The 122,534-nt window shown below is 38.4% G+C and overlaps 3 protein-coding genes across 4 annotated transcripts; 2 read left to right on the top strand and 1 right to left on the bottom strand.

The window, feature by feature from the left end:
• Window positions 1–2,136: 2,136 nt before the first annotated feature.
• enc1 (ectodermal-neural cortex 1) lies at window positions 2,137–18,268 on the bottom strand. Its single transcript, XM_083793432.1, has 4 exons — window positions 17,943–18,268; window positions 6,516–6,836; window positions 3,086–4,036; window positions 2,137–2,695 (listed from the first exon to the last, which is right to left on the bottom strand). The coding sequence occupies exons 2-4, from the start codon at window positions 6,828–6,830 to the stop codon at window positions 2,165–2,167; spliced, it is 1,797 nt and encodes a 598-aa protein (XP_083649558.1). The 5' UTR covers window positions 6,831–6,836; window positions 17,943–18,268; the 3' UTR covers window positions 2,137–2,164.
• A 5,724-nt stretch (window positions 18,269–23,992) lies between these two features.
• Window positions 23,993–33,820, top strand: LOC310879377 (uncharacterized protein). Of its 2 annotated transcripts, none has more exons than XM_083794002.1 (12): window positions 23,993–24,103; window positions 25,178–25,479; window positions 25,887–26,128; window positions 26,439–26,794; window positions 27,511–27,632; window positions 27,762–27,815; window positions 29,339–29,506; window positions 30,072–30,205; window positions 30,522–30,616; window positions 30,950–31,004; window positions 31,323–31,502; window positions 31,645–33,820. In XM_083794002.1, the coding sequence occupies exons 2-12, from the start codon at window positions 25,184–25,186 to the stop codon at window positions 31,959–31,961; spliced, it is 2,019 nt and encodes a 672-aa protein (XP_083650128.1). In that variant the 5' UTR covers window positions 23,993–24,103; window positions 25,178–25,183; the 3' UTR covers window positions 31,962–33,820. The 2 variants fall into 2 exon arrangements, with proteins under 2 accessions (XP_083650128.1, XP_083650129.1); XM_083794003.1 differs by having other exon boundaries at window positions 31,323–31,514; window positions 31,681–33,820.
• A 1,078-nt stretch (window positions 33,821–34,898) lies between these two features.
• LOC310878629 (uncharacterized protein) lies at window positions 34,899–64,872 on the top strand. Its single transcript, XM_083792981.1, has 28 exons — window positions 34,899–34,988; window positions 37,081–37,412; window positions 38,058–38,305; window positions 38,636–38,991; window positions 39,749–39,861; window positions 39,997–40,068; window positions 41,239–41,430; window positions 41,994–42,127; window positions 42,572–42,666; window positions 43,025–43,079; window positions 43,469–43,624; window positions 43,828–44,094; window positions 44,899–44,965; window positions 45,080–45,266; window positions 45,621–45,733; window positions 46,036–46,265; window positions 46,875–47,020; window positions 48,218–48,349; window positions 48,947–48,983; window positions 49,084–49,197; window positions 50,364–55,707; window positions 56,982–57,785; window positions 58,499–58,659; window positions 59,247–59,626; window positions 61,122–61,179; window positions 62,222–62,309; window positions 63,357–63,752; window positions 63,990–64,872. Exons 2-28 carry the CDS (start codon window positions 37,087–37,089, stop codon window positions 64,555–64,557), a joined length of 10,839 nt encoding a protein of 3,612 aa, XP_083649107.1. The 5' UTR covers window positions 34,899–34,988; window positions 37,081–37,086; the 3' UTR covers window positions 64,558–64,872.
• Window positions 64,873–122,534: the final 57,662 nt, after the last annotated feature.

Here is a 122,534-nt window from a genome sequence, read left to right as displayed (position 1 = left end):
GGATCAATGCAATGGGAAAGCATTGAACACAGTTGAATGAAGTGTACTCGGATACGGATCAATGCAATGGGAAAGCATTGAATACAGTTGAATGAAGTGTACTCGGATACGGATCAATGCAATGGGAAAGCATTGAATACAGTTGAATGAAGTGTACTCGGATATGGATCAATGCAATGGGAAAGCATTGAAAACAGTTGAATGAAGTGTACTCGGGTGCGGGAGAGAATCGAGGCCAATGTAAATATTGGCCATGCAGCAGGGGAGGGGGGGGGGGGACCACACAATCGTATTTGGGAACGGTTTAACCCATTCTGAACGGGCAGCCATTTTGTTAGCATCATGTTATGCTTTAGCTATTGAAAAATAGCAGACCTACAAGCTCATAGCGCGCCACCGAGTGGCGCGCTACGAGCTTGTAGGTCTGCTATTTTTGAAAAATCGAAAAAACGACTGACATTTTTAGAATCTGATCTCAGCTTCAGAATGGGTTAATCAGACCAGTGTGTGTGTCCAGTGGAAACCTCGTTATGAATCTGATCTCAGGTCAGAATGGGTTAAATCAAAAGGACTCGGCGGTGTGTGAATCTGCCTCTAAATGCACGGGTCTTTATTTATGGTCAGTCACCGTGACCACTCCAGGACAGCAGTGGCTAAGGGTCAGTCTACCTCCCTCTGGCAGCACCTCATCAACATGACAGAGTGGATTAGCCTTATATGCTGTTACCACCATGCTGGAAGTCAGCATGAGGCATGGGGCTTGTCTAATGGACACCCCCGACCAGGAACAATACAAGTATTCTATTCTAGGTCCTTCTATCCTCACTACCCCCCCCCCCCACACTTCATACATACTGTAAGACATTTAACCTCTCTTTGTGTTCCAATGACCCCCCCCTATACCTCACCTCCTATCCATCACATATACACACACACACACACACACACACACACACACACACACACACACACACACACACACTCTGATGGAGCCATATGCTGTATAATTCCGTTTGTTCGTTCTTTGCATATTCATAGTCTTAAACAATAAAATGGAGGTACTATAGAAGAGAGGTTTATCTTTTCTTATATAATGTATCCCCCCCTCCTCCTCCTCCTCACCACCCAGTTCTCCTGCCCTCCTCACAGGAGTCCCACAGGAAGAATAGTATCCTTGTTATGACAGTGAGACATAAAATATAATCCTCCAGCGAATACTTTATAGAGGGGGATTTCGGGGAATGTGGGGTGATACAGGAATTATGGCTGTGCTATTGTAGCATGGTACATTAGGTCGTCGCTGTTCGGGTGGAAACCGCAATCCTTTTAAGGATTCGAATTCCAAAATAGAACAAATTGCCTGATCTAAAGCTCAAAACGCGTTGCATATATAATTATACAATTATACTAGTTTGTTCACATAATACATTGCGTCTAACAACATGGAAAAAACATCATGAAAGACAGACAGACGGACATTACTGCCCAAATCCATCAGAATAGTGATGCGTGTCCTCCTATAAGAACTACTCCCTTTTCACTGAAGCACAATAACTACATTCACATGCAGTCCATCATGTGAATGTAGTTAAAACCATGCATGTTTTTTCTTTTCTTAAATGTTTGATCCCACGATTTTGTAACCCATTTTTTTCACCCAGTGTCAATTATCTAACGTAATCCTGGGCTCTATACACTCCCTCTGTCAACCTGGGGAGAGCAACGGACTGACCTCATGCTTCCTTCAATGCATGAGGAGTCCAAGCCGCTTCTTTTCACCTGACAGGGAGGGGGAGTTTCCCCGGTTGGACGTATAGCACGTGGAAGGAACACGTTACTCCAACCAGTTCCTTTCCCCTCCCATCAGGCGCCCCGGCTGGCCAGGGGGAGGTAGTTTAGAGACCAGAATGACTGCATGTTTTTTTTTTTGGGAGGGTACCTACCCTAGGAGACACGGGGAGAACATGCAAACTCCACACAGAAATTCCCTTTCGCCAACCCCACCTTTTCTCTTCTGTTCAAACACACGTTCAACAACACTCAGGACATTTCCGTGTAGCAAAGCTAATACATACCTCCTGGAAGAGGAGTCGGACGAGGAGGGGGGAACGAACGTCAAGACGAGAGAGAGAGAGAGGGGAGAGGGGGAAGGGGGGGACGGGACTCAGGACGGGAGGTGCTTCCAGGTGCTGACGAAGGCAGTGGGGATGAGGGAGTAGGGCACGGTCGTGATGCTGTTCCAGGCGTCCAGCGTGGGGTCGTAGCAGTCCAGGGTCTTGCAGCGCTGCGTGCCGAAGTATCCGCCCACCACGTACAGCTTGTTGCCGGACGCCACCGCCTGGCAGCTCATGCGCTTGGCGGTCACGTCGCCCACCTTAGTCCACTGGTAGCTGTCGACGCTGAACTTGTACGCCGAGCACGCCGAGAACTCCGTGTCGCCGCCCATCACGAAGATCTGGTTGCCCAGGACGGCGGCGGCCGTGTAGCGCCAGGGCTGCGGGCAGGAGGCGGGCACGGTCCAGCGGTTCTCCTGCGGGTCGTAGCACTGCACCTTGGGCAGCTTGTCGTGCGTGACGCTGGTGCCGCCGAAGGCGAAGAGCTTGAGCTTGACGCTGACCACGGCCGCGTTGCTCACGCCCTCCCTCAGCGGGGCCACCATGGTCCACTTGTTGGTCGCCGGGTCAAACTGCTCCACCTGCGGGTCACACAAAGTACATTTACTTGACTACTACTAAACGTTTGTACTTTAGTATTTGTACTTTACTTGAATTTGTATTCCTGGATACGTAATGGCTTTCACTCTTCTACATTTCAAAGACAAATATTGTACCTGTGATTCCAGTACATTTCAAGGGAAAACGAGTATGTTATGAATTAACCTCTTCAGCCCTATTTCAAATATAGTGAAACTAGCAGATCTACAAGCTTTTTTTTTTTAAACCAAATAGTCCAGTGCTTAAACTCAAATATACAAATTTGACAGATCAACTTTCCCTTGTAGTTTGAGTAACATTTGACCAGGCTATGCGTTTGACTCAAGTACTGGGGTTAAGTTGGGAGTACTTTGTCCACCAAACCAACTGACCTGTTTGAGAGACACCGAGGGAGAGGCCGGGAGGCAGCCGGTGGCCGCGGTGTGACCTCCCACCACGTAGAGGCAGTGTTTCAGCTCGGCCGAGCCGTGGCCGAAGCGGGCGATGAGCATGGGCGCCGCCTTGGACCACTCCTCCTGCACCGTGTCGTACACCCACACGTCCTTGGACACGCCGTTCTCCGAGCCCCGCCCGCCCGTGATGTAGACCTTGCAGCCGATGGCGCAGGCGCTGAACTCCTTCCTGGGGCTGGGGATGTCCGCCTTGGGGATGATCTCCTTGGCCTTCTGGTCCACCAGGTACAGCTTGTCGCACATGAAGGTCGACCCGCCCAGCAGGAACAGGGCGTGGCTGGTCTTGCGGGGCCGCGCGCACGGGCTGTTGACCACGCCGTCGTTCTGCAGGATCTTCAGCTTGCAGCGGATGGCCTCGTCCACCAGCTCCTTGCTCTTGGCCTGGCTGTTGATCAGCTCCTCCGTGGACACGTTCTCCATCAGGAAGATGGCCGGCAGCAGGGCCAGCCGCACCGTGCGCAGCAGCTCCGACAGGTGGCCGTGCCTCCCCTCCAGGTCGTAGTTCACCCAGCTCAGCGCCGCCTCGTACACCAGCCTCTCGTCCTCCGTCTCCAGCTCCTCGTGGGACAGCAGCTGCACCACCATGTCCCGCGGCAGCCGCAGGAAGTCCTCCGTCTTGCAGATGGCGGGGAAGTTGCCCAGGCACATGCCCCACGAGAGCTCCGACAGCTTGGTGCACTGGTGGGCGTCGGAGAGCAGCAGCATGCCCAGGCAGTTGGACGGGTGCAGGTTGCGCTCCAGGAACTCGGCGCACGCGTCCCGGATGTCCTGGAACTCCAGCATGTCGCCGGCCTCCAGCAGGGACTCGGCGTTCTCCTCGTTGATGACCACGCGCGATGAGTAGGCGTAGTCCAGCAGCAGCTCCAACACCTGGGGTGGGAAACAACCAACACGGACTTATAGAGACAGCTCCAACACCTGGGGTGGGGAACAACCAAAACGGACTTATAGAGACAGCTCCAACACCTGGGGTGGGAAACAACCAAAACGGACTTATAGAGACAGCTCCAACACCTGGGGTGGGAAACAACCAAAACGGACTTATAGAGACAGCTCCAACACCTGGGGTGGGAAACAACCAAAACGGACTTATAGAGACAGCTCCAACACCTGGGGTGGGAAACAACCAAAACGGACTTATAGAGACAGCTCCAACACCTGGGGTGGGAAACAACCAACACGGACTTATAGAGACAGCTCCAACACCTGGGGTGGGAAACAACCAACACGGACTTATAGAGACAGCTCCAACACCTGGGGTGGGAAACAACCAACACGGACTTATAGAGACAGCTCCAACACCTGGGGTGGGAAACAACCAAAACGGACTTATAGAGACAGCTCCAACACCTGGGGTGGGAAACAACCAACACGGACTTATAGAGACAGCTCCAACACCTGGGGTGGGAAACAACCAACACGGACTTATAGAGACAGCTCCAACACCTGGGGTGGGAAACAACCAAAACGGACTTATAGAGACAGCTCCAACACCTGGGTGGGAAACAACCAACACGGACTTATAGAGACAGCTCCAACACCTGGGGTGGGAAACAACCAAAACGGACTTATAGAGACAGCTCCAACACCTGGGGTGGGAAACAACCAAAACGGACTTATAGAGACAGCTCCAACACCTGGGGTGGGAAACAACCAAAACGGACTTATAGAGACAGCTCCAACACCTGGGGTGGGAAACAACCAACACGGACTTATAGAGACAGCTCCAACACCTGGGGTGGGAAACAACCAAAACGGACTTATAGAGACAGCTCCAACACCTGGGGTGGGAAACAACCAAAACGGACTTATAGAGACAGCTCCAACACCTGGGGTGGGAAACAACCAAAACGGACTTATAGAGACAGCTCCAACACCTGGGGTGGGAAACAACCAACACAGACTTATAGAGACAGCTCCAACACCTGGGGTGGGAAACAACCAACACGGACTTATAGAGACAGCTCCAACACCTGGGGTGGGAAACAACCAGAGCCATCTAATAGAGTTACGATAGTTACGCAGAAACCGAGCGCTCGAGCGCTGTTCATGCAGCCTGAACTGAGACAAGCTGGAGTTGGAAATACATTGTTTTCAACGAGGGTCCTACTTCCGGTCCAGGACTTGGCCCAGTTGGTTGTCCCCACGCTCAATGCGTAGTCTATGTAGGAGAGCCGCCATTGGACTGAAGCCCCATGAAGTGAACGCAGTTTGCGTAACTCTGTCTATATCTAAGGCTCTGGGAACAACCAAACAGACTTATAGACAGCCCTTCGTGCCGCTAGCTATGACTATGTGGAACGAGGCAGTGGAGGCACACGTCGGTCGTTCTCACTCGGCGGACAAATGTATTTAAACTGGTGAAAATAGCTGCTCTAGATCGGCTATTTTCACTACTTTTGTGCGACACTCTTGAAGTAGACTATAGTAGAGCATTCATTCATTTACAAAAAGAATAACCAGAAAAAAGTTGGAAAAATGGAGAATTGTGTGAGAACTGTGTTCCAATAAAGAACAAATGAGCCTGGCAGTTTGACACATGGAGAGGCTTCAACAGATGGTGAAAAAACACCGCCGCCAAATGAATAAAGATTTTGCCAGCAACAGACTGTATCAAATATGAGTGAATATCGCCGGGGCGGTTTGATTACTTTTGGACCGAAATTGCTATACGAGACGACAGGGGGGGAGTTTCCCCAGTTGGATGTAGCACGTGGAAGGAACACGTTATTCCAACCAGTTCCTTCCCCCTTCCATCAGGCGCCCCGGCTGGCCAGGGGGAGGCAGTTTAGAGACCAGGATTACTGCATGTTTTTTTTTTAGGGTACCTACCCTATAGGAGACCCGGGGAGAACATGCAAACTCCACACAGAAAGGCCCTTTTCGCCAAACCCCGCCTAGGGTAATGGGCACTTTACAGCAGTGGTTCCCAAAGCGGGGTCCTTGAGAGAGTTCCAGGGGGTCCCCGGCTAAATGATAATTAGGAACCAAATGGACCCTTATGGGTCTGTAATTCAGAGAATGTACAAATGTATACATCTGTACACTCTGAGAGGTAAATTAACTTTGATTTTACAATATACATTGGGGTCTCAAGAGATAGAAATGCCATTAACCCATTTTGGGGCGGGAACCCCTTTTGGTGTTAGCATTATGTTGTGCTTTAGCTATTGAAAAATAGCAGACCTACAAGCTCATAGCGCGCCACCGAGTGGCGCGCTACGAGCTTGTAGGTCTGCTATTTTTGAATAAATCGAAGAGCGGCTGACGTAGAAGACATTTTTTTAGAATCTGATCTCGGGTCAGAATGGAAAACCGTCAGGATGTAGAAGACGGGTTAATGAATTACCTCCGGGTGGATGGAGTCGCGGAAGTCCACCTCGCTGTCCTGGCTCTCGCGCAGCCCGCCGCTGAACATGGCCTCGAAGTAGCGGCTGCAGGCGGCCAGCACGGCGCGGTGGCACGGGAAGGAGCGGGCGCCGGCGTGCAGCAGCACGTCGGTGAACAGCCGCTGCTGCCGCAGCGCGTTGAGGTGCGACAGCACGCTGTCGGCGTACGACGACTTGTGGAACAGGTAGATGTTCATGTTGGAGCCGCCGCCGCTGCTGCTGGTGGCGCCGCCGCGCGACTTGCGGTTCTCGTGGACGCAGACGGACATTTTCATTGAATCCTGCAAAACAGAAAAGAAAGAGAGAGAGAGAAAGACAAGGATTAAAACACGTGTTTTTTTCTTTTATCCGTTTAGACCAGAGGACCTGATTCTAAAATGTCTTCTAAATCCTGACAGTTTTCTGATGAAACTGTTTCTATTAGCCAAGATGGTAGATAGACCCTGACGAAGACCTTTTGGTCGAAAGGCGTAGGTCCTGTTATTTATTTGCCTTGCTCATCAATAAACTATTTAATTTTTCACCAAAGACGGAGTGCCTTGGATTCCCTTTTTTTTCCTTTTTAAGTCTGCAACTTACACCTTTTGACAAGCAGTACAACTTGGAAGAAAGATACCTTTCGTCTACCTATGTTTCTATGTCAGTGAAGCTCAAAGTTTTTCATGTCAGGGAGCCCCAATATTTTTATGTAATTGGCCACAGACGCCCCGTCTGAAAATAACGTTGTTGAAAACCTTTGCTATATATATTCAAATTGCACACATTTTCACGACTTTAAAAAGAATAGCAGATCTACAAGCTCGTATCGCGGCATTCCCGTCCTAAACAGGTTAAATGTAGATGTTTAAATCATAACGCATGGTTGTGTTGACAGTTGAACACTTTAAAGCTTGAGAAGTTTTCATTTTTCTGTCAAAATGTTTGAACAGGATCATTTAAATCAACAGTGTTGGATATTTTGTCTACTCGTCATTTTACTAGTCCTAATGATTTGAAAAAAGGAAGGAGAGGTCGCACAGCTCGTAGTCACGATGCTAAACATTTTATTTCATTTTAAGACCAACATTTCAGCAACCAAATAATGCCTCCTTCAGGGTATTAAAAAGTACTAATGATGACTTAATAAAGGTGGTGTAGTGATATTGTACCGTAACAACAGGGCTCCCTGTCTCTCCAGCTCTTTTATTTATTTATTTTTTAATGATTTTTATCCCACGATTTTGTAACCCATTTTTCACCCCTGTGTCAATTATCTAATGTGATCCTGGGCTCTACACACCCTCCGCCAACCTAGTCCCCATATATGGGGGACATGGGGAGAGCAACGGACTTGAACTCATGCTTCCTTCATGCCTGAGTGTCCAAGTTGCTCCTTTACACCTGACAGGGGGGAGTTTCCCTGGTTGGACGTAGCGCGTGGAAGGAACACGTTATTCCAACCAGTTTGTCCTCCAGCTCTTTAGTAAACAGAAAATACCATTTCAGGTCAACAAGAGAGAGAAATCATACTGCTGATTTAACCAAACAATATCACTTACAGCACCTTTTAATTAAGTATTAGTGCATAGTATAATTTAACATGTGGTGGAATTCCAAGAAACGTATATTTGACCTATTTTATCTACGTGTTGCCGATACATAGGTGGAGAAATCTAACACAGTAAGTAAGTACTGTATTATGTTTCTCCACACTTGATATTGCTGACAAACCACAAAACCAATTTGTCCGGTTCAAGATAAGCCTAATTTACCCGAAAACCTTTTTCCTTGCCAGATCAGGTCCCTGCCAAAACGTCTCACTAAAACATGGTGAAGAACTGGTTTTAGAATGAGGTCCCTTAAATTTTTTGGTGTGAGGGGGCTACCGCACGTTTAATGTTTTGATGAATTGAAAATGGTGGGCCCTATTGTAAACAAGTGTAATGCTTTATGGTGTCGTCCACTCACTGTTAACAGTTTTTTGTATTGAATTGTACTTGAAATGTACTGTAATTCCGCAAACTGTTAATAAATCAATCAAAAAATCAATCAAAAAACGACTTAACCAGATGTCAAGCCAGGTGACTAAGTGACTAAGTGATTACTATGAAATATTAAATCAAGCAACCTAAAACTGTCTGGGCGCACACAAAAGCACAGAGATTGGAAATACTCCTTTATGCGATCGATGAATAGGTTTCAATATGTAATTCTACCCACCACCACCACCACCACAATGAATTGAATTTCAAAAGAGGCTAATTGACATCTATAATAGAGATTCCATTATTAAACAAGTCCAAACAACAGGTAGCCTACGAGAAAAGAGAACAATATAGTCATGAACTCATGATTTGGGTCACACACACACACACACACGCACACACACACACACACACACACACACACACACACACACACACACACACACTCACAGCCCTGATGAGTCATGGCATTACCAATAAGTAACACATTGTCAACAGTCAAGTAATGATGGGAAAATACCATGAATGTTCTTGTTTGGTATGCAGAACAGCACAATAAGAGGACACGGTGACATGCGACTCCTTCAGTGTTGTCAGTTAAGTCATTAATCACTATATGAACCTGGGCGGACCTGTTCAGGAGCATGCCATCATATAGGTGAAAGTATTATTTTCTATTCGTGGGAAAAATATGCATTTCTGTTATTTTTGTAATGACTATTCTAGTTATTCCAGTGGTTCCCAAAGTGGGGTCCTTGAGAGAGTCCCAGGGGGTCCCCAGCTAAAATGATAGTTGGAACCAAATGGACCCCTTATGTGTCTTTAACTCTGAGAGTGTACAAATGGAACCACATGGACCCGAACGGGTCCATTTGGTTCCATTTGTGTACAATATAAATTGGGGGTCCCAGAGATAGAAATGCCATTAAACGGGGGTCTCTGTAGTAGACTAATATGCATGTCAAACTGGGGGGTCCTTGAAATTTAACGGGTTGAGAATCACTGCTAGAGCCGTAAAACAATCTTCTCTTATGTGTGTGTGTGGGGGGGGGGGGGTCCCTGGTATGTCTCTTCAAATGGGTGGTCCGGCGTGGGCTAATTAGTGTCAATTTGGGGGTCCTTGAGATGAAAAGGTTTGGGAACCACTGCTCTACACTACACATCTTCGCTGAAAATAGCTGAGCTACAATATCACGACACGACGCATTTGTGACGCGTTGCGAGCGTTTAGATCGGATCAGAATATGATGCTGGGGGGGGGGGGGGGGGGGGGTTTCTGTCTGGATCCTCCCTCTGTGATCTTCCTCCTATAACCTTTGAATGAAGAAGGTGCTATTATAACCCATTCTGACCTGAGATCAGATTCACACGAGGTTTCCGCTGGACACACACTGGTCTGATGAAACCATTCTGACCTGAGATCAGATTCTAAAAATGTCAGTCGTTTTTTTTGATTTTTCTAAAATAGCAGACCTACAAGCTCGTATCGCGCCACTCGGTGGCGCGATATGAGCTTGTAGATCTGCTATTTTTAAATAGCTAAAGCATAACATGATGCCGACACCAAAACGGGTGCCCGGTCAGAATGGAATAATCTCACAGAGAGCCATTGAGGAATCGATAGCTTAAACGTAAAGCTAACAAGCCAACATTTGGAGCTGTTGAAGGTCAAGAAGATTAATTGTCAGGGCTCTCTGCTAGGATACCTGATGTGTGCGTCAAGCACTTAATCGCTGGGTTCTGTCTGCATGGAGACATGTTATACAGTGTCTCTCTCTCTGTCTCTGTCTGTCTCCCTCTCTGTCTCTCTCTCTGTCCGTCTGTCTCTCTCTCTCTCTCTGTCTCTCTCTCTCTGTCTCCCTCTCTGTCTCTCTCTGTCCGTCTGTCCTCTCTCTCTCTCTCTGTTCACAGCTTAGGCCTGATGTTGAAATAAAGAAAAACGTTTGCTCTGAAAGAATATATATTCAAAGATTCATGACGCATTTTTAAGATTTTTCAAAATAGCAGACCTACTGAGCTTGTAGATTTGCTATTTTTCAATAGCTAAATTGAAAACATAATGCTTAGTTAAAACACCAAAGGGGTTCCCGCCCAGAATGGGTTAAGTCTCTCTATATCACCCTATTTAATTAGGGCAGCATTTGTGGTGCATTTCATGAATGTATATTATGGAGATATCAGAATCTGCTCTGCTATTTACTTCTACTGGATTTTTTTCCTCAATCTACCTCGAAGCTCAAAACGCCTCGCATGGCGATGGAGCAGTACAGCATTTTATTTACAACGAAAAATGTGGAGATATTATAGGTTTTTCTTCCTGACAGCAACGATTTATAGCATCGACTGTATTAAGATGAATTAAACGAAATGTGGAGTTATTATAGGTTTTTCTTCCTGACAGCAACGATATATAGAATGGACTGTATTAACCCATTCTGACCGGGCACCCATTTTGGTGTCAGCATCATGTTATGCTTTAGCTATTTAAAAATAGCAGATCTACAAGCTCATATCGCGCCACCGAGTGGCGCGATACGAGCTTGTAGGTCTGCTATTTTTTGAAAAATCTAAGAACGACTGACATTTTTAGAATCTGATCTCAGGTCAGAATGGGTTCATCAGACCAGTGTGTGTCCGGCGGAAACCTCGTATGAATCTGATCTCAGGTCAGAATGGGTTAAGATGAATTAAACGAATAGGCAGTAACACATACAGCTAGTACGCGTCGGCTCCACTACCCCGCTGAGAACTAATGCTTCCTTCTTCTCTAAAGATGCCAAGACTGCCTCTAAAGTGACTGAAAACACTCACATATCAAAGTCCTTTTCACTTGCACACACCATGCACATGCACGCACCTACACACACGTGCACAGGCAGGCACACGTGCGCACACACACACACACACGCTAACATGAACACACTAGTATGCAGACATTTATGCACATGCAAGAAATTGTCAGGGTTCCTTCCTATGCTCATTCTGAGTGGAGATGTCTCTTCCCATTCTGACTCACACGTGTCACATTCATCCACCCTAATCAAAAAGCATGTTTTCCCCCTGTATATATCAGTCTAATAAGGAATTATACAAAAGTAGTAGTAACAGATCTATATCTATCTATCTCTATGCTATTGTCACCACACAAGTACAGTACACCCCCTGGAAATATGACAAGGACTTACCCCCAAATGCAACCCAAACCTTAAAGTCTTTGGTATGACCCAGCCCGGTGGATTGAACCCAGGCCGACCTCCTAATCTCAGGGTTGGGACACTCTAACCAACAAGGCCACTGAGGTGGCTATCTGTAGCTTTCTATCTCTTTGCCCTTGTTCTCATTCTATCTCTCTATCCTCTCCTTTCTCGTGGGAAAATCACAAAGCGACGCAGAATGCACTACTTCTTTTTATAGAGGTGTGTGTGTGTGTGTGTGTGTGTGTGTGTGTGTGTGTGTGTGTGTGTGTGTGTGTGTGTGTGTGTGTGTGTGTGTGTGTGTACAACGTGGGGTCACTCATGCATCTTTAACATCCTTAATCATTAGTTTTTCTTTTTTTTTTACTGTAACCCTTTGTGCCAAGTATGCTCGGATTAATGTACTGTAATCTTTTTTTTCCTCTCTCTCTCTCACCGCTCACACTGTCACAGTGATTTCATTTCTTTAACTGAACAACCTGTTGTTGACACAGACGTGGCTGAATGCCAGTGGAGTCAAGTGATCCAGAGACTATACAGTCATGATGCCGGCGTGGTATGCAGACCGACTGCTCCAACCAGTACGCCTTCCTTCCCCAATCTCATAATGACTTCTGGCTTTGCTTAGAACCACACTATCTATCCCAAGAGCATCCATTTCCCAGCCAACTAGACCCGTTGTCCGGCTGTGGAGCACCAAGTCTGTAATGTTGGAATTTGCAACTATACCCGTTGTACCCGCGTCAGAGTACCCGTTCCACCCATCTGTCTGTGTCCCTTTTATGCCCATATATGGAGGTTTCTGTATCCGTCTCCCTTTATTCCTATATATGGAGTTTTGTGTCAGGCATGCCCAAATATGAAGTGATGTGATGTCACTGAACAGGCCAGCTGCATATATGGAGATATATAGGGGTGATCAGGTCCAGGGCCCGGGCATATTTGTGATGTCAGAACAGGCCAGATCCAGATGTAGTGTAGATCGGCTATTTTCAGAGAATAGATTTTGGGAGGAGGGCTGCCCTAGACAGCATACAGATGGAATACAGGACGAGTGGGCGCTAAGTGGGCTCCATGCATGTCAAATTGGCTATTTTGTTTTTGTCCAAAATGTTAACATTTATTTGAAAAATGGTAATGTGATGTTAAAGCATACATGATTTGAGCTTCTTGTTTATGCCCCAAATTATTGGATACAGGTTTTGAAGCAATTTGCAGCTATTGTAGAAACGTTAGACGAATGTTATTTGGTTCAATCACGTTCTAATCCCGTTTACTTTACATATACCATTTTGATTATTATTTTAACGTTTTGGACAAAATAGCAATTTTACATTGAGGCGCCTTCTCTTCCTGTTACCATAGGCATAGAGAATGCCTGGGCGACCCCAGTCATCAAAGTATACTCAGGTTTTCATTCGTTTCATTCGTTCTCAAACATTTTCATGTCCAAAAATATATGTAATTGGCCGCCGACCCCCCATCTGAAAATATGTTGTTCCAGGGACCCCACCCCCAGAAGCAAAGATTTGAGTTATAAACCTTCGCTCTGAAGGAATATATTCAAACATTTGGGCCATGCACATTTTCACGATTCTTAAAAAATGGCAGACCTACACAAGCTCGTAGCGCGGTACTCGGTGCCGCTCTACGAGCTTGTCGATCTGCTATTTTTCAATAGCTAAAGTATAACATAATGCTCGAAACACCAAAAGGGGTTCCCGCCCAAAACGTTAACGGTAGAAGATATTGACATTATGTCTTGTTGACTGAACCACTGGGGGGAACCCGCTCAATGGACTTGCATTACAGTTAGAAAGACACATACAGTACATAGACCTCCGGTGACCCCCCGGGGGGGAAAGTCAGGCCGCAGGAGCAGCATATCAGTTAAGAGGTACAGATACAGAGTAAGAGAAGATATACACTATTACAGTCATCAGGTCTCTTATCATTATAACGTCGCAGAAAGCAATGATGAACAGCTGTTTACGATGGTGCACACCCTACAATATACTGTATACTAGTAGTGTAGTGACTATAGTCTGCACTATGCAGAACAGAATACACAGAAAAGTCTGTTTCCAGCTCTAACCAAGTGGTCAGACTTCAGCGCAGGGGAGGAGCAGAGGGGTTACTCATTTACACTTTAATCATTTATTCCACTCATTTGCAGCATCTGCAATTTGGGAGTTTGTTTGTGTGAACTGAGTGGTTCAGTCCCCCTCCTCTCCCCTCTCTCTCTCTCTCTCTCTCTCTCTCTCTCATTAGCAGGCAACAGTGCAGCACTAATACTATCTATCTCTCTCTGTTTCTGGCACAACAGCGCCCCTACTGATACGGTAGTCATAGTCATACTGGTGCTCATGAACCAACACATACATAGGCACACACATAGGTGAACACGGACATTGTTGTTCCTTGGAGTGGTTGCACCACTCAAAAAGGAGTGTTGAACTGGTGGTGAACATGTTGAAATCCTAAAGTGACACAACATGGTGGAAAACGAGAAAAAAAAAAATGTTTTTAATTAGCCGAACGTGCAACTTACTATGTTTAAACAAATATATTTTTTTCATGTCAATCTCATTGGGACGTTATGTATGCAGAAGGGTACTCAGATGGTGCCCTGAGGTCAGTCAACACCAGTCAGTCAACAGAGATATATCTGTCAATATCCTGTACTGTTAAACATTATTGACTTTGACCCCTCTGCCACGCCGCCCCTGTTTCCGCTCTCCAGGGCGCCTTTGGGCAGACAGGTTGCCGTTTACCATGGTGTGTCAACCAGCGTGTGAGTGCTATAGTCTTGTAATGCTACTGTTCTCAAAGGGTTAGTTCAGATTTTTGGTGTAGGAAATACTTGCCATTAATATAGTGGTTGCAAAGGTTTATTAAGTAGTTCCGGTCATTTGGTGGGGGACACTGGGGGCCACACATAAAAAATAAATGAATCCATATAGCGTAATTTGTATTGTTGACCCATTTCTACCGCTTTCATTCAACTTTGACTCCTCATACTAAACTATATGTTTTTGTGCTGCTGCTGCCGGCATTATGAATGATGAATGATGAAAAAATAGTTCCATGTAGGCTACAGAACCTTTAAAGTGCTGAGTGGTCCACTTCAACAAAGCAGGGACCACCAGTCCTTGAGGATGACGAGAGGTTGGAATTCACTGGGTGAGACCTTGGTGGTGTATAGATTAGAAGGGTTGGATTTGCTGTGGGGGATGGGGGGGGGTAAATCCATTGCCTCTGCTTTTGTTATCCCTTCACTGTTATTCATTTTGAGGGCCGGTGAGGAATGTTTTGGTCCCCTGCTTCTGGTCAGTGAATAAATGGCGTGAACGCTATTCAGCAAACAGGGTAAAAAATGGTCCTGTTGTAAGCCTTTGCCGAGCCATGTGGCCCACAGGGCAGGAGCCTATCTCCTGTTTCTGTAGCGTGAGGCGCCTTGATGTATAAAGTGCATCCTCCTCCCAGCCATGATGTACACCCGCTGGACATGATGTAGAGAAGTGCACCCCCTGGGTGTACTTCATAATTTTTCGACCACCGGTCGAGATCAGAGATTTCACAATGAAATCAGACTTCCCGTCCTTCATTGCCATCCCCAGTTCCTGCCTACTGATGCATGTATAAGTGCCATCCAGCCGTTTCTCTAATTTCTTTGAAAGCGCCCATGTCTCTCGGAGCCATAGAGTACAAAGTACACCCCTTGGGCATCGTGTACAAGTACACCCCCTGGACATGACGCTATAGTACAGTATGTCGCAGGGACTTCCCTCCAATCCAACCCTTGATGCTGAGTGCCAAGCAGGGAAGCATGGGGAGATCTGGGACCCATTCATTCACACAGTCTTTGGTGTATGACCCTGACCCGGCCGGGGAATCAAACTCTGATCTCAGGCCAGGGCAGACACTCTAACCTGACCAGACTCAGCTGGTAAAAGACTACTGTGTATTGTAGATAGTGAATTCACCGCTACAAAGTAACTAGCATAGCAGGTAACTAGAGAGATAAGTCTAAGTTTGATGCTTAAAGTTGACTGCATGGATTCCAAAGGGCTCTACTAGCCCCCCCCCCCCCCCCTCTTGTTTTTGCCCCAAACTAAACCTTTTTCTATGGGTGGTGGGGTTCAAATGATGGCATTCTTCGTATCTCTGGACAACGAGTTAGTAAACAGTACATGTTTCACATGTTCTATTATGTAAATAAGATATTGTCACTGTCAAGTGACAATCATACAGTAGGATCTCCCAAAAGGTTTCAGGAAATGTTACAAAAAAAAAAAAAGTCAGGTCAGCAAATCTTGTTTTCATTGGTTCAATATTGATAAAAAATAGCCGATCTACAGTACAAGCTCACAACGAACGTGCCACGGTGAGACGATGTGTGTGTGTGTGTGTGTGTGTGTGTGTGTGTGTGTGTGTGTGTGTGTGTGTGTGTGTGTGTGTGTGTGTGTGTGTGTGTGTGCGCGTGTGCGCGCGCGCAAGACACTAATACGACGACGTAACATAACTCTACAAAGTGTTACAATTGACCTTGAAAAGCCAGGTTCCAGATTTCACTATTGAGCATTATGTATATATATTGCGAGGCTAATAATTACATGCATTATGTATGCTTATAAATAATATCTGCCCGTTTGATATCCTCAATGCACTCATGATAGAAAATCCAAGAGCAAAAGGTGTCAATCCATACAGAACCATATATGGATCTACAAGCTCACAACTTGATTCTTTTGATTTCTGATTTGATTTTTGACACCCCAAACCATCACAAACCATTTTCAAATGGGGGTCCACAGCGAAATACCGTACTTAATTTGAGGAAAAGTTGTGGAACCACTGGTCTACTGTTACTGAATGATGCGATCATCAATTAAAAAAAAACAAAAAAACAATTATAACCATGAATGAATGCAGCAAAAACAAATTTAATATTTGCCAGTTGCCAGACATCTGCTAGCAGTGTGAAGAATAACAAAAACAATGAATACAGTAGTAGTCTATACTAGCTCTTATACATCTGCATATAAATGAAACATTCAAATCAAACATTTTGACAGTTGGTTGCTTGCCTCCTCCTTCTTTGTCACGACCCACTGTGGTGTGTGTGTGTGTGTGTGTGTGTGTGTGTGTGTGTGTGTGTGTGTGTGTGTGTGTGTGTGTGTGTGTGTGTGTGTGTGTGTGTGTGTGTGTGTGTGTGTGTGTGTGTGTGTGTGTGTGTGTGTGTGTGTGTGTGTGTGTGTGTGTGTGTGTGTGTGTGTGTGTGTGTGTGTGTGTGTGTGTGTGTGTGTGTGCGCTTTTCATGCACCAGAGATGAGTGCATGAGTGAAGCACCACCTCGACTGGATGCATTTCAGTACATTTTCATTTGCCATCTGCCTTGTCTGGGGGGGGAAAGGGGGGCGGTATGTATGTATCCAAATTGAATGAATCATTCTCGTTTGCCACATGATACACGCGTTGTGTCTCAAAACAGCTGTCACCAGCATCTCTTGTTTAGTTTTCAGTTTAATTGCATTTTAACAACCGGCGAAGCCCAGTATGTCACTGACTGAGCAATGCCTTGATCAAATCAGGAGCATTAATAATGACACATCGGACAAGCGGCGAGGTGTGAGTTGACTGGAGAGGGCACACCTGATGCCCCGAGCTGCTGCTGCTGCTGGCCATTTAAACTGTGCTGCCATCAACCTCCCACAAGACATTCACACTCTCTAAACAAACAGTGCAGCAAAGGCGGAGAGTCTGCCCTTGCATTAATATATCAAAAACAAAGAACACACAGGCATTGGTTGACTGTGGGAGGCTATAATACGAACATAAAGTGGGACTACATGGGAGCCTGGCTATATCCGTCATAATATATGCTATTCATCGCAATTAGGTGTGTCTGAGTCTGACATCCATGGCCATTTCCCACCAATTATGTCTAAATTGATCTAATCAATGTTTATGGTAGTAATAAGTTATAGGCTATACTGTAGCCTAGTATACACCAGGCTCGTTTTATACATAAACACACCCAGGCTATTATTGATCATGTTCTAACACTAAACACTCCCCTCCTCTCTGGTCCAGCATCGATTCGTGATCAGAAATAAATTAGCCCAGCTTCAGCAGCTATTATAGGCAGGCTGTAGCAGGGCTATATCATTATCAGTATTAACATAGCATTACAGTTGCAGCGGTGTAGTGTGATGATAACTCATACCTCTTTGGGTGAAAGTAGGAATTCAATTCTGCCCGCTTTATCCCTCGAACATGACACAGTTTGTGAGAGAGACGCCACGATGTTGGTTCCGTGGAAACCTCCCGACTCCCGTGCGCGTTTTGGGAATACAAAAAGGACCAAGTCCTCCTCCTCGGTTTAAATTCCGATCGATACGGGAGAGAAATATTCAGTGGGGGGAAAGAAAAAGATGAATCTACTTTTTCCTCATACAACGAACGGCTTTAGGCTGGATATTGACTGAGTATCTTCATTAGATAGATAGGCTAATAATCCACCGCGCGGCTGCTGCTGTGTGCGATCTCTCCTCCACCAACGTGAACGTTCACAGACATCTGCTGCTGTTGCTGCTGTGTGTGTGAGTGTGTGAGTGAGACGGTCGCTGAGTCGCTGCCTAGTGCCTGCCTACTTACTACTAACCACTCTTCCCTTGAATTTAATGGGTGCGTTTTATTTTTACAGTGAAGAGAGAGAGAGGAGGGGGAGGACCATCACCTCTCTGGGATGAAGGGTGGTGGTTCTCAACCTGTGGTCCGGGGCCCACTGGTGGGATGGCGTGGGTGGGTCCACTTCTCCATTATAATAGGCAAAACACTATAGATTCGAATGATAATATAACATGCATATTTAAGAGTAAATATTGGATATATGGTGTTTATTTTTAATTGATGGTTGCCTATTTTGTCTTTAATCGAAAATGATTGATTCATGAAGAAACGGTTGCTGATCGAGGCTATGTGGTTCTCAGATGTCATGTCTGTCTAAGTGTGTGATGATGTCCCCCCCCAAATTAACGCCTATAGATCTATGTAGACTGTTATTTGGGAGTGGACCCCAATCTGAAAATATTTTGTGCCAGTGATTTGTTAAATATATATATATATATATCAAGATTGTTTTGAAAATAGCAGATCTACAAGCTCACAAAGCATCGCAATGTGACAGAAATATTCAAATATATATTTTTGGAAAATATTTCAAATTTGTAAAAAAAACAAAACAAAAAAAAAACATTGTTATTTTCAAATAGCCAATGTATAGCCTATATGTTTAAAGGGGTTAAACTGATGCAATATCAACTCATTTTCCTGCGCCCCACGCCCCACTGGCCTGTTATGATTCAGGTGAATCATCAGGAAGACATCAAGGGCATTCCAGGGCATCCAAGCGACTCAACTGCAGGCGCGTCTGCAGCGTACACACACACAGCACACACAGCAGCACGTGTGCCTTTTTATAGGTTTATTGGAGGATCCCTGGGGGTCCACATAAAAAGAAAAGCACGTGCATGTTTTTAATATAGGCTTAAAGTACAAAGAGTGCTCATGCATACACACCTATACAGTAGTTGTGTGTGAGTATAGGCTTCGGCTATACCTCTGTTCTTCCCACACATGTGCAAATGAGAAATGATTTCACGACTAAAATAGTCTGAAATAAAATTACATTTTATCCAAACGACTATGACTAAAAGTAAAAATCAATCAACACTGTCCTCTCTCTGTAAATTGTCCTGTTGACGCTATACTGAGCATTCTACCAATATGTACAGTATTGCATTGTATTGTATTGTGAATTCAGTATGGACCACAATGCAAACAAGACCCCTGTTGTTGTTGCTTGTTGTTTAATCCTTTTTATAGTATAACCCTTGTGACAGTATAGGCTACCTGTACTATCAATCAATCAATCAATCAATCCCACATGATTCAAGGACCCCCAGTTTGACAGCCCCCTAGCCCTGCTCCAGTGCTTACAGCGAGACTCGCTGTAAGCACTGGAGCAGGGCTAACGGACCCCCAATACCATCTCTTATCTCTGGGACCCCATAGTGAAATCCTCTGTGTAAGTTTAACTCAGACTACACTGTTTGAGCTACAGACCCTTATATGGGACCATTTAGTTAGGAACCCCCTCAAGATCTTTCGGGGTCCCGGACCTCACTTTGAGAACCATGGCATTCACTAGCCCTATGACTAAAATAAGAGAGCATATTGTATATCATCTGATTTGCTGTATATAGCATCAAATTTCATTTGGATATTAAGCCTGCAATCGTTGTGATTTGCGATAATGATGAGCTTTAGCCTCATTAGGAGTAGGCCTAGTAATTAGGCTACTGCTTTGATTAGGCTATACTGTTCCAAAGGCTGCTGCTATTTCTGTTCCATTGAGCCTGCCTTGGCTGGAACTATAGCTGTGGATGTCAAGTCCATCTATTCTAGCCTATATTCATTCCCGTTCATAATGAGGTTTTTTGCATCTTAATGGTTTTGGCACTTTTGTGAGAAGAGATTCAGCTTTCTGTTAATCCAAGAAGTTCCTTGTGGGTTTAGCTGAGACTCGTCATTAATATCTGTCAACATGCTCAGATCATCAAAGAGTAAGAAAAAGATGTAGGCAGGATACATGGCAGTGCTTACGCCTTAAATCATCAATTTCATGACAACAGGGCCCCCTAGTGTACAAAAGGCAATCCTACAGAATGCAAAGGGAATGGCACTGTGCTTTGCAGTAGCCAGTAAGTTACAATAAGTTTGTTGTTAGTGTAAGTACTCACTCACTCACACACACACACACACACACACACACACACACACACACACACACACACACACACACACACACACATTTCGATTTCTTTATTTGAATCCACAAATTACAATTAATGTAAAGGAAACAAATATAACGGGGTTGACAGTTCATGTTCACTTAAGAATACACATGGCACCTCCTTCTCCACACAGACAAACTGCCTATAACATCCGAAACAGAACAGTATTTGGCAAGTTGTTTGGCTTTGCTTTTTGTCATGCCAGCTATTCTTAGGCCACTCATGGTCAGTGTATGCACATGGCCCAGGCTTCCGAATATCAGTATGGCAAATCTACAGCGATACCCCAAGTTTGTTATACTTCCAAGTAATGGTTGGTACTTAGAATATTTATCTTGGAATGCCTGGTCCATGTACAAATCAAAGACACAGCCCACCTCCAGAATCAGGACCTCCTTGTGACTGGTGTCAACAAAGACAACATCAGGTGTATTCTGGATGTTGGCAAAGACATCGCATGCACAGTTAAACCAATCTGGTAACACTCTTGAATGTTTAAACATTGCTGCACTAGATGGCACATACTTTCGAACTGCATCAGACACTAGGTCAACAATCCGGTCGTGGCGAGCAATATACAAGTTTTTGTATACACTACATCCATTTGTTATGTGTGCGATGGATTCTAGGTGTTGTTCAGAATCATGATGGTTTATACAGAGTGGAGTGTGGGTGTCGGGATACCAAATTGAACCATTTTGAGAACAAATTAACTAGCAAGTCTAGCATGGTAGGCCTATAACATGGTCCAGTTCTAGGTAAAGTATTTTATTGTCAGTTCACCTTGCACATGAGGTGTAGTGAACTGAAAAGAATACAAAACAAAACATGCTATTAATCTAGATTCTAGATTAATAGCATGTTTTGTTTTGTATTCTTTTCAGTCAACAAAATCATTAACATTTTTACTTTGTTCTAGATTCTAGAACAAAGTAAAAATGTAAATGATTTTGTTTCTAACTTGTAAAACCAGTGTTATTGAGTGTCAAGATATACAATACAAGAGATATAGGTGGACTGGTGCTCAAATAATCACCCCACACAGTCATCATCACCACCAGACAGACTGGCCCACACTACAAGTTGACGAATGACGCCACTCACAAGTGTGAAAATCAACCAGCTGTTTTAAACACCGGAAGAGACACCTGGGCTGGGTGTTTTCTTGACGCCTCTTGACACAACTGTGTGGTTATATACCCAGTCATTCATCCCGAACACCCTCAAGAGAAAGTATCTCATGGCAGCATGTCCATCTGCTCTAGCTGGCTTGTAACATCTTGCCACTCTCTTGAGAGACAGTGACATAGACCTGCGACACTGAACAGGGACCAGATGACCAGACCAGGGGAAGCGACACAGAAGGGCCTCCTAGGAGTGGGAGTAGCAGTGTCCTTTTGAGGACCACACAATTCAATTCAATTCAAAGGGCTTTATTGGCATGAGAAAACATACGTTTACATTGCCAAAGCAGAAAGAACAATACAACAATACAGCAATACAATCAAAAGTCAGAATCTTCAATAGATCAACTTCTATGTACCAAGATCACTCGATGCAGGTATAGTGCAGGAATATACACAATGATTAGTCTTTACGGTGGTTGTGTTCCATTTGATATCCTTCTCCTATCACAGCAACTCACAAATATTGCTGCTGTGTTTGCACATTGTTGTACTTCGCCCAGCAGATATGGGAGTTTTTTGTCATTGGTCATGTTCAAAATCTCCGTGTGTGGTTGTAATCTGTGGGAAGTACAGTATGTGTCTCTGAAGTCTTGGTACAATGAACAGATGGTTAGGAAGTGTAGCTCGGTTTCCACTTCATTTAGTGTGCAGTGGGTGCATAGTCTGTCTTCTCTCGGGATACAGGTCTGCCACACACACAACACTATAGCCCCAAATGCCAAGACCTTCCCCCGGCAATGGTTGAAGTGAAGTCAATGGAGGGCCTACAGGGGTTGGCTGTCAATCTGGAGACTCGCATCGGACCAGGGACGTTCTAAGCTATATAGCTGTGCGGTGACAGCACTACCCGCATTTTTTAATCAAAAAGTGATTCTGATTATAACATGACAAAACAATATCATATTGTTTTGTCGTGTACAATATCACTTTTATTGTCACATCACATGTTTAAATGGAAGTGGGTGAAATCCTTTTTTTGTGCAAGTTGCATCAAACCCTCCCACGCACTCAGATCAGCCAACGCAGGGAAGCTGGAAGTACCCTCACTAAAAACGCCGGGACAACGCTCCACACGTCCCAAACTCTTCTCCCTTCTGGCTCCAAAACTGTGGAATGCACTTCCCATTGCAGTCAGAACTGCAGCATCACTCCCAATCTTCCGCCGTAGCCTGAAAACCCACCTTTTCAGACTCCATCATGGCCCATAGCACTTACCCTACCCCCTTAGATAGCATTTCTGTTGACTTAGATAGCATTTGACACAGACTTATAGCATGTTATGTAGACAGCACTATAATTGCATTGTATATAGTCATAGCACGCCATAGTACATATGTATAGCATAGTAGTAAATATGTATAGTTTATATGTATAGTGTATGTATAGTTTCATTATATAGATATTCCACTGTTACTTTCTTAGCTTACGCATGTTTCATGATAAATGCTTTTATGTGATGTATTCCCATGCTTTTTGTTCTTGCTTAATGTAAGTCGCTCTGGATTAAGAGCGTCTGCTAAATTCCTAAATTGTAAATTGTCAGTAGTTTTCAGGGAGGAGCAAGGAGAAAACAACAACAAATATATGTACATTTATACATAGGATCATTAAAAGCAGCAGTAAATGAGATTACATGACTCCAAACTTGTTCCTGAAAGAACCTTGAGGTTCTCTCTAGCGGCTCTGCATTATATCCAAGGAATCACAGTTGCTGGAGGGAATGTGAGGAGAATAATTTCCGACCACAGGCAACATATTTTGTCGGTCAGATATTTTGCATATAATTGAACAACTGTTTTGGAAAGTGTGGTGTTGGGAACACATAAAAGGAAAAAGACAATATATTTTCTGGATCTTGACTCACAGCACTAAGGTGGTGGAAGTTGGAACCACCCAGGGTGCACTGACAGATATAGGGCTAAAAGTGAAGGATATGTGACAATAGCAGGACCATGTCTTCAGAAAATGATCTACTATTTAGAATAAGGGGAAACAAATACAATAATTAAAGAAGCTGATGATCTTTCCCCTTTTTTTCTAATTTCTTTAATTATTATAAGATTATGTTATGTGGGATGAATTGTGTGTGTGTGTGTGTGTGTGTGTGTGTGTGTGTGCGCGCGTGTGCGCGTGTGAGATGTAGTCTTTCCAGGTCAACTCTGGAAAGACTACATCTTCCACAATCCATTTTTGCAGCGTCAGCTGCGTACTGCGTTAAAACCTTAAAACATGGCGGATCACGGTATGAATGTACAACTAAGGAATGGACGCGACAGCTTTGCTTTGAACAAATAATGTTTTTTTAGATTCCCTGCTTCACCAAACGAGCGAGTCTTCTGCAGGTATGTTATTAAAAGAACGGTTTATATATAAAAGACAGAGTTACAACTTACACAGGCACGTACGTGTATTAGTTTATATATCACTGCGTCAAAGAAAACAAAAACATTAGCCTGTGGCTAAGCGAACCTAACCTGACTCTGCCAGATGGGGGCGGTATTGATTCAGAAGTTGTAAAACAAATGTGAGTCAGGTGTTTAATGATTGATTGATTGATTGAAATATTTATTAACAGTTTGCAGTACATTTCCAGCACAACTCAATACAAAGACTGTTAACTGTGAGTGGACGACCCAATATAGCATTACAATTGTTTACAAGAGGGTCCACCTTAATTGTTCAATTCATCAAAACATTTAGAGACGTACAAATATACACTTTATAGCAAAGCGACCCTTGCTCAGGAAGAGAAGCGTATTAAAGTACAGTACTTGAATCTTGTATGTTTAGTTGCTCCTTTGGTTACTGAACTTTGTTTATTACCTATTAGACAGATGCACATGTCCCTGACGGCCTGACCCTTCTCCCTGGAACAAACGTCCCTGGCCCATTGCAGGCAGAACTGCAGACTGTCCCAATTTCCCGCTGTGTTGTGAAGTCTCATCTCTTCGGAGTTCAGAGTTCACCACCTCATCCCTCTATAGCACAGTGGTTCTCAACCTTTTCAGGCTGGCCCAGGCCAGAACCACCCAACATATAAAGCATATTTATTTAAACTGGGGACCCCCCACCCTGATTATCACGTAGAATTGTAAGCGTTATGAGGCATTACATTTCCACAGATAAATATTGTGAAAATAGCAGATCTACAAGCTCACACCGCCTCACAAAACATGAGGTGTTGTGAGCTTTTACGTCTGCTCTTTTCAAAATGTTTGCATCCTTATATTATATTACTATTACATAATGTAATGTAAAATGCACCAGATTTAGCAAAATATGCACATTTTCATCTGTGGTCTCCACAATAACAGTCAACAAACCATGATACATTACAAGAAGAAACACTAATATACCATTATGCAATATATGGTCCAGACGAGTAACAATTACATTACATTTCCATGTCCTCTCAGGTGACAATGCTTCGCAGATCTAGGATCAGTGTCCGGCCAAATGTCCGTCCAAATCCCAGCGCAGCAGGCAGAACTGTACCGGCGCAGCCTGTGTCCCAAGATACACCTGTACCGCAGCCTGTGTCCCAAGATGCACCTGTATCGCAGCCTGTGTCCCAAGACGCACCTGGAGCCCTCCCTATTTCCCAGGAAATGCCACAGCTAAAACAGGAGGCTCGGTGTGAAATAAACGAGGACCATTCTGTGGCTGTTGTGACAGACGGATCACCTGGGTCTCCGTTAAGGAAAAGCACTGTCCCAAGGTGAGTTATGCCGGAATGCTACTTGGTTGTGCGTGGGTGACGCACAACCGAAAATGGGCGATCTACAATCTTGCCACGCGTCAGGCTGCGATGCGCTGTGTAGCTTATACATTTTGCTCAGGCTTTGCAAGCTAAATATAAGTGTGTTATGTCACTAGTGTCCTCACATACCGATTGACTTCTAGCTTTTAATGTCTTGAATGGATTCAAGTTCTCAGTCACCACAACTGATTACAGTATTTTTTTTTTAACTTTGAAGAGTTTTAGGTCAAACTAGTACGGTACATAATACATGGAAGCAACTGCCATTAAAACTCTTCATGCTTTTTCACAAATCACAGATTGGAAATAGAATTGTCATGAGATTTGCTTTAGCTTTAATCCCTGTTGTGTCTTGTCTCATTTAGGGATGCCAGTGATGCAGGTGGCGAAGGCACCTCCCCCTCAGCTGGAAGGAGGAAGCGTTTTTCCATCAAGCCCAAAGTGGCTCCGGCGCTGAACCGCGCTCGAGCCCCAAAGTCTCCGGTCAGGACGGCGGTCCCGGAAGGACCTTGTTCAGACAGCCAGGATGTGACTGCCTCCAGCCAGACTGATGCTACGCTCTCACAGGGAACCACGTCCCCAAGCCAGCAGCGGATGCTCTCTGGAGGTCAGTCTGCTGCAAATTAACACATAATTACTCGTAAATCATGTTGCATGACTGTTAGACTTGTTTGCAATAAACAATAAATTCAGAAAATAGATTTGATATGCCTGTTTGAGGAAATGGAAAGTTTTGGAAGTATACAATTAGTATATGACCTGTTTTGGCCAGAGCACATAATTCATTATTTGGAATAATTATTACATTTGGAATTGGCCATTATCAGTCATTCTTTTGTCTTTTTAAGTGAATATCTGCCATATCTGCTGAAAGGCAAACATAAATGTAAATATACCAAATTCATTAATCGTGACAGGCCTCTCTGGAGGTGACACACGGCCCACAACACCCTTAGTTCCTGCAGAAGACGCCAATTCAACAAACAGTTGGCTTGAAAAAAGCCAACTGTTGGAACTTTCGCCAATAAGTCAAGCCAAAGACGTTCCTCGCAAACCACCGAACAAATCATGTCCCTCAGACAAGGAGGCCATAGAGATGTCAGAGAAGGCCAGGATTCTGGTGTCAAGATCTGCTAAAGGTGAACTGCCTCCGCCGCAAGCACAGTTCAGCTTAAGCAGTCTCCTGAATGATTCGTCAGACCTGCAGAAGTTGGAAAAGGCCCGCAAACTAAAAAAACTGCTCAAAAAGGAGATGAACAAGGATAAGGTTAAGGTAATGAACATTGAACATTTTGTTGGCGAAACGGTTACTTTTATAAATGGTATATTTCATCCACCCGAAATACATTTTTGGTTTTTAATTATTACCAGCTGCTGCGTAAGCACAGCTTGTCCATGTTCTATCTGCTTCGCTTTCACGCCCACTCGACCAATCTTTCTCATTGGCTGCCGTATTGACTGCCTATTGTCCTGATTGGCTGCCTCGTCTCTAGGCAACCAGACACTTTTCCTCTAGCCAACCTCTCAGCCAATGGCATAGCATTGCAGCCAGCAACAGCGTGCGTGCAGCTGGTAAAATATGACTACACTACGTCATATTTATTTTTGTATTTTAATTGGTCAAACTAGCAAAAGAATATTCAATACATGTTCAGAAGCATATTCCATAAAACGGATCATTCATAAATGCAAAGATTGCAAAGAATGCAAAGATGTAGAACAACAAGAACATACTGTAGGTTTAGATTAGAACAATATTATTAAGACATAATTATGTGTTATATATACAACTATAAAATTAATAGTTGCTGCTGCGTAAACAACTGAAGTGATTTCAGGATGTCTGTTTGGGTTTACATTACCTCTAATTTAGCGTAATCATCTTGTAGTTTATTACATTATTTCAATCTACTGTACTTTATTGTACTTTATTACTGTCTACTGTATCATTCTAAACAAATTGTCATCTTGTATGTATCATCTTTGTAGAGAAATATGAAAAATATAACGTCAAAGGCAAAATATCACGTAAAGGCAAAATATATCCGGGATCCTGCCAAAATGACCATGAGAGACCTCATCTACTATTTACCAGCCTCTAACCCCATGAGGTAAGTGTCCAGACTGTCCACTATGGAATATGTTTTATCATGTTTCACTGCTTGCTTCTAGAAAATGTATTTCTTGAACACAGTCTTCCTGACTTGTAATTATGTGCTCTTTCTTATTTCTATCTCCAGCTCTTATTTAGCAGAGTCACGGTCAAAGAATGAGGATGAGATCGTGGTCCAACCGTAAGACCTTCTGATTTTCTGAGATTTTCTGTCGAAGCTCAATGATTGAAACATAGGGACGATTCATACTCTTTTAGAGCAGAATTTTAGTCTGTTCGGGTCTTTAGACTAGAGACTACAATGTGACGTCATTCAGAGGTTCAGGGGGGGGGAGGGAACCGTCCTAAAGTGGGTGCTTCGGTGCCACTGAAATGTTGTGACGACCCAAACTCATTTCGACACTCCAGCGGTATGTCTATGTCCTCGTTAATTCAGCCCAAGTTCAAGTGTGATTAGCCAGCGTTAAAGCCAAGAACACACCAGTTTTGAAGAGACATAAGCCAACTTCCATTTCCCACACGCACGCACGCACGCAAACACACAAGCACACACACACACACACACACACACTCACTATAATAAAGTCTTTATTTCGGCACTACATAGGAGTATGAATCGGCCCATACTTGTGAAGTAAGTGCAGCTAGACACCCGTAAGACAGTACGTAGTCAGTGCTATATCTTGCACCTAAACCTATTTGCCATTTTTTTACTATTTTGAAAAACATTTTAAAATAGTTAAATAGCTAAGATACAAGCTCACAACGTGTCGATGTAGATCAGCTAGTTGAACTATTTTTAAAATGTTTTCCAAGATTGTAAAATATGGCAAAGAAGACTTACAGTAAGCAAGATAAACACATGGTAATAACTACCACTTCCAACACGCACGCACGCATATGGTAATCTAGGATCATAGGTAAACCAAAAACCTATCATCAGTCTAAATAATACAAATAAATTATAATCTGCAATACTCTAAATTACATTTGAACCTTAAAGGTATATTCAGTGATTTCACTCAAAAAACCTTAGGTTTCGTTTTTGGCTGTGGGACCCAGCCTTTCGTCCAATCAGGATAGAGAGTCAAAAACGAAACCTAAGGTTTTTTGACCCCCAGGGGTTAACTGGGGACAGGGAGGAACTCCTTATATGGCCAGCACACTCTATAGTAGGGAGGATTATCACAACAAAACAAAAAAATAAGTGATATTTGAATTAAGTGAAATCACTGAATATACCTTTAAAGAGAAGGCGGTGATCCGAGCACTCAAAAAAATTTACAAAATTAGGAGAGGGTGGATATAAAAAAAATCAAGGTACTTTATTTAGAAATGTTTAAAAAAGCCAACATGTTTCGACTCCAAAATAGTCTTCATCAGGGCAGGTATGACATTTAAACCTTTACATAAGCCTGCAAGGTTGTCAAGACGGATGCCAGGTTCAATATTTGACTGGTGTACTAGTTTGTTTTTGAGGCACTGCATTGTTCTCTCTGTGCTCTACATAATGTCATGTGACTAGAGCTCATGCTTACTCTGCTTATTCTGATTTGGCACTCTTAAGAGCCCCTTCTAAATGCCTAAATTGTAACCACTTAATTAAACTTAGTTGACCGGGGTGCCCCAGGGCTCCATACTAGTATTTCCCTTTACACCAATCTCTTTGCTAACATTGAAACAAAATCCTCCTGGATTCCGCAGGTCACCCAAGAGGGCCCCGAGCCCAGCGCCGTCGTCTCGCCAGGTGGGCGAGGACGACGACGGAGAAGACGAACAGGAAGGAGAGGACGATGAAGAGGACGACGAGCAGATGATGGTTCCCAGGGTGAAAGTGGCCGAGGACGGCTCGCTGATTATCGACGAGGAGAGGTCAGTGATGTTCAAGCATTGATTGTATGAGTAGAACACACTGGACCAGGCTGTCTATGATGTGAGAGGAAGGGGGCACAGTGGCACAGTCTAGCCTCACAGCTAGAAGGTCCTCGGTTCGATTCCCGCTGGGGGCGTGTTCCCTCCTCCATCAGTGCCCATACCCGAGGTGGGGTTGGTGAAAGGGCCTTTCTGTGTGGAGTTTGCATGTTCCCCCCCTGTGTCCCCTAGGGTAGATAGTAGGTAGTACGGTACCCTCACAAAAACATGCAGTAATCTTGGTCTCTAAACTACCTCCCCCTGGCCAAACTCTCCCCTGTCAGGAGACGAGAAGCAGCTTGGACTCCTCATGTATAGAAGGAAGCATGAGGTCAGTCCGCTGCCCTCCCCAGGTTGGCAGAGGAAGTGTAGTGCCCAGGATTAGATAATTGACACTGGGTGAAAAAATGGGTTATAAAATCGTGGGATGAAATGTATAAATTAAAAAATATATATAATGTGAGAGGATGAGGGGAAACACAAAGGCTTGTTTGGTTTAGTGACGCTCTGCAAACTTGTGTCTCAGTTTGACAGTTCAGGTCAAGAAGGCGAAAGGACCGAACCCAGCGGATGGCAAAGACCCCGTCTTTGAACGTGGCTCCACCACCACTTACTCCAGCTTCAGGAAAGGCCACCACACTAAACCCTGGTCCACTGAAGGTACTGTACGTGTTCATTGTACTAGAATATGTTTAGGTGCACATCCTGCTGCTGTTATGGGTGCAACTGTCCATTGTTTTCCTGCTGATTATAAAAATTCTAGTTGTTATGGTTGCTGTGGGTTGGTCAAATTAATTCAGAAGAACAAGTCGATGGTGTCATGGTCAAATAGCTGAACTCCAGGCAAGCTCACAGTGGATTCCGTCAAGTTGTGAGCAAATAGGGATAGTGTTGCAGCCGGATTGGATTTAAAAAAGGAATGGAAATGAATCCACACCCATCTTTGACTTTAACGTTGTTATTTTCTTTCCATCAGAGACAGAAATGTTCTTCCTGGCGATCAGCATGGTGGGGACAGACTTTTCCATGATCTGCCAGTTGTTTCCTCACAGAGATCGAAAACAGATAAAGGTCAGTGGAGATCTGAACAATAAACGTACTTAACACTTAACTTTCTGTGCCTGGATTTCTTGTGTTTTTTTCACCTACCTTTTGAAAAATCACAGAATATTTTGCCTCTCTCCATTCCGTGCACGGGTGCTCTCAACTGATGCTCACGGATGTCATAGAATCGGAAAATAATCATGGTCTATACTCCGTTTGAACAATACAATGAAGCTGTGATTGAGATTTGAGAACCTGCTCTGCGCACATTGCATGAATTGGATTGCAGTTGTTTTCGACTGGATGATTGCCACCAATTCTTAGGTAGCATTGTATTAATATGAGTTTTTAACCTTTCAGCACAAGTTCAAGAAAGAGAAACGGGTAAATTCCTGGAGGCTTGACAAGGTTTTCAGTAAGTATTTGAATGTCAGACATGCTTTTGCAACTGTTATCTCGTTTTCATGTCATGTTCTGTTGTGGCAGGGATTTTTGTCTACGTACAGGTATGCAACTTAAAAAAAGAAATTCTACTTGAGTTCCGCTTTAGAGAGATAACATGGGCAAATATTGAACCATAATTTATGTCAATGGTTTCCCAACCTCGCATCCCTATTTTGGCACAAAATGTGTTGAGCTTGTAGATCAGCTACTTTCGCTATTTGTTTTACTACTAGAACCATATTGTGTGTCTGTTAACCCCTTTAACATTATGCTGTAACGTTTCCTGTAGAAGAGACGCGTAAACTGGATATAGAGGTCTTCTCTAAGCTCCTAGACAGGGTCCTTCGAGTGCAGAAATGCAAGAAACTCAACGAGAATAAGAATAAGACCTTTCCCCGCCAATGCAAGAAACCCAAGTCCTCGGCCAGCGAGGTGAAGACCACGAGGAAACGCAGCAGGAAGACAAAAGGTAACGGAAACAGTTCAAAATAAAATGGTTTGGATTTAATTCAGTTAGGTTGTTGTTGAGATTTACAATATATGTTTTTGAGTTGGAGCGAAATACTGCATGTCGTTTGGTTGAATAAGTCCAAATTTTAAATAATTTTCAGGAAAGACGCCGGAGAAGAAAATGAGCGACGTAGAAGAGGAGGAAGAAGAGGAGAATGGAGGGGCTGACATGGAGGAGGTGGAGGGAGAGAAGGAAGACGTCTCTGACGAGAGAGCAGCTCCTGCTTCCCCGCCAAGGACAAGGAAATGCAAGAAGGAAGACGATGACGAGTCAACCGAGAAACCCAACGAGAATAAGACCTTTCCCCGCCAATGGTTGGGGTCGTCTGTCAACCTGGGCGAGAATAAGACCTTTCCCCGCCAATGGCTGGGGTTGTATGTCAACCTGGGGACTCGCATCCAACCCGGGACGTTCTAGCTGTGAGGTGACAGCGCTACCGACTGCGCCACCTTGCCCCCCGCATTTCTTAAATCATATTGTTTTGTCATGTTACAATCATTTTTATTGATTTGATTTTTATCACATGTTTACATGGAAGTTCTTTTTTTGTGCAAGTTGTTTTCAGGTGGGAGCAATTAAGGAGAAAACATAGGCAAGAAACGGGTCAAAAGAAAAATCTATGTACATTTATATATGTCATTAAAAGTAGCAGTATGCTAAAGTGGCGGCGTGTTTCCTCCTCCGCGTCATCAGTGCCCATACCCGAAGGCAGGGTTGGCGAAAGGGCCTTTCTGTGTGGAGTTTGCATGTTCTCCCCGTGTCCCCTAGGGTAAGGTACCCTCACAAAAAACATGCAGTAATCCTGGTCACTAAACTGCCTCCCCCTGGCCAGCCGGGGCGCCTGATGGAGGGGAAAGGAACTGGTTGGAATAACGTGTTCCTTCCACGCGCTACGTCCAACCAGGGAAACTCCCCCCTGTCAGGTGTAAAGGAGCAACTTGGACACTCAGGCATGAAGGAAGCATGAGTTCAAGTCCGTTGCTCTCCCCTTGTCACCCATATATGGGGACTAGGTTGGTGGAGGGAGTGTAGAGCCTAGGATCATATTAGATGATTGACACACGGGTGAAAAATGGGTTACAAAATCGTGGGATAAAAAAAAATATATAAAAAAAAAAAGTAGCAGTATTAGATTATATGATTTTTTTTTTAGCTTGTCGTTCCTGTCTTACAGCTGACTTTAGTGGTTCTACATTATATCCAAAGGATCACAGTTGCCAGGCACTTCACCTTGATCCCGAGGATCTGGACCTCGCTCTGAATCTGGGCCGCCTGTGCGGTCCAGTCCTCCTGGGTCGTGGCCTGAGTCTCCGTCAGCTTGCGACGCTCCGCATTCGACGCGGTGAGCTTGCAGCTCACGTCTCTCATCTGGAGAGAGAGAGGTCACCATTCTCGCTGCCCGGCTGCAACTCGTCAATTCTGCTCCCTATTCAGCTTGTCCAGCAGCTGATGCTTCAGTTTCTTGATTTCATGCTCTTTTTGAGCCAGCTCTCTCCTCAAGGCCTCCACCGTCCATAGAATCCTGCTCTTGGACAGCACCTTTCTGCATGAGAGCTACACTATTATATACCATAATGACACAACAAAGCCTTATCTTTCCCCTTTTTCTAATTTCTTTCCTTCATAAGTCATAAGATTGTGTGTGTGCTCGCGCACAGCGTTTGTGGACGCCAGTGTTTGTTTTAACATCTAACAACCGTTCAACCCCGTTCTAACTACGACTGTTAATGTAGTAATTGTGAGATCTAGAACGCATTTTGCAATTCTGTGGATACGTGTTTGATGATCACATCAACAGGAAGGATTAGGCACTACTCGCCTCGCGCCAGTGCTACAGACGCTACCCGACGGTCCCTCCCGTGAGCAGTCAGTGGGTGGACGTCCAGGCCCATGAGAGCGGCACGGGGCGATTTGTCGCCAGGCAACAACGTGGACCCGGCGACCTCCCTGCGGGGTATCTGTCCGCTGTTGGAGCAGCGGTGAGTGGACTTCCAGGGGGAGGGTGCTTTAGCTTTGTCACCCAGACAACGGTATGAGAGACTGGGAACTAAGCTTGATTTGGTGGTCCTCCCGCCTGGGACACCCACTGACTGGTTGTTGGGAGGGTTTCGGATGTTTGGGATGTCCAGAGGCGAGGCAGAAAGACTGGCAAAATGTTGTACGGTCTGCTATGTTTGATGGCCGCCAATATGGTGGAGACGCTGAGTGACATTTACAATCGTGAAGACAAGACCATGTTCCATGACTGTGTGATGCAATCTAAACTGCACCTATAATGTTTTATGTTCTTATGCATTTTATGTTCTTATAGTGTTGTGGACATGAATAAATTATGTCTCACATGCAAATTGTTATATTTATTACCCGTTATCACCTGTGTGAACTGATTAGGCTGTTCAACAACACTTTTGCAGCTGTTCGTACTCCAGACAGACAGACATAGAGACGGCCAGTATGGCACTGCTCAAAAATCCTCTTGAACACCCTTTGTATTCCTTCAAGCGATCTTCATAATTGGTCCTCTAATATTCCTGTAATATTCATGATAAAATACTACAATTTTGTTTTACTAGTTCTGTGTCTCGTGACGACATCGATGGGGAATCCAAGCTAATAAAAACAGCAGGGTTTTTATTCCTGAAAGGTTGCAATACGATAATGGAAGCCATCATTCTCACGATAATACAAATCTAAATATATAGGCTTATATATTTTAAATCTGCCTAACGATGTCACTGGAAGACAGGTTTCTGAACTGCCCACAGCCGCCCTCCTATGATACGCAGACTGAGTGAGGATCAATTATAATATAATTGCTCCATATTATGAAGATAGGTTGAAAAGTGGTGAAGTGGTCCTTTAATAGCTTTTAGTTTAACACAGTTTGACTTCTTGAGTTTGACTTTGTTTTCATGAGTTTAGTTTTAGTGTTTGTATCCATTCAACTCTAGTTGTTTTTAAATGTGCTCTTTAAATAAAGTTGGATTGGATTGAGGCGACAGGATTAAATAATATGCTGCCCGCAGAGTAATATTTAAAACGGAACGTTCCATAGGTACTGTGGAAACTCGAACGCGGTCAGAATGTATATTTCTCGCGTTGCCAGACTGTTCCAAATGGGCTTCTGTCTGGCCAGAGTAATCTAGTAAGAGAGTGGCGACACTAGCGTTGACTCTCATTGTAACAATGGAATGCGGAAGTGCTCACTCTATCTCAATGGGATAGTTCCAGTGTCGCTACTCCTACTCTACACCATGTGTCTGGCCAGCAACAGGAAGTCCTCCTCGCGCCTGAAAGACTACATGTCCCACAATCCCTTTTCTTGCGTCAGTTTGTTAAAACATGGCGGATCAGTGTATGTTCGCCGTGGACCTTACAGTTTTGCTTTGAACAAATTGTATTTTTCAGATTCCCTGCTTCACCAAACGAGCCGGTCTTCTGCGGGTAAGTTACTAACGGAGCGGTTTATATATAGAAGAGAGAGTTACACAGGCACGTGCGTTTAGTAGCTTATTATCACTGCGTCGAAAAACAAAAACATGTCGCGACTCTTTTGCCAGTGGCTAAGAAGCGACCCTTGCTCAAGAAGAGAAACGTATCCAAATTCCAAAGTACTGCTATTTTCTCCCCCCCACCACCCCAATTTCAGTTTTGCGTATTTTGTCAAATGTATTCTACATTTTATAGTATTATATTTCTATTCTGGGTTGTCCAGGTTCACATATCATTAATGTCAGTTCGGTGTTGACCCCTGTCATTTGTATAGAGAAGCAAATGGTTGAGGGACCCCCCTCCTCCCTAAAGCAGCCGCTATTAAAAAAGTTTTAATAGCGGCTGCTAATAACTCTGAGAGTGAACAAATGGTTCCATTTGTATCTCTATCTCAGTTACATTCCTGGGTTCTCCTAGAGATGGGATCCCGTCCACTTGGAACTCCCCCAGCCCACAGGGACCCCACTTTTAGAACCACTGTTCATTTTTCAAAGGAAAGTTGTTTCGTTATGATGATGACAGAATGTACTGAGTTTGAGTGTGAATGGCTTCACCAGGCAGGCTGGCAGTCTGTCCCATATGGATATCTCTGTCTGCCTGAGTCTAAAGAGTGCAAACTGACTGTGAAAAGTGGACTGGTTAAGTTACAAGTAATCAAATGGCAGGTGTGGGATTGCCATGACAATCATTTGGCTGAGGCAGAGGCTGGGAATTGTACAGGTGACTTTAGGCTTATTAAGTCCAGTACAGACTGGCAAAGCCTGACCACCAGAGCCTTTTGTGGTGTTTCTGGACAACGGTGAAAGGAAAGGAAAGGTACTATGTTTAGTTTACCCAGGGTAACTGGACTAAGCTCAAGAACTTGTTTACAGCCAGGCCCTGCTCATAGAACATTTCATGGTAGGGGTTCAACTTCAATGCCTTGTCCAAGGGCACTTCAGCGGTGGTAATTTTAACGTGCCGGTCCGGGGATACGAACTAGCGACCTTCCGATATCAAGACCGCTCCGCAAACTGTTCGGCCACCGCTGCCACACTGGTGTATTCCACAGACTCTAGGCCGGGCACTTTACTCCCTGTGGTGGTGTGGACTGTGGAACGCGTGTCAAATTTGAAGTTTGGTGGGGCAAACGGTTCTCGAGTTACGTGGATTACAGACGTACACGTACAGAGACGTGCATTTATAGTAGGATGTTATGCTAGGTTCATTGTTTATCTCTCTGTAAAGTGTAATGCTTAATTGGTTGGTCCACTCACAGTTAACAGTCTTTGTATTGAGTTTGTGCTTGAAATGTACTGTAATTCTGCAAACTAATAAATATTTCAATCAATCAATCTCTATCTAGTTTATATATATATATACTATAGTATATAGTTCTTTTTAGACTGATACTATGTTCTTGGTTTACCTGTGATCCTAGTCTCCTGAGGCACTACACTGTCACTTTGCCTTCTATGTGACTTATCTTGCGTATTGTAAGTTGCTCCGGTTAAGCGCGCCTGCCAAATGCCCTACATTGTAAATTATAGTTGTAATATTGGCTTTCACCTCATAATGGTGGTTTGTTTGTTGGTAGTTTTTTGGGTTGCTATGGTTGCCAATATCGCTGCTGTCCTGACAGCATGAGCAAGTCCATACTTCCATCTGGAGCTCAAATATGGGCTGACATCATCATCATGATGATGCGAGCGTGAAACTCCATATATGGATATAGCTGACTCGACGTGACATCAGTGAGACCATTCTTTACATAATGCCTGGCTGGATGCTAAAGGGTTGCATTCACCCCATTAGCACAGAATGATACAGTCAGTGTTTTCACTGAATCCCCAACTGTCTACAATATGACTCGACTCGTATTTTATAATAGTACATAATGTAATGTAAATACACCGGATTTAGCTAAATATGGACATTGTTTTATCCATAGTCCCCCCAATAGCAGACTAACACAGGCAGAAGAAACAGAAGAAACACTAATATACCATTATACAATATATGGTCCAGACGAGTAACATTGCATTACACTTCCATGTCCTCTCAGGTGACAATGCTTCGCAGATCTAGGATCAGTGTCCGGCCAAATGTCCGGCCAGCAGGCAGAACTGTACCGGCGCAGCCTGTGTCCCAAGATGCACCTGTATCGCAGCCTGTGTCCCAAGATGCACCTGTATCGCAGCCTGTGTCCCAAGATGCACCTGGACCGCAGCCTGTGTCCCAAGACGCACCTGGACCGCAGTCCGTGTCCCAAGACGCACCTGGACCCCTCCCTATTTCCCAGGAAATGCCACAGCGTGAAATAAACGAGGACCATTCTGTGGCTGTTGTGACAGACGGATCGCCTGTGTCTCCGATAAGGAAAAGCACTGTCCCAAGGTGAGTTCTGCCTGAATGCTACTTGGTTGCGCGTGGGTGCCATTTTGGGTTGTGTGTCGCGCACAACCGAAAATGGCCAATCTACTAGCTCACTGCGTGTCAGGCTGCGATGTGCGGTGAGCTTGTGTAGCTTTAAGCTTATACATTTTGCTCAGGCTTTGCAAGCTAAATAAATAAATGTGTTGTGCCACAAGTGTCCTCTCATACCGATTGACTTTTTGCTTTTAATGGCTTGAATCCATTCTCAGTCACCACAACTGATTACAGTAATTTTTGATAAGTCTGAGAAGTCTTGAAGAGCATTGAGTCAAACTAGTAATGGAATACATGAAAGCAGCTTCCATTAAAACTCATTTTGGGCGGGAACCTCTTTTGGTGTTAGCATTATGTTATGCTTTAGCTATTGAAAAATAGCAGATCTACAAGCTTGTAGGTCTGCTATTTTCGAAAAATCGAAGAACGATTGACATAGAAACATAGCTTTTTCAGAAAACTGTCAGGATGTAGAAGACATTTTTAGAATCTGATCTCGGGTCAAAATGGGTTAAAAACTCTTTTATGCTGTTCACATATTAGGAATTGGCATGACAAAAATCTTCAGTCATGAGACTTGCTTTTGCCTGCATTGTGTCTTCTGTCATTTAGGGATGCCTGTGATGCAGGTGGCGAAGGCACCTCCCCCTCAGCTGCACTCCAGAGGAGGAAGCGTTTTTCCATCAAGCCCAAAGTGGCTCCGGCGCTGAACCGCGCTCGAGCCCCAAAGTCTCCGGTCAGGACGGCGGTCCCGGAAGGACCTTGTTCAGACAGCCAGGATGTGACTGCCTCCAGCCAGACTGATGCTACGCTCTCACAGGGAACCACGTCCCCAAGCCAGCAGCGGATGCTCTCTGGAGGTCAGTTTGCTGCAAATTAACACATAATTGTTACTTAGACTTGTTTCCATTAAAATAAATTCAGAAAATAGACTGATAAGCCTGTCGAGTGTGTGTGAGCTACGAGATTTTTGCAGTATTTTAGAAAGTTTGTGTATATGACCTGTATAAGTATATGACCTGTTTTGGCTTGAGCACATATTTATTTTGATTATTAGAATTGGCCATTATCAGGCATTAATTTGTCTATTGAATCGTCATATCTGCTGAAAGGCAAATGTAAATATACAAAATCAATTAATCACAATTTTGTGTATGACAACTAATCAACTTAAAATGTCATCCTGACAGGCCTCTCTGGAGGTGACACACGGCCCACAACACCCTTAGTTCCGGCTGAAGACGACAATTCAACAGAAGTGGCCCTTGAAAAAAGCCAACCGTTGGAACTGTCGCCAATAAGTCAAGCCAAAGACGTTCCTCCCAAACCACCAGACAAACCATGTCTGTCAGACAAGGAGGCCATACAGATGTCAGAGAAGGCCAAGGCTCTGGTGTCGAGATCTGCTAAAGGTGGACAGGCTCGGCCGCAAGACCAGTTCAGCTTAAGCAGACTCCTGAATGATTCGTCAGACCTGCAGAGGTTGGCAAAGGCCCGCAAACTCAGAGAAATGCTCAAAAAGGAGATGAACAAGGATAAGGCTAAGGTAATAATATATCATCTCTTTGAACATTTTGTTGGTGAAACGGTTCATTTTATGAATGAAACATGGTGCATTTATAGCGCCTTCATCCAAAGTGCTTTTACGGTTTACTGTTCAGAAGCGTCTTCCATAAAACTCAATTCAAAAATGCAAAGGTTAAAGCCAATTTCCTCAACAGGTTGGCTGCATGTAGAACAACAAGAACATGGGTTTAGATTATTACAATATTATTAAGACATCATGTTACAAGAATTTGCTGTTTCATCACAGATTAGGAACAAACATTTTAAGATTGTATTTGGCTTTAATCCATGACACCATTCAAAGTGCCAACCTGCTCATCGGGAGTAGTTAGGGGTTCAGTTTATGTTCGACACTAACTCTGGGGGAGCCCGGGATCAAAACAGAACCTTCCGATCCCCAACCAGCTCCTCTAATACCTGACTGAGCCACTGCCGCCCCCCAGATGATGCATAGTGCATAGTGATGCATCATGTAAAAATATGTGTTATTATTATCATTATTAACTATAAATAAATAAAATAATGAATAGTTGCTGGGTAAACAACTGAAGTGATTTCAGGATGTCTGTTTGGGTTCACATGACCTCTGATTAGCATTTACTAATCATGTTAAGTGCTTTATTACATTATTCATTTCTATTGTACTTTATTGCTGTCTACTGTACCTTCTAAACACATTCTCATCTTGTATGTACTATGTATCATCTTCAATTGTGTTTCATTCTTTGATTTTGTAGAAATTCATTAAAAATACCACGTCAAAAGCTCGTGTGAAGGAATATACCCCGGATCCTGCCAAAATGACCATGAGAGACCTCATCTACTATTTACCAGTCTCTAACCCCATGAGGTAAGTGTCCACTATGGAATTATTTATATCATGTGACACTGCTTGCCTCTAGAAAATGTATTTATTTAAAATTGATTGTTATTACTGTCTTCCTGACTTGTAATTATTTGCTCTTTCTTATTTCTTTATCTCCAGCTCTTATTTAGCAGAGTCACAGGGAAAGAACGACGAGGAGATTGTGGTCCCACCTTCTCCAGTTAGACAACCGTAAGACTGTCTTATTATATTCCTCTGTTGAAGCTCAATGATTGAAATGATTTTCTTTTGTAACTATATTACATTATTAGTTTTAATGTTAATGTTAATGCTTTTTATGTTAGCGTCGTGCACCAGGGCTCCAATCGCTCCATAATAGTATTTCCCTTTTTACACCAAATCTCTTTGCCGAAAATAGCCTACCTCACTGGTTCCCGAACACTGGATCGGGACCCACTTGTGGGTCGCGGACACATTTTTTTTTTTACGATATTCTTTTGTCTTTTTCTGCCTTTATTGATGAAAGTAGACTGACAGGAAATGGGGCGGAAGACACGCGGCCGTCGGGCTGGCTCAGCAGCCTAGGTGCCCAGACGGTTCAGCTAACCGTCAGCCTGGCTCAGCAGCCTAGGTGCCCAGACGGTTCAGCTAACCGTCAGCCTGGCTCAGCAGCCTAGGTGCCCAGACGGTTCCGCTAACCGTCAGCATGGCTCAGCAGCCTAGGTGCCCAGACGGTTCCGCTAACCGTCAGCCTGGCTCAGCAGCCTAGGTGCCCAGACGGTTCAGCTAACCGTCAGCCTGGCTCAGCAGCCTAGGTGCCCAGACGGTTCAGCTAACCGTCAGCATGGCTCAGCAGCCTAGGTGCCCAGACGGTTCAGCTAACCGTCAGCCTGGTTCAGCAGCCTAGGTGCCCAGACGGTTCAGCTAACCGTCAGCCTGGCTCAGCAGCCTAGGTGCCCAGACGGTTCAGCTAACCGTCAGCATGGCTCAGCAGCCTAGGTGCCCAGACGGTTCAGCTAACCGTCAGCCTGGCTCAGCAGCCTAGGTGCCCAGACGGTTCAGCTAACCGTCTGGGCGCGGACACATTTTCATGGGTCCCACTATTTTTTGTTTCCTACATGTTTTTAATTATTCTTTCAAGACATTACAAAAAAAAAACATCCTCAAAAAAGCTAAACGTTTCTTGTATTAATACCATAAGAAATTCCATAAATTAGAAACAAATGTTTAAGAAGTAGTGAAAAGAGTCGATCTTCAAGCTCACAACGTGTCGCTAACGTTGTGAGCTTGTACATAGGCTCTTTAAACTAGTTTGGGTCAGGGGGCTAAAACGTTTGCGTACCACTGCCCTCTTAACACTCAAGCCAGTGAGCCTCAACAAAACTCTCCTGAATTCCGCAGGTCACCCGAGAGGGTCCCGACTCCTCCCCCTCCCCCGAGCCCAGCGCCGTCGTCTCACCAGGCGGGCGAGGACGACGGAGATGACGAAAAGGAAGAGGCGGACGACGAAGACTGTGAAGCGGACGACGAGCAGCTGATGGTTCCCAGGGTGAAAGTGGCCGAGGACGGCACGCTGATTATCGACGAGTCGAGGTCAGTGATGTTCAATCATTAATTATTCTTTCGTCTACACATGCGTCACGTTTCATTCAGGACGTGGTATGCGACTTTTTGAAATCAACGCTAAACAGTCAGTTGAGACCGTGAGAAGCAGTGCAGAAGTCGTCAAATGTCTGTTTTTTTTTGGTGAATTCCTAGTTTTCGTGGTTCGTGTTTTTTTTCTCTTCGGTTTACTTTGAAGGGCTCGCGCCAAGCGCGTTAGCTCGGCATAAACAAAGGTTGGTGTTACAGGGTGATCTATGTTGGTCTACAGATCCACCCTGTGGACAGCAGACGTTACTGAACCTTCTCTCCCATTCCTTGTCGTGGCTTTGGAACAAGGAAAAAGTCAATTTGAGCCTTCCGTTTTTATCTCTTATGTTGCTGCTGTAGTCGAGAAGAGCCACGAGTGGTGTAGTAATGCACAACCAAATGACTGTTTCAGACTGCTGACAGCAGTCTGAAAGAGTTAATGCCAGGTATCTATATCTATAATGTGTGAGACAAAACACAAAGGCTTGTTTGTTTTAGTGACGCTCGGCAAACTTGTGTCTCAGTTTGACAGTGGAGGTCAAGAGGGCGAAAGGACCGAACCCAGCGGATGGCAAAGACCCCATCTTTGAACGTGGCTCCACCACCACTTACTCCAGCTTCAGGAAAGGGAACTATACTAAACCCTGGTCCACTGAAGGTACGTGCTGATTGTACTATATGTTTAGGTGGACATCTTGCTGCTGTTATGGTTGCAACCGTCCATTGTTTTCCTGCTGATTATTCTAATTCTAGTTGTTGTGGTTGCTGTGGGTTTCTCAAAATAATTCAGAAGAACAAGTTGTACGACGGTGTGTCATGCTAAAATAGCTGATCTCCAAGCTCACAGTTGTGTTCCGATCCGTCGAAGTTGTGAGCTTGTAGATTTGGTATTTTTGAATGTATTTTAAAACCGTTGTCTTTAATGAAATGTCCAAATAGGGATAGTGTTTCAGCCCCATTGGATTAAAAAAAAGAAATGAAAATGAATCCACACCAGACTTTGACTTTGACGTTGTTATTTTCTTTCCATCAGAGACAGAAATGTTCTTCCTGGCGATCAGCATGGTGGGGACAGACTTTAACGTTATTTTCTTTCCATCAGAGACAGAAATGTTCTTCCTGGCGATCAGCATGGTGGGGACAGACTTCTCCATGATCTGCCAGTTGTTTCCTCACAGAGGTCGGTCACAGATAAAGGTCAGTGGAGATCTGAACCAATGCTATGAACGTATTTAACCCATTCTGACCTGAGATCAGATTCATACGAGGTTTCCGCCGGACACACACTGGTCTGATGAACCTATTCTGACCTGAGATCAGATTCTAAAAATGTCAGTCGCTCTTCGATAAAAAAAAAAATAGCAGACCTACAAGCTCGTATCGCGCCACTCGGTGGCGCGATATGAGCTTGTAGATCTGCTATTTTTAAATAGCTAAAGCATAACATGATGCTGACACCAAAATGGGTGCCCGGTCAGAATGGGTTAAAGTGTCTACAAGACGCACATTCGTACGTACAGTAGCATTGAATTCATTGACTTTTTTACCTTTTCAGCACAAGTTCAAGAGGGAGGAACGGGGCAATTCCTGGAGGGTCGACAAGGCTTTCAGTAAGTATTTGAATGTCAGACGTTGCTTTTGCAACTCTTATCTCGTTCTGTTGTGTCGTGTTCTGTTGTGGCAGGGATTTGTTTATGTCTACGTATGCAACTTTTCTGCTTTAGAGAGATTGGTTTAGGGCAGGCGCGTTGGTTACAAGAAATGTTATCTATCGCTTTATCGAGAGATAACATGGGCAAATATTGAACCATATGCCACTGTTTCCCAACCTGGCATCCCTATTTTGGCATCAAGATCACAATGCGTTGAGCTTGTAGATCAGTTATTTTCGCTATTTGTTTTACTACAGGAACCATGTCGTGTGTGCACTCCACTGCCTTATTCAATAGAGCTGATCTATCGAGTGGCCTTTAACACTATCCTGTAACGTTTCCTGTAGAAGAGAAGCGTAAGCTGGATATCGAGTTCTTCTCTAAGCTCCTGGAGAAGATCCTTGAAGTGCAGAAATGCAAGAAGCCCAGGGCCCCCAGGCAGAGGAAGCCCAAGTCGCCCGACGAGAAAAAGACCACGAGGAAACCCAGCAGGAAGACAAAAGGTAACGGAAACGGTTCAACATCACGGCACTCCACTAAGACAAGGTGTAAAATGTTTTGGATTGAATTCAGTTAGGCTGGTGTTAGAGATTTATGTTTTCCTTGAGTTGGAGCGAAATACTGCATATCGTCGCAGTTGGGTTGAAGAAGTCTTGTATGTCCAAACTGTTAACTTTCAGGAAATGTATGTACCTTGTGCTTTCAGGAATTAAGACGGCGGAGACGATACTGAGCGATGTAGAAGAGGAGGAGGAAGGGGAGGATGGAGTGGCTGACATGGAGGAGGTGGAGGGAGAGAAGGAGAACGAGGACGTCTCTAACGAGAGAGGAGATCCTGCTTCCCCGCAAAGGAAAGGGAAACGCAAGAAGAAAGACAATGACGAGTCAACTTTCTCAGTTGACTCGTCACCCGGTGAGAAGAAGAAGAAGAAAAAGAAGAAAACGGATGAAGAACAATCCAGTGAGCAACAAGGTACAGGAGTTCCTTTCCTTTCCCCAGTGTCATCATTGACTCCATGCACTGTTTTCCAAAGTGTGGGGCGGCCGGGCCCCCTCTAGAGCCCTGCCCCCCTGGCTCCAAAACCCCGGTCCTAGCCGTGAGAACGACAAAACATTTAGTTTTGTAACGGGTGATGTTCGAGTGACTGGCACACCTACGTCCTCCCATGAACACGGCCCTGGCCCCGCCCGGCTCTGCACCAGCCCAACGAGGGTCTGCAATTTATTAGCCCGAGCCCGACCCTAAGGCTTACAAGTGATGCTCAAGTGTGTTTAAAAAAAGCATTGAAGGAAAAATAAATGCAATTCATGCACTATATACTAACTGTAACTGTAGGAAATTAATTGATCTTGTGTCTTGTAGCGTCTCAATCTTTATCTTTTTATTTTTTTTATCCCACGATTTTGTAACCCATTTTTCACCCCTGTGTCAATTATCTAATGTGATCCTGGGCTCTACACACCCTCCACCAACCTAGTCCCCATATATGGGGGACAAGGGGAGAGCAACGGTCTTGAACTCATGCTTCCGTCATGCCTGAGTGTCCAAGTTGCTCCTTTACACCTGACAGGGGGGAGTTTCCCTGGTTGGACGTAGCGCGTGGAAGGAACACGTTATTCCAACCAGTTCCTTTCCTTTCCCCTCCATCAGGTGCCCCAGTTGGCCAGGGGGAGGCAGCTTATCATATTTCTTTCCCTAGTCAAAGGGCGACTACAGCTTAAAATGAGTTCCGCATTGGACTTCAGTCATTGAGTTTCTTTGTTTTTGTACATCCAGTCGAGGCATGTCTGCCTGAAGCTGGGGATGCAGCAGCTCTGCCCGAGGACCAGTCTCCTATGGACAGGTAACGATGCACCACCTGCACTTAGAAACACCACGAACTCTTGCTTTCACCTCGTTTTCTTGCAGCAGCATTTTTGCTAAAATACATTATCCCATCATCCATGTACATGTACAGTTCTAGTAAGACTGAAGAATCTGTGACGGCGACCGTCAAGAGCGCTGTGATCAAACCAGCGCTGCTGTCGCGAGGCCGAGCAGCGAAGCCACTCATACCGCTGGGCCGTAAGTGGGGCAAGAAAGGACCGGCGCCGTCCACCAAGGACGCCCCGGCCGCAGGAGGAAAGAGCTCTGCCGACGACAAGGTGATCATTTACACACACACACGGCCATTTGGCTCGTACATAACGTCATATATATCGTTGCTGTCGGGCAACGGGCAGTGTCACGCAAAAGTGTCAAAAGTAGCAGATCTACAAGCTCGAAATGTGGCGCAAAGCAACACGTTCTGAGCTTGTAGATCTGCTACCTTTGCTATTTTTTTCCTTCATTTTAATCCTGAAAAGTAAAAGTTTTGGTTGGACATATGAGGTTTCCTTCCCCCCGACAGAGACGAACGCTATGATGTAAGACCAAAAATGGCCTCCAAGTCATGAATATGGTGAAGCGATTGCTGATGCAAAAAGCAGCATAGTCTTACTGAAGTTCACCCGTTTTAGGTTGATGAAGAATCGTCACCTTTGAGGCCAACGGAAGAAAACAAGCGGGATGGGGACGATTCCTGTGAAGGTGAAGAAGACGAGTCCACCGTTTCACCTCCCAAGCGTACCAGGTACAAAGATTTGAGTTAAAAACGTTCACTGTGAAAGAATATATATTCCAAAATCTGCTCACATTTTAACGATTAAAACAGAATAGCAGATCTACAAGCTCGTAGCTTGTAGATCTGCTATTTTTCAATGGCTAAAGTATAGCATAATGCTTAAAACACCAAAGGGGGTTCCCGTCCAGAATGGGTTAAGCGTATGCCAGTTTCCAAATTGCATCGTTGAGTCGAACGCCACAAATCATACCTGTAAAAATAACTCGTAAACGGCCCACAGTATAATCGTCAATGTGTGTGTGTTTCTGTAGATATGGGAGACTGCCCAAACCTGTCCAGCACTTGAACTATTCAGCCAAAGAGGACGCTGCACTTTCCTCCGAGTCTGACGGGCCGACCCCCGAGTCTGCCTCCAAGCCCAAGCGCCTCGTCAAGAAGGCCAAGGTCAAGGCCAAGTCACGACCCAAGAAGCCACAGCTGGTGACCCTTAGGGCTTCTCAATCAGAGGGCAGTGATGATGACGACGACGACGACGACAATGGTAGGGATGCACAATATTGAAATGTTGGCCAGAATCCGTTCACCGGTTAATTTCATGGTCGATTAATTTCACATTATAACCTGTGCAGAATGGTGCACACCCCAAAAAAACGGTATGCTTTATTAACTGATTTATTAGTTCATGGTTAGTTCAAACAACTTAAATATATTATTTTTACTTTTACTAAAACTTTTCCCTTTTGAAAGCTTCCCCAGAAAACAAAAATCTTCAGCCCCCCTCATCACAATACTTTTCTAGCTTCACATTCAAACCAACTAGTAAACTAGTAAGAGAGTGGCGACACGCTTTGATCTCGCCGCAAAGCGGGGTGCTATGGGCTATAGTTCCAAACATTGGAACTATCCCATTGAGATAGAATGAGCACTTCCGCATTCTATTGTTACATTGGGAGTCAACGCTAGTGTCGCCACTCTCTTACTAGATTACTCTGATTCAAACATACATATTATGAAATAATAAATATTGGCATATCGGCTAAAACAGATAAAATATTTTGATATTGGTTGATTCGGTTCGATACCGAAAGCATTTTTGTAAGGCCGATATTGCCGACACCGACGTGATGACCTATTAACCGTGCGTCCGTAGGCCTTTGCCTGAGTGAAGTGGACGAAACGGACCAGCAGCATCGTTCCTCCAGCCCGCGTAAGGACAGCAGTGCTCCTGTGTTTGTGCCCGTCGGCCTGCGCTCACCACAGCCTGTGGTCTCTGTGCTGGAAGAGACCATGGAAGAGGTACGACATGACATGACACTCATCCCATTTTATGTTTATGTTTTGTGCATTTCTTTTATGTGCTCCCCCGTCCTGACACCGTTACCCGTCCACAATGTTTATAATATTAGGGCTGGTTGGTGGGGCGAAATGGGACAAAATCAAATATCACTATATTTTGGACAAAAATAGACTCTGTGAATAACTGTAGTCCCGGGTTTCCAGGTGGTGGGCTGGTGGCATGCTTATTTCCAGTTCCAGACAGTTCACTTTAGCTTAGTTTGATTGGCTCAGCAGCAGATTTGAACAGGAGGCACAATTCACCATCACGTGTGTTCAGTTCAAATCTGCTGTTGAGCCAATCAAATGAAGCTATAGAGCACCGAAGTCCTGACGTAACTCGCTCATCCCGACCATTCCCCTGGTTCGCGGAAGTAATTTCTCTATGGAGAATAACATGGGGTGATCTTAATATCGTCTACTATAAGCGTTGTGGTCCAAAAATAAACAAGCTGTCTCTGCGTTATTGTTAGGGAGGTGTCTCTGTATCGTTTGCAACAGTCAGTCACTCATATATGATACAGTCTGCTTCTAGCGAAAATCTAACTAATTCAGCAGCAGTAACATTAGCGTTTTCTCTCAGTCAGTTGATTCTTCAGTGAAGAGGCCGGGTGACATGTTTATTTTTCAAACACAGTTGTCATATGAGGCGATCTCAAATCGCCTCAATGGGGATTTCAATGCAACTAAACAAATACATGAACCTGGGGACTGACGCCCTCTACTGAAAGTGACGTCAGACTTCGGTGCTCTATAGGAAAATGAACCGGTGCAGTGAATAATGTATGCCACTGTTGCCACCTTCTGGAAGCCTGGGACTACAGTAACGCATGGAGCCTATATACCTAAATATTATTGTGTCAATAATATTGTATTGCACCGATGATATATATTTTTAAAAAAAGATTACCGGTACATCCAGAAAAATACAACATTTGTGTGTACATGGAGTATATCACAATATTACGATATCCAAAATCACAAACTATCGTCTGTTCTAGTCCCATATCACAATATTGATATATTGTCCAGCCCTATTATTTATGATCCCCCACCATATTTCATCCAGTATTTGTGTTTATTTGTGTTTTGGTTGGTTTAAACGCTCCATTTCCTCCACCTCCTCCCTGCTCTCTGTTCCCTTCCTTCCACACACAGCTTGATTTCTCGGTCAATGTGCCAGACGTGCTGGGCTTCTCCCAGGGTGCACTCTGTTCTGATGCCTCGTGTGAGCGGGCACAAGACAGCACGGGCTCAGTCCCATGTGACCACCAGTTGGACCTCCTAGTTGTAAGTGACATATTAGTGACCTAATTAACTGAAGCCACTTACAGTGAGAGTGAGGGATATTTTTGTTTTGAATACGGTAGTTGGATATCTCCAACTTGAAAATGGAGAGATCTGGTGAGACGAGGGTAACTCTGTTACCGAACAAACACTTCTCGTCGCTTAGTCTTAGATCAGGGGTTCTCAACGTCTCGCGACCCCCGCCCCCCCTCCCCACCCCCAAAAATAACCTTAATATTAGAGAAAATATATCCTAAATGAATACTGAAACCAGATATAATCATTAAGGAAACTTTATGCATGTACTATTTGTACTATGTAAACTCTTCATTTCCATTCTTTTTTTGGAAAATAATTTGGGGACACCCGGCAGGGAAAATCTGGGTGGGAAAGTGATTTGTCAGCACTCGCCCCACCCCGCAACCCCGCTGAAGTGCCCCTGAGCAAGGCAGTGAACCCCCGGCAGTGGCCAAACAGTATAATCCTGAGGTTGCAATGGTCTGCTCCCCCAGGTCTTTGTGTGTATCTGTGTGCATCTGATGCAGTATTGCAGCGCAACTCGTCAAGTGGCTAATGATGCGTAATGTGTTTGTCTTTCAGGATGTGATTGACTTAATGACGTGCGACCAGGTGGAAGGTAATGTAGGACAATAATCCTGAATCTACCTGACATTTCACAACCATTGTGTAAGAATATCAAAGGTCTTTATTTTTGGTTTTTGGCTCTCCTGTTTTAGTTTCCTCCGATGAGAGCTACAATGAGGCGGCTCAGACACTGCTGACCATTGGCGCTGTAGCTCACCACTCTCAGTTGGCCCAGCCTCCTACTTCACCGCAAAGTCATACAGCAGGTTAGAAACGGTGCTAAGAACATTCTTGTATTCTTGTATAGTCATACAGCAGGTTAGAGACAGTGCTAAGACCATTCTTGTATTCATGTACAGCAGGTTAGAGAGAGCAGCTAAGGCTATTCTTGTATAGTCATACAGCAGCTTAGACCATTCTTGTATAGTCATACAGCAGGTTAGAGAGAGCAGCTAAGACCATTCTTGTATTTATGTATAGTCATACAGCAGGTTAGAGAGAGCAGCTAAGACCATTCTTGTATTCATGTACAGCAGGTTAGAGAGAGCAGCTAAGACCATTCTTGTATTCATGTACAGCAGGTTAGAGAGAGCAGCTAAGACCATTCTTGTATTCATGTACAGCAGGTTAGAGACAGCGCTAAGACCATTCTTGTATTCATGTACAGCAGGTTAGAGACAGCGCTAAGACCAATCTTGTATTCATGTATAGTCATACAGCAGGTTAGAGACAGCGCTAAGACCATTCTTGTATTCATGTACAGCAGGTTAGAGACAGCGCTAAGACCATTCTTGTATTCATGTACAGCAGGTTAGAGACAGCGCTAAGACCATTCTTGTATTCATGTACAGCAGGTTAGAGACAGCGCTAAGACCATTCTTGTATTCATGTACAGCAGGTTAGAGACAGCGCTAAGACCATTCTTGTATTCATGTACAGCAGGTTAGAGACAGCGCTAAGACCAATCTTGTATTCATGTATAGTCATACAGCAGGTTAGAGACAGCAGCTAAGACCATTCTTGTATTAGACTTTGTGTGTTAATTCAAATATCGTTGCTTTCGGGTGGACACCTTGTAATATATTGAATACATTTTCAGGAAACTGAATCGATCCAATGTAGTTATTATTTAGTATTAACAAGCTCTTGTTAATACTTTTCATTGGTTAGTATTTATTTATACAACCAACAGACATACTGGACCACTTTCACAAATCTTCGGACGTAGGCGATCTACAAGCTTACAATGTGCATGATCGCAACATGTTTGAGCTTGTAGATCGGATACTTTTTGCACGTCGTCATGCAAAGTAGGGCGTAAAAAAATAATTGAAATATGGACATAGAAGGTTTCTGCCCACGAGCAACTGTATGCGTAAAGGGACATGATATGATGATAAATTAATTGTTCCACTATGTTGTTTTTTTGCAGGAGGACCTTTCAGCCATGGCAATGAGACTAGCAGCCGCGACTTGGAAGAAATGCCCACTGAGATTGTCCCACACACACAAAGCAGTGGTTCTCCTGAGACTGACTGTATACAAAGCGGTGCTTCTCCTGAGACTGTCCCACACACACAAAGCAGTGGCTCTCCTGAGACTGTCCCACACACACAAAGCAGTGGCTCTCCTGAGACTGTCCCACACACACAAAGCAGTGGCTCTCCTGAGACTGTCCCACACACACAAAGCAGTGGCTCTCCTGAGACTGTCCCACACACACAAAGCAGTGGCTCTCCTGAGACTGTCCCACACACACAAAGCGGTGGCTCTCCTGAGACTGTCCCACACAGACAAAGCGGTGGCTCTCCTGAGACTGTCCCACACAGACAAAGCAGTGGCTCTCCTGAGACTGTCCCACACAGACAAAGCAGTGGCTCTCCTGAGACTGTCCCACACACACAAAGCAGTGGCTCTCCTGAGACTGTCCCACACACACAAAGCGGTGGCTCTCCTGAGACTGTCCCACACACACAAAGCGGTGCTTCTCCTGAGACTGTCCCACACACACAAAGCGGTGCTTCTCCTGAGACTGTCCCACACACACAAAGCAGTGGCTCTCCTGAGACTGTCCCACACACACAAAGCAGTGGCTCTCCTGAGACTGTCCCACACACACAAAGCAGTGGCTCTCCTGAGACTGTCCCACACACACAAAGCAGTGGCTCTCCTGAGACTGTCCCACACTCACAAAGCGGTGGCTCTCCTGAGACTGTCTCACTCACACAAAGCGGTGGCTCTCCTGTTGCGGGTGTACCCTCTGGACCTGCGTCCACAGAACCGTCACAGACGACTGATGAGGACGTACCAGACATCAGTATCCTAGACGTCTGCGCCGAGATTGGGGACTGGATCAATGAGGAGGCTGCTGAAGGAACACACAGCGGTCGGAAAACGAATGCTGACGTAGAAGCTGCTCCTGCAGTGGAAACGTGCCAGGAGATGTCCGAGCAGAAATCTCCGCCGGCCAAGAGGCGACGTTTACCCAAGGCCAAACTTAAACCCAACCTTGGCCGAGCCGCTCGGTTTGCTCTGTCACAATCTAATGAAATCGAAGAAACGGCCACCGTGCCTGTCACGCAAATACAACGCGGTGCCGCTCCTGTTGCAGCTGTACCTTCCTGCCCCGTGTCCACAGAATCATCACTACCGGCGACTGATATGAATGAACCAGACAAGCCAATGGAATCATCAAGTGTGACCGTTTCTTCTGAACTATCGACAGTATCGGAGTCAACACTGTCGGACGTTGTAGCACCACCCTTAGCTGAGCCTTCTACTGAAACGGTGCTCAGTGTAGACAACATAGGACCTGGTCTTCAGATGGAATTGGGCACAGACATATCTGAGCAGCATTCCCCACAGAACAAGGGAAGCAGCTTCTCTAATGTTGAACACGAAATCATTTTGGGAGAGGCTATCACAAAGTCTATGATCACAAAGTCAGACTCTCATTCCAGTGAAGAAGCACTGCCATCTACTGAGAATAGTTGTACTGCTCATGCTCAAGATGAAACGATAACGTCTGGCATAGCTGCCACGGATGCTCAAGACGAAGCGAGGACTATAGCTGCCACAGAATTGCAAGAAATTAAAGAATCAGTTTTGGACACTATTCTGGGGCAAGACGTAAGTGACCGTCCCGCTACTGTTTCATCAATAGGAACGTTGTCAGACAGTCATGGAAGTCGTAATGAAGCTGGATTTGCATCTCAGAATAAAAATAGTTGCTTCTCGGAGCATAAATCTGGAATGTTACCGCCCCAGACCACAGACAAACATCTAGAGTCCACAGAGGACAATAACGGAGATCTAGAGTCCGGTGGAAGCACCTTGTGCACAACTTCAACCCCACACAGGGACACAGCAACAGAACCACAACCAGTCGACAATACTCATCAGAAATCACCACAGTCTACCAACATCATTGAACCAATTGCATTTGAGTCGCTATTTAGCCGCTCACTCGCAGAGATCTGTACCCCCGAGGAGAAAAAGACAGATGTCAAACCTACATGTCAAGGAGACTCGAGCTCAGACTCTGGCTCAAAGGGAACCGTATCCCAGCAAAGGAGACCACGCTTCCCCAAACTCAAACCCAACATAGGAGTACCCACCAGAAAAACACAGTCAAGGTTAGAGCTCCCAGGGGAAACTAATAAACAATCAGAAAAACAATGCATGGTCAGCTCCTCGAATGTCTGCTCAGAAAAACAACCCGCTGAGCATTTGGAACCACCACAGTCTTCCTCGAACACAGTCCATCACAGGCCAGAAAGTCCTCGAGCCACAGGGTCCGAAATGTTATCGGAAAAGAGTGACACTGATCCGGAGATGGTCAACGAGTCTTTTGGGGTCATTGATGAGCCGTTCACGAACTTCACTGTGACAGAAAACGCTCCTGAATCTCAGAAAGGTCACAAAGTCACAAGTGAAGAGCCACAGAGAAAGGACAGTACTCCGGATGAGAGGAATGCCACCGACATGGTTTCTGCTTCACACTTGCTATCGGTGGCAGAAAAGGATATCCCACAGAGGAGAGGCCGTGTGGCCCGTGTGGCCCGTGTCACTAAACCAGTCGACAATACTCATCAGAAATCACCACAGTCTACCAACATCATTGAACCAATTGCATTTGAGTCGCTATTTAGCCGCTCACTCGCAGAGATCTGTACCTCTGAGGAGAAAAAGACAGATGTCAAACCTACATGTCAAGGAGACTCGAGCTCAGACTCTGGCTCAAAGGGAACCGTACCCCAGCAAAGGAGACCACGCTTCCCCAAACTCAAACCCAACATAGGAGTACCCACCAGAAAAACACAGTCAAGGTTAGAGCTCCCAGGGGAAACTAATAAACAATCAGAAAAAGAATGCATGGTCAGCTCCTCGAATGTCTGCTCAGAAAAACAACCCGTTGAGCATTTGAAACCACCACAGTCTTCCTCGAACACAGTCCATCACAGGCCAATAAGTCCTCGAGCCACAGGGTCCGAAATGTTATCGGAAAAGAGTGACACTGATCCGGAGATGGTCAACGAGTCTTTTGGGGTCATTGATGAGCCGTTCACGAACTTCACTGTGACAGAAAACGCTCCTGAATCTCAGAAAGGTCACAAAGTCACAAGTGAAGAGCCACAGAGAAAGGACAGTACTCCGGATGAGAGGAATGCCACCGACATGGTTTCTGCTTCACACTTGCTATCGGTGGCAGAAAAGGATATCCCACAGAGGAGAGGCCGTGTGGCCCGTGTGGCCCGTGTCACTAAACCAGTCGACAATACTCATCAGAAATCACCGCAGTTTGGCAAAAACATTGAACCAAATGCAGTCGAGGTTGACTCTGCTGTTAGCCGCTCACTCGCAGAGATCTGTACCTCTGAGGAGAAAAAGACAGATGTCAAACCTACTTGTCAGGGAGACTCGAGCTCAGACTCTGCCTCAAAGGGAACCGTACCCCAGCAAAGGAGACCACGCTTCCCCAAACTCAAACCCAACATAGGAGTACCCACCAGAAAAACACAGTCAAGGTTAGAGCTCCCAGGGGAAACTAATAAACAATGCATGGTCAGCTCCTCGAATGTCGGCTCAGAAAAACAACCCGTTGAGCATTTGAAACCACCACAGTCTTCCTCGAACACAGTCCATCACAGGCCAGAAAGTCCTCGAGCCACAGGGTCCGAAAGGTTATCGGAAAACACTGATGTGGAGATGTTCAACGAGTCTTTTTGGGTCATTGACGAGCCGTTCACGGTGACAGAAATCGCTCCTGAAACTCAGAACAGTGACAAAGTCACAAGTGAGGAGCCACAGAGAAAGGACAGTATTCCGGATGCCACCGACATGGTTTCTGCTTCACGATTGCTATCAGTGGCAGAAAAGGATATCCCACAGAGGAGAGGCCGTGTCACTAAAGTCAAACCCAACCTGCGGCAGGCCACTAGAGCCACACCGTCCAAGCCACAGCTCCCGGTGCAAACCCTCGCCTGCTCTGAATCAGACGGACTGGTCACCGGCACCGGAATACAACCAACCCGGGATTTAGATATTCGTTCGGATGTGCAAATACTGGAAGATTGGAGCAAGGATACATCATCACAACATTCGGGGTCTTTGAAAGAACCAGGCGCTCTTCCAGCGATGCCGAGCTCGCCTTTGGTAACTTTGGGAAGCAGCAGTTTAGCAGCCGACGTCCTAAATGAAGACGATGTTATTGTGGATGAGACGTCATGGTTTATGGAGAATCCGTTTGAAGGGACAGACTGTGTCCCTGAAACTCAGATCGCCGACATGCCCACTGGTAATAATCATCTACCCGCAGAGGAGCCTTCTACCAGTCAACACAAGATCGTTCCCACCAGTGAACCTCGATCCACAGAGGAGCCGTGTACCAGCCAGCTGAAGATAAAAAGAAAATCTCTTCCAAAGAGGGGCGGCAGAGTCACACAGGCCAGAAAAGGCAAAGTAAGTGAACCGCAGCCCACAGAAGATGCAACTACCACTGGAGTTGCTCCCCCAGAGGAGGAAGATGCCGGGGAGGAGAACAAGGTCGTAGAAGAATCAAGAGAAACCGTCTCAAAACGGACCAGGACGGGCCCTTCTACTGCGGATAAGACCTCTGTGAACCCCAGACGAGGCTCCAGAGCCACAAGATCTAAACCACAACCCACAGAAACAATCTGTGCAGGCTCGGAGCCAGAGACTGTCAGCGAAGCATCGCTCCCTACTGTGGGCACCGACTCCACCCCAACAAAACCAGCTCACAGTTCCATTATGCAGTCGTCACCGTCGCAGTCTGCCCAGCACTCGGAACGTAAAAATCCAGTAACTGGAGAAATCGGCGGTGAGATTATGACCTCCCCTGAATATACCATAGATAGTGAAGTAGCCTGGCTTATCGAAGATCCTTTTTCGATTAGTAACACGGAGGCCATCGAGTCGTCTCCTGAACCCGCTGCACCATCTACTAGTCTGGCGATGGAAGCTGGATCTGTACCGCAAAGTGGCTTCAACCTGAGGCCTTCCACAGAAGCCAAAGAGCTGAAACCTCAGGCCAGGACAGATGCAGCTTCTACTTCGGAACGCCAGTCTGCAGAAAATGCCTCCTCCGCTCAGTATAAACGTGGACAGACCACTAGAGCAAGCAGAAAACGAGAGCCAACGCAGATCAACCCTGATCCTCACCCATGGACTGGTGTGAGCCACGTGTCTGACTCGGACCAGGACGTTGGAGATCATACCGTTGTACAGGAAGGCCTTTCTGAGTCCTGCACACAACGGTAAGATATAGTCGTCACTCATGGCTGCAACTATTGATTATATTCCTTAAATTATATTCTCAGTTACGGTTTTGATTAATCTAACAATTGAAAAGCAATTAATTTTTTTAATTTCAATTTCTGTGACTGAACCGATTAGTCTGACCACTTGAACCCTATTTTATAATTTGCTGTATAACGGTGTCGCACAGAAATATCCAATATATATATAATATATTGTTGCTGTCAGGAGGAAACCTCATAACTACATTTTGAGGTTTATGATTTTTCAGCATAAATCAGTGCTATTGAACACCCTTTACGTCTGTGTGTTGTTTTGAAAATATTGAACCAATGGAAAGTAGTAAAAAGTGCTTTGGACAAAACCTCCTAACTCCATTGGACCCTCAAAATGTCTGCTAAAACAGCTAACTCCAGCTCCTCTCCCCCTCTCATGGAAGTTATTGACAATATATAAAGTTACAACACCAACTTTGATGAGGCTGTATTGCTTTGTTTTAAAAATATAACGTTTTCTTAATTTCCTGAAAAATGTATATTTTTCATTTCCTGAAAAATGAACATTTTTGAGTTAGTTGTGATGGGAGATTAATCTGCAAACACATCGGTATCGGCAGATTCTAGTTGTTTTGAGATTAATCGGCATCGGTTCGATTAATCAATAAGACCAATTAATGAATCGGTCCGATTAATCGGTCTGTCTTTACAGATAAACAAGCCCAAAGTAACAGCTTGAACAGATCTACAAGCTCACAATATTAAATATAAAGGTATTGAAGTTAAATCTGACTCGCCTAAGCCTAAAACACCCTGTTTCATGTCTTTTTCAGAATGGACAAAATTATTATAATTTTTCAATACAGAATGAGATCATATCGACATCGGTAATATCGGTTATCGGCCATAACAATTAATTATATCGGATATGGATATCGCCCAAAATGTCTCATCGGCACATCCCTATGAGGCTTCCTACCGACAGCAGAGATATATAACGTGAGCGTGTAAAAAAAACTTACATTTGTATTGATTACCCCAAATCAATCATTTTAATCAAATCGTATATACACACAAAATTGTTGATTAAAGCGATTAGTTTGATTCATTGTTTCACCTCTAGTGAATATTGTCATTAGCAAGTAGTTGTGGAAATGTTACGATGAACTTTGTAGCTATGAATTATTTCTGCAAACGCGTGCAGGCCATTTGAAGACGAGATGTGCATGGTAACATTACGAGCGACAAACCCGACATTTCTTTGTCTCCTCCCACAGTGTCGACGACGCCTCGCCGGGGACGTTTGAGCGTGAGAAGACTTTGACGAAGGCAGAAACCGTCTCAAAGCGGACCATGACGGGCCCTTCTACTACGGATAAGACCTCTGTGAACCCCAGACGAGGCTCCAGAGCCACAAGATCTAAACCACAACCCACAGAAACAATCTGTGCAGGCTCGGAGCCAGAGACTGTCAGCGAAGCATCGCTCCCTACTGTGGGCACCGACTTGCCCCCGACAAAACCAGCTCACAGTTCCATTATGCAGTCGTCACCGTCGCGGTCTGCCCAGCACTCGGAACGTCAAAATCCAGTAACTGGAGAAATTGGCGGTGAGATTATGACCTCCCCTGAATATACCATAGATAGTGAAGTAGCCTGGCTTATCGAAGATCCTTTTTCGATTAGTAACACGGAGGCCATCGAGTCGTCTCCTGAACCCGCTGCACCATCTACTAGTCTGGCGATGGAAGCTGGATCTGTACCGCAAAGTGGCTTCACCCTGAGGCCTTCCACAGAAGCCAAAGAGCTGAAACCTCAGGCCAGGACAGATGCAGCTTCTACTTCGGAACGCCAGTCTGCAGAAGATGCCTCCTCCGCTCAGTATAAACGTGGACAGACCACTAGAGCAAGCAGAAAACGAGAGCCAACGCAGATCAACCCTGATCCTCACCCATGGACTGGTGTGAGCCACGTGTCTGACTCGGACCAGGACGTTGGAGATCATACCGTTGTACAGGAAGGCCTTTCTGAGTCCTGCACCTCTGAGCCGACAGCCAAGGATGGTCTGCAAGATTTACAACAGTAAGATATAGTCATCATTCATCAGTTTCGGTTTCGATTAATCTAACATTATTGAGAAGAAATTATTTGTTTTAATAAGTCAACAAATCAAAAGGAAAACATTATTTCTAACTGATGTTTTTTTTAATAAGCGACTGAACCGATTTGTCTGACCATTTGAATCCTATTTTATAATTTGCTGTACAACGGTGTCGCACAGAAAAGAAAAGAAAAAAAATCTATTGATTATCCTGCAAACACGTTTAATTTTGAAGGAGTATTCATTTTTATTGTCTTTATTGTTAGTTACAACATGCCTACAATAACTTGAAGCATTTTTTTAAAGGTAATTGCAAAAAAGGTGCCATAATCCGATTAATCGTTTAAATAATCGCCCGATGAATCGATTATGAAAATCCATAATCATGTCTTTTGCCATAATCAGGTAGCTTTACAACAAAGCTGTATTCGGCTAATCGGTATTCGGTATTCGGTTTTCGGCCAACTGTTTCCTATATTCGGTATTCGGTTTCGGCCAAGAATTTCCCTTTCGGTGCATCCCTAGTCTGACCATTTGAATCCTATTTTATAATTTGCTGTACAACAGTGTCGCACAGAAAATTAAATAAAATAAATCTATTGATTATCCTGCAAACACGTGCAGGCCATTTGAAGAGGAGAGGTAACATTACAAGCCGGACAAACCGGACATTTATTTTTGTCTCCCCCCTCAGTGCCGATGGCGCCTCGTCTGGGACGTGCGAGCATGAGGAGACGTCAACGAAGGCTCCGCCCACTCGCAGGGCTAGGCTCCCTAAACCCAAACCTTGCCTGGGCAACGGCAGTCGCCGCACACGCACGCCGTCAGTCCAGCAACCAACACAACCAACACCAGGTTTGAGAAACTTCAACTTCATTGTCTCATGACGGGTGTACAAAGAAAAGAAAAAAACACAATTTCACCCACTTCTTTACAGGTTTTTATCATTTGTAGTACCCTAGTTTGCTTGATAATGAGCAGTGTTGTTTTTGGCAGCAAATTTTGATTTTATTTTTAGTCACAGTCTCTTCAATAGTTTTGATTTAGTTTCAGTCACATGGAATGTTTTACTGTGTTTGTCTAGTTTTAGTCGACTAAGTGTATTTGTGTATTGTATTTTGGCGGGCCTTGATGCCGTCGTAATGACAGACTTTACACTTGCTGAAAATAGCTGATCTACAAGCTCACTGCGCGTCGCGATGCGATCAGCTATTTTCAGCACGCAACCAAGTGTAAAATGACTTATACTGGATCTCTTGTCCACTAGTCTCTTCCTAGCGTTTTAGTAATTTTCAATACATTTACTTTTAGTCATCATGGTTAGTTTTTATTTAGTTTCCATTTAGTTTTCATCAGTGGAAAAAGGTAGTCGATGAACATTTTTCGTCTTAATTTTAGTCGACGAAATCAACACTGATGCAGATGCACTTTCTTCTTTCCAGCAGCTTCCAGTTCTGGTCAGAAGGCAGCAGTGTCTGCTAATCCCTGCCCCGACACCCAGCGACCAGTAGAGGGTGCTACCGTAGAGGAATACCAACACGGCAGTCCTTCCAGCCAGGCTGTCTGTAGTACTGTGGCCAGCCCCAATCGACCTAGGATTTCGGCTGTCTGTACTCTGGCCAGCCCGACTCGACCTAGGATTTCGGCTGTCTGTACTTTGGCCAGCCCGAATAGACCTGTGATTTCTGCTCTCTGTACTCTGGCCAGCCCGACTCGACCCGTGATTTCGGCTGTGTGTAGTCTGGCCAGCCCGACTCGACCTAGGATTTCGGCTGTCTGTAGCCTGGCCAGCCCGACTCGAAGACCTGCGATTTCTGTCCTGGTAAGCATCAGTGGTGGCCAAAGCACTCCCAACAAGTGCAAGTGTAAATATTCTTTCTAGTATCGATGCATTGCTGTATTGAAATATATAATAATGAGTGACGATTTACCTATTAACTTAAATATACAAAGAATGACTGTACTGTACTGTACTGTACTGTACTGTACTGTACTGTACTGTACTGTACTATCATGGCCACAAGCCATATGTTGTCTATGTTGTTTGTTGGATGGCACTTACACCTTCTAATGAGAGCGCAAAATCTGTCTTGGAAGAGCCACCCATCGACTAATCTATCTATATACGGCCACCTTCCCCCCGTGTTTCTTCACTAGTCCGATCCAGAAGAACACAGTTTGCTGGCCACAATGATGTTATATCTTCCCTTCTTCTCTGGAGTCCTGCCTCAAAGTAGACCAGAGGTAGAAAACTGTCGTCGTAAGCAGGAACTGGGGATGGCAATGAAGGACCGGGAAGTCTGGCGTGATATTGTGAAATCCACGATCTCGACCGCGTTCGAGAAATTATGATGATGTCCAAAGCTGATAGTTTTCAGGATTCAAATTCAAAAGTAGCAGATCTCCAAGCTCAAAATGCATTACTTTGCTTCACATTTCGAGCTTGCAGATCTGTAGGGCGTTACTTTTTTTAATTAAAACGTTTTCTGCAGGCCCAGGCCGTAGCGTAACGGTCTGGGCACCGGACTGGTGATCCAGTCGCGGTGTGCCGCGGGTTCGACTCCCGGACCCGACACGGCCTTTACCGCATGTCATCCCCCCATCTCTCTCCCGTTTCCTGTCAGCCTACTTTCTATCCCTTAAAAAATCAATAAAGGCGTAAGCCGCAAAAACATATCTTCAAAAAAAAAGAAAAACGTTTTCTGCCCTACACCAACGATATATTTAACCTTATACATTCAAAATGTTTCTAAAAGTTTGAATTTGGAAGTAACCACCAATGGTCTGGGATATTTCATAGAAGCAAAGGCTCAATCTGCCATTTCTTCAACTGTAATGTAGAACATGTAGGTTTAGAAGAATATGAACAAAACGTCACACCCTCCGCCAACCTAGTCCCCATATATGGGGGACATGGGAAGAGCAACGGTCTTGAACTCATGCTTCCTTCATGCCTGAGTGTCCAAGTTGCTCCTTTTACACCTGACAGGGGGGAGTTTCCCTGGTTGGACGTAGCGCGTGGAAGGAACACGTTATTCCAACCAGTTCCTTTCCCCTCCATCAGGCGCCCCGGCTGGCCAGGGGGAGGCAGTTTAGAGTCCAGGATTACTGCATGTTTTTTGTGAGGTGGGGGAAAACGTCACACTTCTACATATTATCCTAACTGCTAGTGTGGCAGGGCTCCTTTCACAAATCACATGCAGATTGGGACTTGGCCTAGCAAACTTTTTCAGTCGAGAGCTCTTATTTAGCTTCAAACCATGTGTAATAACTGTGACGGGCCCGTGTGTACTGATGTGTTCATGTGATCTTCTCAGGACACTGGTGGTGCGGCGAGTGGCCAAAGTCACCCGGCGGTCTCGGCACACCCAGAAGGTACGTAGGGCTGATAACACTGTGGCCTCGGAAACCCAGACGTTTTTATTTCCAGGGAGAAAAAGAAAGTCTGGGTCCGAGTCCTCTTCAATTCGGCATAGAGCAGCGCAAACATCGCTCACTCTCTGCTGATTTCTGATCGTCTGCACCTTTGTTATATTGACGCACACACGCACACATGTACACACACACACACAGTCACACACTCCTCTCTCTCTCTGTCGGTCTAAGTAATTGGTCTCATTTTGCGCAGCTGCGCATAGTTTCTCCCGGCGGATCCTGCCGGGAGCTGCCTATGCCATAGAAAGCATAGGTGAGTTCCAGGCTAATAACACTGTGGTTCTCAATCGTTTTCATGTTCAACGACTGCCCAAAACGTTTTATTTGACAGGGAACCCCCGTCTGTAAATACGTTGTGCCATGGACCCGATTTATCCTAAAACGTTTTCAAAATTCAAAAATGTTCCAACATTTTCAAGGTTATTTATTTTTATCCCGCGATTTTGTAACCCATTTTTCACAAGCTAATGTGATCCTGGGCTCTACACACCCTCCACCAACCTAGTCCCCATATATGGGGGACAAGGGGAGAGCAACCTAGTCCCCATATATGGGGGACAAGGGGAGAGCAACGGACTTGAACTCATGCTTCCTTCATGCCTGAGTGTTAAGATATAAATGGTCCAAGGGTGCGATCGTAGTGAAGATGAATATTCAAGCAAATTTGATACAGGCAATTCAATTCAGTTCAATTCAGCAATTCAGAAATGAATAGTACATTTTCACAGTGGCTGACAGAATAATTAATTTGCTTGCTTATTATGTATTTATTCCCGTTTTATATAAAGTAGACGGCGACGCTCAGTACCTGGCTCGTCATGCATGTTTCCAGCACAGCGTAAAATACCCTTCACTCCCACAATTCAAAACATACGCTGGCTCAAGGAGAGAGGGGGAAAAAAGCTGTCTGTGGTTGATAAACAAAATAAATACATGAAATGATGTAAATCATGCAGTATAACGCTTCTCTTTGGTTTGTCAGGTCTGTTGGAGCAGGTCCCTTCAGACAATGAAGAGCCCTTCTTCATCCTCTCTCTCACGGAGGTCCCGTATCTCCATGACTCACAGAGGTCAGTTTGATTGAAATATTTATTAACAGAATACAAAGACTGTTAACTGTGAGTGGACGACCCAATTAAGCATTACACTTGTTTACAACAGGGTCCACCTTGTTCATTTCATCAAAACATTTAGAGACATACAAGTAGAGATATATAGAACAGAACACATATACAAGATACATATACAGTGAGGGGAAAAGGGGGGGGGGGGTTCAGATTTTACAGGGGCCAGTTTCAAATTGCAGCCGTCCGTAGGTGCCCTTTGAGAGCGGTTTTGAAGGAGTCAAGGGATTCACATGTCTCAATGACTGTTGGTAGGGCGTTCCACATTTTGGTGGCATAGGAGCGAAAATTATTTAGTCCCTTGTTTGTGCCGAATCTGGGTTGTACATGGTTTGTTGCACTCCCTCTGGTGTTGTGGGTATGGACTTTGTGGTGTATCGAATCTTGTGGACCAGTGTCAGTGTCTGAAGACGGCCATGATCCTAGTCAAAGAGACTATAACAAGAGACGGACAGTCCTTGTCTTTTTTTTAATCACCACTAGATGGTGCATCACGCCAAGATGGCAGCCCGTAATACTGATATTCTGAATGAATGTTAATGTGACATCTCTCAAACACGAAAACACCCTGAAATTCTGAATGAATATGTTACTAATTTCGGCTTTGATCCATTCATAATAAATGATAAATATATGAGTAAATAAAATAAGTATAGTAGCATGCATATTTAGAATACTTTTTCACTGTTAAAACAGGCCAGTTCTGTAGAAGCGTTAACTATATGATGGTAGAATAGAATAAAAACTTGTTTTTGTTTGTACAACACACTTTTTAATGTTTTTTTGTTTTGTTTTAAGCAACCGAACGTTCAGTTAATGGCAGTGTCGTCTCTTGTTACAGAATGTCTTTGTCCTAGTCTTTGGGATGCATTTTTATCAATTTTCTTAGATCGTCTTTTTTTTTGTTTTTGTTTTCGCCATGTGACACCGTCTTAGAACAAAGAATATAAAATGAGCTTTTGAGTCTCAATTTGACATTTTCACCTTCCCCAGCAGCAGTGGTGGTTTCCCTTCCTCGGGGGACAGTTTACACAGTTTGACGCTCTGCGATGTGCCTCCTGTACCCGTGAGCGGAGGAGAGGCAGGACCTGACGGAACCTCCCAGACGTATTATGATCCCACCCCAGGACCAGAGCCCGCCTGCCCCCCAGAACCAGAGCCCGCCTGCCCCCCAGAACCGGAGCCCGTCTGCCCTCCAGCTCAACCACAAACCATGCAGCCAGCAGCAGCAGCAGCACGAGACACCCTTAGAGAATCGTCCCACATAGAGGTGGAACAGAAAGACCCGGGCCATGTGGACCACAGCAGCTCGGCAGTAGAACCGGGCCATGTGGGCCACAGCGGCTCGGCGGTAGAACTTCCTCCTAAGACCAGTACCCCTCTGAAGAGGTGAGTTGACTGTAAACATTCAACATATTTGTAACGATGAACTTTTATCTTCATCACCATGTTTTGATGTCAATTACATCACTGAGTTCTCTGCCTCTTTTTAGTTTCGAGGACCTCCAGTTTGATAAAGATGTGCCGTGATTGAGTTCTTATTATGTGTCTATCTATGGAGTTAACATGACTTTAACATAGCATACACATGCTATTCATGCTATTTATTATCTCCCATTCTCCAAGGCCTGGCAGAAAACCCAAGGGATTCCTCTCTTTCCTGTCCGACAAGTCCAGCGCCTCCTCTCCGTCCCGCCCGGCCAGAGCGCCGTCCCAGGCGCCTCAGCTCAGCGCCTCGCGCACAGGAAGGAGACGAGCTGCCCCCCCGACGGCCTCCGCAACAACAATACCGCCGCGCGTCGTAGACGAGAAGCCCTCGACGTCCACCGCTCCCCCAAACCCCACGACAACACGACGAGCCGGGAAGGATTTTAAACGGAGCTGCCGTGACACTAGCCAGATGGACCCAGAACCCAATACCTCCCACTACCACCCGGAGCCAGAACCCAGTTCCTCTCAATACCCGGACCTAGAACCCAGTACCTCCGGTACTGTAGACAGGACAGCAAACGTTTCCTTACATGCAACACAACCGTCTGCTCCATTACAGGTGTTGTCCACTGTTGATGATGGCTCTCATTCCATGCTGGAGGAGGAGGAGCTTCAGGACTTTGTGGAAGACGTGGAGGAGGAGCCTACCAACGTAACGCAGTTCTTCTTAAATGACATTTTCACAGATATGGACGAACAATGACAGCAACTGGGGGGACACAGAGGAATAACTAGATTTTTATTTTTATTTTATAATTCACAGACATTAACGTAGAATGCTGGCTTTGGGGACATTCACTACGTGATTCACTACGCTTAGTCATATCCGTGTATTAGTGAATGCATTTTCAGTTGGGATGAAGTTAGTCTAGCAGAGATCTCTGCCTACCGATTATGTCTGGTGAGTGACATCTTAAAACTACATTTTACTTGGGAATAACACTTGGTGGAAACGATACAGATTTAAAAAAAATAGCATTATTGCAGAACAAATGCTTAGACTTTGAGGCAGTCCTTCATATTGTAACAAGAAGACTCACCCCGGTGCGTGCCTGTTTTTCCTCCCGGAATTTTCCCCAGTGAGGGGGATAACTTTGTAATATGCTATTGGCTGTTTGTATTCTTTTTGGAAAAATATAAAAAGATACTCCTGTGGAAAGGCTATATTATATTACTTATATTGACCCTATAAACAATTTAGTATTATTTAGTATATGTAAGGTTTTGCCCCCTCAAATGGTACCTCGTCAGATAATCCCCACATATCCTACAACAACTTCTGTGAACAGACTTCACTGTAGTAGCTTTTCATAAATTATATTTGTACTTAGGCTGTCTGCTGTCATGAAAGTTTATAGTTAGAGAAATTCAAAATCCAGCCGTCTGCTGTCCAGCCTCTCCCACCCCTCACTGGGGAAAATTCTGGGAGGAAAACAGAAACGGGGCGAGTCTTCTTGTATTCCTTCATATTGGGACTCGTATTGGGAATTGTTTTTCAAAGCAGTTTGTGTAGGTTTGTTGGCAGAGGTTTCTCTGCTGTACTAGCCTTACATTGAATTCAGATTAGGGCTGATACTAGGCATGTCCCCATCACCTTTTTTCGCTCCCAAATCCGATTCCGATCATTACATTTTGAATATCTGCCGATACCGATTTTCCCCGATCCGATATTTATATTTTTATAGAACACTTGTGCCATATCACAATAGTACAATATCCAGGGGGGTTTTTTGCCCCCCGATCAGATTCCGATCATTTGAAAATGATGAGGACCGGACAACCCTAGCTGAAACTATCGATTAATTTATTTTGATTACTTTTTCAGGTATTATTTTTCTTTCTGTATATATGGTATTTATTTTCTTATGTTATAATCAACAGATTATAACAAGCATTTTGAATAGATTTTTTTATAATGGACTAAATCGTAAGTCTTAAGCCCTGTGTTATACTTTGACGAACAACAGTGTCTTGTACGGCAAAACAGCTGATCTTCTAGCTCAAAACAAACTACTTTCTGTATTGCCCCACAAACGCACTACTTTCTGTATTTCATTTACAGAAAGTGTAAAATAATACAAAACAAATATATATTATTTCCCTATTAATACCCTAATCGATTGAATTGGTTTATTCAATTATAACCGTTGCACCCCTAATTTAGCTCAGACGGGTCAGCAGACAGAGGGGACTACCCTTTCCGCAGAGCCTGGGAGTCAATAGGCGCTGATGGGGGCGTTTGTTTTACAGCGCCGGCAGAAAACGTCTGGCCGATAAAGTTAGGGTTAAGGTAAGGCTTTGTATTATATCGTTTATGTGAGGTTAGGTTTCTGGTTAACCCTTAACCATTAAGGTTAGGTTTAAGCATAGGTTTTGTGAGGTTAAGGTTACTAGGTTTAAGCATAGTAGTTGTGAGGTTAGAGTTGGGGTTAAAGGAGAATTCCATGCTAGAAGGCTTTCTTTGTAGTTGTTACGTCCCCACCAAAGAGGTCCAGGTGTTATTTTCTGAAAAAGTGCATTTTTGGCCCATTTCCCCTAATATAAGCCCTCAATGGGGGTTGGGTTTTTGTGCTAATCCGCTTATTTCCATCGACATAAGTAGTAAAGTGTGCCGCTTGGGATACTATTTACATTATGAAGAGAGGATATATACAAAAAAGAATTCATTTTTGAGTGCTGGAAATAAGCGAATTAGCACAACACCCCAATGCCCCATTCAATGCAATTCAATTAGGGGAAATAGCCAATAATGTGCTTTTTCACAAAATAACACCTGGACCTCTTTGTTGGGGGACGTAACAACTACAAATAAATGTAAGAAAGCCTTCTAGCATGGAATTCTCCTTTAAGGTTAGGTTTAAGCATAGTTTTTGTGAGGTTAAGGTCAGGTTTAAGCATAGTTTTTGTGAGGTTATATAACCACTTGCGTGCCGGTCCAAATGAAGCACTCCCTACCCCACTGCACTGACGACCCGGGCCGGCCGGGTAAAACAAAACAAGCGCCCCCTCAACGCCCATAGACTCCTAGGCTCTGCGAAAAAAAAGGTAGTTCCGTAGGCAGAGATCTCTGGTCTACACACTAGACCTTAAGTGTTCATTTGACCTGCAGTTGAGTTACAGTTTTGTCTCATACATAATGTGAATATTTTGTTTATTGTACTCTTGTTTCGATTTTGTTTTTGTGGTGTGTTGATATTGAAAACAAAAATAGAATTATCCAATTAAGACCCATCTGACTTCTTGTATATTTGCGTGATTTATATCACTGGGGTCAAAGGAAACTCTTCTGCTTCCATACCAGTCAGTACTCGTTTTACTTAAGTAAAAGTATGGATACTTCAATGTAGATTATACTCTGTTAAAAGTAGAAGTCCTGTATTCTAAATTTACTTGAGTAAAAGTAACCAACGTATTGGTATCAAAATGTACTTAAAGTACTAAAAGTATTCATTCATTACGCAGAATGTCCCATTCATATGTAATAAATAATACAAATACATTGTTTACAAATGTTTTGGAAATAGCCAATCTACAAGCTCAATTGAATGTTTTATGATAGTAATTACAATCTAGAAAGTACCTAGTAACTACAGGTTTCAAATAATTGTAGTTGAGTAAAAGTGTATTTGCTTCTGACATGTAGTGGAGTAGAAGTTACTACTAGTACTTATAAAGTTAGTGGTTGATTAGTTGCAGTATAAGTAAGAAATGGAAATACTCTTAATATATATTCTTTCAGAGCGAACGTTTTTAACGCAAATCTTTGTCCCTGGAATTACATATTTCCAGATGTGGGTTGGCGGCCAATTACATATAGTTTTGAGGGGTCCTTGACATGAAATAAAGTTGAGCACCACTGACATAGAAACAGGTTTTTTTTTCAGAAAAGGATTTAGAATCCTTTTAGAATCAGCCTCAGGTCTAAATGGTTTAAGTGCAGTCAGTACTTGAGTAAATGAAATTAGTTATTTACTAGGTTCTTTTTACTAAAGTCTGTTCAGTCTAACTTGATGTCCAAAGGCCACGAAGATGTCACTGAACGGCGGTGGCTCAGGGGTAGAGTGGCTGGATACCAGTTCGAACCCGGGCGCCCCCAGAGTTAGTGTGGAAGTGACACTGAACCCCAAATTGCTCCTGATGTGTTGGTTGGTGCCTTGCATGTTTTCCGCCACCATCGGTGTATGAATGTGTGTGTGAATTGATGCACAATCTATGTAAAGCGCCTTGGATAAAGGTGCTATATATGCACCATACCATTTACTGAACTGAATCCAGTGCAGGACACACTGATTTCCCTGGTTTTCAGGTGAAGTAGTAGATGATGTCACTGAACTGAATCCAGTGCAGACCACACTGATATTCCTGGTTTCAGGTGAAATGGCCGAATTTATTTTGTCATATTCATATTCTTTTATATCATGAAAAACAACATGTCGTCAAACCATGAACTATATTATGTCGTTTTTTTTTCATGATTTTCACAATTGCTTTTAATGGTGGAAAATCATGAAAAAAGTTCATGGTCTTCGTCAACTTCTTTTTTTTTTTACGGTGGACTTACCGTACACACACACACACACACACAATTAACCCATTCTGACCTGAGATCAGATTCATACGAGGTTTCCGCCGGACACACACTGGTCTGATGAACCCATTCTGACCTGAGATCAGATTCTAAAAATGTCAGTCGCTCTTTGATTTTTCAAAAATAGCAGACCTACAAGCTCGTATCGCGCCACTCGGTGGCGCGATATGAGCTTGTAGATCTGCTATTTTTAAATAGCTAAAGCATAACATGATGCTAACACCAAAATGGGTGCCCGGTCAGAATGGGTTAAGTCATTTAGAAGGATAAAGCTCCAGGATGAGTGTCCCATTGAGGAGCAGACAGGTGGGTGTGAGGCCTAATGAGCATGTTGTACATTGTGGTGGATTAGCCTGCAGTCACGGCCGGGTGCAGCATCACAGTCCCCACACCCTCTGTCACGAACACTCCATCATCACGTCACATGCATGTCACACACACACACACGCAGCCCCGCGCATGTACTATACGCTGCTGCCCTCCACCTCCAGCCATCAGGACACTACTTGGAAGGCTTTCAGAAGACTATCCCCTCTGTGTTAAGTCACGCACGCAGCCGCCAGTCTCCTCCTACGCCTCCCAGCAGCCACCGGTCTCCTCCTACGCCTCCCAGCAGCCACCGGTCTCCTCCCAGCAGCCACCGGTCTCCTCCCAGCAGCCACCGGTCTCCTCCTATGCCTCCCAGTAGCCACCGGTCTCCACCTACGCCTCCCAGCAGCCACCGGTCTCCTCCCAGCAGCCACCGGTCTCCTCCTCCTACGCCTCCCAGTAGCCACCGGTCTCCTACGCCTCCCAGTAGCCACCGGTCTCCTCCTCCTACGCCTCCCAGTAGCCACCGGTCTCCTACGCCTCCCAGTAGCCACCGGTCTCCTCCTCCTACGCCTCCCAGTAGCCACCGGTCTCCTCCTCCTACGCCTCCCAGTAGCCACCGGTCTCCTCCTCCTACGCACTGGGGTGACACTGGGGGGCACTGTGTGGGGGGGCACTGAGGGGGGCACTGGGGGGGGAGGCACTGTAGGGCACTGTGTGGGGAGGCACTGAGGGGGGCACTGGGGGGGGAGGCACTGTAGGGCACTTTGTGTGGAGGCACTGGCCACTGTGTGGGGAAAGTGAGAAATCGGAAATTCCTGTAGTGGATTGTAATCTATTTTTCTCCAAACGAGCACGTCTTCTTTGATTTCAAAGCGAGCCTCGCTCCTAATAATGAGATCAGAGTTAGATGTCACTGTTCGGCCCCTTTCCGGTGAGTGCATGTGAGGTGATTGAGTGGTGTCAGCCCACGCCCTGATGAACATGCACTCATGGGCGTCAGACAGGCTCCTCCTGCAGTGACAACACCCTCATCCTGTCCCCGTCCCATGGGTCACCGCTCACCTGATTTACCCCCCCCCCCCGAATGCTCCACATGTCCTCATCATTTTTTAAAGGCTTGAGTCCACGGAAATGAAGCCGCGGAGAGGTGAATTATTACCCACACTGACTTCTAGACTAATTGAGACCATTATGGGTATGGCATGGAAAAGAATGGCCGTGCACAGCAATTCCAATGGGTGAAGGCTGCCATCCAAGACCCCCATCCACCCCATACCCTGACATGCATGCATGCATGCAAAAGAATATATATATAAATATATAAATCACGAAAAAAACGACATACTGTAGTTCATGGTTTCGGACGGCATACTATAGTACTGGGGAGGCACTGGAGCAACACTGGGGGTTTTGAAAGAATACGAAAATCACCAAAAAACGACATACTATAATTCATGGTTTCGGACGGAATACTATATTCTATAATATAGTATAGAATACTATACAACAAAACTAAAACGAAGGCACTGGTGTTGGCACCCCTGGTTTACCGGGACAGGGTTCAATTCCCTGAAGTGCCCTGCTCATTTTGTTGTATTTACACTTGTCTTAGTGTTCAAAAAACGATGGGCTATAGCCCATGTTTTTTTATTTTTTTTCAAATCCTCAAAATGGTGAAAAACGGTGTGCTATAGTATGCCGTACGGTAGGGGCTATAGCCCATGTTCAAAAATGATGAAAAACGAGGTTAAAAAAAAAAGATCAAAAATTCAAAAAACGATGGGCTATAACCCATGTTTTTTTTTGTTTTTTTTTAATCCTCAAAAATGATGAAAAACGGCGTGCTATAGTATGCCGTACGGTAGGGGCTATAGCCCATGGTCAAAAATGATGAAAAACGAGGATATATATTTTTTTTAATTCTAAAAACGATGGGCTATAACCAATGTTTTTTTGTTTTTTTCAAATCCTCAAAAATGATGAAAAACGGCGTGCTATAGTATGCCGTACCGTATGGGCTATAGCCCATGTTAAAAAATGATGAAAAACAAGGTAATTTTTTTTTTTCAAAAATAAAAAAACGATGGGCTATTACCCATGTTTTTTAAATTTTTCATATTTTTCAAAAATGATGAAAAACGGCGTGCTATAGTATGCCGTACGGTTTGGGCTATAGCCCATGTTCAAAAATGATGAAAAACGAGGTTAAATTCTTTTTTCAAAAATTCAAAAAACAATGGCCTATAACCCATGTTTTTTTTTCTTTTTCTTTTTTTTCAAATCCTCAAAAATGATGAAAAATGGCGTGCTATAGTATGCCGTACGGTAGGGGCTATAGCCCATGGTCAAAAATGATGAAAAACGAGGAACATATTTTTTTCAAAAATGCAAAAAACGATGGGCTATAACCCGTTTTTTTTTTTTTTTTCAAATCCTCAAAAATGATGAAAAACGGCGTGCTATAGTATGCCGTACGTACGGTATGGGCTATAGCCCATGTTCAAAAATGATGAAAAACGAGGTTAAATTATTTTTTCAAAAATTCAAAAAACGATGGGCTATAACGCATGTTTTTTGAATTTTTGAATTTTTTCCAAATCATCAAAAATGATGAAAAACGGCATGCTATAGTATGCCGTACGGTAGGGGCTATAGCCCATCTTCAAAAATGATGAAAAACTAGGTTAAAAAAAAAAAAAAAAAACGATGGGATATAACCCATGTTTTTTTAATTTTTTAATTTTTTCCAAATCCTCAAAAATGATGAAAAAGGCGTGCTATAGTATGCCGTACGGTAGGGGCTATAGCCCATGTTCAAAAATGATGAAAAACGAGGTTAATTTTTTTTTCCAAAAATTCAAAAAGCGATGGGCTATAACCCATGTTTTTTTAATTCTTTAATTTTTACAAAATCCTCAAAAATGATGAAAAACGGCGTGCTATAGTATGCCGTACGGTAGGGGCTATAGCCCATGTTCAAAAATGATGAAAAACGAGGTAAAAAAAAAGAAACGATATACCCCATGTTTTTTTAATTTTTAAAAACTTTTTCAAATCCTCAAAAATGATGAAAAACGGCATGCTGAAAAACGAGGTTAAAAAAAATCTAAAATTCAAAAAACGATGGGCTATAACCCATGTTTTTTTTTTTTTTTTTCATTTTTTTCAAATCCTCAAAAATGGTGAAAAATGGCGTGCTATAGTATGCCGTACGGTATGGGCTATAGCCCATGGTCAAAAATGATGAAAAACAAGGTAATTTTTTTTTCAAAAATAAAAAAACGATGGGCTATAACCCATGTTTTTTAAAATTTTCATTTTTTTCAAATCCTCAAAAATGATGAAAAATGGCGTGCTATAGTATGCCGTACGGTAGGGGCTATAGCCCATGGTCAAAAATGATGAAAAACGAGGATATTTTTTTTTCAAAAATTCAAAAAACGATGGGCTATAACCCGTTTTTTTTTTTTTTTTTTCAAATCCTCAAAAATGATGAAAAACGGCGTGCTATAGTATGCCGTACGTACAGTATGGGCTATAGCCCATGTTCATATACAGTATGGGCTATAGCCCATGGTCAAAAATGGGATAAAAAACGTCAAAAAATAGACGTCTAAAACACGTCTATTTTTAGACGTGTTTTAGACGTCTATTTTTAGACATTTTTATCCCATTTTTAGACGCTCGTCTAATAGCCCATACTGTACGGCATACTATAGCACGCCGTTTTTCATCATTTTTGAGGATTTGAAAAAAAAAAAAAAAAGATGGGCTATAACCCATCGTTTTTTGATTTTTTTTTTTTTTTTTTTCCTCGTTTTTCATCATTTTTGACCATGGGCTATAGCCTATACCGTACGGCATATTATAGCACGCCGTTTTTCATAATTTTTGAGGATTTGAAAAAAAAAAAAAAAAAAAAAACATGGGTTATAGCCCATCGTTTTTTGAAAATTTGAAAAAAAAAATTAACCTCGTTTTTCATCATTTTTGACCATGGGCTATAGCCTATACCGTACGGCATATTATAGCACGCCGTTTTTCATCATTTTTGAGGATTTGAAAAAAAAAAAAGAAAAAAAAAACATGGGTTATAACCCATCGTTTTTTGAAAATTTGAAAAAAAAAATTAACCTCGTTTTTCATCATTTTTGACCATGGGCTATAGCCTATACCATACGGCATATTATAGCACGCCGTTTTTCATCATTTTTGAGGATTTGAAAAAAATGAAAAAAAAAACAAAACATGGGTTATAGCCCATCGTTTTTTCAAAATTTGAAAAAAAAAATTAACCTCGTTTTTCATCATTTTTGACCATGGGCTATAGCCTATACCGTACGGCATATTATAGCACGCCGTTTTTCATCATTTTTGAGGATTTGAAAAAAATGAAAAAAAAATAAAAACATGGGTTATAGCCCATCGTTTTTTGAAAATTTGAAAAAAAAAATTAACCTCGTTTTTCATCATTTTTGACCATGGGCTATAGCCTATACCGTACGGCATATTATAGCACGCCGTTTTTCATCATTTTTGAGGATTTGAAAAAAAAAAAAAAAAAAAAAAAACATGGGTTATAACCCATCGTTTTTTGAAAATTTGAAAATAAAAATTAACCTCGTTTTTCATCATTTTTGACCATGGGCTATAGCCTATACCGTACGGCATATTATAGCACGCCGTTTTTCATCATTTTTGAGGATTTGAAAAAAATGGAAAAAAAAAACAAACATGGGTTATAGCCCATCGTTTTTTGAAAATTTGAAAAAAAAAATTAACCTCGTTTTTCATCATTTTTGACCATGGGCTATAGCCTATACCGTACGGCATATTATAGCACGCCGTTTTTCATCATTTTTGAGGATTTGAAAAAAAAAACAAAAAAAAAAAACATGGGTTATAGCCCATCGTTTTTTGAAAATTTGAAAAAAAAAATTAACCTTGTTTTTCATCATTTTTGACCATGGGCTATAGCCTATACCGTACGGCATATTATAGCACGCCGTTATTCATCATTTTTGAGGATTTGAAAAAAATGAAAAATAAAAAAAACATGGGTTATAGCCCATCGTTTTTTGAAAATTTGAAAAAAAATGTAACCTCGTTTTTCATCATTTTTGACCTTGGGCTATAGCCTATACCGTACGGCATATTATAGCACGCCGTTTTTCATCATTTTTGAGGATTTGAAAAAAAAAACAAAAAAAAAACATGGGTTATAACCCATCGTTTTTTGAAAATTTGAAAAAAAAAATTAACCTCGTTTTTCATCATTTTTGACCATGGGCTATAGCCTATACCGTACGGCATATTATAGCACGCCGTTTTTCATCATTTTTGAGGATTTGAAAAAAAAAAAAGAAAAAAAAAACATGGGTTATAACCCATCGTTTTTTGAAAATTAAAAAAAAAAAATGTACCTCGTTTTTCATCATTTTTGACCATGGGCTATAGCCTATACCATACGGCATATTATAGCACGCCGTTTTTCATCATTTTTGAGGATTTGAAAAAAATGAAAAAAAAAACAAAACATGGGTTATAGCCCATCGTTTTTTCAAAATTTGAAAAAAAAAATTAACCTCGTTTTTCATCATTTTTGACCATGGGCTATAGCCTATACCGTACGGCATATTATAGCACGCCGTTTTTCATCATTTTTGAGGATTTGAAAAAAATGAAAAATAAATAAAAACATGGGTTATAGCCCATCGTTTTTTGAAAATTTGAAAAAAAAAATTAACCTCGTTTTTCATCATTTTTGACCATGGGCTATAGCCTATACCGTACGGCATATTATAGCACGCCGTTTTTCATCATTTTTGAGGATTTGAAAAAAATGAAAAAAAAAAAAAAACATGGGTTATAACCCATCGTTTTTTGAAAATTTGAAAATAAAAATTAACCTCGTTTTTCATCATTTTTGACCATGGGCTATAGCCTATACCGTACGGCATATTATAGCACGCCGTTTTTCATCATTTTTGAGGATTTGAAAAAAATGAAAAAAAAAAAAAAACATGGGTTATAGCCCATCGTTTTTTGAAAATTTGAAAAAAAAAATTAACCTCGTTTTTCATCATTTTTGACCATGGGCTATAGCCTATACCGTACGGCATATTATAGCACGCCGTTTTTCATCATTTTTGAGGATTTGAAAAAAAAAAAAAAAAAAAAAAACATGGGTTATAGCCCATCGTTTTTTGAAAATTTGAAAAAAATAATTAACCTCGTTTTTCATCATTTTTGACCTTGGGCTATAGCCTATACCGTACGGCATATTATAGCACGCCGTTTTTCATCATTTTTGAGGATTAAAAAAAAAAAAAAAAAAAAAAACATGGGTTATAGCCCATCGTTTTTTCAAAATTTGAAAAAAAAAATTAACCTCGTTTTTCATCATTTTTGACCATGGGCTATAGCCTATACCGTACGGCATATTATAGCACGCCGTTTTTCATCATTTTTGAGGATTTGAAAAAAAAAAAAAAAAAAAAAAACATGGGTTATAGCCCATCGTTTTTTGAAAATTTGAAAAAAAAATTAACCTCGTTTTTCATCATTTTTGACCATGGGCTATAGCCTATACCGTACGGCATATTATAGCACGCCGTTTTTCATCATTTTTGATGATTTGAAAAAAATGAAAAAAAAAAAAAAACATGGGTTATAGCCCATCGTTTTTTGAAAATTTGAAAAAAAGAATTAACCTCGTTTTTCATCATTTTTGACCTTGGGCTATAGCCTATACCGTACGGCATATTATAGCACGCCGTTTTTCATCATTTTTGAGGATTAAAAAAAAAAAAAAAAAAAAAAAACATGGGTTATAGCCCATCGTTTTTTCAAAATTTGAAAAAAAAGATTAACCTCGTTTTTCATCATTTTTGACCATGGGCTATAGCCTATACCGTACGGCATATTATAGCACGCCGTTTTTCATCATTTTTGAGGATTTGAAAAAAATGAAAAAACAAAAACAAACATGGGTTATAGCCCATCGTTTTTTGAAAATTTGAAAAAAAAAATTAACCTCGTTTTTCATCATTTTTGACCATGGGCTATAGCCTATACCGTACGGCATATTATAGCACGCCGTTTTTCATCATTTTTGAGGATTCGAAAAAAATGAAAAAAAAAAAAAAACATGGGTTATAGCCCATCGTTTTTTGAAAATTTGAAAAAAAAAATTAACCTTGTTTTTCATCATTTTTGACCATGGGCTATAGCCTATACCGTACGGCATATTATAGCACGCCGTTATTCATCATTTTTGAGGATTTGAAAAAAATGAAAAAAAAAAAAAACATGGGTTATAGCCCATCGTTTTTTGAAAATTTGAAAAAAAAATTAACCTCGTTTTTCATCATTTTTGACCTTGGGCTATAGCCTATACCGTACGGCATATTATAGCACGCCGTTTTTCATCATTTTTGAGGATTTGAAAAAAATGAAAAAAAAAAAAAACATGGGTTATAGCCCATCGTTTTTTGAAAATTTGAAAAAAAAAATTAACCTTGTTTTTCATCATTTTGACCATGGGCTATAGCCTATACCGTACGGCATATCATAGCACGCCGTTTTTCATCATTTTTGAGGATTTGAAAAAAACAAAACAAAAAAAAAACATGGGTTATAGCCCATCGTTTTTTGAAAATTTGAAAAAAAAATTAACCTTGTTTTTCATCATTTTTGACCATGGGCTATAGCCTATACCGTACGGCATATTATAGCACGCCGTTATTCATCATTTTTGAGGATTTGAAAAAAATGAAAAAAAAAAAAAACATGGGTTATAGCCCATCGTTTTTTGAAAATTTGAAAAAGAAATTAACCTCGTTTTTCATCATTTTTGACCTTGGGCTATAGCCTATACCGTACGGCATATTATAGCACGCCGTTTTTCATCATTTTTGAGGATTTGAAAAAAAAAACAAAAAAAAAACATGGGTTATAACCCATCGTTTTTTGAAAATTTGAAAAAAAAAATTAACCTCGTTTTTCATCATTTTTGACCATGGGCTATAGCCTATACCGTACGGCATATTATAGCACGCCGTTTTTCATCATTTTTGATGATTTGAAAAAAATGAAAAAAAAAAAAAAACATGGGTTATAGCCCATCGTTTTTTGAAAATTTGAAAAAAAAAATTAACCTCGTTTTTCATCATTTTTGACCATGGGCTATAGCCTATACCGTACGGCATATTATAGCACGCCGTTTTTCATCATTTTTGAGGATTTGAAAAAAAAAAAAAAAAAAAAAAACATGGGTTATAGCCCATCGTTTTTAGAAAATTTGAAAAAAAAAATTAACCTCGTTTTTCATCATTTTTGACCATGGGCTATAGCCTATACCGTACGGCATATTATAGCACGCCGTTTTTCATCATTTTTGAGGATTTGAAAAAAAAAACAAAAAAAAAACATGGGTTATAGCCAATCGTTTTTTGAAAATTTGAAAAAAAAAAAAAAACTCGTTTTTCATCATTTTTGACCATGGGCTATAGCCTATACCGTACGGCATATTATAGCACGCCGTTTTTCATCATTTTTGAGGATTTGAAAAAAATGAAAAAAAAAAAAAACATGGGTTATAGCCCATCGTTTTTTGAAAATTTGAAAAAAAAAATTAACCTTGTTTTTCATCATTTTGACCATGGGCTATAGCCTATACCGTACGGCATATCATAGCACGCCGTTTTTCATCATTTTTGAGGATTTGAAAAAAACAAAACAAAAAACAAACATGGGTTATAGCCCATCGTTTTTTGAAAATTTGAAAAAAAAAATTAACCTCGTTTTTCATCATTTTTGACCATGGGCTATAGCCTATACCGTACGGCATATTATAGCACGCCGTTTTTCATCATTTTTGAGGATTTGAAAAAAAAAAAAAAAAAAAAAAACATGGGTTATAGCCCATCGTTTTTAGAAAATTTGAAAAAAAAATTAACCTCGTTTTTCATCATTTTTGACCATGGGCTATAGCCTATACCGTACGGCATATTATAGCACGCCGTTTTTCATCATTTTTGAGGATTTGAAAAAAAAAACAAAAAAAAAACATGGGTTATAGCCAATCGTTTTTTGAAAATTTGAAAAAAAAAAAAAAACTCGTTTTTCATCATTTTTGACCATGGGCTATAGCCTATACCGTACGGCATATTATAGCACGCCGTTTTTCATCATTTTTGAGGATTTGAAAAAAATGAAAAAAAAAAAAAACATGGGTTATAGCCCATCGTTTTTTGAAAATTTGAAAAAAAAAATTAACCTTGTTTTTCATCATTTTGACCATGGGCTATAGCCTATACCGTACGGCATATCATAGCACGCCGTTTTTCATCATTTTTGAGGATTTGAAAAAAACAAAACAAAAAAAAAACATGGGTTATAGCCCATCGTTTTTTGAAAATTTGAAAAAAAAATTAACCTTGTTTTTCATCATTTTTGACCATGGGCTATAGCCTATACCGTACGGCATATTATAGCACGCCGTTATTCATCATTTTTGAGGATTTGAAAAAAATGAAAAAAAAAAAAAACATGGGTTATAGCCCATCGTTTTTTGAAAATTTGAAAAAGAAATTAACCTCGTTTTTCATCATTTTTGACCTTGGGCTATAGCCTATACCGTACGGCATATTATAGCACGCCGTTTTTCATCATTTTTGAGGATTTGAAAAAAAAAACAAAAAAAAAACATGGGTTATAACCCATCGTTTTTTGAAAATTTGAAAAAAAAAATTAACCTCGTTTTTCATCATTTTTGACCATGGGCTATAGCCTATACCGTACGGCATATTATAGCACGCCGTTTTTCATCATTTTTGATGATTTGAAAAAAATGAAAAAAAAAAAAAAACATGGGTTATAGCCCATCGTTTTTTGAAAATTTGAAAAAAAAAATTAACCTCGTTTTTCATCATTTTTGACCATGGGCTATAGCCTATACCGTACGGCATATTATAGCACGCCGTTTTTCATCATTTTTGAGGATTTGAAAAAAAAAAAAAAAAAAAAAAACATGGGTTATAGCCCATCGTTTTTAGAAAATTTGAAAAAAAAAATTAACCTCGTTTTTCATCATTTTTGACCATGGGCTATAGCCTATACCGTACGGCATATTATAGCACGCCGTTTTTCATCATTTTTGAGGATTTGAAAAAAAAAACAAAAAAAAAACATGGGTTATAGCCAATCGTTTTTTGAAAATTTGAAAAAAAAAAAAAAACTCGTTTTTCATCATTTTTGACCATGGGCTATAGCCTATACCGTACGGCATATTATAGCACGCCGTTTTTCATCATTTTTGAGGATAAAAAAAAAAAAAAAAAAAAAAAAACATGGGTTATAACCCATCGTTTTTTGAAAATTTGAAAAAAAAATTAACCTTGTTTTTCATCATTTTTGACCATGGGCTATAGCCTATACCGTACGGCATATTATAGCACGCCGTTTTTCATCATTTTTGAGGATTTGAAAAAAAAAAAAAAAAAAAAAAAACATGGGTTATAGCCCATCGTTTTTTGAAAATTTGAAAAAAAAAAATAACCTCGTTTTTCATCATTTTTGACCATGGGCTATAGCCTATACCGTACGGCATATTATAGCACGCCGTTTTTCATCATTTTTGAGGATTTGAAAAAAAAAAAACAAAAAAAAAACATGGGTTATAGCCCATCGTTTTTTGAAAATTTGAAAAAAAAAATTAACCTTGTTTTTCATCATTTTTGACCATGGGCTATAGCCTATACCGTACGGCATATTATAGCACGCCGTTATTCATCATTTTTGAGGATTTGAAAAAAATGGAAAAAAAAAAAAACATGGGTTATAGCCCATCGTTTTTTGAAAATTTGAAAAAAAAATTAACCTCGTTTTTCATCATTTTTGACCTTGGGCTATAGCCTATACCGTACGGCATATTATAGCACGCCGTTTTTCATCATTTTTGAGGATTTGAAAAAAATGAAAAAAAAAACAAAACATGGGTTATAGCCCATCGTTTTTTGAAAATTTGAAAAAAAAAATTAACCTCGTTTTTCATCATTTTTGACCATGGGCTATAGCCTATACCGTACGGCATATTATAGCACGCCGTTTTTCATCATTTTTGAGGATTTGAAAAAAATGAAAAAAAAAAAAAACATGGGTTATAGCCCATCGTTTTTTGAAAATTTGAAAAAAAAAATTAACCTCGTTTTTCATCATTTTTGACCATGGGCTATAGCCTATACCGTACGGCATATTATAGCACGCCGTTTTTCATCATTTTTGAGGATTTGAAAAAAATGAAAAAAAAAAAAAAACATGGGTTATAACCCATCGTTTTTTGAAAATTTGAAAATAAAAATTAACCTCGTTTTTCATCATTTTTGACCATGGGCTATAGCCTATACCGTACGGCATATTATAGCACGCCGTTTTTCATCATTTTTGAGGATTTGAAAAAAATGAAAAAAAAAAAAAAAACATGGGTTATAGCCCATCGTTTTTTGAAAATTTGAAAAAAAAAATTAACCTCGTTTTTCATCATTTTTGACCATGGGCTATAGCCTATACCGTACGGCATATTATAGCACGCCGTTTTTCATCATATTTGAGGATTTAAAAAAAAAAAAAAAAAAAAAAAACATGGGTTATAGCCCATCGTTTTTTGAAAATTTGACAAAAAAAAATTAACCTTGTTTTTCATCATTTTTGACCATGGGCTATAGCCTATACCGTACGGCATATTATAGCACGCCGTTATTCATCATTTTTGAGGATTTGAAAAAAATTAAAAAAAAAAAAAACATGGGTTATAGCCCATCGTTTTTTGAAAATTTGAAAAAAAAAAATAACCTCGTTTTTCATCATTTTTGACCATGGGCTATAGCCTATACCGTACGGCATATTATAGCACGCCGTTTTTCATCATTTTTGAGGATTTGAAAAAAAAAAAACAAAAAAAAACATGGGTTATAGCCCATCGTTTTTTGAAAATTTGAAAAAAAAAATTAACCTTGTTTTTCATCATTTTTGACCATGGGCTATAGCCTATACCGTACGGCATATTATAGCACGCCGTTATTCATCATTTTTGAGGATTTGAAAAAAATGGAAAAAAAAAAAAACATGGGTTATAGCCCATCGTTTTTTGAAAATTTGAAAAAAAAATTAACCTCGTTTTTCATCATTTTTGACCTTGGGCTATAGCCTATACCGTACGGCATATTATAGCACGCCGTTTTTCATCATTTTTGAGGATTTGAAAAAAATGAAAAAAAAAACAAAACATGGGTTATAGCCCATCGTTTTTTGAAAATTTGAAAAAAAAAATTAACCTCGTTTTTCATCATTTTTGACCATGGGCTATAGCCTATACCGTACGGCATATTATAGCACGCCGTTTTTCATCATTTTTGAGGATTTGAAAAAAATGAAAAAAAAAAAAAACATGGGTTATAGCCCATCGTTTTTTGAAAATTTGAAAAAAAAAATTAACCTCGTTTTTCATCATTTTTGACCATGGGCTATAGCCTATACCGTACGGCATATTATAGCACGCCGTTTTTCATCATTTTTGAGGATTTGAAAAAAATGAAAAAAAAAAAAAAACATGGGTTATAACCCATCGTTTTTTGAAAATTTGAAAATAAAAATTAACCTCGTTTTTCATCATTTTTGACCATGGGCTATAGCCTATACCGTACGGCATATTATAGCACGCCGTTTTTCATCATTTTTGAGGATTTGAAAAAAATGAAAAAAAAAAAAAAAACATGGGTTATAGCCCATCGTTTTTTGAAAATTTGAAAAAAAAAATTAACCTCGTTTTTCATCATTTTTGACCATGGGCTATAGCCTATACCGTACGGCATATTATAGCACGCCGTTTTTCATCATATTTGAGGATTAAAAAAAAAAAAAAAAAAAAAAAAACATGGGTTATAGCCCATCGTTTTTTGAAAATTTGACAAAAAAAAATTAACCTTGTTTTTCATCATTTTTGACCATGGGCTATAGCCTATACCGTACGGCATATTATAGCACGCCGTTATTCATCATTTTTGAGGATTTGAAAAAAATTAAAAAAAAAAAAAACATGGGTTATAGCCCATCGTTTTTTGAAAATTTGAAAAAAAAATTAACCTCGTTTTTCATCATTTTTGACCTTGGGCTATAGCCTATACCGTACGGCATATTATAGCACGCCGTTTTTCATCATTTTTGAGGATTTGAAAAAAAAAAAAAAAAAAAAAACATGGGTTATAACCCATCGTTTTTTGAAAATTTGAAAAAAAAAAATAACCTCGTTTTTCATCATTTTTGACCATGGGCTATAGCCTATACCGTACGGCATATTATAGCACGCCGTTTTTCATCATTTTTGATGATTTGAAAAAAATGAAAAAAAAAAAAAAACATGGGTTATAACCCATCGTTTTTTGAAAATTTGAAAATAAAAATTAACCTCGTTTTTCATCATTTTTGACCATGGGCTATAGCCTATACCGTACGGCATATTATAGCACGCCGTTTTTCATCATTTTTGAGGATTTAAAAAAAAAAAAAAAAAAAAAAAAAACATGGGTTATAGCCCATCGTTTTTTGAAAATTTGAAAAAAAAAATTAACCTCGTTTTTCATCATTTTTGACCATGGGCTATAGCCTATACCGTACGGCATATTATAGCACGCCGTTTTTCATCATTTTTGAGGATTTGAAAAAAAAAAAAAAAAAAAAAAACATGGGTTATAGCCCATCGTTTTTTGAAAATTTGAAAAAAAAATTAACCTTGTTTTTCATCATTTTTGACCATGGGCTATAGCCTATACCGTACGGCATATTATAGCACGCCGTTATTCATCATTTTTGAGGATTTGAAAAAAATGAAAAATAAAAAAAACATGGGTTATAGCCCATCGTTTTTTGAAAATTTGAAAAAAAAATTAACCTCGTTTTTCATCATTTTTGACCTTGGGCTATAGCCTATACCGTACGGCATATTATAGCACGCCGTTTTTCATCATTTTTGAGGATTTGAAAAAAAAAAAAAAAAAAAAAACATGGGTTATAACCCATCGTTTTTTGAAAATTTGAAAATAAAAATTAACCTCGTTTTTCATCATTTTTGACCATGGGCTATAGCCTATACCGTACGGCATATTATAGCACGCCGTTTTTCATCATTTTTGAGGATTTAAAAAAAAAAAAAAAAAAAAAAAAAACATGGGTTATAGCCCATCGTTTTTTGAAAATTTGAAAAAAAAAATTAACCTCGTTTTTCATCATTTTTGACCATGGGCTATAGCCTATACCGTACGGCATATTATAGCACGCCGTTTTTCATCATTTTTGAGGATTTGAAAAAAAAAAAAAAAAAAAAAAACATGGGTTATAGCCCATCGTTTTTTGAAAATTTGAAAAAAAAATTAACCTTGTTTTTCATCATTTTTGACCATGGGCTATAGCCTATACCGTACGGCATATTATAGCACGCCGTTATTCATCATTTTTGAGGATTTGAAAAAAATGAAAAATAAAAAAAACATGGGTTATAGCCCATCGTTTTTTGAAAATTTGAAAAAAAAATTAACCTCGTTTTTCATCATTTTTGACCTTGGGCTATAGCCTATACCGTACGGCATATTATAGCACGCCGTTTTTCATCATTTTTGAGGATTTGAAAAAAAAAAAAAAAAAAAAAACATGGGTTATAACCCATCGTTTTTTGAAAATTTGAAAAAAAAAAATAACCTCGTTTTTCATCATTTTTGACCATGGGCTATAGCCTATACCGTACGGCATATTATAGCACGCCGTTTTTCATCATTTTTGATGATTTGAAAAAAATGAAAAAAAAAAAAAAACATGGGTTATAGCCCATCGTTTTTTCAAAATTTGAAAAAAAAAATTAACCTCGTTTTTCATCATTTTTGACCATGGGCTATAGCCTATACCGTACGGCATATTATAGCACGCCGTTTTTCATCATTTTTGAGGATTTGAAAAAAAATAAAAAAAACATGGGTTATAGCCCATAGTTTTTTTTAAATTTGAAAAAAAAAATTAACCTTGTTTTTCATCATTTTTGACCATGGGCTATAGCCTATACCGTACGGCATATTATAGCACGCCGTTATTCATCATTTTTGAGGATTTGAAAAAAATGAAAAATAAAAAAACATGGGTTATAGCCCATCGTTTTTTGAAAATTTGAAAAAAAAATTAACCTCGTTTTTCATCATTTTTGACCTTGGGCTATAGCCTATACCGTACGGCATATTATAGCACGCCGTTTTTCATAATTTTTGAGGATTTGAAAAATAAGAAAAAAAAAAAAAACATGGGTTATAGCCCATCGTTTTTTGAAAATTTGAAAAAAATAATTAACCTCGTTTTTCATCATTTTTGACCATGGGCTATAGCCTATACCGTACGGCATATTATAGCACGCCGTTTTTCATCATTTTTGAGGATTTGAAAAAAATTAAAAAAAAAAAAAAACATGGGTTATAACCCATCGTTTTTTGAAAATTTGAAAATAAAAATTAACCTCGTTTTTCATCATTTTTGACCATGGGCTATAGCCTATACCGTACGGCATATTATAGCACGCCGTTTTTCATCATTTTTGAGGATTTGAAAAAAATGCAAAAAAAAAAAAAACATGGGTTATAGCCCATCGTTTTTTGAAAATTTGAAAAAAAAAATTAACCTTGTTTTTCATCATTTTTGACCATGGGCTATAGCCTATACCGTACGGCATATTATAGCACGCCGTTATTCATCATTTTTGAGGATTTGAAAAAAATGAAAAATAAAAAAAACATGGGTTATAGCCCATCGTTTTTTGAAAATTTGAAAAAAAAATTAACCTCGTTTTTCATCATTTTTGACCTTGGGCTATAGCCTATACCGTACGGCATATTATAGCACGCCGTTTTTCATCATTTTTGAGGATTTGAAAAAAAAAAAAAAAAAAAAAAACATGGGTTATAACCCATCGTTTTTTGAAAATTTGAAAAAAAAAAATAACCTCGTTTTTCATCATTTTTGACCATGGGCTATAGCCTATACCGTACGGCATATTATAGCACGCCGTTTTTCATCATTTTTGATGATTTGAAAAAAATGAAAAAAAAAAAAAAACATGGGTTATAGCCCATCGTTTTTTGAAAATTTGAAAAAAAAAATTAACCTCGTTTTTCATCATTTTTGACCTTGGGCTATAGCCTATACCGTACGGCATATTATAGCACGCCGTTTTTCATCATTTTTGAGGATAAAAAAAAAAAAAAAAAAAAAAAAACATGGGTTATAGCCCATTCGTTTTTTGAAAATTTGAAAAAAAAATTAACCTCGTTTTTCATCATTTTTGACCATGGGCTATAGCCTATACCGTACGGCATATTATAGCACGCCGTTTTTCATCATTTTTGAGGATTTGAAAAAAAAAAAAAAAAAAAAAAACATGGGTTATAGCCCATCGTTTTTTGAAAATTTGAAAAAAAAAATTAACCTTGTTTTTCATCATTTTTGACCATGGGCTATAGCCTATACCGTACGGCATATTATAGCACGCCGTTATTCATCATTTTTGAGGATTTGAAAAAAATGAAAAATAAAAAAAACATGGGTTATAGCCCATCGTTTTTTGAAAATTTGAAAAAAAAATTAACCTCGTTTTTCATCATTTTTGACCTTGGGCTATAGCCTATACCGTACGGCATATTATAGCACGCCGTTTTTCATCATTTTTGATGATTTAAAAAAAACGAAAAAAAAAAACAAACATGGGTTATAGCCCATCGTTTTTTGAAAATTTGAAAAAAAGAATTAACCTCGTTTTTCATCATTTTTGACCTTGGGCTATAGCCTATACCGTACGGCATATTATAGCACGCCGTTTTTCATCATTTTTGAGGATTTGAAAAAAATGAAAAAAAAATAAAAACATGGGTTATAGCCCATCGTTTTTTGAAAATTTGAAAAAAAAAATTAACCTCGTTTTTCATCATTTTTGACCATGGGCTATAGCCTATACCGTACGGCATATTATAGCACGCCGTTTTTCATCATTTTTGAGGATTTGAAAAAAAAAAAAAAAAAAAAAAACATGGGTTATAACCCATCGTTTTTTGAAAATTTGAAAATAAAAATTAACCTCGTTTTTCATCATTTTTGACCATGGGCTATAGCCTATACCGTACGGCATATTATAGCACGCCGTTTTTCATCATTTTTGAGGATTTGAAAAAAAAAACAAAAAAAAAAAACATGGGTTATAGCCCATCGTTTTTTGAAAATTTGGAAAAAAAAATTAACCTTGTTTTTCATCATTTTTGACCATGGGCTATAGCCTATACCGTACGGCATATTATAGCACGCCGTTATTCATCATTTTTGAGGATTTGAAAAAAATGAAAAATAAAAAAAACATGGGTTATAGCCCATCGTTTTTTGAAAATTTGAAAAAAAATGTAACCTCGTTTTTCATCATTTTTGACCTTGGGCTATAGCCTATACCGTACGGCATATTATAGCACGCCGTTTTTCATCATTTTTGAGGATTTGAAAAAAAAAAAAAAAAAAAAACATGGGTTATAACCCATCGTTTTTTGAAAATTTGAAAAAAAAAATTAACCTCGTTTTTCATCATTTTTGACCATGGGCTATAGCCTATACCGTACGGCATATTATAGCACGCCGTTTTTCATCATTTTTGAGGATTTGAAAAAAAAAAAAGAAAAAAAAAACATGGGTTATAACCCATCGTTTTTTGAAAATTTAAAAAAAAAAAATTACCTCGTTTTTCATCATTTTTGACCATGGGCTATAGCCTATACCATACGGCATATTATAGCACGCCGTTTTTCATCATTTTTGAGGATTTGAAAAAAATGAAAAAAAAAACAAAACATGGGTTATAGCCCATCGTTTTTTCAAAATTTGAAAAAAAAAATTAACCTAGTTTTTCATCATTTTTGACCATGGGCTATAGCCTATACCGTACGGCATATTATAGCACGCCGTTTTTCATCATTTTTGAGGATTTGAAAAAAATGAAAAATAAATAAAAACATGGGTTATAGCCCATCGTTTTTTGAAAATTTGAAAAAAAAAATTAACCTCGTTTTTCATCATTTTTGACCATGGGCTATAGCCTATACCGTACGGCATATTATAGCACGCCGTTTTTCATCATTTTTGAGGATTTGAAAAAAATGAAAAAAAAAAAAAAACATGGGTTATAACCCATCGTTTTTTGAAAATTTGAAAATAAAAATTAACCTCGTTTTTCATCATTTTTGACCATGGGCTATAGCCTATACCGTACGGCATATTATAGCACGCCGTTTTTCATCATTTTTGAGGATTTGAAAAAAATGAAAAAAAAAAAAAAACATGGGTTATAGCCCATCGTTTTTTGAAAATTTGAAAAAAAAAATTAACCTCGTTTTTCATCATTTTTGACCATGGGCTATAGCCTATACCGTACGGCATATTATAGCACGCCGTTTTTCATCATTTTTGAGGATTTGAAAAAAAAAAAAAAAAAAAAAAACATGGGTTATAGCCCATCGTTTTTTGAAAATTTGAAAAAAAAAATTAACCTCGTTTTTCATCATTTTTGACCTTGGGCTATAGCCTATACCGTACGGCATATTATAGCACGCCGTTTTTCATCATTTTTGAGGATTAAAAAAAAAAAAAAAAAAAAAAACATGGGTTATAGCCCATCGTTTTTTCAAAATTTGAAAAAAAAAATTAACCTCGTTTTTCATCATTTTTGACCATGGGCTATAGCCTATACCGTACGGCATATTATAGCACGCCGTTTTTCATCATTTTTGAGGATTTGAAAAAAAAAAAAAAAAAAAAAAACATGGGTTATAGCCCATCGTTTTTTGAAAATTTGAAAAAAAAAATTAACCTTGTTTTTCATCATTTTTGACCATGGGCTATAGCCTATACCGTACGGCATGTTATAGCACGCCGTTATTCGTCATTTTTGAGGATTTGAAAAAAATGAAAAATAAAAAAAACATGGGTTATAGCCCATCGTTTTTTGAAAATTTGAAAAAAAATTTAACCTCGTTTTTCATCATTTTTGACCTTGGGCTATAGCCTATACCGTACGGCATATTATAGCACGCCGTTTTTCATCATTTTTGAGGATTTAAAAAAAAAAAAAAAAAAAAAACATGGGTTATAACCCATCGTTTTTTGAAAATTTGAAAAAAAAAATTAACCTCGTTTTTCATCATTTTTGACCATGGGCTATAGCCTATACCGTACGGCATATTATAGCACGCCGTTTTTCATCATTTTTGATGATTTGAAAAAAATGAAAAAAAAAAAAAAACATGGGTTATAGCCCATCGTTTTTTGAAAATTTGAAAAAAAAAATTAACCTCGTTTTTCATCATTTTTGACCTTGGGCTATAGCCTATACCGTACGGCATATTATAGCACGCCGTTTTTCATCATTTTTGAGGATTAAAAAAAAAAAAAAAAAAAAAAAACATGGGTTATAGCCCATCGTTTTTTCAAAATTTGAAAAAAAAGATTAACCTCGTTTTTCATCATTTTTGACCATGGGCTATAGCCTATACCGTACGGCATATTATAGCACGCCGTTTTTCATCATTTTTGAGGATTTGAAAAAAATGAAAAAAAAAAAACAAACATGGGTTATAGCCCATCGTTTTTTGAAAATTTGAAAAAAAAAATTAACCTCGTTTTTCATCATTTTTGACCATGGGCTATAGCCTATACCGTACGGCATATTATAGCACGCCGTTTTTCATCATTTTTGAGGATTTGAAAAAAATGAAAAAAAAAAAAAAACATGGGTTATAGCCCATCGTTTTTTGAAAATTTGAAAAAAAAAATTAACCTTGTTTTTCATCATTTTTGACCATGGGCTATAGCCTATACCGTACGGCATATTATAGCACGCCGTTATTCATCATTTTTGAGGATTTGAAAAAAATGAAAAAAAAAAAAAACATGGGTTATAGCCCATCGTTTTTTGAAAATTTGAAAAAAAAATTAACCTCGTTTTTCATCATTTTTGACCTTGGGCTATAGCCTATACCGTACGGCATATTATAGCACGCCGTTTTTCATCATTTTTGAGGATTTGAAAAAAATGAAAAAAAAAAAAAACATGGGTTATAGCCCATCGTTTTTTGAAAATTTGAAAAAAAAAATTAACCTTGTTTTTCATCATTTTGACCATGGGCTATAGCCTATACCGTACGGCATATCATAGCACGCCGTTTTTCATCATTTTTGAGGATTTGAAAAAAACAAAACAAAAAAAAAACATGGGTTATAGCCCATCGTTTTTTGAAAATTTGAAAAAAAAATTAACCTTGTTTTTCATCATTTTTGACCATGGGCTATAGCCTATACCGTACGGCATATTATAGCACGCCGTTATTCATCATTTTTGAGGATTTGAAAAAAATCAAAAAAAAAAAAAACATGGGTTATAGCCCATCGTTTTTTGAAAATTTGAAAAAAAAATTAACCTCGTTTTTCATCATTTTTGACCTTGGGCTATAGCCTATACCGTACGGCATATTATAGCACGCCGTTTTTCATCATTTTTGAGGATTTGAAAAAAAAAACAAAAAAAAAACATGGGTTATAACCCATCGTTTTTTGAAAATTTGAAAAAAAAAATTAACCTCGTTTTTCATCATTTTTGACCATGGGCTATAGCCTATACCGTACGGCATATTATAGCACGCCGTTTTTCATCATTTTTGATGATTTGAAAAAAATGAAAAAAAAAAAAAAACATGGGTTATAGCCCATCGTTTTTTGAAAATTTGAAAAAAAAAATTAACCTCGTTTTTCATCATTTTTGACCATGGGCTATAGCCTATACCGTACGGCATATTATAGCACGCCGTTTTTCATCATTTTTGAGGATTTGAAAAAAAAAAAAAAAAAAAAAAACATGGGTTATAGCCCATCGTTTTTAGAAAATTTGAAAAAAAAAATTAACCTCGTTTTTCATCATTTTTGACCATGGGCTATAGCCTATACCGTACGGCATATTATAGCACGCCGTTTTTCATCATTTTTGAGGATTTGAAAAAAAAAACAAAAAAAAAACATGGGTTATAGCCAATCGTTTTTTGAAAATTTAAAAAAAAAAAGAAAACTCGTTTTTCATCATTTTTGACCATGGGCTATAGCCTATACCGTACGGCATATTATAGCACGCCGTTTTTCATCATTTTTGAGGATAAAAAAAAAAAAAACAAAAAAAAAACATGGGTTATAGCCCATCGTTTTTTGAAAATTTGAAAAAAAAATTAACCTTGTTTTTCATCATTTTTGACCATGGGCTATAGCCTATACCGTACGGCATATTATAGCACGCCGTTATTCATCATTTTTGAGGATTTGAAAAAAATCAAAAAAAAAAAAAACATGGGTTATAGCCCATCGTTTTTTGAAAATTTGAAAAAAAAATTAACCTCGTTTTTCATCATTTTTGACCTTGGGCTATAGCCTATACCGTACGGCATATTATAGCACGCCGTTTTTCATCATTTTTGAGGATTTGAAAAAAAAAACAAAAAAAAAACATGGGTTATAACCCATCGTTTTTTGAAAATTTGAAAAAAAAAATTAACCTCGTTTTTCATCATTTTTGACCATGGGCTATAGCCTATACCGTACGGCATATTATAGCACGCCGTTTTTCATCATTTTTGATGATTTGAAAAAAATGAAAAAAAAAAAAAAACATGGGTTATAGCCCATCGTTTTTTGAAAATTTGAAAAAAAAAATTAACCTCGTTTTTCATCATTTTTGACCATGGGCTATAGCCTATACCGTACGGCATATTATAGCACGCCGTTTTTCATCATTTTTGAGGATTTGAAAAAAAAAAAAAAAAAAAAAAACATGGGTTATAGCCCATCGTTTTTAGAAAATTTGAAAAAAAAAATTAACCTCGTTTTTCATCATTTTTGACCATGGGCTATAGCCTATACCGTACGGCATATTATAGCACGCCGTTTTTCATCATTTTTGAGGATTTGAAAAAAAAAACAAAAAAAAAACATGGGTTATAGCCAATCGTTTTTTGAAAATTTGAAAAAAAAAAGAAAACTCGTTTTTCATCATTTTTGACCATGGGCTATAGCCTATACCGTACGGCATATTATAGCACGCCGTTTTTCATCATTTTTGAGGATAAAAAAAAAAAAAAAAAAAAAAAAACATGGGTTATAACCCATCGTTTTTTGAAAATTTGAAAAAAAAATTAACCTTGTTTTTCATCATTTTTGACCATGGGCTATAGCCTATACCGTACGGCATATTATAGCACGCCGTTTTTCATCATTTTTGAGGATTTGAAAAAAAAAAAAAAAAAAAAAAAACATGGGTTATAGCCCATCGTTTTTTGAAAATTTGAAAAAAAAAATTACCTCGTTTTTCATCATTTTTGACCATGGGCTATAGCCTATACCGTACGGCATATTATAGCACGCCGTTTTTCATCATTTTTGAGGATTTGAAAAAAAAAAAACAAAAAAAAAACATGGGTTATAGCCCATCGTTTTTTGAAAATTTGAAAAAAAAAATTAACCTTGTTTTTCATCATTTTTGACCATGGGCTATAGCCTATACCGTACGGCATATTATAGCACGCCGTTATTCATCATTTTTGAGGATTTGAAAAAAATGGAAAAAAAAAAAAACATGGGTTATAGCCCATCGTTTTTTGAAAATTTGAAAAAAAAATTAACCTCGTTTTTCATCATTTTTGACCTTGGGCTATAGCCTATACCGTACGGCATATTATAGCACGCCGTTTTTCATCATTTTTGAGGATTTGAAAAAAATGAAAAAAAAAACAAAACATGGGTTATAGCCCATCGTTTTTTGAAAATTTGAAAAAAAAAATTAACCTCGTTTTTCATCATTTTTCACCATGGGCTATAGCCTATACCGTACGGCATATTATAGCACGCCGTTTTTCATCATTTTTGAGGATTTGAAAAAAATGAAAAAAAAAAAAAACATGGGTTATAGCCCATCGTTTTTTGAAAATTTGAAAAAAAAAATTAACCTCGTTTTTCATCATTTTTGACCATGGGCTATAGCCTATACCGTACGGCATATTATAGCACGCCGTTTTTCATCATTTTTGAGGATTTGAAAAAAATTAAAAAAAAAAAAAAACATGGGTTATAACCCATCGTTTTTTGAAAATTTGAAAATAAAAATTAACCTCGTTTTTCATCATTTTTGACCATGGGCTATAGCCTATACCGTACGGCATATTATAGCACGCCGTTTTTCATCATTTTTGAGGATTTGAAAAAAATGAAAAAAAAAAAAAAAACATGGGTTATAGCCCATCGTTTTTTGAAAATTTGAAAAAAAAAATTAACCTCGTTTTTCATCATTTTTGACCATGGGCTATAGCCTATACCGTACGGCATATTATAGCACGCCGTTTTTCATCATATTTGAGGATTAAAAAAAAAAACAAAAAAAAAAAAACATGGGTTATAGCCCATCGTTTTTTGAAAATTTGACAAAAAAAAATTAACCTTGTTTTTCATCATTTTTGACCATGGGCTATAGCCTATACCGTACGGCATATTATAGCACGCCGTTATTCATCATTTTTGAGGATTTGAAAAAAATGAAAAAAAAAAAAAACATGGGTTATAGCCCATCGTTTTTTGAAAATTTGAAAAAAAAATTAACCTCGTTTTTCATCATTTTTGACCTTGGGCTATAGCCTATACCGTACGGCATATTATAGCACGCCGTTTTTCATCATTTTTGAGGATTTGAAAAAAAAAAAACAAAAAAAAACATGGGTTATAACCCATCGTTTTTTGAAAATTTGAAAAAAAAAAATAACCTCGTTTTTCATCATTTTTGACCATGGGCTATAGCCTATACCGTACGGCATATTATAGCACGCCGTTTTTCATCATTTTTGATGATTTGAAAAAAATGAAAAAAAAAAAAAAACATGGGTTATAACCCATCGTTTTTTGAAAATTTGAAAATAAAAATTAACCTCGTTTTTCATCATTTTTGACCATGGGCTATAGCCTATACCGTACGGCATATTATAGCACGCCGTTTTTCATCATTTTTGAGGATTTAAAAAAAATGAAAAAAAAAAAAAAAACATGGGTTATAGCCCATCGTTTTTTGAAAATTTGAAAAAAAAAATTAACCTCGTTTTTCATCATTTTTGACCATGGGCTATAGCCTATACCGTACGGCATATTATAGCACGCCGTTTTTCATCATTTTTGAGGATTTGAAAAAAAAAAAAAAAAAAAAAAACATGGGTTATAGCCCATCGTTTTTTGAAAATTTGAAAAAAAAATTAACCTTGTTTTTCATCATTTTTGACCATGGGCTATAGCCTATACCGTACGGCATATTATAGCACGCCGTTATTCATCATTTTTGAGGATTTGAAAAAAATGAAAAATAAAAAAAACATGGGTTATAGCCCATCGTTTTTTGAAAATTTGAAAAAAAAATTAACCTCGTTTTTCATCATTTTTGACCTTGGGCTATAGCCTATACCGTACGGCATATTATAGCACGCCGTTTTTCATCATTTTTGAGGATTTGAAAAAAAAAAAAAAAAAAAAAACATGGGTTATAACCCATCGTTTTTTGAAAATTTGAAAAAAAAAAATAACCTCGTTTTTCATCATTTTTGACCATGGGCTATAGCCTATACCGTACGGCATATTATAGCACGCCGTTTTTCATCATTTTTGATGATTTGAAAAAAATGAAAAAAAAAAAAAAACATGGGTTATAGCCCATCGTTTTTTCAAAATTTGAAAAAAGAAATTAACCTCGTTTTTCATCATTTTTGACCATGGGCTATAGCCTATACCGTACGGCATATTATAGCACGCCGTTTTTCATCATTTTTGAGGATTTGAAAAAAAAAAAAAAAAACATGGGTTATAGCCCATAGTTTTTTTTAAATTTGAAAAAAAAAATTAACCTTGTTTTTCATCATTTTTGACCATGGGCTATAGCCTATACCGTACGGCATATTATAGCACGCCGTTATTCATCATTTTTGAGGATTTGAAAAAAATGAAAAATAAAAAAACATGGGTTATAGCCCATCGTTTTTTGAAAATTTGAAAAAAAAATTAACCTCGTTTTTCATCATTTTTGACCTTGGGCTATAGCCTATACCGTACGGCATATTATAGCACGCCGTTTTTCATCATTTTTGAGGATTTGAAAAATAAGAAAAAAAAAAAAAACATGGGTTATAGCCCATCGTTTTTTGAAAATTTGAAAAAAATAATTAACCTCGTTTTTCATCATTTTTGACCATGGGCTATAGCCTATACCGTACGGCATATTATAGCACGCCGTTTTTCATCATTTTTGAGGATTTGAAAAAAATGAAAAAAAAAAAAAAACATGGGTTATAACCCATCGTTTTTTGAAAATTTGAAAATAAAAATTAACCTCGTTTTTCATCATTTTTGACCATGGGCTATAGCCTATACCGTACGGCATATTATAGCACGCCGTTTTTCATCATTTTTGAGGATTTGAAAAAAATGCAAAAAAAAAAAAAACATGGGTTATAGCCCATCGTTTTTTGAAAATTTGAAAAAAAAAATTAACCTTGTTTTTCATCATTTTTGACCATGGGCTATAGCCTATACCGTACGGCATATTATAGCACGCCGTTATTCATCATTTTTGAGGATTTGAAAAAAATGAAAAATAAAAAAAACATGGGTTATAGCCCATCGTTTTTTGAAAATTTGAAAAAAAAATTAACCTCGTTTTTCATCATTTTTGACCTTGGGCTATAGCCTATACCGTACGGCATATTATAGCACGCCGTTTTTCATCATTTTTGAGGATTTGAAAAAAAAAAAAAAAAAAAAAAACATGGGTTATAACCCATCGTTTTTTGAAAATTTGAAAAAAAAAAATAACCTCGTTTTTCATCATTTTTGACCATGGGCTATAGCCTATACCGTACGGCATATTATAGCACGCCGTTTTTCATCATTTTTGATGATTTGAAAAAAATGAAAAAAAAAAAAAAACATGGGTTATAGCCCATCGTTTTTTGAAAATTTGAAAAAAAAAATTAACCTCGTTTTTCATCATTTTTGACCTTGGGCTATAGCCTATACCGTACGGCATATTATAGCACGCCGTTTTTCATCATTTTTGAGGATTTGAAAAAAAAAAAAAAAAAAAAAAAACATGGGTTATAGCCCATCGTTTTTTGAAAATTTGAAAAAAAAAATTAACCTTGTTTTTCATCATTTTTGACCATGGGCTATAGCCTATACCGTACGGCATATTATAGCACGCCGTTATTCATCATTTTTGAGGATTTGAAAAAAATGAAAAATAAAAAAAACATGGGTTATAGCCCATCGTTTTTTGAAAATTTGAAAAAAAAATTAACCTCGTTTTTCATCATTTTTGACCTTGGGCTATAGCCTATACCGTACGGCATATTATAGCACGCCGTTTTTCATCATTTTTGATGATTTGAAAAAAATGAAAAAAAAAAAAAAACATGGGTTATAGCCCATCGTTTTTTGAAAATTTGAAAAAAAGAATTAACCTCGTTTTTCATCATTTTTGACCTTGGGCTATAGCCTATACCGTACGGCATATTATAGCACGCCGTTTTTCATCATTTTTGAGGATTTAAAAAAAAAAAAAAAAAAAAAAACATGGGTTATAGCCCATCGTTTTTTCAAAATTTGAAAAAAAAAATTAACCTCGTTTTTCATCATTTTTGACCATGGGCTATAGCCTATACCGTACGGCATATTATAGCACGCCGTTTTTCATCATTTTTGAGGATTTGAAAAAAATGAAAAAAAAAAAAAAACATGGGTTATAGCCCATCGTTTTTTGAAAATTTGAAAAAAAAAATTAACCTCGTTTTTCATCATTTTTGACCATGGGCTATAGCCTATACCGTACGGCATATTATAGCACGCCGTTTTTCATAATTTTTGAGGATTTGAAAAAAATGAAAAAAAAAAAAAAACATGGGTTATAACCCATCGTTTTTTGAAAATTTGAAAAAAAAAATTAACCTCGTTTTTCATCATTTTTGACCATGGGCTATAGCCTATACCGTACGGCATATTATAGCACGCCGTTTTTCATCATTTTTGAGGATTTAAAAAAAATGAAAAAAAAAAAAAAACATGGGTTATAGCCCATCGTTTTTTGAAAATTTGAAAAAAAAAATTAACCTCGTTTTTCATCATTTTTGACCATGGGCTATAGCCTATACCGTACGGCATATTATAGCACGCCGTTTTTCATAATTTTTGAGGATTTGAAAAAAATGAAAAAAAAAAAAAAACATGGGTTATAACCCATCGTTTTTTGAAAATTTGAAAAAAAAAATTAACCTCGTTTTTCATCATTTTTGACCATGGGCTATAGCCTATACCGTACGGCATATTATAGCACGCCGTTTTTCATCATTTTTGAGGATTTGAAAAAAATGAAAAAAAAAAAAAAACATGGGTTATAGCCCATCGTTTTTTGAAAATTTGAAAAAAATAATTAACCTCGTTTTTCATCATTTTTGACCATGGGCTATAGCCTATACCGTACGGCATATTATAGCACGCCGTTTTTCATCATTTTTGAGGATTTGAAAAAAAAAAAAAAAAAAGAAACATGGGTTATAACCCATCGTTTTTTGAAAATTTGAAAAAAAAAAATAACCTCGTTTTTCATCATTTTTGACCATGGGCTATAGCCTATACCGTACGGCATATTATAGCACGCCGTTTTTCATCATTTTTGAGGATTTGAAAAAAAAAAAAAAAAAAAAAAAACATGGGTTATAACCCATCGTTTTTTGAAAATTTGAAAAAAAAATTAACCTCGTTTTTCATCATTTTTGACCATGGGCTATAGCCTATACCGTACGGCATATTATAGCACGCCGTTTTTCATCATTTTTGAGGATTTGAAAAAAAAAAAAAAAAAAAAACATGGGTTATAACCCATCGTTTTTTGAAAATTTGAAAAAAAAAATTAACCTCGTTTTTCATCATTTTTGACCATGGGCTATAGCCTATACCGTACGGCATATTATAGCACGCCGTTTTTCATCATTTTTGAGGATTAAAAAAAAAAAAAAAAAAAAAAAACATGGGTTAAAGCCCATCGTTTTTTGAAAATTTGAAAAAAAAAAAAACTCGTTTTTCATCATTTTTGACCATGGGCTATAGCCTATACCGTACGGCATATTATAGCACGCCGTTTTTCATCATTTTTGAGGACTTGAAAAAAATGAAAAAAAAAAAAAACATGGGTTATAGCCCATCGTTTTTTTTAAATTTGAAAAAAAAATTAACCTCGTTTTTCTACATTTTTGACCTTGGGCTATAGCCTATACCGTACGGCATATTATAGCACGCCGTTTTTCATCATTTTTGATGATTTGAAAAAAATGAAAAAAAAAAAAAACATGGGTTATAACCCATAGTTTTTTGAAAATTTGAAAAAAAAAAATAACCTCGTTTTTCATCATTTTTGACCATGGGCTATAGCCTATACCGTACGGCATATTATAGCACGCCGTTTTTCATCATTTTTGAGGATTAAAAAAAAAAAAAAAAAAAAAAAAACATGGGTTATAACCCATCGTTTTTTGAAAATTTGAAAAAAAAAATTAACCTCGTTTTTCATCATTTTTGACCATGGGCTATAGCCTATACCGTACGGCATATTATAGCACGCCGTTTTTCATCATTTTTGAGGATTTGAAAAAAAAAAAAAAAAAAAAAAACATGGGTTATAGCCCATCGTTTTTTGAAAATTTGAAAAAAAAAATTAACCTCGTTTTTCATCATTTTTTACCATGGGCTATAGCCTATACCGTACGGCATATTATAGCACGCCGTTTTTCATCATTTTTGAGGATTTGAAAAAAAAAAAGAAAAAAAAAAACATGGGTTATAGCCCATCGTTTTTTGAAAATTTGAAAAAAAAAAAACCCTCGTTTTTCATCATTTTTGACCATGGGCTATAGCCTATACCGTACGGCATATTATAGCACGCCGTTTTTCATCATTTTTGAGGATTAAAAAAAAAAAAAAACAAAAAAAAAACATGGGTTATAACCCATCGTTTTTTGAAAATTTGAAAAAAAAAATTTACCTCGTTTTTCATCATTTTTGACCATGGGCTATAGCCTATACCGTACGGCATATTATAGCACGCCGTTTTTCATCATTTTTGATGATTTGAAAAAAATGAAAAATAAAATAAAACATGGGTTATAACCCATCGTTTTTTGAAAATTAAAAAAAAAAAAATAACCTCGTTTTTCATCATTTTTGACCATGGGCTATAGCCTATACCGTACGGCATATTATAGCACGCCGTTTTTCATCATTTTTGAGGATTTGAAAAAAAATAAAAAAACAAAAAAACATGGGTTATAACCCATCGTTTTTTGAAAATTTGAAAAAAAAAATTAACCTCGTTTTTCATCATTTTTGACCATGGGCTATAGCCTATACCGTACGGCATATTATAGCACGCCGTTTTTCATCATTTTTGAGGATTTGAAAAAAAAAAGAAAAAAAAAAAAACATGGGTTATAGCCCATCGTTTTTTGAAAATTTGAAAAAAAAAATTAACCTCGTTTTTCATCATTTTTTACCATGGGCTATAGCCTATACCGTACGGCATATTATAGCACGCCGTTTTTCATCATTTTTGAGGATTTGAAAAAAAAAAAAAAAAAAAAAAAAACATGGGTTATAACCCATCGTTTTTTGAAAATTTGAAAAAAAAAAATTAACCTCGTTTTTCATCATTTTTGACCATGGGCTATAGCCTATACCGTACGGCATATTATAGCACGCCGTTTTTCATCATTTTTGAGGATTTGAAAAAAAAAAAAAAAAAAAAAAACATGGGTTATAGCCCATCGTTTTTTGAAAATTTGAAAAAAAAATTAACCTCGTTTTTCATCATTTTTGACCTTGGGCTATAGCCTATACCGTACGGCATATTATAGCACGCAGTTTTTCATCATTTTTGAGGATTTGAAAAAAAACAAAAAAAAAAAAAAACATGGGTTATAACCCATCGTTTTTTGAAAATTTGAAAAAAAAAATTAACCTCGTTTTTCATCATTTTTAACCATGGGCTATAGCCTATACCGTACGGCATATTATAGCACGCCGTTTTTCATCATTTTTGAGGATTTGAAAAAACAAAAAAAAAAAACAAAACATGGGTTATAACCCATCGTTTTTTGAAAATTTGAAAAAAAAAATTAACCTCGTTTTTCATCATTTTTGACCATGGGCTATAGCCTATACCGTACGGCATATTATAGCACGCCGTTTTTCATCATTTTTGAGGATTAAAAAAAAAAAAAAAAAACATGGGTTATAACCCATCGTTTTTTGAAAATTTGAAAAAAATAATTAACCTCGTTTTTCATCATTTTTGACCATGGGCTATAGCCTATACCGTACGGCATATTATAGCACGCCGTTTTTCATCATTTTTGAGGATTTGAAAAAAAAAAGAAAAAAAAAAAAACATGGGTTATAACCCATCGTTTTTTGAAAATTTGAAAAAAGAAATTAACCTTGTTTTTCATCATTTTTGACCATGGGCTATAGCCTATACCGTACGGCATATTATAGCACGCCGTTATTCATCATTTTTGAGGATTTGAAAAAAATGGAAAAAAAAAAACATGGGTTATAGCCCATCGTTTTTTGAAAATTTGAAAAAAAAAATTAACCTCGTTTTTCATCATTTTTGACCTTGGGCTATAGCCTATACCGTACGGCATATTATAGCACGCAGTTTTTCATCATTTTTGAGGATTTGAAAAAAAAAAAAAAAAAAAAAAACATGGGTTATAACCCATCGTTTTTTGAAAATTTGAAAAAAAAAATTAACCTCGTTTTTCATCATTTTTAACCATGGGCTATAGCCTATACCGTACGGCATATTATAGCACGCCGTTTTTCATCATTTTTGATGATTTGAAAAAAATGAAAAAAAAAAAACATGGGTTATAGCCCATCGTTTTTTGAAAATTTGAAAAAAAAAATTAACCTCGTTTTTCATCATTTTTGACCATGGGCTATAGCCTATACCGTACGGCATATTATAGCACGCCGTTTTTCATCATTTTTGAGGATTTGAAAAAAATGAAAAAAAAAAAAAAACATGGGTTATAGCCCATCGTTTTTTGAAAATTTGAAAAAAAAAATTAACCTCGTTTTTCATCATTTTTGACCTTGGGCTATAGCCTATACCGTACGGCATATTATAGCACGCAGTTTTTCATCATTTTTGAGGATTTGAAAAAAAAAAAAAAAAAAAAAAACATGGGTTATAACCCATCGTTTTTTGAAAATTTGAAAAAAAAAATTAACCTCGTTTTTCATCATTTTTAACCATGGGCTATAGCCTATACCGTACGGCATATTATAGCACGCCGTTTTTCATCATTTTTGAGGATTTGAAAAAAAAAAAAAAAAAAAAAAAACATGGGTTATAACCCATCGTTTTTTGAAAATTTGAAAAAAAAAATTAACCTCGTTTTTCATCATTTTTGACCATGGGCTATAGCCTATACCGTACGGCATATTATAGCACGCCGTTTTTCATCATTTTTGATGATTTGAAAAAAATGAAAAAAAAAAAAAAACATGGGTTATAACCCATAGTTTTTTGAAAATTTGAAAAAAAAAAATAACCTCGTTTTTCATCATTTTTGACCATGGGCTATAGCCTATACCGTACGGCATATTATAGCACGCCGTTTTTCATCATTTTTGAGGATTAAAAAAAAAAAAAAAAAAAAAAAAAACATGGGTTATAACCCATCGTTTTTTGAAAATTTGAAAAAAAAAATTAACCTCGTTTTTCATCATTTTTGACCATTGGCTATAGCCTATACCGTACGGCATATTATAGCACGCCGTTTTTCATCATTTTTGAGGATTTGAAAAAAAAAAAAAAAAAAAAAAACATGGGTTATAGCCCATCGTTTTTTGAAAATTTGAAAAAAAAAATTAACCTCGTTTTTCATCATTTTTTACCATGGGCTATAGCCTATACCGTACGGCATATTATAGCACGCCGTTTTTCATCATTTTTGAGGATTTGAAAAAAAAAAAGAAAAAAAAAAACATGGGTTATAGCCCATCGTTTTTTGAAAATTTGAAAAAAAAAAAACCCTCGTTTTTCATCATTTTTGACCATGGGCTATAGCCTATACCGTACGGCATATTATAGCACGCCGTTTTTCATCATTTTTGAGGATTAAAAAAAAAAAAAAAAAAAAAAAAAACATGGGTTATAACCCATCGTTTTTTGAAAATTTGAAAAAAAAAAATTACCTCGTTTTTCATCATTTTTGACCATGGGCTATAGCCTATACCGTACGGCATATTATAGCACGCCGTTTTTCATCATTTTTGATGATTTGAAAAAAATGAAAAAAAAAATAAAACATGGGTTATAACCCATCGTTTTTTGAAAATTAAAAAAAAAAAAATAACCTCGTTTTTCATCATTTTTGACCATGGGCTATAGCCTATACCGTACGGCATATTATAGCACGCCGTTTTTCATCATTTTTGAGGATTTGAAAAAAAATAAAAAAACAAAAAAACATGGGTTATAACCCATCGTTTTTTGAAAATTTGAAAAAAAAAATTAACCTCGTTTTTCATCATTTTTGACCATGGGCTATAGCCTATACCGTACGGCATATTATAGCACGCCGTTTTTCATCATTTTTGAGGATTTGAAAAAAAAAAGAAAAAAAAAAAAACATGGGTTATAGCCCATCGTTTTTTGAAAATTTGAAAAAAAGAATTAACCTCGTTTTTCATCATTTTTTACCATGGGCTATAGCCTATACCGTACGGCATATTATAGCACGCCGTTTTTCATCATTTTTGAGGATTAAAAAAAAAAAAAAAAAAAAAAAAAACATGGGTTATAACCCATCGTTTTTTGAAAATTTGAAAAAAAAAAATTACCTCGTTTTTCATCATTTTTGACCATGGGCTATAGCCTATACCGTACGGCATATTATAGCACGCCGTTTTTCATCATTTTTGATGATTTGAAAAAAATGAAAAAAAAAAAAAAACATGGGTTATAACCCATCGTTTTTTGAAAATTAAAAAAAAAAAAATAACCTCGTTTTTCATCATTTTTGACCATGGGCTATAGCCTATACCGTACGGCATATTATAGCACGCCGTTTTTCATCATTTTTGAGGATTTGAAAAAAAATAAAAAAACAAAAAAACATGGGTTATAACCCATCGTTTTTTGAAAATTTGAAAAAAAAAATTAACCTCGTTTTTCATCATTTTTGACCATGGGCTATAGCCTATACCGTACGGCATATTATAGCACGCCGTTTTTCATCATTTTTGAGGATTTGAAAAAAAAAAGAAAAAAAAAAAAACATGGGTTATAGCCCATCGTTTTTTGAAAATTTGAAAAAAAGAATTAACCTCGTTTTTCATCATTTTTTACCATGGGCTATAGCCTATACCGTACGGCATATTATAGCACGCCGTTTTTCATCATTTTTGAGGATTTGAAAAAAAAAAAAAAAAAAAAAACATGGGTTATAACCCATCGTTTTTTGAAAATTTGAAAAAAAAAATTAACCTCGTTTTTCATCATTTTTGACCATGGGCTATAGCCTATACCGTACGGCATATTATAGCACGCCGTTTTTCATCATTTTTGAGGATTTGAAAAAAAAAAAAAAAAAAAAAAACATGGGTTATAGCCCATCGTTTTTTGAAAATTTGAAAAAAAAATTAACCTCGTTTTTCATCATTTTTGACCTTGGGCTATAGCCTATACCGTACGGCATATTATAGCACGCAGTTTTTCATCATTTTTGAGGATTTGAAAAAAAAAAAAAAAAAAAAAAACATGGGTTATAACCCATCGTTTTTTGAAAATTTGAAAAAAAAAATTAACCTCGTTTTTCATCATTTTTAACCATGGGCTATAGCCTATACCGTACGGCATATTATAGCACGCCGTTTTTCATCATTTTTGAGGATTTGAAAAAAAAAAAAAAAAAAAAAAACATGGGTTATAACCCATCGTTTTTTGAAAATTTGAAAAAAAAAATTAACCTCGTTTTTCATCATTTTTGACCATGGGCTATAGCCTATACCGTACGGCATATTATAGCACGCCGTTTTTCATCATTTTTGAGGATTAAAAAAAAAAAAAAAAAACATGGGTTATAACCCATCGTTTTTTGAAAATTTGAAAAAAATAATTAACCTCGTTTTTCATCATTTTTGACCATGGGCTATAGCCTATACCGTACGGCATATTATAGCACGCCGTTTTTCATCATTTTTGAGGATTTGAAAAAAAAAAGAAAAAAAAAAAACATGGGTTATAACCCATCGTTTTTTGAAAATTTGAAAAAAAAAATTAACCTTGTTTTTCATCATTTTTGACCATGGGCTATAGCCTATACCGTACGGCATATTATAGCACGCCGTTATTCATCATTTTTGAGGATTTGAAAAAAATGGAAAAAAAAAAACATGGGTTATAGCCCATCGTTTTTTGAAAATTTGAAAAAAAAAATTAACCTCGTTTTTCATCATTTTTGACCTTGGGCTATAGCCTATACCGTACGGCATATTATAGCACGCAGTTTTTCATCATTTTTGAGGATTTGAAAAAAAAAAAAAAAAAAAAAAACATGGGTTATAACCCATCGTTTTTTGAAAATTTGAAAAAAAAAATTAACCTCGTTTTTCATCATTTTTAACCATGGGCTATAGCCTATACCGTACGGCATATTATAGCACGCCGTTTTTCATCATTTTTGATGATTTGAAAAAAATGAAAAAAAAAAAAAACATGGGTTATAGCCCATCGTTTTTTGAAAATTTGAAAAAAAAAATTAACCTCGTTTTTCATCATTTTTGACCATGGGCTATAGCCTATACCGTACGGCATATTATAGCACGCCGTTTTTCATCATTTTTGAGGATTTGAAAAAAAAAAAAAAAAAAAAAAAAACATGGGTTATAGCCCATCGTTTTTTGAAAATTTGAAAAAAAAATTAACCTCGTTTTTCATCATTTTTGACCTTGGGCTATAGCCTATACCGTACGGCATATTATAGCACGCAGTTTTTCATCATTTTTGAGGATTTGAAAAAAAAAAAAAAAAAAAAAAACATGGGTTATAACCCATCGTTTTTTGAAAATTTGAAAAAAAAAATTAACCTCGTTTTTCATCATTTTTAACCATGGGCTATAGCCTATACCGTACGGCATATTATAGCACGCCGTTTTTCATCATTTTTGAGGATTTGAAAAAAAAAAAAAAAAAAAAAAACATGGGTTATAACCCATCGTTTTTTGAAAATTTGAAAAAAAAAATTAACCTCGTTTTTCATCATTTTTAACCATGGGCTATAGCCTATACCGTACGGCATATTATAGCACGCCGTTTTTCATCATTTTTGAGGATTTGAAAAAAAAAAAAAAAAAAAAAAACATGGGTTATAACCCATCGTTTTTTGAAAATTTGAAAAAAAAAATTAACCTCGTTTTTCATCATTTTTGACCATGGGCTATAGCCTATACCGTACGGCATATTATAGCACGCCGTTTTTCATCATTTTTGAGGATTAAAAAAAAAAAAAAAAAACATGGGTTATAACCCATCGTTTTTTGAAAATTTGAAAAAAATAATTAACCTCGTTTTTCATCATTTTTGACCATGGGCTATAGCCTATACCGTACGGCATATTATAGCACGCCGTTTTTCATCATTTTTGAGGATTTGAAAAAAAAAAGAAAAAAAAAAAAACATGGGTTATAACCCATCGTTTTTTGAAAATTTGAAAAAAAAAATTAACCTTGTTTTTCATCATTTTTGACCATGGGCTATAGCCTATACCGTACGGCATATTATAGCACGCCGTTATTCATCATTTTTGAGGATTTGAAAAAAATGGGAAAAAAAAAAACATGGGTTATAGCCCATCGTTTTTTGAAAATTTGAAAAAAAAAATTAACCTCGTTTTTCATCATTTTTGACCTTGGGCTATAGCCTATACCGTACGGCATATTATAGCACGCAGTTTTTCATCATTTTTGAGGATTTGAAAAAAAAAAAAAAAAAAAAAACATGGGTTATAACCCATCGTTTTTTGAAAATTTGAAAAAAAAAATTAACCTCGTTTTTCATCATTTTTTACCATGGGCTATAGCCTATACCGTACGGCATATTATAGCACGCCGTTTTTCATCATTTTTGAGGATTTGAAAAAAAAAACAAAAAAAAAAAAACATGGGTTATAGCCCATCGTTTTTTGAAAATTTGAAAAAAAAAATTAACCTCGTTTTTCATCATTTTTGACCATGGGCTATAGCCTATACCGTACGGCATATTATAGCACGCCGTTTTTCATCATTTTTGAGGATTTGAAAAAAAAACAAAAAGAAAACATGGGTTATAGCCCATCGTTTTTTGAAAATTTGAAAAAAAAAAAAAAACTAGTTTTTCATCATTTTTGACCATGGGCTATAGCCTATACCGTACGGCATATTATAGCACGCCGTTTTTCATCATTTTTGAGGATTAAAAAAAAAAAAAAAAAACATGGGTTGTAACCCATCGTTTTTTGAAAATTTGGAAAAAAGAATGTACCTCGTATTTCATCATTTTTGACCATGGGCTATAGCCTATACCGTACGGCATATTATAGCACGCCGTTTTTCATCATTTTTGAGGATTTGAAAAAAATGAAAAAAAAAAAAAAACATGGGTTATAGCCCATCGTTTTTTGAAAATTTGGGAAAAAAAAATAACCTCGTTTTTCATCATTTTTGACCATGGGCTATAGCCTATACCGTACGGCATATTATAGCACGCCGTTTTTCATCATTTTTGAGGATTTGAAGAAAAAAAAAAAAAAAAAAACATGGGTTATAACCCATCGTTTTTTGAAAATTAAAAAAAAAAATTAACCTCGTTTTTCATCATTTTTGACCATGGGCTATAGCCTATACCGTACGGCATATTATAGCACGCCGTTTTTCATCATTTTTGATGATTTGAAAAAAATGAAAAAAAAATAAAATCATGGGTTATAGCCCATCGTTTTTTGAAAATTTGAAAAAAATAATTAACCTCGTTTTTCATCATTTTTGACCATGGGCTATAGCCTATACCGTACGGCATATTATAGCACGCCGTTTTTCATCATTTTTGAGGATTTGAAAAAAAAAAGAAAAAAAAAAACATGGGTTATAACCCATCGTTTTTTGAAAATTTGAAAAAAAAAAATAACCTTGTTTTTCATCATTTTTGACCATGGGCTATAGCCTATACCGTACGGCATATTATAGCACGCCGTTATTCATCATTTTTGAGGATTTGAAAAAAATGGAAAAAAAAAAAACATGGGTTATAGCCCATCGTTTTTTGAAAATTTGAAAAAAAGAATTAACCTCGTTTTTCATCATTTTTGACCTTGGGCTATAGCCTATACCGTACGGCATATTATAGCACGCCGTTTTTCATCATTTTTGAGGATTTAAAAAAAAAAAAAAAAAAAAAAAACATGGGTTATAGCCCATCGTTTTTTGAAAATTTGAAAAAAAAAATTAACCTCGTTTTTCATCATTTTTTACCATGGGCTATAGCCTATACCGTACGGCATATTATAGCACGCCGTTTTTCATCATTTTTGAGGATTTGAAAAAAAAAAAGAAAAAAAAAAAACATGGGTTATAGCCCATCGTTTTTTGAAAATTTGAAAAAAAAAAAACCCTCGTTTTTCATCATTTTTGACCATGGGCTATAGCCTATACCGTACGGCATATTATAGCACGCCGTTTTTCATCATTTTTGAGGATTAAAAAAAAAAAAAAAAAAAAACATGGGTTATAACCCATCGTTTTTTGAAAATTTGAAAAAAAAAATTAACCTCGTTTTTCATCATTTTTGACCATGGGCTATAGCCTATACCGTACGGCATATTATAGCACGCCGTTTTTCATCATTTTTGATGATTTGAAAAAAATAATAAAAAAAAAAAAACATGGGTTATAACCCATCGTTTTTTGAAAATTAAAAAAAAAAATAACCTCGTTTTTCATCATTTTTGACCATGGGCTATAGCCTATACCGTACGGCATATTATAGCACGCCGTTTTTCATCATTTTTGAGGATTTGAAAAAAAAAAAAAAAAAAAAAAACATGGGTTATAACCCATCGTTTTTTGAAAATTTGAAAAAAAAAATTAACCTCGTTTTTCATCATTTTTGACCATGGGCTATAGCCTATACTGTACGGCATATTATAGCACGCCGTTTTTCATCATTTTTTAGGATTTGAAAAAAAAAAAAAAAAAAAAAAACATGGGTTATAGCCCATCGTTTTTTGAAAATTTGAAGAAAAAAAAAACCTCGTTTTTCATCATTTTTGACCATGGGCTATAGCCTATACCGTACGGCATATTATAGCACGCCGTTTTTCATCATTTTTGAGGATTAAAAAAAAAAAAAAAAAAAAAAAACATGGGTTATAACCCATCGTTTTTTGAAAATTTGAAAAAAGAAATTAACCTCGTTTTTCATCATTTTTTACCATGGGCTATAGCCTATACCGTACGGCATATTATAGCACGCCGTTTTTCATCATTTTTGAGGATTTGAAAAAAATGAAAAAAAAAAAAAACATGGGTTATAGCCCATCGTTTTTTGAAAATTTGAAGAAAAAAATTAACCTCGTTTTTCATCATTTTTGACCATGGGCTATAGCCTATACCGTACGGCATATTATAGCACGCCGTTTTTCATCATTTTTGATGATTTGAAAAAAATGAAAAAAAAAAAAAACATGGGTTATAACCCATCGTTTTTTGAAAAAAATAAATAAATAATAACCTCGTTTTTCATCATTTTTGACCATGGGCTATAGCCTATACCGTACGGCATATTATAGCACGCCGTTTTTCATCATTTTTGAGGATTTGAAAAAAAAAAGAAAAAAAAAAAAACATGGGTTATAGCCCATCGTTTTTTGAAAATTTGAAAAAAAAAATTAACCTCGTTTTTCATCATTTTTTACCATGGGCTATAGCCTATACCGTACGGCATATTATAGCACGCCGTTTTTCATCATTTTTGAGGATTTGAAAAAAATGAAAAAAAAAAAAAACATGGGTTATAGCCCATCGTTTTTTGAAAATTTGAAAAAAAAAATTAACCTCGTTTTTCATCATTTTTGACCATGGGCTATAGCCTATACCGTACGGCATATTATAGCACGCCGTTTTTCATCATTTTTGATGATTTGAAAAAAAAAAAAAAAAAAAAAAAAACATGGGTTATAACCCATCGTTTTTTGAAAAAAAAAAAAAAAAAAAACCTCGTTTTTCATCATTTTTGACCATGGGCTATAGCCTATACCGTACGGCATATTATAGCACGCCGTTTTTCATCATTTTTGAGGATTTGAAAAAAAAAAGAAAAAAAAAAAAACATGGGTTATAGCCCATCGTTTTTTGAAAATTTGAAGAAAAAAAAAACCTCGTTTTTCATCATTTTTGACCATGGGCTATAGCCTATACCGTACGGCATATTATAGCACGCCGTTTTTCATCATTTTTGAGGATTAAAAAAAAAAAAAAAAAAAAAAACATGGGTTATAACCCATCGTTTTTTGAAAATTTGAAAAAAAAAATTAACCTCGTTTTTCATCATTTTTGACCATGGGCTATAGCCTATACCGTACGGCATATTATAGCACGCCGTTTTTCATCATTTTTGAGGATTTGAAAAAAATGAAAAAAAAAAAAAACATGGGTTATAGCCCATCGTTTTTTGAAAATTTGAAAAAAAAAATTAACCTCGTTTTTCATCATTTTTGACCATGGGCTATAGCCTATACCGTACGGCATATTATAGCACGCCGTTTTTCATCATTTTTGATGATTTGAAAAAAATGAAAAAAAAAACAAAACATGGGTTATAACCCATCGTTTTTTGAAAAAAAAAAAAAAAGATTAACCTCGTTTTTCATCATTTTTTACCATGGGCTATAGCCTATACCGTACGGCATATTATAGCACGCCGTTTTTCATCATTTTTGAGGATTTGAAAAAAAAAAAAAAAAAAAAAAACATGGGTTATAGCCCATCGTTTTTTGAAAATTTGAAGAAAAAAAAAAACTCGTTTTTCATCATTTTTGACCATGGGCTATAGCCTATACCGTACGGCATATTATAGCACGCCGTTTTTCATCATTTTTGAGGATAAAAAAAAAAAAAAAAAAAAAAAAACATGGGTTATAACCCATCGTTTTTTGAAAATTTGAAAAAAAAAATTAACCTCGTTTTTCATCATTTTTGACCATGGGCTATAGCCTATACCGTACGGCATATTATAGCACGCCGTTTTTCATCATTTTTGAGGATTTGAAAAAAATGAAAAAAAAAAAAAACATGGGTTATAGCCCATCGTTTTTTGAAAATTTGAAAAAAAAAATTAACCTCGTTTTTCATCATTTTTGACCATGGGCTATAGCCTATACCGTACGGCATATTATAGCACGCCGTTTTTCATCATTTTTGATGATTTGAAAAAAATGAAAAAAAAAAAAAAACATGGGTTATAACCCATCGTTTTTTGAAAAAAAGAAAAAAAAATAACCTCGTTTTTCATCATTTTTGACCATGGGCTATAGCCTATACCGTACGGCATATTATAGCACGCCGTTTTTCATCATTTTTGAGGATTTGAAAAAAAAAAGAAAAAAAAAAAAACATGGGTTATAGCCCATCGTTTTTTGAAAATTTGAAAAAAAAAATTAACCTCGTTTTTCATCATTTTTTACCATGGGCTATAGCCTATACCGTACGGCATATTATAGCACGCCGTTTTTCATCATTTTTGATGATTTGAAAAAAATGAAAAAAAAAAAAAAACATGGGTTATAACCCATCGTTTTTTGAAAAAAGAAAAAAAAAAATAACCTCGTTTTTCATCATTTTTGACCATGGGCTATAGCCTATACCGTACGGCATATTATAGCACGCCGTTTTTCATCATTTTTGAGGATTTGAAAAAAAAGAAGAAAAAAAAAAAAACATGGGTTATAGCCCATCGTTTTTTGAAAATTTGAAAAAAAAAATTAACCTCGTTTTTCATCATTTTTTACCATGGGCTATAGCCTATACCGTACGGCATATTATAGCACGCCGTTTTTCATCATTTTTTAGGATTTGAAAAAAAAAAAAAAAAAAAAAACATGGGTTATAGCCCATCGTTTTTTGAAAATTTGAAGAAAAAAAAAACCTCGTTTTTCATCATTTTTGACCATGGGCTATAGCCTATACCGTACGGCATATTATAGCACGCCGTTTTTCATCATTTTTGAGGATTAAAAAAAAAAAAAAAAAAAAAAAACATGGGTTATAACCCATCGTTTTTTGAAAATTTGAAAAAAAAAATTAACCTCGTTTTTCATCATTTTTGACCATGGGCTATAGCCTATACCGTACGGCATATTATAGCACGCCGTTTTTCATCATTTTTGAGGATTTGAAAAAAATGAAAAAAAAAAAAAACATGGGTTATAGCCCATCGTTTTTTGAAAATTTGAAAAAAAAAATTAACCTCGTTTTTCATCATTTTTGACCATGGGCTATAGCCTATACCGTACGGCATATTATAGCACGCCGTTTTTCATCATTTTTGATGATTTGAAAAAAATGAAAAAAAAAAAAAAACATGGGTTATAACCCATCGTTTTTTGAAAAAAAAAAAAAAAAATTAACCTCGTTTTTCATCATTTTTTACCATGGGCTATAGCCTATACCGTACGGCATATTATAGCACGCCGTTTTTCATCATTTTTGAGGATTTAAAAAAAAATGAAAAAAAAAAAAAACATGGGTTATAGCCCATCGTTTTTTGAAAATTTGAAGAAAAAAATTTACCTCGTTTTTCATCATTTTTGACCATGGGCTATAGCCTATACCGTACGGCATATTATAGCACGCCGTTTTTCATCATTTTTGATGATTTGAAAAAAATGAAAAAAAAAAAAAAACATGGGTTATAACCCATCGTTTTTTGAAAAAAATAAATAAATAATAACCTCGTTTTTCATCATTTTTGACCATGGGCTATAGCCTATACCGTACGGCATATTATAGCACGCCGTTTTTCATCATTTTTGAGGATTTGAAAAAAAAAAGAAAAAAAAAAAAACATGGGTTATAGCCCATCGTTTTTTGAAAATTTGAAAAAAAAAATTAACCTCGTTTTTCATCATTTTTTACCATGGGCTATAGCCTATACCGTACGGCATATTATAGCACGCCGTTTTTCATCATTTTTGAGGATTTGAAAAAAATGAAAAAAAAAAAAAACATGGGTTATAGCCCATCGTTTTTTGAAAATTTGAAGAAAAAAATTAACCTTGTTTTTCATCATTTTTGACCATGGGCTATAGCCTATACCGTACGGCATATTATAGCACGCCGTTTTTCATCATTTTTGATGATTTGAAAAAAATGAAAAAAAAAAAAAAACATGGGTTATAACCCATCGTTTTTTGAAAAAAATAAATAAATAATAACCTCGTTTTTCATCATTTTTGACCATGGGCTATAGCCTATACCGTACGGCATATTATAGCACGCCGTTTTTCATCATTTTTGAGGATTTGAAAAAAAAAAGAAAAAAAAAAAAACATGGGTTATAGCCCATCGTTTTTTGAAAATTTGAAAAAAAAAATTAACCTCGTTTTTCATCATTTTTTACCATGGGCTATAGCCTATACCGTACGGCATATTATAGCACGCCGTTTTTCATCATTTTTGAGGATTTGAAAAAAATGAAAAAAAAAAAAAACATGGGTTATAGCCCATCGTTTTTTGAAAATTTGAAAAAAAAAATTAACCTCGTTTTTCATCATTTTTGACCATGGGCTATAGCCTATACCGTACGGCATATTATAGCACGCCGTTTTTCATCATTTTTGATGATTTGAAAAAAAAAAAAAAAAAAAAAAAACATGGGTTATAACCCATCGTTTTTTGAAAAAAAAAATAAAAAAAATAACCTCGTTTTTCATCATTTTTGACCATGGGCTATAGCCTATACCGTACGGCATATTATAGCACGCCGTTTTTCATCATTTTTGAGGATTTGAAAAAAAAAAGAAAAAAAAAAAAACATGGGTTATAGCCCATCGTTTTTTGAAAATTTGAAGAAAAAAAAAACCTCGTTTTTCATCATTTTTGACCATGGGCTATAGCCTATACCGTACGGCATATTATAGCACGCCGTTTTTCATCCTTTTTGATGATTTGAAAAAAAAAAAAAAAAAAAAAAAAACATGGGTTATAACCCATCGTTTTTTGAAAATTTGAAAAAAAAAATTAACCTCGTTTTTCATCATTTTTGACCATGGGCTATAGCCTATACTGTACGGCATATTATAGCACGCCGTTTTTCATCATTTTTGAGGATTTGAAAAAAAAAAAAAAAAAAAAAAACATGGGTTATAGCCCATCGTTTTTTGAAAATTTGAAAAAAAAAATTAACCTCGTTTTTCATCATTTTTTACCATGGGCTATAGCCTATACCGTACGGCATATTATAGCACGCCGTTTTTCATCATTTTTGAGGATTTGAAAAAAAAAAAGAAAAAAAAAAAACATGGGTTATAGCCCATCGTTTTTTGAAAATTTGAAAAAAAAAAAACCCTCGTTTTTCATCATTTTTGACCATGGGCTATAGCCTATACCGTACGGCATATTATAGCACGCCGTTTTTCATCATTTTTGAGGATTTGAAAAAAAAAAGAAAAAAAAAAAAACATGGGTTATAGCCCATCGTTTTTTGAAAATTTGAAAAAAAAAATTAACCTCGTTTTTCATCATTTTTTACCATGGGCTATAGCCTATACCGTACGGCATATTATAGCACGCCGTTTTTCATCATTTTTGAGGATTTGAAAAAAATGAAAAAAAAAAAAAACATGGGTTATAGCCCATCGTTTTTTGAAAATTTGAAAAAAAAAATTAACCTCGTTTTTCATCATTTTTGACCATGGGCTATAGCCTATACCGTACGGCATATTATAGCACGCCGTTTTTCATCATTTTTGATGATTTGAAAAAAAAAAAAAAAAAAAAAAAAACATGGGTTATAACCCATCGTTTTTTGAAAAAAAAAAAAAAAAAAAAACCTCGTTTTTCATCATTTTTGACCATGGGCTATAGCCTATACCGTACGGCATATTATAGCACGCCGTTTTTCATCATTTTTGAGGATTTGAAAAAAAAAAGAAAAAAAAAAAAACATGGGTTATAGCCCATCGTTTTTTGAAAATTTGAAGAAAAAAAAAACCTCGTTTTTCATCATTTTTGACCATGGGCTATAGCCTATACCGTACGGCATATTATAGCACGCCGTTTTTCATCATTTTTGAGGATTAAAAAAAAAAAAAAAAAAAAAAACATGGGTTATAACCCATCGTTTTTTGAAAATTTGAAAAAAAAAATTAACCTCGTTTTTCATCATTTTTGACCATGGGCTATAGCCTATACCGTACGGCATATTATAGCACGCCGTTTTTCATCATTTTTGAGGATTTGAAAAAAATGAAAAAAAAAAAAAACATGGGTTATAGCCCATCGTTTTTTGAAAATTTGAAAAAAAAAATTAACCTCGTTTTTCATCATTTTTGACCATGGGCTATAGCCTATACCGTACGGCATATTATAGCACGCCGTTTTTCATCATTTTTGATGATTTGAAAAAAATGAAAAAAAAAACAAAACATGGGTTATAACCCATCGTTTTTTGAAAAAAAAAAAAAAGATTAACCTCGTTTTTCATCATTTTTTACCATGGGCTATAGCCTATACCGTACGGCATATTATAGCACGCCGTTTTTCATCATTTTTGAGGATTAAAAAAAAAAAAACAAAAAAAAAACATGGGTTATAACCCATCGTTTTTTGAAAATTTGAAAAAAAAAATTAACCTCGTTTTTCATCATTTTTGACCATGGGCTATAGCCTATACCGTACGGCATATTATAGCACGCCGTTTTTCATCATTTTTGAGGATTTGAAAAAAATGAAAAAAAAAAAAAACATGGGTTATAGCCCATCGTTTTTTGAAAATTTGAAAAAAAAAATTAACCTCGTTTTTCATCATTTTTGACCATGGGCTATAGCCTATACCGTACGGCATATTATAGCACGCCGTTTTTCATCATTTTTGATGATTTGAAAAAAATGAAAAAAAAAAAAAAACATGGGTTATAACCCATCGTTTTTTGAAAAAAAGAAAAAAAAATAACCTCGTTTTTCATCATTTTTGACCATGGGCTATAGCCTATACCGTACGGCATATTATAGCACGCCGTTTTTCATCATTTTTGAGGATTTGAAAAAAAAAAGAAAAAAAAAAAAACATGGGTTATAGCCCATCGTTTTTTGAAAATTTGAAAAAAAAAATTAACCTCGTTTTTCATCATTTTTTACCATGGGCTATAGCCTATACCGTACGGCATATTATAGCACGCCGTTTTTCATCATTTTTGATGATTTGAAAAAAATGAAAAAAAAAAAAAAACATGGGTTATAACCCATCGTTTTTTGAAAAAAGAAAAAAAAAAATAACCTCGTTTTTCATCATTTTTGACCATGGGCTATAGCCTATACCGTACGGCATATTATAGCACGCCGTTTTTCATCATTTTTGAGGATTTGAAAAAAAAGAAGAAAAAAAAAAAAACATGGGTTATAGCCCATCGTTTTTTGAAAATTTGAAAAAAAAAATTAACCTCGTTTTTCATCATTTTTTACCATGGGCTATAGCCTATACCGTACGGCATATTATAGCACGCCGTTTTTCATCATTTTTTAGGATTTGAAAAAAAAAAACAAAAAAAAAAACATGGGTTATAGCCCATCGTTTTTTGAAAATTTGAAGAAAAAAAAAACCTCGTTTTTCATCATTTTTGACCATGGGCTATAGCCTATACCGTACGGCATATTATAGCACGCCGTTTTTCATCATTTTTGAGGATTAAAAAAAAAAAAAAAAAAAAAAAACATGGGTTATAACCCATCGTTTTTTGAAAATTTGAAAAAAAAAATTAACCTCGTTTTTCATCATTTTTGACCATGGGCTATAGCCTATACCGTACGGCATATTATAGCACGCCGTTTTTCATCATTTTTGAGGATTTGAAAAAAATGAAAAAAACAAAAAACATGGGTTATAGCCCATCGTTTTTTGAAAATTTGAAAAAAAAAATTAACCTCGTTTTTCATCATTTTTGACCATGGGCTATAGCCTATACCGTACGGCATATTATAGCACGCCGTTTTTCATCATTTTTGATGATTTGAAAAAAATGAAAAAAAAAAAAAAACATGGGTTATAACCCATCGTTTTTTGAAAAAAGAAAAAAAAAAATAACCTCGTTTTTCATCATTTTTGACCATGGGCTATAGCCTATACCGTACGGCATATTATAGCACGCCGTTTTTCATCATTTTTGATGATTTGAAAAAAATGAAAAAAAAAAAAAAACATGGGTTATAACCCATCGTTTTTTGAAAAAAGAAAAAAAAAAATAACCTCGTTTTTCATCATTTTTGACCATGGGCTATAGCCTATACCGTACGGCATATTATAGCACGCCGTTTTTCATCATTTTTGAGGATTTGAAAAAAAAGAAGAAAAAAAAAAAAACATGGGTTATAGCCCATCGTTTTTTGAAAATTTGAAAAAAAAAATTAACCTCGTTTTTCATCATTTTTTACCATGGGCTATAGCCTATACCGTACGGCATATTATAGCACGCCGTTTTTCATCATTTTTTAGGATTTGAAAAAAAAAAAAAAAAAAAAAAACATGGGTTATAGCCCATCGTTTTTTGAAAATTTGAAGAAAAAAAAAACCTCGTTTTTCATCATTTTTGACCATGGGCTATAGCCTATACCGTACGGCATATTATAGCACGCCGTTTTTCATCATTTTTGAGGATTAAAAAAAAAAAAAAAAAAAAAAAACATGGGTTATAACCCATCGTTTTTTGAAAATTTGAAAAAAAAAATTAACCTCGTTTTTCATCATTTTTGACCATGGGCTATAGCCTATACCGTACGGCATATTATAGCACGCCGTTTTTCATCATTTTTGAGGATTTGAAAAAAATGAAAAAAACAAAAAACATGGGTTATAGCCCATCGTTTTTTGAAAATTTGAAAAAAAAAATTAACCTCGTTTTTCATCATTTTTGACCATGGGCTATAGCCTATACCGTACGGCATATTATAGCACGCCGTTTTTCATCATTTTTGATGATTTGAAAAAAATGAAAAAAAAAAAAAAACATGGGTTATAACCCATCGTTTTTTGAAAAAAAAAAAAAAAAATTAACCTCGTTTTTCATCATTTTTTACCATGGGCTATAGCCTATACCGTACGGCATATTATAGCACGCCGTTTTTCATCATTTTTGAGGATTTAAAAAAAAATGAAAAAAAAAAAAAACATGGGTTATAGCCCATCGTTTTTTGAAAATTTGAAGAAAAAAATTTACCTCGTTTTTCATCATTTTTGACCATGGGCTATAGCCTATACCGTACGGCATATTATAGCACGCCGTTTTTCATCATTTTTGATGATTTGAAAAAAATGAAAAAAAAAAAAAAACATGGGTTATAACCCATCGTTTTTTGAAAAAAATAAATAAATAATAACCTCGTTTTTCATCATTTTTGACCATGGGCTATAGCCTATACCGTACGGCATATTATAGCACGCCGTTTTTCATCATTTTTGAGGATTTGAAAAAAAAAAGAAAAAAAAAAAAACATGGGTTATAGCCCATCGTTTTTTGAAAATTTAAAAAAAAAAATTAACCTCGTTTTTCATCATTTTTTACCATGGGCTATAGCCTATACCGTACGGCATATTATAGCACGCCGTTTTTCATCATTTTTGAGGATTTGAAAAAAATGAAAAAAAAAAAAAACATGGGTTATAGCCCATCGTTTTTTGAAAATTTGAAGAAAAAAATTAACCTCGTTTTTCATCATTTTTGACCATGGGCTATAGCCTATACCGTACGGCATATTATAGCACGCCGTTTTTCATCATTTTTGATGATTTGAAAAAAATGAAAAAAAAAAAAAAACATGGGTTATAACCCATCGTTTTTTGAAAAAAATAAATAAATAATAACCTCGTTTTTCATCATTTTTGACCATGGGCTATAGCCTATACCGTACGGCATATTATAGCACGCCGTTTTTCATCATTTTTGAGGATTAAAAAAAAAAAAGAAAAAAAAAAAAACATGGGTTATAGCCCATCGTTTTTTGAAAATTTGAAAAAAAAAATTAACCTCGTTTTTCATCATTTTTTACCATGGGCTATAGCCTATACCGTACGGCATATTATAGCACGCCGTTTTTCATCATTTTTGAGGATTTGAAAAAAATGAAAAAAAAAAAAAACATGGGTTATAGCCCATCGTTTTTTGAAAATTTGAAAAAAAAAATTAACCTCGTTTTTCATCATTTTTGACCATGGGCTATAGCCTATACCGTACGGCATATTATAGCACGCCGTTTTTCATCATTTTTGATGATTTGAAAAAAAAAAAAAAAAAAAAAAAAACATGGGTTATAACCCATCGTTTTTTGAAAAAAAAAAAAAAATAATAACCTCGTTTTTCATCATTTTTGACCATGGGCTATAGCCTATACCGTACGGCATATTATAGCACGCCGTTTTTCATCATTTTTGAGGATTTGAAAAAAAAAAAAAAAAAAAAAAACATGGGTTATAGCCCATCGTTTTTTGAAAATTTGAAGAAAAAAAAAACCTCGTTTTTCATCATTTTTGACCATGGGCTATAGCCTATACCGTACGGCATATTATAGCACGCCGTTTTTCATCATTTTTGATGATTTGAAAAAAAAAAAAAAAAAAAAAAAAACATGGGTTATAACCCATCGTTTTTTGAAAATTTGAAAAAAAAAATTAACCTCGTTTTTCATCATTTTTGACCATGGGCTATAGCCTATACTGTACGGCATATTATAGCACGCCGTTTTTCATCATTTTTGAGGATTTGAAAAAAAAAAAAAAAAAAAAAAACATGGGTTATAGCCCATCGTTTTTTGAAAATTTGAAAAAAAAAATTAACCTCGTTTTTCATCATTTTTTACCATGGGCTATAGCCTATACCGTACGGCATATTATAGCACGCCGTTTTTCATCATTTTTGAGGATTTGAAAAAAAAAAAGAAAAAAAAAAAACATGGGTTATAGCCCATCGTTTTTTGAAAATTTGAAAAAAAAAAAACCCTCGTTTTTCATCATTTTTGACCATGGGCTATAGCCTATACCGTACGGCATATTATAGCACGCCGTTTTTCATCATTTTTGAGGATTTGAAAAAAAAAAGAAAAAAAAAAAAACATGGGTTATAGCCCATCGTTTTTTGAAAATTTGAAAAAAAAAATTAACCTCGTTTTTCATCATTTTTTACCATGGGCTATAGCCTATACCGTACGGCATATTATAGCACGCCGTTTTTCATCATTTTTGAGGATTTGAAAAAAAAAAAAAACTCGTTTTTCATCATTTTTGACCATGGGCTATAGCCTATACCGTACGGCATATTATAGCACGCCGTTTTTCATCATTTTTGAGGATTTGAAAAAAAAAAAGAAAAAAAAAAAACATGGGTTATAGCCCATCGTTTTTTGAAAATTTGAAAAAAAAAAAACCCTCGTTTTTCATCATTTTTGACCATGGGCTATAGCCTATACCGTACGGCATATTATAGCACGCCGTTTTTCATCATTTTTGAGGATTTGAAAAAAAAAAGAAAAAAAAAAAAACATGGGTTATAGCCCATCGTTTTTTGAAAATTTGAAAAAAAAAATTAACCTCGTTTTTCATCATTTTTTACCATGGGCTATAGCCTATACCGTACGGCATATTATAGCACGCCGTTTTTCATCATTTTTGAGGATTTGAAAAAAAAAAAAAACAAAAAAAAACATGGGTTATAGCCCATCGTTTTTTGAAAATTTGAAGAAAAAAAAAAACTCGTTTTTCATCATTTTTGACCATGGGCTATAGCCTATACCGTACGGCATATTATAGCACGCCGTTTTTCATCATTTTTGAGGATTAAAAAAAAAAAAAAAAAAAAAAAAACATGGGTTATAACCCATCGTTTTTTGAAAATTTGAAAAAAAAAATTAACCTCGTTTTTCATCATTTTTGACCATGGGCTATAGCCTATACCGTACGGCATATTATAGCACGCCGTTTTTCATCATTTTTGAGGATTTGAAAAAAATGAAAAAAAAAAAAAACATGGGTTATAGCCCATCGTTTTTTGAAAATTTGAAAAAAAAAATTAACCTCGTTTTTCATCATTTTTGACCATGGGCTATAGCCTATACCGTACGGCATATTATAGCACGCCGTTTTTCATCATTTTTGATGATTTGAAAAAAATGAAAAAAAAAAAAAAACATGGGTTATAACCCATCGTTTTTTGAAAAAAAGAAAAAAAAATAACCTCGTTTTTCATCATTTTTGACCATGGGCTATAGCCTATACCGTACGGCATATTATAGCACGCCGTTTTTCATCATTTTTGAGGATTTGAAAAAAAAAAGAAAAAAAAAAAAACATGGGTTATAGCCCATCGTTTTTTGAAAATTTGAAAAAAAAAATTAACCTCGTTTTTCATCATTTTTTACCATGGGCTATAGCCTATACCGTACGGCATATTATAGCACGCCGTTTTTCATCATTTTTGATGATTTGAAAAAAATGAAAAAAAAAAAAAAACATGGGTTATAACCCATCGTTTTTTGAAAAAAGAAAAAAAAAAATAACCTCGTTTTTCATCATTTTTGACCATGGGCTATAGCCTATACCGTACGGCATATTATAGCACGCCGTTTTTCATCATTTTTGAGGATTTGAAAAAAAAAAGAAAAAAAAAAAAACATGGGTTATAGCCCATCGTTTTTTGAAAATTTGAAAAAAAAAATTAACCTCGTTTTTCATCATTTTTTACCATGGGCTATAGCCTATACCGTACGGCATATTATAGCACGCCGTTTTTCATCATTTTTGAGGATTTGAAAAAAAAAAAAAACTCGTTTTTCATCATTTTTGACCATGGGCTATAGCCTATACCGTACGGCATATTATAGCACGCCGTTTTTCATCATTTTTGAGGATTTGAAAAAAAAAAAGAAAAAAAAAAAACATGGGTTATAGCCCATCGTTTTTTGAAAATTTGAAAAAAAAAAAACCCTCGTTTTTCATCATTTTTGACCATGGGCTATAGCCTATACCGTACGGCATATTATAGCACGCCGTTTTTCATCATTTTTGAGGATTTGAAAAAAAAAAGAAAAAAAAAAAAACATGGGTTATAGCCCATCGTTTTTTGAAAATTTGAAAAAAAAAATTAACCTCGTTTTTCATCATTTTTTACCATGGGCTATAGCCTATACCGTACGGCATATTATAGCACGCCGTTTTTCATCATTTTTGAGGATTTGAAAAAAAAAAAAAACAAAAAAAAACATGGGTTATAGCCCATCGTTTTTTGAAAATTTGAAGAAAAAAAAAAACTCGTTTTTCATCATTTTTGACCATGGGCTATAGCCTATACCGTACGGCATATTATAGCACGCCGTTTTTCATCATTTTTGAGGATTAAAAAAAAAAAAAAAAAAAAAAAAACATGGGTTATAACCCATCGTTTTTTGAAAATTTGAAAAAAAAAATTAACCTCGTTTTTCATCATTTTTGACCATGGGCTATAGCCTATACCGTACGGCATATTATAGCACGCCGTTTTTCATCATTTTTGAGGATTTGAAAAAAATGAAAAAAAAAAAAAACATGGGTTATAGCCCATCGTTTTTTGAAAATTTGAAAAAAAAAATTAACCTCGTTTTTCATCATTTTTGACCATGGGCTATAGCCTATACCGTACGGCATATTATAGCACGCCGTTTTTCATCATTTTTGATGATTTGAAAAAAATGAAAAAAAAAAAAAAACATGGGTTATAACCCATCGTTTTTTGAAAAAAAGAAAAAAAAATAACCTCGTTTTTCATCATTTTTGACCATGGGCTATAGCCTATACCGTACGGCATATTATAGCACGCCGTTTTTCATCATTTTTGAGGATTTGAAAAAAAAAAGAAAAAAAAAAAAACATGGGTTATAGCCCATCGTTTTTTGAAAATTTGAAAAAAAAAATTAACCTCGTTTTTCATCATTTTTTACCATGGGCTATAGCCTATACCGTACGGCATATTATAGCACGCCGTTTTTCATCATTTTTGATGATTTGAAAAAAATGAAAAAAAAAAAAAAACATGGGTTATAACCCATCGTTTTTTGAAAAAAGAAAAAAAAAAATAACCTCGTTTTTCATCATTTTTGACCATGGGCTATAGCCTATACCGTACGGCATATTATAGCACGCCGTTTTTCATCATTTTTGAGGATTTGAAAAAAAAAAGAAAAAAAAAAAAACATGGGTTATAGCCCATCGTTTTTTGAAAATTTGAAAAAAAAAATTAACCTCGTTTTTCATCATTTTTTACCATGGGCTATAGCCTATACCGTACGGCATATTATAGCACGCCGTTTTTCATCATTTTTTAGGATTTGAAAAAAAAAAAAAAAAAAAAAAACATGGGTTATAGCCCATCGTTTTTTGAAAATTTGAAGAAAAAAAAAACCTCGTTTTTCATCATTTTTGACCATGGGCTATAGCCTATACCGTACGGCATATTATAGCACGCCGTTTTTCATCATTTTTGAGGATTAAAAAAAAAAAAAAAAAAAAAAACATGGGTTATAACCCATCGTTTTTTGAAAATTTGAAAAAAGAAATTAACCTCGTTTTTCATCATTTTTTACCATGGGCTATAGCCTATACCGTACGGCATATTATAGCACGCCGTTTTTCATCATTTTTGAGGATTTGAAAAAAATGAAAAAAAAAAAAAACATGGGTTATAGCCCATCGTTTTTTGAAAATTTGAAGAAAAAAATTAACCTCGTTTTTCATCATTTTTGACCATGGGCTATAGCCTATACCGTACGGCATATTATAGCACGCCGTTTTTCATCATTTTTGATGATTTGAAAAAAATGAAAAAAAAAAAAAACATGGGTTATAACCCATCGTTTTTTGAAAAAAATAAATAAATAATAACCTCGTTTTTCATCATTTTTGACCATGGGCTATAGCCTATACCGTACGGCATATTATAGCACGCCGTTTTTCATCATTTTTGAGGATTTGAAAAAAAAAAGAAAAAAAAAAAAACATGGGTTATAGCCCATCGTTTTTTGAAAATTTGAAAAAAAAAATTAACCTCGTTTTTCATCATTTTTTACCATGGGCTATAGCCTATACCGTACGGCATATTATAGCACGCCGTTTTTCATCATTTTTGAGGATTTGAAAAAAATGAAAAAAAAAAAAAACATGGGTTATAGCCCATCGTTTTTTGAAAATTTGAAAAAAAAAATTAACCTCGTTTTTCATCATTTTTGACCATGGGCTATAGCCTATACCGTACGGCATATTATAGCACGCCGTTTTT

The sequence above is a fragment of the Protomyctophum parallelum genome (genome assembly GCF_964188405.1).
Source record: "Protomyctophum parallelum genome assembly, chromosome: 21".
Classification (NCBI taxonomy): domain Eukaryota; kingdom Metazoa; phylum Chordata; class Actinopteri; order Myctophiformes; family Myctophidae; genus Protomyctophum; species Protomyctophum parallelum.
The sequence above is the reverse complement of the archived record's forward strand: the minus strand, read 5'-3'. Positions and strand labels throughout refer to the sequence as shown.

Excerpts from the sequence above, each read along its gene's own strand:
- enc1 (XM_083793432.1), bottom strand. The coding sequence starts at position 6,830 with ATGAAAATGTCCGTCTGCGTCCACGAGAACCGCAAGTCGCGCGGCGGC. Across the intron at positions 4,037-6,515 it reads GCGACTCCATCCACCCGGAG|GTGTTGGAGCTGCTGCTGGA; the intron begins GTAATTCATTAA and ends TTCCCACCCCAG. Across the intron at positions 2,696-3,085 it reads CCTCGGTGTCTCTCAAACAG|GTGGAGCAGTTTGACCCGGC; the intron begins GTCAGTTGGTTT and ends TGTGACCCGCAG.
- LOC310879377 (XM_083794002.1), top strand. The coding sequence starts at position 25,184 with ATGCTTCGCAGATCTAGGATCAGTGTCCGGCCAAATGTCCGTCCAAAT. Across the intron at positions 26,129-26,438 it reads GCAGCGGATGCTCTCTGGAG|GCCTCTCTGGAGGTGACACA; the intron begins GTCAGTCTGCTG and ends TAATCGTGACAG. Across the intron at positions 29,507-30,071 it reads CTGATTATCGACGAGGAGAG|TTTGACAGTTCAGGTCAAGA; the intron begins GTCAGTGATGTT and ends CTTGTGTCTCAG.
- LOC310878629 (XM_083792981.1), top strand. The coding sequence starts at position 37,087 with ATGCTTCGCAGATCTAGGATCAGTGTCCGGCCAAATGTCCGGCCAGCA. Across the intron at positions 48,350-48,946 it reads ACCAGTTGGACCTCCTAGTT|GATGTGATTGACTTAATGAC; the intron begins GTAAGTGACATA and ends TTTGTCTTTCAG. Across the intron at positions 48,984-49,083 it reads GACGTGCGACCAGGTGGAAG|TTTCCTCCGATGAGAGCTAC; the intron begins GTAATGTAGGAC and ends CTCCTGTTTTAG.